The following is a 143,583-nucleotide window of genomic DNA, read 5'->3' on the forward strand; positions in this document are numbered from 1 at the left end:
TCGTGCCAGCAGCCTCGCCTCCGACTCGCACGTGTGCCGAGTGCCTGAGAGGTTGCGTTATTGAACATGCCGTGTCTTATTTAGCTTGAGCCCCCATCAACACCTTAATTCACAAACTTATGTAGGCACGGGTTAAAAAAACTCACAACTTTGACCCCGAAACCAATTGGGATTAAGTTGGAACATTTTTCCAATTTCAGCTTCGCAGCCCTATGCGCCTATTGTGTGGTCGTATTGTAAGGGGGGTGTGGGTGTAAGTTTCGTGGGCCCAAAAATTCCAATGACGACACCAGGCCCTGCCCATCACCTCCCGCCCGGTGCCACACGTGGGAAGAGAGGTGAGACTCTTTCTCCCCAAATAATGTCGAGTTCGATTGCTAGAATAATGAATCAGACAGCCACAATCTAAAGTGCATTGTGGGTTTCATCGCAGATCGAAGGGATCAGCCTGAGAATGAATGATTTGTGATTACCACACGTGTCCTTTTTGAGCGACGCTGCTGCTACCAGAGGAGGGCTGTGTCAGCAGCACATGCACCAACAGAGGCTAATTTTAAATTGCAGAATGCCAGGGGTGGCAAATGCCAACCATCTGGGTTATCAGGGAGTGCCACTCGGAGGAGATAGCCCAAGATCAGTTTTTAAATGCCGCCCAGCTTAAGTGGAAATTTGAACCTTTTGACTCAACAGTCGCCTCCTGATCATTGTTCTATCGCTGCTACCGTGGTTACTGCTCACGGGAATTTCACTCGTTGATTCCTCCACCCATGTTGAGGACTGAGACCTCCAGACGCTCTCTAACTTAATTTGGAGCTTTCGTGACTGCAGGAATTATTCTTTGGTTCTTTCGGTAAAGTCACGTATAAAGATAAAAAAACATACGATGTTTCAATTGCAACACAAGCAATCATCATCAGGTATAAATTAAATTAAATATAAACACAAATCTAGTATACTTAGCAATGTAATGTAATACAACAGACAGTCGGATAACATAACAGTCAACACCCAACCTGGTTGATTACGTTCTTCCTGAGAATGCTAAATTTGAGAGAGAGATTAAACACAGAACAAGAGACGCTCTCTGTTTCGTCCAATCCACCACGCTGTGTTCACCACACTGCAGGTCACAACACTTCTCTCTCTCAGTTCACTTTGTAATTCCCTCCCATCGTTTCTCTCCCCCCACACGCTCTTACAGTCATAACCTGGCTCAATCACGTTCACTGTTGTTGCTGGACGCTTCATGCGTTGGGCCTGTGCTCAGCAACTGCATGAAAACAAAAACCAAGAGCATTCAACTCAAGCCGTCAGCCGATGCTGGCCGCGTTAACGGTGAATTCGTTGGATATTCGCGTAGAGGCACATTTTGTATGAAAGAGTTTCAAGGCACTGGTGGAAAAAGTTGGCGGCACGTGTTTGTTGGGAGTTTCTCCCTTGTTCCCGGTCACGCTGACCAAAGCAGTGGCTCACTTACGATTTCACACGTATCAGTGGCATAGGTATGACGGGTCGCATACAGTTCAGCAATTTGAAAAATAAAACTAAGAATGCAAGTGGGCTGAGGGGTCTGGTTACGTGCTCGTGTGTGCCATGCGACTAGGTGGGACACTGCACGAGTTATGTACTAACGTGTGGACTTCACACCCCATACTCGATGCGGTATAAATGGGTGGCACAAACATCTCGGCAACACGATCCTCACATCCTAATTCGAGGCACATTAAATAACCCAATCGTTATGTACTGACCATATACACCGCATATAAGTCTGGCTTGAAAGCTGATCGGTGATTTGGTGGCATGTTCGATTGTATCGTATTACTGCGCGTTCGCTGTTTGTGCAGAGGCTCGTGGTTCGAATCTAGCTTAACGGTGCAATGCGAATTAGCCCATTAAACACTCCGCGCCGTCTGCTTCACTCACTGTGGACGTTAAAGATCCCGTAACGTCACTGGAAACGAGTAGGACAAAGTATGCCGGCGTCATGATCCAAATTTGCCAAATAAAAAGTATGCACACCGTTCTCTTTTGGGATCTCACACAGCAGCAGCAGCAATCATCGCCCCCTGCTGGTAGACTCATGCCCACTCGCAGGTTACGTGCTGCGTCACACAGGGACAGCCGCCACTAGCGGTGCCCTTTCATATGTGTTGATGTAAGTCGCTTATCGCGTGTAAAGCTTTATCTGACACGCCCTGGCGTAAAGGAGGGCGGCTCTGTCAAGAACACATGAGTAGCATTGATAGTTATTAATGCAGGGCCTGCATAGAGACACGTCTGTGACCCAGCGCTTTGGAGGCACAAAGGGGCTGGAGGAACGCACCGATGCCACCTGAGCGTGCGTGCAGCTTGGGGTGACACGCAGACGACAACTGAGCCCGGCCCGGCTCGTGGGGGGTCTGTAAAGAGTTGTTGCTGATTCCGGCCACGTGGCTGCGGAGTGGTCGAGCCAGACCCCTATTGGTGGAGAGTTGGTGCCGTGTAGACCCCTATTGGTGGAGAGTTGGTTCTGTCTAGACCCCTATTGGTGGAGAGTTGGTCCTGTCTAGACCCCTATTGGTGGAGAGTTGGTCCCGTGTAGCCCCCTATTGGTGGAGAGTTGGTGCCGTGTAGACTCCTATTGGTGGAGAGTTGGTCCTGTCTAGACCCCTATTGGTGGAGAGTTGGTCCCGTGTAGACCCCTATTGGTGGAGAGTTGGTGCCGTGTAGACTCCTATTGGTGGAGAGTTGGTCCTGTCTAGACCCCTATTGGTGGAGAGTTGGTCCCGTGTAGCCCCCTATTGGTGGAGAGTTGGTGCCGTGTAGACTCCTATTGGTGGAGAGTTGGTCCTGTCTAGACTCCTATTGGTGGAGAGTTGGTCCTGTCTAGACCCCTATTGGTGGAGAGTTGGTCCCGTGTAGACCCCTATTGGTGGAGAGTTGGTGCCGTGTAGCCCCCTATTGGTGGAGAGTTGGTGCCGTGTAGACTCCTATTGGTGGAGAGTTGGTCCCGTGTAGACTCCTATTCGTGGAGAGTTGGTGCCGTGTGGACCCCTATTGGTGGAGAGTTGGTGCCGTGTAGACTCCTATTGGTGGAGAGTTGGTTCTGTCTAGCCCCCTATTGGTGGAGAGTTAGTTGGTGCCGTGTCGCCCCCTATTGGTGGAGAGTTGGTTCTGTCTAGCCCCCTATTGGTGGAGAGTTAGTTGGTGCCGTGTGGCCCCCTATTGGTGGCTGCTCGGTACTGCAGCTGTGGGGCGGCTCCACGGGAGCCCTGAAGTGCGCGCCACCACAAGCCAACAATCGCGCTGTGGCCCACCGCGTGATCTCTAGGAAGGGAACAAGGCAGTATTGCCAAGAAGCGGGTTCACATGACACTGGGTGACGTCTCGTGTGTTATCTCGAGGACACGTCGTGACATAGCTATGGGACCTTTTTGCCGGTATAAAACTGATTAAATATAATAAAAGGTTTTACCCTTTCTGGCAATAAAACAGGTGTTAAGATGTTCAAGCAGCAAATAGATAAATTTTGCTTAGGCATCAAGTCTGCATTAACCACACATAATTGTGTCAAAATATGCAAACAAACATGCTCTGATAATATTTGCATTGTCTTTGAAACTGCTTGATCAAAGCTATAAGTGGTCTGATACTGACATTGTCTTTGTACTGTTCGTCTTTTGGTGTTCTCTGGTCTAACAGCGGTGGTGAGACAAGGCCATAAACAAGGCTGTCTCTGGTGTAGGCCAATCCGTTTCAAAGACAATCCATACATTATCACAGAATGTTTCTTTGCATGTTTTGCAACACGTGTGGTTAATGCAGACTTCATGCCCAGCAAAAGGTATCTGTTTAGTGTTTGAACATATTAACACCCGTTTTATTGTCGGCTAGGGTAAAACCTTTTATTCTTTCACGTAGTGACATGACGACACCATGAGAATAATGTTATCTGAAAATGTAACAATGGGACCTCTGTAATTGTCCATGAAATCCAAAATGTTCTAATCCGGACAGGCGTTACTCGTACGTGCACGGCACGTGTACGCCGCACGTGCACGCTGCCCATCTCTCCATGGCTTAGAGAAGCTTTGTTTTCCTGTTACCTTGTTGTGGATATCGATTGTGAAGTTATTGGGAAAACGGGGCGATGCTGCGGGATATTGTGTCATGGCGATCGTTGGTGTTGATCTGCGGTCGCGTTGAGCTGTCGCCGTGGTTTTGGATCGTCGTGCTGTTGCCTTGTGGGCTTGTCGTGGGAATCTTGCATCCTGGAGGTTTGCGTGGTTGAGACCGAGTCAAAGTACTGGGTCTATCACAGGGGTTGATTCCATCATCCATTTGGAGGTCGATAAAATAAAATGCGTGGTTGAGACCGAGTCAAAGTACTGGGTCTATCACAGGGGTTGATTCCATCATCCATTTGGAGGTCGATAAAATAGGTAATACGCGCAGAAGGTCGGAAAAAACAATTGTGGCCTAATTTGTCAAATTTATTTTTGGATGCAACTTTTAGTTATCACCGACAAAACATTTATACTCGTTTTATTCAAATTTCATCGTGACAGCAAAATACAATTGTAAAAACAACACCGCAGCAATTTACACGAAGATTCCACTAAGGTTTGAAAATGGCTGCATATCTCAAGACGGACAGTTACACAATACACTGTATACGCAAAACGGCAACATGCGGCAAAGATAACCATGGCGATCAACGTGACGGCTAAAAGTTACTTTTCATACGTCAAGAAATTTCACGAAGATTTAATTCACAGTTAATAGTTACTAATATGCAGACCAAGATATGCAAAAGCGTATCCCTACAACATTATACAAACAGTACCATTACCTGAAAGGACACACACACACGGCTAGTCCAACAATAATTTATATAAAACAAATAGAACTGCTTTAAAATAAAACATTGTGCTATCATTCAGGGAACCAACGGCTGGCGTCCCATTCTAACCGACCATCGATAATAAAAGCGGCGTTAGGAGCCGAGTGGCCGGGAACCCCACCAAGCCGAGCACAGCCATCATCACCGCACGCGTCACGAGGACACCCAATGCAGATGAAATTAAAAATAGCTCCGGTATAAAATGATTATCGACCGTCACCACCGCGTTGTGCACTTCACACAGTCCTTAGTTCATCAAACTCTCCTGTCGTTACGATGCACCTCCCCGTGAAGCTGATTTCCATAACTTAGAACTTGTTCACAATAAAGTCGTCACAATGGTGTTACAGGAGAACTCTCATGCGTTCTACCCTTGTTATCCGCGACTCCTATTATCCGCTAGAGACATTGGGCCGGTGAATGTCCGCTGAATTGTCCCACGGCAAAGTGGAGTCAATTTGTGGATAACCCCACGGGATAAGTTCCGTGATTTCGGCCCGCATCATGATTGCAGATACGAGGAACGCTCCTGGAGTTGCTAGAACACGTGCCACTTGAGTTTTCAAGGCTTTGTCAAAAATCCCACTATTGTCTTGTATTTCTTGATGACTTTACCAAAGCGAGAGGACTTCTTTACATGACAAAAATGTGATGTTAAAGATCTTATTATCTTCCAGGAGCCACATTTTAAAGTAACCCGGAACTTGCCGAACACAAATATCAGCAATTTGTTTAAATTGTATAAATCACTCAAGTTTGAAATGCAAGTAGTATAGCTTCTTATGAGTAGCCAAGTGAGAATGTTACTAAATAACCCAGTCAATATAAACTCAATATCACTGCAAAAATAACCACTCTGGCATCAACATTTACAAATGTAACATTAATCCATACAGAATAAGTTACGGGCAGTATTCAACACAAGATACCGAGTGCTTGCATGTGAACTCCACACTGAGCGGCCTGGTCCCTCTGCACCAGTCTCTGGCTTAGTTAAGGCGAAGTCACTGCCATGACAACAACACAGAGTGAGTCCAGACACCAGGGCCCCCCCTCACCAGGGCCCCCCCTCACCAGGGCCCCCCTCACCAGGGCCCCCCTCACCAGGGCCCCCCCTCACCAGGGCCCCCCCTCACCAGGGCCCCCCTCACCAGGGCCCCCCTCACCAGGGCCCCCCTCACCAGGGCCCCCTCACCAGGGCCCCCCCTCACCAGGGCCCAGCTCACCAGGGCTGTGGATGTTCTCTGGTAGAAACGGCCGCTACTTTCAGAACCGTTTCTGCCGTCCACTGAAAACCCCGTTGGGAAACCACAATGTGCAGCATGGTGGCATCCGAGGGGTGGAATGGCTGTGAACTTTTCGTGACAAAGTCTACGTCACGTACAATCATTCTTATGTACAAGAGGCAGATCTAAATTAAGTTATTTTAAAGAGACGATTGTGGTGTTTGCGGAGATTACGTAGTTAATCGCAGACAGTGCAGATTAGATGAGACGTGAACAAGGGGAGGGAATCGGAGGAGATGGCTAAAGGGAAGGATTTGTAGCGGCGAGGAAAGAGGCTGCAGAAGAGACGGCTGTGGAGCGGAGAGCGTGGCGAGCAGAGAGAATGGTGAGCGGAGAGGATCCAGCGGAGATGATGACTTCAGGGACCTGCAAATGGTAAAAACCACGCAGGATCGTGACCATACTCAGGACAGTTTGTGAGAGGGGTTGACGTTGAATTCGAGTGGCTGAAGGATGGTGAAGGCATGCGTGTTGTGGCTCTCTGTTGGGTTCAGGCGAGAATCTAAGAAGCAACATTATCGACGTCTGAAACTTGAATGTGAGGATTTCATGAGGCCATAACTAATGCAAATGTCGAGGTTATGAATCCGTCCGGTAATGAGTTGAGGTAGCGACGAATGTAAGAAATGTTATGCACGTGGAGGGAGACCGTTCAGCGTCGCGTGATTCCCGTGATCCAGGATCGCAGCACGGCCTGGAGGTTTGAATTGTGGAGGGCAAAGCGAGAGCCTCCCTCCCTCCCTCCAATGGGGACTCTCCAGCAGGACTGTCGGGCGAGTCAAAGGTCACGGCGGGTCCCCACGGGGCGGTGTCGCACTGCTGCTGCCACCTGTCGGGGTTTGACTTGGACAGAATGGAAATTGGCATCTGTGTTCGGGTGGCAGGGACTGATTTGTACTAAGATCTCTCCCGGTATTGTGTTCAGTTGAACTTCAGTAGACTGAGAAATGTCCCGGTTTGGCCTCGTGGGAGAGGTGAAAACCCTGAACTGGGCTGAGTCAACCCAGAAGGGGGACGCGAACTCCCCTGGGCGCTGTGACTGCAAGCCAGGCCACACTCCACTCAGCGTTACACTCCGCTTACTCCCTACACTGGCATGGCGCCACCATGCCATCTGCGGTTATTCACACGTTTCACACTCCACCACTGCTGGGCTACTTCCTCTAATCTGTTGGCAAGTGTGGAAAATCATTCACGCGTCTCGCGGCAAGATCAGCGACTCGATTTGTGGGCGCAAGGAAGAGCGGATAATGTGAGGGCAGATGGGAGGAGTTTGCCGCGTTTGAGGATGTCGGCACAGCCCCGCGAAGGAAGCCACGGCTCTGAGACGAGAGCTGAGAGCTTAGAGAGCGAGAGGAAGGGTAGAGGCGGCAGAGATGCGGACTGGCATGCGAGGAATGACCATGGATGTTGAAGCCACAGGTGAATGTTCCTCATGGTGAAATTGCAAAATATCATCGTGATCCGGACGTCTTTGAAGCAACCTGCACGATAGGCGTCGGATTGCATTGCCGTGCCCAGGGCATCGCAAGATGTGAAACGCGACTCATCCCTACGATTGCATAAAATAAGAATTGTCTGCAAAGTGCCAACACGTCAGCTGTCAACACAACAAGCCGTGACCCCGTGGGTGAAATGTAAAATGTCAGTCGACTTTGTACATGCGGTATTAATCACAGAGCTAAACCAGTGCCTACCAATCATGTCTCACCAACCTCCCTTTTAATAGAATGTTAACAATATTAGACTTCATATCTATATGGCTGATGTATTTTTGAACTGGAGGAATTACGGCTTTATATACAGTACGTTTATGCGTGTGGTAAAAAAATACGTTTAAAAGCAGATAAATTCCTTATTTATATGCGAATGAGGTGTTATTTTAAATAATATATTAATGCCTGCATAATCTTGAAATCTGTGAAATTATAAGTGCCATATAGTGTAAGTAAGAAGACAGATGATAGATACTGCACATACACTGCACAAACGTCATTCCCGGAAAAATGTGCAATTGTAAGTAAACAAATGTGAAGTAAATGTACATTTACTTTGAGTTTTTGTAATCGGTTAACTGCAGAGGCAAAGATTCATGATAAGCCACGTGTACAGTACACTAAATAATCATTAGCGCCGCTGTGGAGCATGTAACAAAATAGAATTTCTGCAGGACGCAGATTTGCGTCGAACTCGAGGCTCCATCGGGGCCCCTTGCTGACGACGATCGGGCAGCTCACCAAAGTTGGTGAAGCCTCGTTGCCGATGAGCCACTGGGCGTCGAAACCAATCCAGAGTTGTCTTGCGTGGAAGCTGTGCACCTGCAGAAGGTCGTGATGGGATGTGTGAAGCATGCCTACATTGTTGACATGGAGGGACAGATGTGCGAGGCAGGCAAACCGCCTGCCTCTTCATGCGAGCACAGCACAGCCCCGAGAAGTCAAGTCATGTGGGGAAGAGCACAATGTTCACGTTGCTAGGAACTCTAAAGATAATTGAACCTCATGGCGGGACCCGGGGTCCCATAAGCCCCCGGCTCTCGCATCAACATGATATTAGAATGTAAACAAAAACTAACAGATCAGAAGTGGATCCGAGTGATGCACGAGGCTGAGACAGATCAGAAGTGGATCCGAGTGATGCACGAGATTGAGACAGATCAGAAATGGATCCCAGTGATGCACGAGGAGGTTGAGACAGATCAGGAATGGATCCGAGTGATACACGAGGTTGAGACAGATCAGAAGTGGATCCGAGTGATGCACGAGGAGGCTGAGACAGATCAGAAGTGGATCCGAGTGATGCACGTGGTTGAGACAGATCTCGACGCGTGTCTATAATGTAGCAGCACAGACGTCTTTCTCGACAGGAGTCCATCCCAGGCGACGGGAGAGAATTACGAGTTGTGGATTCTGTGAAGAGTCTTGCTTATGGCTTTTACATTTGTGCTGTTGAGGTCTTGCAACTCGCCCTGCACATTTAACTGTTAATTGTTCAGTAACAATCATCAGCGGGTGATGATGACAAATCACTCGTTCCGTGTAAAGCGAACGCGAGTGCGCTGCGCTTGTGTGGGACACGAGGCACCCCCCTCAACAGCCTCACGACATGAAACATCATCCTCCCGGATTGGAGGCATGGTTTAAACACGAGGCCTTTTCATCCGCAAGGGGACATCGCTTTCTGTTAACGTGTATTCCTTAATAACTGCCAACGTCTTGAAAATGTAGTTGTCGTTTAGAAGTTATATATAGGTTCACATCTTGAAGGTAAAATAATAAAAAAAATATAGAGATAGGATGCAGAGCACTTGTGCATTAAGCACCGCGTGTGTAATCACGTAATAAAATACCCCCATCGATTACCGCCGCCTGGCTTGCTCTGTCACGCGTGAGTGCACACAGCCCAATACAGATCATCTTCACTGAAACTTAGCTCAACCACTCACTGTTAAATGGCCTGACGATAACAACTTCCTTTCTGATGAGTATGACACAGGGCCGCTGGGAGTTTTCACCTCTGCCCCGACTCTTCCCCACGACCACGCTGCCTCTCAACGCCAGCTCATCATCAGTCTCACCCACCCTCCCTTCACCACCACTCTCACCCACCCTCCCTTCACCACCACTCCCACCCACCCTCCCTTCACCACCACTCCCACCCACCCTCCCTTCACCACCACTCTCACCCACCCTCCCTTCACCACCACTCTCACCCACCCTCCCTTCACCACCACTCCCACCCACCCTCCATTCACCACCACTCCCACCCACCCTCCCTTCACCACCACTCTCACCCACCCTCCCTTCACCACCACTCTCACCCACCCTCCCTTCACCACCACTCCCACCCACCCTCCATTCACCACCACTCCCACCCACCCTCCCTTCACCACCACTCTCACCCACCCTCCCTTCACCACCACTCCCACCCACCCTCCCTTCACCACCACTCCCACCCACCCTCCCTTCACCACCACTCTCACCCACCCTCCCTTCACTACCACTCTCACCCACCCTCCCTTCACCACCACTCCCACCCAGCATCCCTTCACCACCACTCCCACCCACCTTCCCTTCACCACCACTCCCACCCACCCTCCCTTCACCACCACTCTCACCCACCATGCGCCCTGCCCGGACCCACTCACCTGCTGGCTATTACAATGATTGTTGTTTTATCATCTCAGTCACCACTGTGTGTGTGTGCAGTCTAAGAGCTAACGGTGAGTGGAGCGCCTGCTCGTCCACGGCTGGGCATGCTGTGGGTGAGAGAAGATTTGCAGAAGCGATGGAGCTGAGATTTTAAGTTCAAATGTGGGCAGCCGCCTCTGATTAAACTGGGACGTCAAATGTCATGCATTAATGTCCCTAGTCACCAATCACTGCAGAAACAAAAGGCTCACATTAAAGTTGCTTCTACACTTAATTTGGCTAAATTGCATCTCGAAGAATGATAAATATTGGGTTGGTGGTGATGCATTGTGGATGTAAGAGCAGCGGGGCAGGGTGACGGCCGATTGGGCCTGGCGTTGTAAGGCCGACCTGGCTGCCACAACTGTCCACCTCATCTCACATTGCCAACAGACCTTGCCTTTTGAAATGGTTATGTGGAGTTTAAACTAAACAGTACGTCTTATACACGCCATATTACAAATATCACACATTCCACTTGGTTAAAAACCAAAGTACCAATACTGCATATCGTATACTGCGAGGCAGTGTTAATATCACGGTGCCAAATGGTAACTTTAAATCTGTGAAATCGATTTAATAATAATTTCTGGGCCATGCACTACACATTTAAGTGGCTTCGAGTGACATATTTTGTTGAGAATCTGCTGCTACTTGCAATATCCCACAAGTAGCCGCCGTGTTCGAGACAAACACGCGTCCACCGAACAGGTCCACAGACCGCGTTGCTTGTGCCGCACAAGCACAAAAACACTCGCAACAATCATCGTTAACACTGTGCTATCGCAGCCTGACGTTTCAGACAATGGCCCTTCTTCAGTGGGAGAGGGCGGGGAGAGTGTGACTGTCCGATCGTTGGAGATTACGAGTTATACTCTGGGGGCCTGAGAATATTTGAAATGATAACTGGTGAGCAGTGTTGACGAGGAGTGAAGCCTCTTGAAGACAGACTCCAGGAAGACAGAGAGGCTGCCGGACAAAACCATCGCGAAAATGACCTCAAAAAGTTCGATGTGGCAATTAATCTGTGTGGAGCTCGTTCCCAGAAGAATTCGGGACTCTCAGTGGCTTGATTCTTTAGGTCCCATCTTAAAACAGATTTGTTTTCACCTGCATATCCCCCGCGTAGGTGGAGTATCTTTTTGCACTTTTATCCTTTTCAGTTCTATGCCGCTACACCTGTTCAGGGCTGTTAAGGGGTGAGCTGTGTATGTGGAGCGCTGCGGGGCCCCGGGTGTGAATGGCCTCGTGAGTAATCGAGTTGTTAGTTTAGTTAGCAATCTACAAAACTGCAAAGCATGAAACAGCAGAGAGAGAGAGCCATGGGGCTACTCCGAGTTTCTTTAAGAGAGTAACTCGTCGTTTGTTCTGTCGCGACACTAACATGTAGAGTGCGCTGCCATGTACTGCACACAGATCCCTGGCGCTCCGTATTCACGGCTGATATGGCTGTAGGTGCCATGTACAAGTGGACAATGCTATTGGCTCTTGTGCAACTACATACATTGACATTGGCACACTGGTGCCAATGACTCGACAGCAAATTCTACAAACGGAAACTAACTTTAACTGTTTTAAGAGGGGGAGTTTGTGGATACTTTATGTCGATGATTGCAAAAGGTGTTATGCATTTCCACTGCGACAATACAGTAACTGGCCCCCAATGGCCAATTAGACAGGACGCGGTGCTTTAGAGGGCCCTGTGTTTTTCGCATTTGTTGTAGAGTGCAGAAGAAAGTGTTTAAATTTCATCGTGCCACTGCACCATCATTTACAAGCGGACTACATTAACAAAACAATGGTAGGTTAAAAAGAGAGCCTCTTTTAACCGCAATGTGCGGATGTGACTGAATCCGTTTAACCTCAACGTGCTGACCCAGTTCTAACGCCACGTGTGATTTCGGGGACGGTGGAGGGCGATGACCGGCTGGGAGACAGCGGCCCCAACTCGCAACAGCCAACAAGTTCGTGGCCAGTCCCAGGAAACTTATCTCGTCACTTTTTGTCGATCTCATTCCCCGGCGGGATGTGAGTTTGGCTGCACGCTTACCGACGGACAGAACGGCTCACAGCGGTCGGCGACCACACAACACGACGCTTGCCCGGTGTCACCTACGACGTGGCCATCGAGAGGCAAGCGGGTCGGTGACGAGTTCACCCAGTCGTACAGTCGCATCAGCATTCTCTTCTCACATTACCTTCAGATTCAACAATTATCTTCACAAATAACAAATCACGTCCAGACTGTCAACCCCCTGCTGGATGAAGGCTTCCCCGCACCTTGCTGCTCATGGTTCTTGTTTACCTCACCAGCGCTTCCGCACCTCGTAGCAGCGACGCGAAGCGGAACACTCGCGTTGACCATTCCTTAACAACCCCCCGCGGAGTGTGCTTTGTAGTGAAACACGTTTACTGTATATACAAAACATATAAATGGCAAGGTTAAAAAATATCCCGTTCAGCCTCATGAGTGCCCGAACCTGTGCTTCTCATTAGAGTTGTGCTGTACAAATCTCACGGGACCATCCACAGTGCAGCTGTAAAGCCATCACCACATCTGAGGATGATTCTATTTTATAGTTAGTAGGGAGAGTGAGTTGAAGTTAAAAATGGTTTCACAAATGTGACTAATGATAGGCCTGTACTAGGATTACCAACACACCTTAGAGCCTAAAACTTGTTCCACGTGCTTACGAGTTCCTGGTGAATGCCTCCTCTCTCGTCTCAAGAGACTACTCGAGCGGGCCCGGCCTTCTACATTTCTCAGGCTCCACACTGCATCTCTGACCATCAACACTGCATTTATGTCTAAGGGCGGTTAAATGCTATTTTTCAACCACACGTTGATGTGATGGAATGGAGCTTCGTCACAAGCAATGTTAGGGTTGGTGTGATGACTGGCACACGCCTTCTGTTCGACTTACGCTGCTCCTGATAACCACTGCGGGCTCCAAATGTCGATCAGTCTTTGTAGCCCCTGGAAGAAGACGTTCCTTTGTAGAATACATTCCGCGTGTTCTCCAGGTTGTTGGATCGCTCTGGCACGAGGATGGTCGAAGGCTTCCTGCGCAGAGTAGAGTCACGGCTGGAGGAAAGGGACAGAGGCTCCGGCGGCGCCAGTTCACTCAGCTCGCCGAGGGCCACCTTGGTTCCCAGCGCCGGGACCGCGTTCACACCGGAGGGGCTGCTGTAGGGCACCTCGTCCATGTCCGAGTTGCTGTGCGAATGCGGAGTGGGCATTCTTTCCTCATCGCCGGGCTCCATGTGACGACCGAGATCATTCAGCTCGTACGATTCAGGGTCCTGCGGGGAAGGCTTCCATTTCCAGGAGCTTGTGACGCCGTCATTCGCAGAAACGTGAACGAGCGACCGGGCCCGGTCCCCCCCATCACCGACGGCAGACGTGGACGCCAAAGGCGCCGCCGCCGCTCCGATCGGAAGCTGCTCGGGCAGATTCTTGTAGCGCACGGGCCCCCCCGCGCAGCCCACGGGAGCGGGGTCCGCTGCCTGCTTGGCCTTGGCCTGCAGGAGGCCCTGCTGCTTGGACATGTTGATGACCTGGATGAGACGAGGTTGGCCGCTTTGCGTGCCGCGCTTTGCGCCGCCCTTCTCTGCCATCATCAGCCACTTGGCCCGGGCCGAGCTGCCCTTGGGGGAGGTGTGGGGGCTCACCGGCGTCTCTTCGGGGATGTGCACCAGCTGCTGCTGCTGCTGCTGCTGCTGCTGGGCCAAAGCGGCCGCCACCGCGGGACCCCCGCCGCTGGCCTGCACGTTCAGGTACACGCCGGTCTTGGGCGCCACGTCCGCGACCCCCATCGTCAGGCACGGGTGCTCGGAGGAAGTCCGCACGTCGAACGCCCTCTGCGCCTCCGCCGCGCAGTCCTCCTGCTGCTGCTGCCTCGTCGGCACTTTGGAACCCTCCGCCTTGGGCCTCCAGGGGTCGACCTTCTGCTTGGCCCGGCCGGGGTCGGTGGCGGCGTGCACCACGACGTGACGCCGCGCGACGTCCTCGACGCCGGCCGCCGCGGGCGGCTGGGCGCTGGCCCTGGGCAGCGTGTTGCTGAAGGTCACCATGCTCTCCTTGCCCATGGGGTGGCGCGTGGGCAGGATCTCCATGTCCTCGCTGCTGCCGCTCGCGCGGTGGTTGAGCGCCCGCACGGAGGCGTTCTCGCTGTGGCTGCGGCTCAGCGTGACGTCCGGCTGGCGACGGGCCGCCTCCGAGTCACTGCCCAAGCCATTCATGCCCGAATCCTGGCGATGCAGGCTCATCTTGCGGCCTAGCTTTGACGAGACGTTGCGGTTTTGTGCTTCCTTCAGCCGCGCCTGGTAATGCAGTTTCCTCTCCTTCATTTCAAAGTTATCCACCGCGTGATATCCCTGGAAAAAGCAACGCAATACAAGCAAATATAACACCGAACTTTGTTATAACGCTGTTCTTAAGCGATTCAATTATTACAATGAGTGATAAAGTCCAGGCAGGTGGCTCAGTAGTAGAGCGAGTGGCTCATAATCAGAAGGTTTCGAGTTCAAATCCTGTTGGAGTCGATAAAATATCCACCACTTCGTGGGAGACATCATTATTGGTTGTGCCAGGGACAAGCTCTCCTGCTCTAGGAATGTGGAGGACGGAGGAGGCAGGAGGAGGAGGGAGGAGGAGGAGGGAGCGTGGGCGACGCACCAGGTACCAGGCGATGGCGGTGCCCAGCAGGAAGCCGGCGTAGACGTCCCCAGGGTGGCTCTTGTGCTGCACAACGCGCGTGAGGCCGCACACGCCGGCGCTCAGCTCGAATGCGAACACGAGCAGCGGCTTGAGCAGCTTGCTGGAGTTGCTCACCACCGAGTTGAAGTAGATCTGCCGTGGAGCACGTAGCGGACACCGCGACACGTTCGCACCAAACGTTTACGCTCGCGTCATGCACACCCAACGGCGGGGGAGCACGCAAACTCCGAGAGACAAAGATCCCCCGTGTAGCCTTAAGAGACTGTTGGGGCAAGCGCAGTCAGCGAGCACCTGTGAAGCCGGCATGGCACACGGGGGGGTGGGTCGCCAGTACCACGCCCGGCCGCCTTCGTCTCCCCAATTCTGATGTGTACACACTGCACCTGGTACTCGTTCAAGGCGGAGTCAACCTAGGGAAGGCCCTGGTTTACATATTAGTTGTCACTGTTATTGGTCATGAGCGGGAATTGAACCTCAGGTGGCTGGGTTCATCCGCAGCACACTAAACCGTTATGCTACACTAGAAACGCCACACAGTGCAGAATAAGGGGATAACATACAAACTCATAACAGAAAGGCACCCAAGTCAGGAATCGAACCCAGCTCCTGGGATTAATTCCCTAACCCAGCTAGCTGATGCACTGGCTACCAAACGTACAGATTGCCACATGAAAAAAAATTGCATTGTAGAAAATATCAGCGTGAAAAGAACTCAGCAATAGGGCTTGGTCAAGAAAGTGGAATATTAAACTGGAAATTAAATCACAAGAATATTGTTCTTGTTATAATAATTACAACAGATTACGTTTTGTGGCCATTTAAAAATGTTTCCTATGTTTTCCTACCTCCATTTTCATAACAAAAAAAAATACATAAAAATTTCCACGGGTAATCTTAAAATGTATAAAAAATTCCAGGAGCGAGGTGAGGAAAGGAACTTACAGAAATGTAGATGGCGGCAAAGGCAGCGATGGTCGCGTGCTCCGATGGGAACGTCTTCCTGTGAACGACACATTCCGGGTTGGCCGTTAACAACGCGGGGTTAGGCAATCCCTCCTGGAAACATCACGAACGATCGCCTGGCATTGAACATTCGTCACCCTCCGGCGTGCGGATATCGCCCCATCACTCACCAACGAAAACTCACACCCAGAATCTGTGTCTTCGTGTGGCTGATGCTGATGTAGAGCAACAACTGAAATTTTACTCTGAGGTGGTTGAGCAGTGTAAATGGGTACCCGACAGTCCATCCACAGGTGGTGTGCGGTGGGGTAAAGTGTGGGTACTCCCACTTCTTCCAAGGCGTCTGCTCGGTGTGCAAGAGTCAAACAAGATACCCTGTCTAGAGCTCCCTCTCGAGGTGGCCCTTCTGCTAGCGGTGGCATTAATCGAGCCATTTCAGCGCTGCACTTTACTTATCTGCAGCGTAAGCGGCGCTCCGTTTACGGTTGATCTCCCCAGGGTTCCGCACGATCCCCAAGACGCGAGGATCAGTTTCATAGAAGTCGTGAAGCGGTCGAACGGACGGCTGGACGGGTTAAACACTGCACAGCTGCCCGATGTTTGTTCGGGTCGTTTGACACGATCTCGATGACGTTTCTCCCTTTTGGCTGCCAACGCGTGGAGCGCAACACCTTCCGCTGAAAAAGCTCCCAGCACACGTTGGCGAAATGCCGGACGACGCGCGGCACGATCCGTAGACGCAAGGGAGGGTCACTCGCTCGCGCGTCGTGGGGCGTCGTGGTGTGGCGTGGTGCGTCGTGGGGCGTCGTGGTGCGGCGTGGTGCGGCGTGGTGCGGCGTGGGGTGGCATGGTGCGGCGTGGTGCGTCGTGGGGCGTCGTGGTGTGGCGTGGTGCGTCGTGGGGCGTCGTGGTGCGGCGTGGTGCGGCGTGGGGTGGCATGGTGCGTCGTGGTGCGGCGCGCGGGGGCGTGGACGTCACCTGCCGGCGCTGATGGCGTTGGCGTCCTGGCCCGTGCAGATGTCCTGCATGACGTAGGGGCTCTCGTCGCAGCTCGTGTTGAGCAGCGTGTAGTTGGGCTTGCACACCGTGAGGAAGTACGGCGCGTGGAACCCCGTGGACAGCTGCAGGATGTCGGCCACGAGCAGCGCCGCGCACAGCCCGAACACGTGCACTCCTGCCCGCCGGGGCCACACACAGAATCGTCGCACGGGAGCCGGGCGAGGAGTCATCGGTCATTCTTGGGTTAGGCCACGTGGAACGATCCGGCCAAATTATTGTCGGGTAACCCTCCACCAAGAGCCACACAAATTCAATCGTCACGCACGTGAGCGTTTAACAAAGCGCACATTCTTACTATCTCAGCTCGCTGCTAAGTTGAAGAATAATTATAAAAAAAAAATGTTGCGATAGATAAGATGTTTCACTTTAAACATCATAAAGCATCTTTAGGTCATACAATCAGCAGGGTGAGATGGAGCTACTGTATTGATGAATGAAATAGGCCTAATGCAACAGTAATGGCTGTCAGCCAAGAATATCTGAATGTAGTGAGCAATTCAAGAGGCTTCAAATTAACTTTTTTCCAACAGGTGTTTTCTTTACCGTTATGAATAACTCGAATACACCACAGATAACAGGTAGAGGGAGATGTGGCTCTTTGTTCGTGTTGGCATTAGGGTCTCATTAGGTCTTCTGTTTTATATTGGCAAAGGTGCAGCCCTGCAACATTTTGCTGGTTCATAGTGAGGTCCACACTTAAACAACGCCGCACGGGTACTTCGTGCCACTGTCGTACCCACGAAGCGGACGGCACGACGCAGGTACGAGCTGAAGTTGCAGCCGATGACGGCTCCACTGGCGTCGACCGACGAACCTTGCCGCCTGCACAGGCAGCAGAAGACAATCCCCTCTCCAATCATGATCTGTAAACCACAGGGAAAGCAGAGGATCGTTTCCACAGCTGCTCTGGAGTCGGCAGGCCCCATTTACTGAGAACCTGAGCCGTGTTTCGTGGGTGCACTGTCCAAGTTCTGCCTATTCTCATCAGGATAAATACCGCCGCACGGAACCTGCCCATCGACCGACCGCGGATCGAACCCATTTATACTGCACGGTGGACGAAGGGTGGCGGATTTAATAAATGTAGCCATCGATTCAACCGCCGCGCCAGGAGATGGAACCAGTGACCTCTGGATTGCGAGTCCGGTGTGCTGACCGTCACGCCGCCACTGCGGTGGCAGCGTCTCGCTACAACCACAAACAAATCTTCACGATTTCCCACAGAGAGAAGGAAACGCTGCCTCTTGCGAGCAGACGCGGCAGAAAATAATGAAAACTGTGCTGACGCGGTTTTTCCAATGGGCAGTTCCACGTGGGTGCAGCTGGGCGCAAGCGACGCGCATTTGCATTTTAGCCCAGGCACCTCATTTGCATTGGCACATGCGCTGGCATGCCTACCGTGTTCATTAGCCCACGCCAAAACTGCACAGTGCACACATCTGTACTGCAAGCTCGTGCAGGCCAAGTGCAGACAGATTGCAACCAAGTGCTAGACGTCGTCCAACCAGGAATCGTTGCTGTATATTTTTTGCAATACTTGAAACGTACTAAGAACCATTCGTTCACCTCTGCATCGGCCCAGTGATTTGATGAGTTGTCTCAACCTGGGGGTTGCGCTGCAAGGCTCAGATCCTTTTGTCTCGACTTCATGGTCACATCGATTCCGTTTCACATTTTTGTATAATTTGTACAGTTTTATCCACCCCATTAACTTCAATACCCTCATTAGCATCCAATCTGCATTTACTATTCATCACGATCTGTTCACGATGTGACGGTGATGATTAAGGAAATATTACTATTTTACTAATTACTATTTTTTATTCACTAGGAAATAAGGCCCACTGAGCTATATAGCCCAGAAGATGAACACAAAATTTAGCAGTCTTTTGAAATACGTGGTTAACCAGGTTAGTGTCTAACTGTGCTGTTGGCCGAATGGTTTGCATCGCATTATATTTCTAAGGTTTGCTGAGTTCGCGTCTCCCATCGTCTTGCTGTATTTGCCTCCGTGCAGTTTGCTGTTCTCTGTGTGCTCTGTGTGTGATGTCCCTCTGTGTGTTCCCTCGCTGTGTGTTTTACCCCATTTACACCTGATGATGAGCGCTTGTGTTGCGTTTGAAACGTCGTGATCTATTAAAATTTTATTTTATTTGTGATTTATTAAAATTTTATTTTATTTCTACATACGTGACTTTACCGAAAGAACCAATGAGTATAGTAATTTCTGCAGCCATGAAAGCTTAAATTCTAGATCATATAGCTCTTGTTTAGAAGCGACCTGGCAACAAATGATAGTGGATTATCGTGTAGATATTTATATCAGACAAATACTCTAAACGCATGCTTATAAATGTGGAGGGAAAACCCGGAGAAACATCCACGTGACCACGGGGAGAGAGAGACACGCAAACTCCAAATACTCAAGAGTCAGTGTTGGGATCGAACCCACAACCTCCTGTATACCAGTCGAGGAAGTAAACATCTCGCTACCGTGGCGCCCCTAATAAACGTGTGCAATGCTGCTATTGTAGCACAGGCGCGGGGGGCGCGCTCACGGCGGCGGAGGGCACGGCGAAGGCGAGGCTGAAGAGCATGAGCAGCGGCACCGTCTCCCGCGCCGGCTCCACGTAGGGCAGGCTGAGGCCGCGCTCGTGGCACTGGAACCCGACGTGCGCAGGCACGAACACGTTGGTCAGCTCCAGGAAGTAGAGCGACACCACGGCCGCGGCGATGATCGGCACCTTTGGGAGACAACGGTAAACGTTGAGGCTGTCAGGGGTAGTAGTAATACTAATAGTAATGACGATGACGATGGTTATTTGTTTTTGACAAAGCTCCTTTTCCACTGCGGAGTTTTTCACGTGACAAGCGACTTACATCACATCTCATCTCAACCATGGGAAAGGGCACCCATGGCACGAGGTGACTCAGCATGTGGCCTGCAAGCGGGGATTGTGAGCGAGGATTGTGAGCGAGGATTGTGAGCAGTGGTTCCTGTTTCTGTGTGTGTAATCCCAGTTGAGTAATTGCAGTGACATTTGTTGACTTTGGCAAATTTGGACAAAGACGCGAACACATAATGACCGACTAGTTGTGAAGCAGGCGAATACACCCACAGCAGTATTAACCAGGGCAGCCTGCCGGATTCGAACCACGAACCTCTGCAACGAGCGGCAAACGCGCGACCGCTGGTCCACCGCGTCACTGCCCCAGTGTGACACTTGGTCAGAGAGATGGACCTCCTTATAATCGTTTGGCACAGAGTGAATGCATCGAACCGAATGTTACGAGGTGGTCATTCCTCACCACCGTTCGTCGACTGTGTTTTTATGACCGCGAGTAAGGCATCTCAGGGTGACTTCATGTGTTAATGCTCTACTATACCCACCACCAAACCCGGACACGTTTCTCAGCCAGCCCAGGTTTATTAAAACCATGCAGTCCTCTGCGGTAAAATTCGAAAGCAATAAAGCGAGTAAGGCATCTCAGGGTGACTTCATGTGTTAATGCTCTACTATACCCACCACCAAACCCGGACACGTTTCTCAGCCAGCCCAGGTTTATTAAAACCATGCAGTCCTCTGCGGTAAAATTCGAAAGCAATAAAGCGAGTAAGGCATCTCAGGGTGACTTCATGTGTTAATGCTCTACTATACCCACCACCAAACCCGGACACGTTTCTCAGCCAGCCCAGGTTTATTAAAACCATGCAGTCCTCTGCGGTAAAATTCGAAAGCAATAAAACCACCAGCTCACGGGAGAAATCAATTCCTGCCACTCCAGCACAGATGCCAATTCCTGGACAGTCCGAAATAAAGATGGACAGGGGGCAACCCTACGCTGTACGAAGTGAAAACAGACTGTGTTTGTAAAAGCAAAATAACCGAATGAAATTGTCACAATTAATTAAAACATCTGCAGGATATCACACGTGGGCTCGGCAAAGCGAACCAAGGCTGTTAAACACGTGGTTACTCGTCTGGGTTTCAAAATGAAATGGCTGTCTTTACAAAATCAATAACTGGGTGAGGATGTGGCTTTACTTGGTGGTTTAAAATTTAATTGGTGTAGATGTTAACCTCTGTTGGTGTGTGTACAATGCTCGGCTGATGTACAGTGCGTGCCCGTGGCTGTAATTTCGCACTCCAAAACGAGACACGACGGTCGTCACGACGCGGCCGCCATGGCACAGCGTGAACGGAGCCCACCAGTTAGAGCGCAGTATAAGATTATTATTATAGTTAACTCAATTGGCGATACCTTCTCTGGCGCATGCTTCAGACACACAGTCATTGACAAACAAATACATGGAACATGACCTGAAAAGTTTGGAAAGAAGCACGAAAGAAAGACGCATGCCGGAAACGGGAAAGTGACGAGTGAATCGGAGAATGTGCGCAGGTCCATGGCGGCGGCATCGTTCGATTGTTGCGAACAGTAAAAGTCCGCGTGGCCCTTCAAGCGTGGGGAAGAGAACAGCCGTGCCGGGCCGTACCAAGAGCGATCCTGGCACGGCCCTGCTCTGATTTCTAATGGTCGCGACAATGCAGCAATTCAGGGGGATGCATTGGGGATGCTTTGCAGGCCCCGTGTTGAATTATGCGGGAATCCAATGTCCCGAGAAAGAGCCATGCACACAAGGAAATCACTGACAACCTCAACAGTCACTACATATTACAGGCACCTCATGGCTCCGCTGGTGGTGATAGTCATCGTCGACGATGACGATCTCAATGTGATCCACTAACCCCACGTCCAAGTCACTGAGTTACAGGCGCGCACATCAAACCCAGCTCATACTTCATAGAGGCCATGAATGCTCAGTGTGGCAGGAAGCCATTGGCAGAGGCACGATGTGGGACGTGTTTATTGCTGTGGGAAGGTCCAGGGCCATAAATTCGGTTAGCTGGATTTTTTTAACGCTTTGTTCTCTGTAACCCCATTTTCATTGCATCAACAGACATTATGTTAAAGTCCCATTTTTGAGAAACTCATTAAGTCATCGGCCGAGTAGAGCAGTCCTTTATAGTGCCCTGCTCGGCAATGTGGATATTCTGCGTTCATGTGTTCATGTCTCAAAACAGCACGCACTAAGCAAAACTATTTTAAATCCGATTCACCCCATGCCCCCAACACCGACTCCATGAGCTGTCATAAATTGGGGACGCGATTCCAGTCAAGAATCAACGTCTTTGTCTCGTTGTGTTCCATCTCATTTGTACAATTTATTTTGCTCTATTGGCCTCAACATAGAAATGAGCGTTAAAATGACATAAACAAAAACGTGTTCTTACGGACACGGGTCAACGTTTTCTATTGTGGGCATTGAGTATCGAAGGTGAGCCATGAACCGATGCAATTCTCTGGTTTCCTGCTGGCTTTGCCTGTAAATGCATCAATAGCCAATCGCATTGCTGTTGTACAAATGGGTCCGCTGCCTTGCTGGTATTTTAGACACACAGTGAGAGTAAACCCCGACGTGAGTTGAACTGTGTGCGCAATGCTAACGACGGTGGGAATCTAGCGCAGCAGTGCTGCACAAACACTGCGAGCGGTGGCGCTGCAGTTGAATACAATTTATAAGGAGGTGACATCAATCAATGTTCACAACTGCTCTTGACAGACGATACAAACCCTGCCGTGCGCCATGCGTGCCAGCTCCGTCACGCGGCGGCACCGCCCCGAGAAGTGACTGCAGAGGGGGGGGGGGTGGCGAGTGGCCCACGGCGGCGAAGAGCTCGCGAGGGCATGCAGCCGCACCGTCGCTGGGGTCGTGGGGTCAACTCTGGGCAGCCGCCCGTGACGAGTCCTCGTTCTCAAGGGCAATGAGTTGATGCAAAGGTGGAAAATCAGAGGCTGCCTCTCTCCAGCGTGCGACCATGGATATGAACTCCAGACCATAGATCACGTCACCTCGTACTGACCGAAACGTACACGTGAAGGCCGTGGGTGGGTGGATGGGTGGCATAGGTGGGTGGGTTGTTCCATGGAAGCCGTACGCAAGGAAAGTGGATTGTCACCAAGGAATGTACAAAAACAACTACAATAACATTAAGCGTGTAACTAAATGTTACATCTGTTCTTTAAGGTAAGAGTTGTTGCAGCAATAGTGCAATGGACACAGCATGACACAATCGTTGGTAACAGTGTTTGGTCTGAGTGTCATGCGACGGACGCTCGTCAGGGCATATGCCCTCGAGGGTGCACCCCCTGGTGGGGGTCGGAGGTCACAGAAGCGACTGCTGCTATCCTCGAGGCCTTGGGGGGGGGGTCCCCTCGTTTCTGGCCGCCTCAAGAGATGTCCGAACATGCACCAAAAACATCTTTTTCAAAATTCAAACAGCTCTGGAAGCACCGTAAACTGTCGCTGCTGCAAGCCGTGAGCAGCGATAGTCTCCTTCCCGCTGCCTGGTGAACTTTAATCAATCGCTAAGTAGCGGCTCATTTCCAACTGCCTGGAAACTGGCAACGGCGATTCCCAGCCTACGTAAATGGAGACAAATTGTCAACTTCAAACTATCGACCGCTTCTGGTGCTGTCTGTCGTCTTGCAGAGTTGTGTAAATGTAAATGGCCAACAACTGGAATGACACACTCAGCGTCTACAAGGCTCTCAAGCTTCCTTGCCACATCGATGCAGCCCCATTGAGAGGAAGGGTGTGGGGCGAGCTCAGGCACACCAGAGGAGTCCTAATACCACGTGACACGATGCAATGCCTGACCTTCCTGTGGATGACATAATCAGTAAACGATCTCACAGGTTGTAAATGTAGATTACCATCTTATTATTGTAATTATTATCGTAGATATGGTTAGACAGTTAAACTCAATGTCGAGATCAACTGCACCAAAACGGGCAAAGGCCTCATTGAATGAAAATATTCCATCAAGTCTGGCATCCTGCATATTATGGCAATAGTTGTCACAACTGGGAATAATTGTGGCAGTAAGAATACAAGCGAACAATTATAGAGCTTGACTTCTTCAAGCGGTGTTAGATTACAAATCTAAAGTCAAGTCATGTTAAACTGACATTTGCAATGTTGCATTGTGGGAAGGATCACACGCGCCTGAAATTGTAATGTGTTGGCGTGAATTATCCGCTTCACCGGCTTTATTTAATGAGCACAGATAATCTGTTTTTCCAAATGCGGGCAAAACAACGGTAATGATAGGGAGGTCACCGAACCCAGCGGTGGCTGTGGCGCTGCGCCAGACTCACAGCCACGATGCCTTCAGTTGACATTCAGATTGAGGGTTCCCTCTGGCTATCATCATAATTGGTTGAACCAAGTCTAGCTGCTTATAAGACACTGAAATGTCAAAACTGGTCCACAGTTTGATTGTATTCCTGATCAAATAATGCACACACAGAATTCCGTGTGGCTGATGGGAGGCACAGTTGTGAAGGCGGTGTACTGTCTGCTTGTTTATGTTATGAAGTTGCAAGGGATTGCCTGTGGGTTTAGCTTACTGCGGTGGTGAGCCGTTGGCTTGGAGTTCACCTTGTAAGCATTTACACCCAGCCAGTGCCATTATTACTGATGAGGGGAGAGGCACTGAACAGACTAAGAAAGTTCACAGTAATGGACAGAGTAAAGCTGATCAAGAATCAATGGAAACCCAAGTCTAAAGTGTTTAAAGTTGTAATTGGGGAAGATTAGTATTGTGCATCGCAGTAGTGATTGGCATAAAGTGGAGGCAAGGAGATGGTTAACGGGAGTCAAAGTAAAACAGACTTCGAGCTACTTACTGTGGCTTAAACAAATCAGTGGTTTCTTACTCAAATGAACATTGAGGCAGTTTTCATCTCCTGTTGCATGCCTGAGCCAGCGGTGGAAATCCTTCATTCTTATGACAGGGGTGAGTCTATCCATAGTACAACCATTGTTGACTTACCACCAAGTGATTCTTATTTTAATACTCCAGAGGGATGATGGGTTGAGTCAACACTTAGCCAGGATTTAAACTCGCAAAATTATGATTTTGAGATGCTCACTCTACTGCTGAGCCATCTGGCTAAATTCCTGTGGCTTTATGGCTATATCAGTAAAAAAAAAACGCAACACATTCATTATTAATACCGCCACGTGACGGGAGCAATTAGAATCGACTGATGTTAAAGACACTCGCCTTTTGTCAGAGCAGAAGGCAACACTGGTACTCTGAGAACAGTGTGAAGATTTTAATAAACAAATAGCCACTTTTAATTGACATATTAACCGATTTCTGTCAGACATTGTGTAGCTAGATTAAATCTTATAACATCAAAATTGTAATCTAACCTAAATTATCCATCATATATTATTCAAATGAGAAGTAACTCTTTTCAAAATGCTAAATATCAAGGCCACATGAACATATCATGTTTAATTGAGGACAACCAGTTCACAGCAGTGATATATGCCGTGACAGACATGGGTTCTGTCTTGAAGCAGGGCAAGCAGCGCCGCCGCTCGAGAGAGAAGATTAAACAGCGGAGTATATCCCCCTGGGAGATGCAACGGTCAGCACACGGGACGCGCGACGCATAGGCCCCCGATTCCATCTCCTGCCGTGGCAGTTGAACCCGTGACGCGAGGTGACGCGAGGTGACGCGAGGTGGCGAATCTCTCACCTCCACGAAGTAGAAGCAGGGCAGCGAGAGGTCGTTCTCCCTGCCCGGGCGGCCCCTGCCCTTGTCCTTTGCGGCCATCGCTGCGGCGCTCTTTGGCAGCTGGTGCGGGAGCCGACGGGATCTCCGGGAGCCTCCTACCCTCGGCGTGCGCTCCTCCGCATCGACTCTTTCTCGCAAATGTTCACGCGATCGACACCCCGGCCGGACCGCGTGCACCTGTGCCGTTTGTCGAATTCAGGACGCCATTGACAAGTTCAGTTCACCTGCAAGGCAAGAACGGAGCGATGGTAATGTGCGTGCAAAGCACGTTCCGTGCACATCGCCAAAACACACGCGACCGGGAGTATTTTAATGGTGTGCTTCAGGTGGAAAGGAATCATGTTTCAAAGTGTATTTTTATTCTAGTTTCTCTGCATGGATTCACAATTACTGTGAAGAATGGTAACACCTGAAAGGCACGCATCTATATATTTTAATCAGTAAAAAATATCTTCCATTGTTATCGCGATCATGCAATCAGCATCGCGCCAGGAAACAAATAATGAATTCACGTGTCTCCTACAGCATTGCGACCCTTCACGTTAGAAAACGAACCATGGAAGCGGATATCCCAGAGCTACCTCTGAGATCCCTTCAAGTCACCTCTGGTCCACACACCGAAGGGGCAATATTGTTCCCAACTGCTGCGCACTGAGATGCATTCTCGTCACACGCCAGGCACACAGATATTTGACATTCTCAGAGCTGTAATGTAGCCAATTAGGGTCAGGGTTTGCCAATTAAGCGCAGAACCAAATTTAACGTGGTAGTATTAATGGACCCATCGCAGTGATTGGTGACCAGGCTGAGACCATCGACTAAGTCACACAATGTTGCCCATCTTAAACTCTGGATGTCAGCGGTGCCAACCTTAGCGCTCTGACCTCTCAGCCAACCAGCCACCTCCAAAGCAGCCCCATCCTAGAGACGTCAAAGTGGGCGACGCTCCCCGTCATCGCCCGTGGGCAGGTGTCATCACTCGGCGTGGCGGTTTCATCACCTCGTGTTTCTCGTGCATCTCCACACAGAACAGAAGGTGGCCACTGAAATGTGTGCTCTGCAGAATCACAGAGCTAAGGGTTAAGTGCAGATCCTGAAGCCCTCAGGTGTTATGTTTACGGACAGATATCGCCCGTGATAAACATATGTCTCTCAGGCATCAGGTGGGTATCTTGTCTCATCTCCACAGAGCCACAGCGCTAAACATAGAGTCGCGATTATAAACCAGAGCCAAGCTGGGCCATTCCAGCAACATCTGGCACGACCCTGGCTGAGAAGTGAATTCACAACCACTGAGAGGAGCAGCCCAGCACGGCTCACGTCTCGTCCCATCGCTTCAAGGGCCGTGCAGCTTCCTCAGCCTCAGTCCCTGTCCTCCCCAGCTGAAGGAGAGAGAGAGGGGAGCAAGCTTCCGATGCCCACGTGTATTTCTAAACCATCGCGATTGAAAGCGATTCAAGTTAAATGTGTCGGGGCCCTCACGGTGGGTGCGAGCGGACGCAGCCTGCGGGCCCCACAGCCAGCCCGTCGGAACGGCGAGGCGAGGGTGGCGCCGCTTCTTCACCTTGCATGCCCCCAGGGCTTCAGGCCTCACGAGATCTTCTCTGGAACGCTGCCAGGCCGACTTGGAGTGGTAGACAGGGATGATGGGCATCAGGCACGACGACCAAAGTGCAATATACTGCATAATGCGCCCATAATGGATAGTGGCCAAATTAATACGCAAACACTTTGCCTTCCCAAATCTCTCTCAGCAGAAGATCAATAATCATCGCGCATCCCATCAGCCGCACAGACATCCAGGAGCGCGTCATTTCAGCCGCATTGGTTCAACACAAGCAGAGGCACGAGCCGTCACGACATCCACTCCCTCGTCAGCGATGGGAGGCGGTGAAGGCTCTGATGAACCCATTCCCTAACTCCATCACGACGAGGACGAGTGCAGCTGTTTGTTCACCACCCTCACCAGTGTCCAGCCACACACAGTCGCCGTGGCGGGTCACGCTTTCCTGAAAGCTCTCCTCGTGAACACGATGGACACCGGACCTCTGACCTGGCTGTTAAAACTCTGGTATTGTACAAGATTTACAATTCAAACACAGCCCCTAAATTCCAACCTCAGTGGCATATCTACAGACGTCTAAATAGTTGCATTCAGGTACTTTTCCGAACAGGATAAGAACACTTGGTACAGTATTAGCAACCGCACTGTCGTTTACAAGCAACTCTAGGGAGCTAATGGGATTTGGCGGTATCACATTACGAGCCATCGTGTAACCCTCGATCATTACAACAGCCACATCTCACATTACACGACCAACGTTCTCAATTCATACCGTCTGCTGTGGCACATGCATCGTCGGAAACTTGGACACCGACAAAGAAAAGTGGAACAAAAGCCGAGCAATGTGCAAAGAAGCATGCAGAGACGCGTGCTTGGAATTAAGCGGAGAGACGGAAAGCGGCACGTGTGGATGAGAGGGCACTCGAGTTACAGACGCCCTGATGAAAGTTTTAAACCCAAAGTGGTCGTGGGCAGGAGACGTCGCGAGGAGGGATGGTGGGGCCCACGGGACGAGCGGGGAGACGGAGTGGCAGCCGGAGGAGCGCGCGGCCTGCAGGACGACCCCGTGGAGATGGAGCAACGAGATCGCGGGCGGGAGAGCGACGGGTTGTTGCATCGCGCGACCGTGAGGAGGGAGTGGCGATGATTTGCACTTTTAGATCGAGATTTACAACTCAATTATTGAGAACTGCTTTTCGTGTTGAGTTCGTTGTCCTCCCCCCGCACCGTTGGCTCCGTATGATGCGATATTATTTCAACATACATCTATAGGTTTCAACCTTGCACATGATCACAATGGGAATCCTACACAAATCTGCTGACAATAGAATCCCACTACCTCGCTAGGCATGTGCTTCCGAGTTCATCACCCCTTCAGGGTCGATAAAATTGAGTATAGTACCACTATGGATAGTCTTGCTTCCGGCATAGTAATGTGGAATTACCATCACCGACTTAGGGTTGTAAAGAGTGAAAGAGCACATGTATCGACTCCTCGATTAACATCAATCCGCAAATCTCAGGGCACATGCATCAACGTTTTAATGTTTGCTTTCAACTTAAATGCAAATGACGCGCGGCTGCATTGCGGCCGATGGGAGGGGAACCAAATGGCGACGAGACGGAAGACCGAGAGGCGGTGGCAAGGAGCCATGGCCCTGGATGTTGAATATTTACCGAATCATCCGGGTTGGCATTGCCACGGCTCCAGTGAATAACGAGACGACCACTCACTCTAGCTGCTGCTGCTGCTGCGTTGTGCTTGAAGCAGAGCTGTGAATATCTCCGTGGTCGACATCATCATCATCATCCTCCTCCTGCTCAAGAGCACCGTTACCATGGGAACCCGACATTGACCCTGCACGAGGCAAGCGTCTTGCTGCTGCCGGCGGAAGCAGCCGGCAGCACCCTCACGACTGCCCTGCAGGATTGCCTTCAACGTACTTATTCACGTTTACCTAACATTGCAGAACGTCTTTGTTAAAATCGCGACCACGACCATGCTGAACGTCACTGCTTGACACACGCGCATTTTGCGTGAAATAAAAACACATCGAGACGGAGGCTTCGTCACGCGTCTTGTTTGCAATATGGGCGCGATCTGTCGCTGTACATTAAGAAAACGTCCTTACGAATCCTGTTTTAAACCAGCCATCCTCGACGCTTCACGGCGCCGATCTAAACGAGTTAATTTAACCACGAAATGAAATAACCGCCACCTCAGCAGCAGCAGCAGCGGCAGTGGCTGCTGCTGGTGGGTGCGGCGTTGCGGGCTGCACAGCTGGGCGCGCGTGCCCGGGGGGCGGGGGGGGGCTAGGGGGGGCTAGGGGTGGGGGCTAGGGGCTATGGGGGGATGGGGGAGGGGTCGAAACGACGGCGATGTCTGAACATTGTCAATTCACTGCCGTGGGTCGTTGGCCATTCTTCATCGTGCTGGGCAACACTGGTTGCGGATTGTGGGGAATCTGGATGCGTGGGTGCATAGAAGTGCAGTGCAAAAGCGGATGTTGCGGCAGCCCTATGGCAACCTCTGTGTGCATGTGCGGTGGTCACCCATCCAAGCACAATCCAGGCGCAGCCCTGCTTAGCTTCCCAGAGCAGACGGGATCAGGCACATTCCGGGCGGTTTGGTCACAGGCTCTTCACGTAAATATTGTATCATTAACGTCATGTTATTAATACTGCACCGTATGAAACTGAAAATTTAACATTTCTGACATGCGCAACATGCAACGTGAGCGAAACGTTCTCTTCAGCACGAAGATACAAACAAGAATAATCTTGTTACGCCTCGAAAGTCGAGATGAGACATCTCCCCCCTTGCTATCTCACTGACTTGAGCCCCCACGGTGAACCCGGTCCGAACCCATCCGCCCGTGCGCGTCGCGAGCCCTGGGAGGGGTTGCGAGGAGCAGCGCGGAACGCGGCGGCCGCTGGGAGCTCCCCCAGGGGCAGGCAGGGCCGCTGCCTCACTGGGACTGCATCCGAGTACTGTAACAATCAAATTGGCTGGAGATATCTGATTGGTCGGATCAGTAGTATCACGAGATCATGAGAAGTTGGTCAAATCATGCGCTATCACGCAATTTCACCGCGGGGATTAAGAAAAGTAAATGTCAATATTTAGTATTTACGTGATTGTCTGACCGTTTGCACATAATATGCATAAAGTGTGAATAAAATTCGCCATGAAGTGTGAATAATTCGTCTGCGAAGAGCACAATTCGTGGCGTGCGCGAGAAGAATCAATTAGATTCGATGACTCGACGCATCGTCACGTGACTAACGAGCAGCCGCCGGTCACTTGAGGGCTCGGGCCCCTTGGGGCTCCGGCAACAATCACTGCCACCACCTCGCTCCCTCCTCACCCCCTCCCCCACGTGGAGCCCAATTACTGGACTGTACTACCAACTGCACCGCGCCCCAGGCCCTCAATGCATTTTGCTGCCTGTCCACGACCACTGGAAGCCAGACCCGGGCCGTGCTTGGCCACTGCATGAAGAGCCCAGCACGGCTCATGTCTGGTCCCAATGCCTTGAGAGCCACGCGGCTCCGTGGAGCCGCGTGGCTCTCAACGTCTCGTAAAGACGATGTTTTGCAACAAGCTGCAACACGTGCTTAAACAAGTTGATCGTTGGCAGCGGTGCGCAACAAAAAATAACTTAGCACATTCGTTAATAACACTGTGGCCTGAAATTGAAAACTAAATAATCGGTCACGTTTCAGGAAATGGCCCTTCTTCATAGCATATAAAAACGAACTCATCAAAGACACAAACGTAAACAGTGGTCACTTGTCACAATATCACCAGGAAAGCAAACCATAAACAGTGAATCATAATAGAATAAGTTGTGTTCAATAACTGATTAACACCATTGCAAATCAATGTACTTTATTTCACCGTGCAGGAATCCATGATTCCAGTTGATTCTTGTCAGGGAGATCTCGGTAGCCAGAGTACAAGTCAGCAGTTGTCACCCGGCCGCTCTGGGCACTGCAGACGTCAGCTCCCCGCGCGAGACGCACGCTGCTCAGCAGGGTGCCAGGCGAGGTCCTCGTTGGGATGCGCCACGTCAGCGGAGGAGAATCAATTTCTCCGACGTCTCTTTTTACGGCGATAGTGCCCAGTGACTATTGCCAAGAATGTAGGGGAGTTAAATAATGAATACGACGATCATGAATCAGCGTTTTATGATGCCTAAGACGGGTATTATAATTCAACAGTTTCTCGCGCGAGGGTTTAGGCACCGGGCATCTGACAAGAGACAAGAATAATGCGAACCCGGCCAAGACTCCGAGGAGTCGGGGCATGGCCTTGCCGCAAGAACCCTCGTGAGAAGACTCGCTACGCTAATGCCACTCTCCTTGGGCTATGGAAAAGCGATAGCTATTCAAATAAGTACGAAATGTTTCCCTGTAATGTAAAACACCACTCAATAAATATTTTAAGCACATAAACCAGGGAGGCTCGTAAATTTCCAGCAGAGCTCCTTATATTTATGGCGTCGAGTTTTAACGCTCGGCGGCCGCTGATAGCGCGGTCGCCGTGAGCGTGGCGCGGGGAAGAGTCGGCGGCACTCCTCAGTGCCGCCGACTCTGTGGGCTCGGCCCCCCATTCGGGTTTGTGACGCCGGCCACTGGGAACTCGGCTTCAACCAGACATGTCAGCACTTACCGACAAGTTGTGATACGAAAGTAGAAAGTAATGGCGTCACTTTTATCAGCGGCACTGGCGACACGATACAATTGCATTGGACACATGTGTAAACAACAAATGTAACTCGGCCACTTTCACACATCGACCCAGCTGGGAACTCCATCGAGGGAGTGCCGACTGCTCCACGCGCTGCGCACACGCGCGGACAGCGAGGCCGCGAGCCGCTGTTGTCGCGAGCCCTTTTGTCCGTGAAGGGAATTTTGTTGATATTTAGACAGAACCTGACGGGGCCATTTTAATGAATCATGGAAAACAAATCACGGGGGAATAAATGCTGATTTCTCCTAACTTCTCCATCAGCATGCCAACCTAGCTACCACGACTGTCTACGGTCTCATAATCCCTCACCGACAGTCTCAAGATGACCCACAGTGCCACTGTGGGACTCTTCACCCACACACAGAAATGAGACTTCATCTCCACAATACTCCGATCCACCCGCCGGCTCCATATCTCAGTCCAGGTCAACGAGAAGATTTCCATTGTTGTCTTCAAGATCCTCCATGGAAAAGCCTCTCCTACCTCTCCCTTCTCATCTCACTCTCCTGCCCGTGCTCACCCCTCAAACAATCTGACTTCTTCCAATAGATGCTCCAAGTCAACCTTCACTGAGTGTGATGACTTCATAGTCTAAACTTCCTTCCCCCAGCGCTCCGTGCCGTTGACTCCCTGCCTCTGTTTAAGTCCAGGCTCGAGACATGATCTCTTCTCTGTCTATGACGGTCACTTCTCTTTTAGATAATATACACAACGTGTACACCGTGCAGTAGATACACACAACGTGTACACCGTGCAGTAGATACACACAACGTGTACACCGTGCAGTAGATACACACACGTGTACACCGTGCAGTAGATACACACAACGTGTACACCGTGCAGTAGATACACACAACGTGTACACCGTGCAGTAGATACACACACGTGTACACCGTGCAGTAGATACACACACGTGTACACCGTGCAGTAGATACACACAAAGTGTACACCGTGCGGTAGATACACACAACGTGTACACCGTGCAGTAGATACACACCACGTGTACACCGTGCAGTAGATACACACACGTGTACACCGTGCAGTAGATACACACAACGTGTACACCGTGCAGTAGATACACACACGTGTACACCGTGCAGTAGATACACACAAAGTGTACACCGTGCGGTAGATACACAAAACGTGTACACCGTGCAGTAGATACACACAACGTGTACACCGTGCAGTAGATACACACAACGTGTAGACCGTGCAGTAGATACACACACGTGTACACCGTGCAGTAGATACACACACGTGTACACCGTGCAGTAGATACACACAACGTGTACACCGTGCAGTAGATACACACAACGTGTAGACCGTGCAGTAGATACACACACGTGTACACCGTGCAGTAGATACACACACGTGTACACCGTGCAGTAGATACACACAACGTGTACACCGTGCAGTAGATACACACAACGTGTAGACCGTGCAGTAGATACACACACGTGTACACCGTGCAGTAGATACACACACGTGTACACCGTGCAGTAGATACACACAACGTGTACACCGTGCAGTAGATACACACAACGTGTACACCGTGCAGTAGATACACACACGTGTACACCGTGCAGTAGATACACACAACGTGTACACCGTGCAGTAGATACACACAACGTGTAGACCGTGCAGTAGATACACACACGTGTACACCGTGCAGTAGATACACACACGTGTACACCGTGCAGTAGATACACACAACGTGTACACCGTGCAGTAGATACACACAACGTGTACACCGTGCAGTAGATACACACAACGTGTACACCGTGCAGTAGATACACACAAAGTGTACACCGTGCAGTAGATACACACAACGTGTACACCGTGCAGTAGATACACACAACGTGTACACCGTGCAGTAGATACACACAAAGTGTACACCGTGCAGTAGATACACACACGTGTACACCGTGCAGTAGATACACACACGTGTACACCGTGCAGTAGATACACACAAAGTGTACACCGTGCAGTAGATACACACAACGTGTACACAGTGCAGTAGATACACACACGTGTACACCGTGCAGTAGATACACACACGTGTACACAGTGCAGTAGATACACACACGTGTACACCGTGCAGTAGATACACACACGTGTACACCGTGCAGTAGATACACACACGTGTACACCGTGCAGTAGATACACACAACGTGTACACAGTGCAGTAGATACACACAACGTGTACACAGTGCAGTAGATACACACACGTGTACACAGTGCAGTAGATACACACACGTGTACACCGTGCAGTAGATACACACAACGTGTACACCGTGCAGTAGATACACACACGTGTACACCGTGCAGTAGATACACACACGTGTACACCGTGCAGTAGATACACACAACGTGTACACCGTGCAGTAGATACACACAACGTGTACACAGTGCAGTAGATACACACACGTGTACACCGTGCAGTAGATACACACAACGTGTACACCGTGCAGTAGATACACACACGTGTACACCGTGCAGTAGATACACACACGTGTACACCGTGCAGTAGATACACACACGTGTAGACCGTGCAGTAGATACACACACGTGTACACCGTGCAGTAGATACACACAACGTGTACACCGTGCAGTAGATACACACACGTGTACACCGTGCAGTAGATACACACACGTGTACACCGTGCAGTAGATACACACACGTGTAGACCGTGCAGTAGATACACACACGTGTACACAGTGCAGTAGACACACACACGTGTACACCGTGCAGTAGATACACACACGTGTACACAGTGCAGTAGACACACACACGTGTACACCGTGCAGTAGACACACACAACGTGTACACAGTGCAGTAGACACACACAACGTGTACACCGTGCAGTAGATACACACACGTGTACACCGTGCAGTAGATACACACAACGTGTACACCGTGCAGTAGATACACACACGTGTACACCGTGCAGTAGATACACACACGTGTAGACCGTGCAGTAGATACACACAACGTGTACACAGTGCAGTAGATACACACAACGTGTACACAGTGCAGTAGATACACACACGTGTACACCGTGCAGTAGATACACACACGTGTACACAGTGCAGTAGACACACACACGTGTACACCGTGCAGTAGATACACACACGTGTACACCGTGCAGTAGATACACACACGTGTACACCGTGCAGTAGATACACACACGTGTACACAGTGCAGTAGACACACACACGTGTACACCGTGCAGTAGATACACACACGTGTACACAGTGCAGTAGACACACACACGTGTACACCGTGCAGTAGACACACACAACGTGTACACCGTGCAGTAGATACACACACGTGTACACAGTGCAGTAGATACACACAACGTGTACACAGTGCAGTAGATACACACAACGTGTACACCGTGCAGTAGATACACACAACGTGTACACCGTGCAGTAGATACACACAACGTGTACACAGTGCAGTAGATACACACACGTGTACACAGTGCAGTAGATACACACACGTGTACACCGTGCAGTAGATACACACAACGTGTACACAGTGCAGTAGATACACACACGTGTACACCGTGCAGTAGATACACACACGTGTACACCGTGCAGTAGATACACACAACGTGTACACCGTGCAGTAGATACACACAACGTGTACACCGTGCAGTAGATACACACAACGTGTACACAGTGCAGTAGATACACACACGTGTACACCGTGCAGTAGATACACACACGTGTACACAGTGCAGTAGATACACACAACGTGTACACCGTGCAGTAGATACACACACGTGTACACCGTGCAGTAGATACACACAACGTGTACACCGTGCAGTAGATACACACACGTGTACACCGTGCAGTAGATACACACACGTGTACACAGTGCAGTAGATACACACAACGTGTACACCGTGCAGTAGATACACACAACGTGTACACCGTGCAGTAGATACACACAACGTGTACACCGTGCAGTAGATACACACACGTGTACACCGTGCAGTAGATACACACAACGTGTAGACCGTGCAGTAGATACACACACGTGTACACCGTGCAGTAGATACACACAACGTGTACACCGTGCAGTAGATACACACAACGTGTACACCGTTTGGAGCAGCGTCTTTGCAGCGAGGTCACAATCAGGGGTGCACGTGTCTCCGTCTGGCACAGGCGAGAGAGTGTAAGCACCCTCTCGCCTGTGCCGAACGAGAGAGTGGCTGGTGCGATGCTAATGTGTGGTGGAGGACATCCACTGTCGGAGTGTCCGAGTCCCCTCGGTACCCATGGGTGTGTACCCACTCAGCTCGCCATGGCAACGGGCGGCCAGGGCATCACACACACACATCACGCACACACATCACGCACACACATCACGCACACATCACACACACATCACACACGCACACATCACACACATCAAACACGCACGGCACATCGTACAGGCGGACAGTAATTACAACCACCACCACTACACGCGCGACGGCAGCTGCCCAGAAAAAATAAAAACATTAACAAACCTCCCGCCAATTAGTGTAACGAGCCTAATGCAGAGAGAGCACGCCTATACACCACGGTGGGAGCTGCGGTGGTTGTCGTGGATGTGGTGGTGGTGGTGTTCGTGATGGATGCAGTGGTTGTGATTGTTGTTGGTGGTGGTGGTTGTGATGTGGTGGTGGTTGTGATTGTTGGTGGTGGTTGTGGTGATGTGTTGGTGGTGGTTGTGGTGATGTGGTGGTGGTTGTGATTGTTGTTGGTGGTGGTGGTGGTACGGGCATACGAAGGAGGAGCGATGCCCTCACAGCCACCGCTGCACGAGGCTCGTCTCGTTTATCCGCCTCGCTCTGGAGCTTCCTTCGCTCGCTCCACTCGTCTGCTCGTAACGACGTCGCATCAGCATCACATTTGCATAACATGTCCATGAATAGACGAAAACTTCCATTGCACACACGAATAAGATGCATGTGTCACAAGTCTTATGGATGAACGGGAAACGATGAATCGGCACATCGCATGCCCTCTTCACGTGCCTGGAGGGTGCCGATGGCAGCACTGGCTGCAGTCCGCACGTGGACTGTAGCCGCACGTGGACTGTAGCCAGATGCATAGCCGCGATCATCGCGACATGCGGATGTTAAGGCCACGCAACAATGCAATGCGTGCAGAATGGATGAGCGATGCCACGAATTAATTAATTAATTAAGTAATGTATTAATGAAGAGAATAGCAGCGATTCCTGTCCGATACCAGGGAAACTGGTGGACCCTGCAAGGGATGCATGGCTGGATGAATGGGGATGACGGGGTGTGTGAGATGGAGAGGGTGTCTAGGTGAAGGAATGGCTGGCTGAATGAATGAGGGTTTTGTTTGGATGAACAGGGTGGCTGGGTGAAGGAATGTATGGAGAATGAATGAATGATGGTGGACGGAGAGGGTGGCGAAACGAATGAATAAATTATAGGTTGTGGAGGATGGAGATGGTGTCGAGATCAAGGGATGCATTTATTGTTTGAAGGGATATTTGGCTGTGTGAAGGCATGACAGGATGTGTGGGAGGTCGAGGAGGGTGCCTGGATGAAGGAATACTGAATGACGGGATGTGTGTCTGTGTGGAGAGGCAAGCTGATGAAGGAATGAATAATGGGTGTGTGGGACGGAGCGAGTCTGGGCGAAGGAATGGCTGACGACGTCGCTGTCGTGACGACTCCGCGGCCTCTGCAACACGCGCGCGGGAGGGGGGGGGGCTCTCACCTCCTCGGAGACGCTGCCGGGCGCAGTGGCGGAAGAATCCGCAATGGCCACAGAGGAACGCGACTCGCCGCGCGGCCAAGGGGTCCTCTCCTCCTCGCCGCTCCGCACGGGACACGCCGCTCGGGTGGAGGACGCGAGTTGAGCCGACAGAGCGGGGGGGGGGGGGGGGCGCGGGGGAGGTCGGACGGACGGCGCGGGGAGTGCTGCTCCTGCTCGCGAGTCGCAGCCGCGCGCTGTGCGCCCCTCGTTTATTATTCACGAGCTGTCGCGACGGGGGCGGTGCTCACGGCCAGCTACTACACCGCCACCACCACCCCCCACCCAACGCCAATCACAATACCACCACCAGCAACAACACAACCACAACCAGTCACAACAATACCACCACAAGAACCAAGAATACCACCACCAGCAACAATAGCAACAACAACACCACGGCCAATAATACCACCACCACCAATAACAAAGACAAACACATGTGTACACACCACGGATATCACAGCATACCACGTGTACAAACACACCACAAATTATAAAACCCAGGCAATCGCCCGCCCTGACTGCAATGGGTTGTGGGCAGGATGGGGCATTGCCGCACAGTCCACTGTTGCGCTGCACTTCTTTGCTGCTCTCAGTCAAAATCTACCCGCACTTACCAGCGTGGTGAAGTATGGTCATAAATTCCCACGGTCTGCAAGGCGTGCGGAGGTCTGCACGCGCCCCTGACCATGTACCATCCATGTTCCATTGGCAACCAGCACCACGAACACCAGGGCCTCCCCTGAGCTTGCCACCTGTTCGGGGTTTGCCCGGACGGTCCGGGAATTGAGATCTGATTCAAGAAGGCAGGAATTGATTTGTACCGAGATGTGGTGATGGTATTGCGTTAAACTGGAAGAGGTAGCAACAATAACCACTCACCAAAGATCCCCCGTGCAGCCTTAACAGACCGTAGGGGCAAGTGCTGTAAGCGAGCACCTATGATGGCCGGCACGGCACACGAAGGCGTGGGTGGCCAGCACCACGCCCGGCCGCCTTTGTCTCTCTCGTGGCGATAATTACACATCGTACCAGATACTCATTTTAAGCCTGGGACGAGGAAGCCCAAGACTGGGTCAAACATTCGCCAGTTATTGGTCGTGAGCAGGAATTGAACTCAGATTGCCGGCTTCGTGACGCAGCGCGCCAATCACTGCGCCACCGCTCCCCCGCCAACCAGCAGCCACAAAGGCGATGCTGACTGCTGGTGTGCGTGCGCCCCCGCCTGGCTCTCCCAGCGAGCTGCCCATGCTGGGCCCGTCACTTCCTCCACCTCGAGTCTCCTCTGCGCACTCACCACCACCATCAACCACTTCGCTCCGTTGCCACAGACAGCCGAGGGCACCCACCCAGTCGGGCAGCAGGCGCGCGCGGTGCGGCGAGAGGCGATGTCGCGACCGCTGCTGCCATTGCCCAGGCAGAGCCGATAGCTGCTGTCGCGATGCAACTGCGTGTCTTCCACTCTCTCAGCGTGCATATTCTGTACTTACGATTGGCTATTGTCGGCTCAAATAGGAACGTTTAAACGAATGTCACTATTGTTGGTTCAAATAAGACAAGTGCTGGCCAAACAACATCAACTCAACCAATAACAGATATGGTTATATTTGGTACTCAAATTTACCCGAAAATTATATACATATGGTAACTTCAGCAATTTCAATGGTAAACATTACAAGTAGACTGGACGTGATTAAACTCTGGCTCGGTTGCTATGACATGGCTTCATTCTCAGTCCGGATTAGTCCCAGGCTCATCACGTTGGTAATAAACACATGCTCACCATCCACACAGTGACCGTGACAACTGCGATTCTTCAAGATCAGGCTGGTGTTTAAAAACGTACAAAGGCCCCCCTTTATGCATGGCCAGGTTTATTGTGGGCCAGAGCCATAGCGCCCTGGAGACACAACGGAGACATTCCAGGTGACAAAGGCCAGCCTCTTGCATAGCCGTGATGTTATAGGTCACCACAAATTAAGCCTCTTTCACAAACACGTCTTTACAATCACTCTCAACTCATCCTATACTCCTTAAAAACATGGTGTTTTACTCCCAATGTTATCTCTATTGTGCTGTTGCATCATGTCACGAAACCAAATATCCATTTTGGGAAATCGTGCAGAAGAGTGGAACCCTTCGTGTTAACGAACATGGAAGGATGATTTAGAGCTACCTCGTGTCCACTGAAGTGACTAAGTCAACAATGTAGAAGGCTGCACTCTCCCACAAGCTCTGGCAAGTGAGAGTAATCTTGGCCGTATGCCAGTCAAATCAATATTTAAATGATCAGAGTTGGAATTGAGTAAAACTCATGTGCAAAACTAAACCTTACGTGATAATGTTAATGGTATCAGCCCGACAGTCATTGGTGACCAGGCTGTGTGAACACATCAATTGCATGTATGTTTATAATTATTGCATAAAAATACAAACACATTTCACGTCTTCTCATTCAGTCTGAAATAATATTGTTTATCATGAACTGATGCATTTTAAATACAAATCCAGGTGAGGCGTAGTGGCCCCGGGCCAGGCCTGCCTCTTCACGCCTCCCGGAGCAAGGGGACCAGGGCCAGGCTCTGGTCGGCCCAGGTCACTCTCCACCACACTCACCATCACCAGCCACGAGCTATCCAATCTGGATTAGGACCAACACCTTGTCCCTGTTTGTCTTTGTTGCGCCATCAATGTCTCCCTCTTTCTGCATCTGTCTGTGTGATTTTGTCATCAACGTCTTTCTCTTTCCACTGCTGCACGTCGATGAACATACTTAAATGACGTGTCCCTATTTCTGTCTCGCGATGGTCATTGTTCAATCTGGTTGAAATTCCACATTAATCTGGTCGTGGCCATTAGATCCATATGACAACCACAGCTGAGTTTTCTACAAAGTGGTACTCGTTTTATCGACCCAGGCGGGATGACGTGCTGAGTCAACTCGCCAACCAAGATTTGAGCTCGCAGCCTTGCGATCGCGAGTCTCTCGCTCTACGGCCGAGTCGCGTGACCGGGTCTGGTAGCCTCTATCAGGCTGCGTCTTTCACAATCGCTGTACTGAGCACGCAAGCTCTGCTTAAACGATGCTCCATCATTTTCCTGGGCAGCGAGCGCATTCATCAAACTCCGCCCATCTCCCCAGCGACCCCATCTACCACCCATTTAGAACGATCTGAATGCACGAGACAGGGAGGCAGGGAGGCTGCCCCTCGCGGGATACACCGAGCCGCTCTGTCCACGCAGATCCCGGGCAACCGCGAGCCCCGCGTGGTGCCCGCACAGAACCCCGGGGCTCATGTCAACGGAGTGCTGCTGGCCACAGTACAACAATCCAATTCATGGTCAATTCTCGCGCAGTTGGACAACTGATGAAACAAACCCCAGTGGCCACCGGAGGTTCACAAGATGTGTGTGATCCACCAACCTTCGTTAGCCTCCACAGCGCTTACAGGCGTGCGCCACTCGGCTTCAATAGATAACATCGACTCCCGGTCGCGATTCACGAACGGATTCATGTTGTGGCTACAATAGTGACGTGATCCCATCACATATGGAATATATCAATGAATAAGCATTGAGTCTGACACGTGAGATGTGATGAACGCATTATGAGTCTATGACCAAATCACTGTGCACCGTCTCATCAGATCTCGAAGGTAACGCAGGGTTGAGGCTGGATTGAGCTTGGATGGGCGGTCACCAAGCGTCAATATAACGTGTTGAAGGCTGCCGAGAGGCTACGCAGTGGGCAGCAGAGGAAAGTGTTGTTGTACTGTACTATGATCCCACGCCTATGGTCCCCGATTTCACTCACCCGCATTTACCGCCGTGCTGTGTGAAATGTGGTCAAACGACACCCGTGAGCCGCACTGCGTGGGGAGGTCCTCGTCCAGCAGTGGATTGGCGAACGGGCCGTACATGTTCACTGTGAGCTTAACAATGGATATTAATTCATTACCTGATGCAATGTTTCACCTCCACAGCCCAAAGGCCGGCAGGCAGAACAGCAGCAGCAGCAGCAGCCAGTCAATACAACATTTGCAGAAGAAGTTGTAGATAAATGATCAGTAATGGCAGATAAACCACCACTATCACCAGCTGCCATAGCAGTCAACAGCAGAAGTATGCAACCACCCAAGACAAACACCACTGGGTACCCGATGAAGTGAAGTGTATTGTGTTTAACTCACAGTCTCACTTGCAAGGTGACCCGGGCAGTGAGCAGTAAAAATAAATATGGGTGTGCAGGTAATATCACAGCAGACTGTTACTATGTAGAAGTCTAATCACAAACATTTGGATACAAATTAGCTTTTAAATGCGCACACCTTGGTTTGCACTCAAAAATTGAAAATAAATAAAGGAAATTAAACATATCGAAAGGAAACCACCCTCTTTTATTCAGCACATCAAATTTGATTAATTCTGGGGTCAAAATAATGTATTTTATTTTTTTGAGTGCAAATAAAAGTGTGTGCATTTAAGAATTAGTTTTAAATTCATAAAAAAAAACTTTTAGTCTTAATATTTGCTTTCAATACTTTAACGATTTCTACCTCCCAAAATGTTTTAATTAAATACATGAAATAGGCTAAATGTGTAAAGTATGTATTAGTTGTGAAAACATATTTATGACTTTTCTGTAAATTTGAGGTTTCCTTATCCAGATCGAGCAATAGTATCAAAACAGTTTCAAAGCATTTTGAAAGGATTACCATCCTTCACGAAAGTTGAGAAATTATCTTAGTCGATCAATCTTATCCAGTGCCTTTTTTCGCATATCGATTATAAAGACGATGTAAAAACACGAAGATGCGCTGGATCGGCGGGACCTTAACCATCTTTTAAATGAAATCTTGAATTGTCACGCGAAACGAGTCTGTGCCGAAAATTTCAGCTCGTAAGGCTTCGTAGATTGGAAGCTATTAAGCGTCAAAGATTTGAAATAATATAAACAGACAACAAGGCAAGTTCAAGAATTTGTCAACTTTAGACCTCACGACTCCTATACCCACGGCTCGTGTGGGGACCCGCCCCGTGCTGCGCGTGGAGTCACAGCATCACGGGTCCGTGCGCTAGAGACGTGAGAGGCGCCTGTCCTCTGGAATCGACTGGACGCAGGTGCCTCCATTCGGGCTGGGTGATGGTTCAATAATAGCAAAGATCACTTGATTGGTGGCAGCGGCAGTTGTCACCCAGGATGTGCGCTGGGTAATTGGCTCAGCTGCTGCCACATAAAGGGACCGTAGGAGGCAACGAGGAGAGGGGATGGCAGTTGGGAATCCGCGTGTATCCGCAGTGAGAAACGACAGGAAGACAGCGAAGGAACCCTGGTTGGGAATTCACGTGGCGGTGAAAATAAGAAACATTTTCAATTGATCATCTCTGTCAGGAAACTCTCTGTGGATGCATGGTTGTGTGATTATAATTCGCTCCAGAGAGTGATACAAATTACGAGCTTTTAACAGTCTTAACTCGATGACATTGGTGATTGGCGGCTGTTTTATCCGCAGATAATCAGATGATTCACGGCTCAAATGGCTCAACGACAATCCAATTTGTGGGCAATCCAGCAACAAAAAATTAAGAGCCTTAGCCACAGAGAAGCCAATTAAATCACAGACCACACTGTCGCAAGCATAATGTGGTCTGGACGTAACTCAAAATAGCTTTCAGATGCATCAGCTTTTAATCATATACTACAGACTCCACGTGAATATTGTATCCATAGCTTTCATTTCGTCCCCCACATCTCCAATACCGACCGTATCCACCACCTCATTAACCTCACATTTCGCCTTGACCAATATAACTCTCTCTATCCTACCATATTCCCTATCCCTCTCAAAATATTTCAAATGAGCCACAATGATGCCACAATATTTCATCCTCACATCCGTTAATGAGAACCACATTAGCCCATCAATCTGAATTGATGGCATAATCATCACGATCTTCTATGGAATCGTCGCTGCATGCATTCTGCACCAGTGACTTGAGGCCTTCTCTTGACGCCGAGTCGCCCTATTCTGAGCTTTAAAATGAGTGCGGAATTGATATAGGGGTTTTATTTTTGAAATTGCAAATGTTAAATGAGCATTGTCTCACCCTGGCAGGAGAGAATGTAATCATTGTAGGCGTCGTCACGACCGCGCACGGCGCCTGCAGTGACTGGGGCAGCTGAACTCCACGCGTCAGCAGCAGGAGCCTCCTCCTCCTCCCCCGGTTATGTTTTATTCGAGAATAGATCACGGATCCATGCAGAGAGCGCGCCGGGCAGCTCGCGAGCCGAGACGGGGCCAACCAGAGGCTTCGAGACGAGGAGACAAAGAGCCGGGAGAGAGAGCAGGAGACGAGGAAGGGGACAATCTAGAAAACATTCATTGACGCGTTCGTCGGCGAGATCGGTGAGAGGCGCCCACAGATCATCAGGGAGGAGGGGAGGCTGAGCAGAGGGGGCCATGGAAGGTTCATACGGAGAGGCGACACGACGCGGGGCGGGGAGTGCATCGCTGCGATAAGGAGGACGAGAGGACAAAGCGAACTGGCAGCGCACACGGCATCACCATCACTACTCCCCCACCACCACCATCACCCCCGTCACCAGATTCACCATCACCACCATCACTACCCTCATACCCGGCGCGTCGGCGTGCGCGCTTGAGGCTGCTGTTTCAGCCGGGCAGGCTGCAGCTGCTGCTGCTGTATTCGGCAGGGGGGCTGTAGGAGTAGGGCGGGCTAGAGCAGGCGTGGTGGGTGTATGAGCCTGCAGTCTCGGCTGGCGGAGTGAGCCAAGCGAGCGGCGAGGCAGCATGCTGTACGTGCAGCTGGTGCTGGGCGCCGGCACGGTGCTGCTCGCCTACCACCTCGAGTGCTCCGACACGTTCCCCGTGACGCAGCGCGGCTTCTTCTGCTGGGAGCGCGCCCTGGCGGCCCCGGACCCGGGTCCCGAGGCTCGGGGGGCCGCGCCCCCCGCCATCCTCTACCCCATCCTCGCCGCGCTGCCCTGCGCCACGGTGAGCCGGGGGGCGGGGGGGGCTGTGACGGCCTTCATCGGTGGCGCTCGCCAACAACACTCGCCCCCAGGGCGATACGGAGGATGAGTGTCGCCTTCGTGGGTATTGGGGAGCGGGAGTGCAGTGGTTAGCGCACTCGGCTACGAACCCGGCAGCCAATATTCAGTGACCAATATCTGAACCGATTCTGGGCCTCCCCTATGTCGACTGAGCATTAACAATGACTACCTGGTACGATGTGTAAATATCGGAATTGGGAAGACAAAGGCGGTCTTGCGTGGTGCAGGTCACCCCCTCGTGTGCCGTATCGGCCTCAATAGATGCTCGCTAACAGCACTTGCCCCGACTGTCTGTTAAAGAATATAGGGGGGTATATCGTGTGCACGGGGAGGGCAGTGTACACTGTGTGTGTGTGGACACGTGTGTGTGTACACGCGTGTGTGTGTGTAGACACGCGTGTGTGTGCGTAGACACGCGTGTGTGTGTGTAGACACGCGTGTGTGTGGACACGTGTGTGTAGTGTATCAGGCATTTAAACATTCACTCTCGTTTGTACCCGTCATATTTGTGTTCTCCTATTAACATAAATTCCCCATTAGCGTGTCACGTCATTTGGGTACAAACCCACGCGGGCCCCATCTGACGGGCGCAGGAACGAAACTCGGCCATGAATGGTGACGTGGCGTTGCGGGCCCGGCGTGTAAACACCGCGCACGTGCCCACAGGTACCGTGCGGTCAGCAGCGAGGCAGGGCGCGTGAGGCACACGTGCAGATGAGAAGGTGGCAACAGCAGCAGAGGAGTGTTGTGGACACGATTTGGGAAAGTTGCGCGCGTGTGGGGACGACGGGGAGGGCCGGGAGCGGTCTCCACGGGTCCAGCGAGCAACGCGACGCGAGGGCCTCGGGCCGTGGCCGTGGAGACCGCAGGGCGGGTCGTGGAGGGCGCTGCTCTGCAGCAGCTGCAGGAGGCGAGGCGGGGGGGAGAAAGCGGTGGCGGTGCCATGGTGGCATCGCGGCTTTGGCCAAGACCACATCCCGAGCACAAATCCTGTTACGAGGGCAAATGACGCGGTTTGTGACCTGTATGTACGTTGGACTTCTTTCGCACAGTACATAGCCAACCGCGCTTATCGACGGTGCACGCGGCGTGCCCCCCACCCCGAGCGGCGGGGTTCTCGCAACCCTGGGCCTCGCACCCCGAGCGGCGCGCTCAATCATCAGGCGCAAGCGTCGAGGTTCATGTGTCGATGTTCACGCGTCGATGTTAACGTGCGTTGTCTAACAAACCTAAGACTACCAATTTGCACGGCACACTTGTTTTATTTTCTAGTCCGTAACTTTTCTCTTTAAATGAAAAACGATGTCTCAACATGTTTTGGCTTCAATCAAATTTGGATACCGTTCGGTGCACAATGCTCGCTCGGTGTGCAGAATATCTCTGCGCTGTCAGCCTCGTGTCACACGGAGCAGGTGGGGCGGTTTGATGATCGGTGCAATGTGTTCACGCGTAGGAAATTGTGAAAGGGGACGGATTCACATCTTGCACCAATGATTTCAGCCCGGTATTAAAGCCAGCCAGGCTCGGATTGCCAACTGCCCGGGATTGGGCCAGACAGTCCGGCAATTGGCATCTGTTCTAGGGCGGCAGGAATTGATTTTTACTGAGTTCTGGTGCCGTTATTGTGCTGAATTTTACGATAGGATACGGCACAGTGTGGATAGACCTAGGATGACTGAGAAATATCCGGATTTGGTCTGTGGTGGAAAGGGTGGCGAATCTTATTTTCTGCTTGTAAGAAAAGTACAACAATCTAAATATTATGTGAAAATATAAAAATGCGAACTGAAAATTCAACAATGCACTTTTTTTCTCACGTGACATACTGCAGCAGAGTCAAAATTAGTCAACACAACACGAGACGATTTCGACGATTTATATCGGTTAAGAGCCCTTTGAAACCTGGAGTTTTTATTTATTTAAAGTAAGGCCTGGGAGAGAATGCAGACATCATAACAGCACACAGGTTTACCCACGACCAGATCCGACAGCAGCTGCACGAGGTCTGTCCTCAGTGTCCCCCAATCTGCTCCCAGCTCTTCTCTTCCCCTTGGTCGCCGGACTCATGCAGACCACTGCAATGGGTGTCTCGGTCATCCGCCCTCCCCTATCCTGCACACACTCACCTGTGTATTCATGTTGAACTTCTTTAGCACCGTACGTAGCCAACCGTGCTCATTGGCCCACACCGCACAGCCGTTTTTGCCCAATCGCATCTACAGCTCTCACCTGCCACGGTCTCTTTGTGAGCAGCTTAGTCGGGCCAGGTTCTCTGATCCATTCGGCGGCACAGACAGCGGTGCGGCTTGGACATACCCTCGCCTTTCTGATCTTCTCGTTTAAAGTGGTTTGCAAAGTCCATCACATTCCTGATCTCCCAAACTCAGAGTGCAACATCGTCGAAGAAAACGGGTTCCAGTGCAACAAATTTAAACTCCGAGTGGAACGTCCAAACATCAAACCTCACGGGGGGCTCCGCTCTGGAAAGGGCGCTGTATGAATCCGACATAGAAGAGAGTCGGATTGGTTGGAACGGCTCAGGATGATTGCGTCGGATTCGCTGGGACTGGGGGCACGAGATGGCTCCAGAACGACTCCGTACAAGTGGAGGTGGCGACTTGGCGAGTTTAAAGCGATTTCCAAAACGCCCATTCAGCAGAGCGGTGGGGGGGGGGGACCGCTCGGGTTGAGGCCATGCTTCCCTTGCAGAAGCTTTTAATCCCCGGCTCTATCCATGTTCAATGTGACAGACACGGCCTGTCAGAACAACTTCACCACCGCTCAGCGCTTAAGTGTTAGATACAGAAAATGGCCATGCATAGTAAATGAAAGATATTTTGGGAAATATTGAAACATGTTGAAGAGTCGTCTGCTGCACGTTATTCTTATAAACTCGCCTCTTGCCCGTCCAAATCTGACACTTGCAAGCGAAAATCAGACCGCGACGAGATATTCATTGCATCAATTCGTGGGCAATTTGTAAGGGCGCGGTGACACAGACCTGTTTCATGTAAAGGTGATAATCCCTTGTTCATCACGACGTCCTTTTTACTTCGATGTCTCAACAGCGTGACGGAGATCACGTGACGTGAGGGTTCTGCCTTTGTAGTGAGGCGTGTGAGTTGACGCCGAGGAGGGGGGAGGAGGCGCCTCGCCCCCCCCAACGTGGAGTGACGTCACCCGCTAATTGTTATGAATGGGGTGGGGGGGTGTTCATTTGGAGGACGTCACCTTATAATGATTAAATCTTGACTTAAAGTTTTCGTGACTGCAAGAATTAATATTCTTTGGGTGTTTGGGTAAAGTCACGTAGATGGTTTAAAAGAAATGACGTCACGAGCGTTGCACACAGACATTCTTGGCTCATTCTAGTCGGTAATAATAATGGGGGGGGGTCCATTTGGAGGACGTCACCTGCTCATGATTATTAATGAGGGGGGCTGGTCGATGTGGAGTGACGTCATAGTAGGTATAAAATAAGTAAAGGGGCCGTCCATAAATGACGTCACGCACCTAGGGGGAGAGGGGGCCAGACATTTGTGACGATGTGTGACGAGGGGGGGGGGGGGGTTGAGAAATGTGACGTCACATCAAAATGCGCAACTCTAAATAAATATAGACAACACGTTCCACTTTATTAAATATAATTTTTAATAAAAAAATGATCCTACAACATCAGAGTGCAGCGCCACATTAAATACGCGCTACAATGACAATAGTTTAAAGCGATTTGAAGCATGTTTTATATATATTTTTAGGGGGGGGGGCAGAGCTTTGTGACCTCATATTTGAGGGGGGGGGGGTCTGACTTTTTGTGACGCCATGTGACGACGGGGGGGGGGGGGGTCAAAAACCGTCCAAAATCGCGTGACGTCATTTATGGACAGCCCCAAAGTTGTGAAGCTGCTCTAGCAGTGGTGCACAATCGCAAATACCAACGCAGCGTGTTCGTCGATGACGACATTCCCAAAAATGCAGAAGGACATTCGCAGCAGAGAAGTCTCACGGCCCAAAGCCGCAACTCTGATCCACGTTATTACTGCATCGCATATTACAGACACACTCCACTTCAGGGCAGTGTTATTGACCAATGTGGCTTTGTATGGATATCACAGCTCAGAGTTTAAGGTATTGACGTGACTGTTCCGGTTTACTGCGTAGCGATGTTCGGGCATCGCGCCACGAGGTGGCGACGATCCGCGTTTGGAAATTGGAGCGAGCAGTGGACCACACTGTGTCGTCACCTTGTGAGATGACGTCGCAGAACGGCTGACGTCAATTCGATAGCTCCCATATCCGCACGAGGTGGCGTCCATTCACAGGCCCTGAAATTATTGAAATAAAAGAGGCAAAGTGCTGGACCGCCGTGTGTGCGACTGTGGAGGTCGAGCCGGAGACCCTCAACGCTCTGAGCCAGTGGCCGACTGGAGTTGAGCCCATAATCTCAGCAGCACCGGTTCCACCCTCTGGTGTTGAGTTCATTAAAGGATGTCCTCGGGAGAGATGTAATTCAATTGCGTTTAATACATTATGCAATGTACTTCAAAGACTTTTGCCAAACTTAGTAATTTTACTTTTGGGACACTTTAAAGAAAATATTGAATATAATCACTTTCAATCAACTCACTCGTCGACTGAACACAGAACTGGGAAATCCCAGCGTGTGGTCGTGAAGTCTGCAAGACTTTCTTACTCAAGCCGATGGCTCGGGGGAGGCCTGACATCACACGTCCACGAGCCAGAAGAGGAATTACCCACGGAGGTGGCAAAGCTTCAGCGGCACAAATCCAAACATTCCCGCCGCAATTGATGTACCGCTGCGAAGTCTTCGTGCGTCGCTCTGCCCGCGATTCAAGAGCCAGAGCGGGGATGAGCAATGCTCAGAACATCGGGGCAGAGACCAGAACATCGGGGCAGAGACCCAATTCTCATTTACGACGAGCCACGTTCCGAGTCGAGTGCGAGATGGATGCGACATTTTTTTTAAATCACCATCATCAAGCAACTATTGATTAATACACTGCTGGATGAAGGCATCTCCGCGTTGCATCTATGTTGTATGTATGTTGTATGTATGTTGTATGTATGTTGCATGTATGTTGTATGTATGTATGTATGTTGAACTTTTTTCGCACCTGTAGGTAGCCATCCGCGCTAATCGGAGCTGTGGGGGAAGGACATCAAACTAATCAGCACTTACCTCAACGGTCTCTTAGAGGCTACAGGGTGCTCTTTGTATGTCTGTGTGTGTACGGTATACTATACACGTGTGTGTGTGTACGGTATACTATACACGTGTGTGTGTGTACGGTATACTATACATGTGTGTGTGTGTACGGTATACTATACACGTGTGTGTGTGTACGGTATACTATACATGTGTGTGTGTGTACGGTATACTATACACGTGTGTGTGTGTACGGTATACTATACATGTGTGTGTGTGTGTACGGTATAATATACACGTGCGTGTGTGTGTGTGTACGGTATACTATACACGCGTGTCTGTGTGTGTACGGTATACTATACACGTGTGTGTGTGTGTGCTCGTGTAAAGTACACAGGGGAGCAGTGGTTAGTGTGCTGTGCTATAAATCTGGCGACCCGAGATCAATTCCCGCTAATGGCCAACACCACGGCTGATTATCTGATCCGGTCCTGGGCCTCCACTAGGTCGACTCGGCCTTAATTGAATACATATTACGGAATGTAAAAACATCAGGACTGGGGAGACAAAGGCGGCCGCGCGTGATATTGGCCACCACTACCACGCGGCCACCCATCTCCTCGAGTGCTACGCCAGCCTCCGTAGGTGCTCGCTAACAGCGCTTGCCCCAAGAGAGTGTTCAAGGCGAATGTGGGGGCGGGGGGTGCTTTGTCTTTTGTGTGGGTGCGTTTGCGTAATTGTCCACGAAGCGGCGAGTGGGGAGGCCGTGCGGCACGCGCGAATCGCGCCTCTGATGCGAGGAGTTTGCGAGGCAGGCAAGGGGAGCGCCTGTGATGACGGAGTCCTTCCCAGAGCAGAGTGAGCGTGCCGGCTTCAGCACCGCGGGAGGGAAACATCGTGGGCGTGATGATACAATGTCGTTCTCAACAAGATATGGGGCGATAAAAAACCCCCTCCAGATTAAAATAGATTTAGCCATATTCTCTGTCCCTTGTGAGCTCCGCAGCGTCACGTAAACTTCGAGTTCTAATTCCCCCCCCTCTTATTTTAGCCGGCCTCCACGAGCAACGCTGCAAAGGGGAATTGCGTTTCACAGTTATTTGTGGAGCGTAGGGGAAGGGTATAAAGGGACCGACTCATACGGGCAGTCCGAGCCGAGGCGTGCAGTCGTGAAATCGGATCTCTCATCGCCCCCCACACGCAAGTCTTGGAGTCCATGTTCTCAGCATAATGACGGAGCTGCCGAGTGTAGGAGAAGTCTGCGAACTCCTCTCAATATCCCGAGTGAAATAATGACCTCTTAGCACGTTGTGCTATACGCCGTGAGTGTGTGCGTGGGTAATTGAGCATGTCCCAAATGTGAATCGTGATTTAGTGATTTCATAAAAAAAAATCACATAGCGATACATTTAACATCGGTGTGCTATTTGTTGGCATAAAGTTCAAATGATTGCAATGAGCATCAAAGGGTTAACACCGCCACTCCAGTGAATCTCTGCGTCGTTACTACGAGAAGTGGAGGCCCTCGTATCTTTAAGACATTGCGGGGGTTTTCACAGCCAGAATTGTGATTCATAACACACTTTGAGGTTAGGCCACGTAATTATCTGCCCCAAATTTGTCATGCCACCTTCAACCATCCGACAGAGTCAAGCAAATTCACTTTGCGTGCGGGCGAGTGTTTAATGCTTCCATTGTTATTATTGTTGTTTCAGCTCACCGGTAAGCAGAAGAACAATTTTCACGGCAAAATGTTGCTACTAATTGCTAGATACCTTCTCACACAATCAAGCAATTAGAAAATCTAATTGCTCAATTTGACTAAAAATTGATCTTCAACTTTCTGGTGAGCTGACACACCAACTTAGTGGTGAGCTACAACAACAACTTACTGGTGAACTACAACAACAACTTACTAGTGAACTACAACAACTTACTGGTGAGCTACAACAACTTACTGGTGAGCTGACACAACAACTGGCACGTGGGATGCTTGTTCATGTGGCATTTGTTTTGGCTATATCCAGAAGTGGAGGTTTTCATGGCATAAATGTGGCCAGACCATTACTTGGCCTAATCCAAAAGTCAATCATTAATCTTGGTAACGGCGCTCGTTAGAACTCCCGCTGCTTCCCGTAGAAATCCAGTCGGTCAAAGCATCATCTCACTTTCCTCTCGGTCACACTAAAATAAAACCTCGATGATTTCACATTAACCTTTAATTCTGTGCAGCTCATGGCGGATGATGAATTAAACCCACTGTGAACGCTCGTTGCATCTAAATCATGGCAGATGTGAAACCGTGCTCATAATGCCACAGTCGTGGTGCTATTTTCTGGCGGAATTTCTACCGTCCACATTCACCAGCAGCACATTACGTTTCTGTTCACGTAGCGACTGCTTTCATACTGCGCGTAATGTGCTCAGAAATAGATTCCCATAGCAACCCCAGGGCCACACTGACTCTCTCAATATAGAATGCTGCATTTGAGTTAAAGGGGAATTAATTGTTCGTGCTGCTATATCAGTGTAATTAGTTTAAATTAAATGGTTTTAACGCCTTGTGCTTTGACGCTTTATAAAAAATATAATCGTTGTTGTAGGGTTGGTGTTACGTAACGGTGCGGATGTGGCGCTGGGAGAGACGCACGCAGCGCCGGCGTTGCGTCGGAGGTGGTGGGCGACGGGGAAGAAGCCCCCCCTCTCTCAGAATCATGCAGAGCGACAACTCCTCCTGTGGGCAGCGACGTGGGGGCCACTCCGTACTGGGCGGCAGCAGAGAGCAGCGTGGCCCAGCGAAGAGAGTTCCCATCGGAGCGCCCGACCCACTGCGCCGCGCCGTTCAGAGACACGCTCATTGACAAGCGAAATTGAACAAAGAACCAACAGAGATGAAAAGGGCACAAAAAAACATGGAAATATTCACGTTTGGAAGTTCATTGAGAGTCAGAAGGAGGGACGCGCAGGCTCACGGCATCTGTTAGGAAAAGGATGCGGGCTTGTACAGATGGCCGATGGTCGAGTGTAACGGTGGAATGGCAGCCAAGTGATGGAACGGGTGAGAGGACATCCACCGTGGGAGATGGAGCGATTAAATTAGGTCGTGCGTAGATACTGGGTGGATTTTTACTTCGCAGAAACGTGAGAGGTGGTGGTCACTTAGGGAGGTCTTCATCCAGCAGTGGATTGATCATGGCTGATGCTGGTGATGGGGGCACTTGGGCAGTTTCTATAATACGTGTTCATCCACACAATTCACTCGTCTTATCCACGCACAGGGAAGTGCAAATAAGAGAAATGGGGAGGTGTGGATACTCGGAACGTCCACCGATGGAATAGGGTAAGAGAAGGCGGACAGGATCTTGTAGTAATTTTGAGAAATTAACATTTACAGCAATCCCTGCATTCGTATTGCTGAACAGTTTCCATGCAAAGTAATCCAGCACCGTCGGAGTAATTCAACATCGCCTCTCCATTGGTTGCCCCCGCGGGGGAGGGCGAGAGGTGGGGGGTGGGGGCCGGATCAGCCACTGAACGGCACGGAGGAGCAGAGTCCCTCCCAGCAAACAGCGAGGCTCTCTCTTCTCCGATAATTCCGCAAATACCGCGACCTCAGCTCACCTGAGACTCAGCACACCTGAGACTCAGCACACCTGAGACTCAGCCCCAGCACACCTGAGACTCAGCACACCTGAGACTCAGCCCCAGCACACCTGAGACTCAGCACACCTGAGACTCAGCTCACCTGAGACTCAGCTCACCTGAGACTCAGCACACCTGAGACTCAGCTCACCTGAGACTCAGCTCACCTGAGACTCAGCACACCTGAGACTCAGCCCCAGCACACCTGAGACTCAGCACACCTGAGACTCAGCCCCAGCACACCTGAGACTCAGCACACCTGAGACTCAGCACCAGCACACCTGAGACTCAGCACACCTGAGACTCAGCACCAGCACACCTGAGACTCAGCACACCTGAGACTCAGCTCACCTGAGACTCAGCTCACCTGAGACTCAGCTCACCTGAGACTCAGCACACCTGAGACTCAGCTCACCTGAGACTCAGCACACCTGAGACTCAGTCCCAGCACACCTGAGACTCAGCTCACCTGAGACTCAGCTCACCTGAGACTGATTCAGGGGACTGCTGGGGTATGGGTGGTCGTGCACGCGTTGTGTTGTTTCACAATGTTGCTCCTGGTCGTCTGCAACTGACCAGAGGGGTTCCCCTGAAACCCTTGAGAGGTTTCCCCGATCAAAATGGTGCAGCGATCTGGCTTCCACACACAAGCAAGTTATAATGTTAACATTAGGAAATATCCACAGTTTACAAATGATGATTTGTGTTAATTTCAAGCAAAATAACCTAAAAACAAATAGTCTAGATATGTTTCTAAACCTTTTAAATCACAACTAGAGTTATGTAAACGTAGATTTGGTATGTTTAATTGATGTTGAAAGTGTATGTAATACAGCCTGCCTCAATCTATCAGCACCAGCAATTTTTCGATTTAAAGCTTTCGTGACTGCAGGGATTCATAGTCTTGGTTCTTTTGGTAAAGTCACGTAGAAGGGAAGTAATAAAATAAAATAAACATATTTTATTATGTTTTTTTTATTATGTTTTATTATAATTATTTTATTACTTCCCTTCTAAGCACCAGCAATGTGAGAGAGCATAGAGCTCCCGTGACATCAGCACGCCGCAGGCCAATCTGTGCGGTGCTGCTGAGGTTCCCAATCCTCCTCGCGGGCCCCCGGCGCTGCTCCGCGCGGCTTTGTTCTGCCAGGAGAAGTGTGAAGTGTGAAGTGTAAAGAGTGAAGTGTGAAGAGTGAAGTGTGAAGTGTGAAGAGTGAAGTGTGAAGAGTGAAGTGTGAAGTGTGAAGAGTGAAGTGTGAAGAGTGAAGAGTGAAGTGTGAAGAGTGAAGTGTGAAGTGTGAAGAGTGAAGTGTGAAGTGTGGCGGCTCCTCCATCAACCGCTGTGGCCCAGCGACCCGCTCGCTGCTGCTGCGCCTCTCACATGCGGGGGGCGTTAAAGATGACGACAACAGCCACCCACACCACACGCGGAGCGCACACGGAGCACACACGAACTACACACGAACCACGCACGAACCACACACGAACCACACACGGAGCACACACGAACTACACACGAACCACACACGGAGCACACACGAACCACACACGAACCACGCACGAACCACGCACGAACCACACACGGAACACACACGAACTACACACGAACCACACACGGAGCACACACGAACCACACACGAACCACGCACGAACCACACACGAACCACACACGAACTACACACCAACTACACACAGACCACACACGAACCACACACGAACCACGCACGAACCACACACGAACCACACACGAACCACACACGGAGCACACACGAACCACACACGGAGCACACACGAACCACACACGGAGCACACACGAACCACAGACGAACCACACACGAACCACACACGAACCACACACGGAACACACACGAACCACACACGGAGCACACACGGACCACACACGGAACACACACGAACCACACACGAACCACACACGAACCACACACGAACCACACACGAACCACACACGAACCACACACGAACCACACACGAACCACACGGAACACACACGAACCACGCACGAACCACACACGAACCACACACGAACCACACACGGAACACACACGAACCACACACGAACCACACACGAACCACACACGAACCACACACGGAGCACACACGAACCACACACGAACCACACACGAACCACACACGGAACACACACGAACCACACACGAACCACACACGGAACACACACGAACCACGCACGAACCACACACGAACCACACACGGACCACACACGGAACACACACGAACCACACACGAACCACACACGAACCACACACGAACCACACACGAACCACACACGGAACACGCACGAACCACACACGAACCACACACGAACCACACACGAACCACACACGGAACTCGCACGAACCACGCACGAACCACACACGGACCACACACGGAACACACACGAACCACACACGAACCACACACGAACCACACACGAACCACACACGGAACACACACGAACCACACACGAACCACACACGGAGCACACACGAACCACACACGGAACACACACGAACCACACACGAACCACACACGAACCACACACGGAACACACACGAACCACACACGAACCACACACGAACCACACACGAACCACACACGGAACACACACGAACCACGCACGAACCACACACGGAACACACACGAACCACACACGGAACACACACGAACCACACACGAACCACACACGAACCACACACGGAGCACACACGAACTACACACGAACCACACACGGAGCACACACGGAACCCACACGAACTACACACGAACCACACACGGAGCACACACGAACCACACACGAACCACGCACGAACCACACACGAACCACACACGAACTACACACCAACTACACACAGACCACACACGAACCACACACGAACCACGCACGAACCACACACGAACCACACACGAACCACACACGGAGCACACACGAACCACACACGGAGCACACACGAACCACACACGGAGCACACACGAACCACACACGAACCACACACGAACCACACACGAACCACACACGGAACACACACGAACCACACACGGAGCACACACGGACCACACACGGAACACACACGAACCACACACGAACCACACACGAACCACACACGAACCACACACGAACCACACACGGAACACACACGAACCACACACGAACCACACACGAACCACACACGAACCACACACGGAACACACACGAACCACACACGAACCACACACGAACCACACACGAACCACACACGAACCACACACGGAACACACACGAACCACGCACGAACCACACACGAACCACACACGGACCACACACGGAACACACACGAACCACACACGAACCACGCACGAACCACACACGAACCACACACGAACCACACACGAACCACACACGGAACACGCACGAACCACGCACGAACCACACACGGACCACACACGGAACACACACGAACCACACACGAACCACACACGAACCACACACGAACCACACACGGAACACACACGAACCACACACGAACCACACACGGAGCACACACGGAGCACACACGGAACACACACGAACCACACACGAACCACACACGGACCACACACGGAACACACACGAACCACACACGGAACACACACGAACCACACACGAACCACACACGGAGCACACACGGAGCACACACGGAACACGCACGAACCACGCACGAACCACACACGGACCACACACGGAACACACACGAACCACACACGGAACACACACGAACCACACACGAACCACACACGGAGCACACACGGAACACACACGAACCACACACGAACCACACACGAACCACACACGGAACACACACGAACCACACACGAACCACACACGAACCACACACGAACCACATACGGAACACACACGAACCACGCACGAACCACACACGGAACACACACGAACCACACACGGAACACACACGAACCACACACGAACCACGCACGAACCACACACGGACCACACACGGAACACACACGAACCACACACGAACCACACACGAACCACACACGAACCACACACGAACCACACACGGAACACACACGAACCACACACGAACCACACACGAACCACACACGAACCACACACGGAACACACACGAACCACACACGGAACACACACGAACCACACACGAACCACACACGGAACACACACGAACCACACACGAACCACACACGAACCACACACGAACCACACACGGACCACACACGGAACACACACGAACCACACACGAACCACACACGAACCACACACGAACCACACACGAACCACACACGGAACACACACGAACCACACACGAACCACACACGAACCACACACGAACCACACACGGAACACACACGAACCACGCACGAACCACACACGAACCACACACGGAACACACACGAACCACACACGAACCACACACGAACCACACACGGAACACACACGAACCACGCACGAACCACACACGAACCACACACGAACCACACACGGAACACACACGAACCACACACGAACCACACACGAACCACACACGGAGCACACACGAACCACACACGAACCACACACGAACCACACACGAACCACACACGAACCACACACGGAACACACACGAACCACGCACGAACCACACACGAACCACACACGGACCACACACGGAACACACACGAACCACACACGAACCACACACGAACCACACACGAACCACACACGAACCACACACGGAACACGCACGAACCACACACGAACCACACACGAACCACACACGAACCACACACGGAACACGCACGAACCACGCACGAACCACACACGGACCACACACGGAACACACACGAACCACACACGAACCACACACGAACCACACACGGAACACACACGAACCACACACGAACCACACACGGAGCACACACGGAACACACACGAACCACACACGAACCACACACGAACCACACACGGAACACACACGAACCACACACGAACCACACACGAACCACACACGAACCACATACGGAACACACACGAACCACGCACGAACCACACACGGAACACACACGAACCACACACGGAACACACACGAACCACACACGAACCACACACGAACCACACACGGAGCACACACGAACTACACACGAACCACACACGGAGCACACACGGAACCCACACGAACTACACACGAACCACACACGGAGCACACACGAACCACACACGAACCACGCACGAACCACACACGAACCACACACGAACTACACACCAACTACACACAGACCACACACGAACCACACACGAACCACGCACGAACCACACACGAACCACACACGAACCACACACGGAGCACACACGAACCACACACGGAGCACACACGAACCACACACGGAGCACACACGAACCACACACGAACCACACACGAACCACACACGGAACACACACGAACCACACACGGAGCACACACGGACCACACACGGAACACACACGAACCACACACGAACCACACACGAACCACACACGAACCACACACGAACCACACACGGAACACACACGAACCACACACGAACCACACACGAACCACACACGAACCACACACGGAACACACACGAACCACACACGAACCACACACGAACCACACACGAACCACACACGGAACACACACGAACCACGCACGAACCACACACGAACCACACACGGACCACACACGGAACACACACGAACCACACACGAACCACGCACGAACCACACACGAACCACACACGAACCACACACGAACCACACACGGAACACGCACGAACCACGCACGAACCACACACGGACCACACACGGAACACACACGAACCACACACGAACCACACACGAACCACACACGAACCACACACGGAACACACACGAACCACACACGAACCACACACGAACCACACACGGAGCACACACGGAGCACACACGGAACACACACGAACCACACACGAACCACACACGGACCACACACGGAACACACACGAACCACACACGGAACACACACGAACCACACACGAACCACACACGGAGCACACACGGAGCACACACGGAACACGCACGAACCACGCACGAACCACACACGGACCACACACGGAACACACACGAACCACACACGGAACACACACGAACCACACACGAACCACACACGGAGCACACACGGAACACACACGAACCACACACGAACCACACACGAACCACACACGGAACACACACGAACCACACACGAACCACACACGAACCACACACGAACCACACACGAACCACATACGGAACACACACGAACCACGCACGAACCACACACGGAACACACACGAACCACACACGGAACACACACGAACCACACACGAACCACGCACGAACCACACACGGACCACACACGGAACACACACGAACCACACACGAACCACACACGAACCACACACGAACCACACACGAACCACACACGGAACACACACGAACCACACACGAACCACACACGAACCACACACGAACCACACACGGACCACACACGGAACACACACGAACCACACACGAACCACACACGAACCACACACGAACCACACACGGAACACACACGAACCACACACGAACCACACACGAACCACACACGAACCACACACGGAACACACACGAACCACACACGAACCACGCACGAACCACACACGAACCACACACGGAACACACACGAACCACACACGAACCACGCACGAACCACACACGGACCACACACGGAACACACACGAACCACACACAGACCACACACGGAGCACACATGGACTACACACAAACTACACACGGAACACACACCAACTACACACAGACCACACACAAACCACACACGGGGCACATACGTACTACACACGAACCAGCACATTGTGGTAAACAACCCCACCACCATTCTACTTTGCCCGCTCTCCGCTGGACCGGACAGAATTGGTCGCGCTACTACCAAAGCCAATATCACGTGGCCCACAAACTTGAACCTGGCCGTATAATTGACACGGAACTTACCCTCGATGGCAACCCACAGCCACCCTACATTCAAGTCCACCTTGAGTCACTGTAATTTACGGTGCAATTCATACCCTGAATAGCACACTCGCTGCACCACCAAGCATCGTTACCACTCGCTCGTACAATTACAAAGGCTTGGAGGTTCTTGAAATTGAGAATATTATGAACTTTGCAAGCATGCACATTACAGCTCTGGCAGTGTTGTGAACCGTGCCTATTCGGTACATCCCACTATAGGTCAAGCACGGAAGCGTCGTATAAGGAAGTCCATTAATCTGTTGCCTAACAACCTTCCAATTGAGCTTCGATTGAGCAACTCATCAGTTTCTCCAATCTAATTACACAAATAACAAATGGCTCGTCAAAAACACAATGTGTCGCTGTGTTAATGGCCCGTTGTGTGATATCATATATTTTACGTTATGCTGCATTTAATGATTTGCCCTCCCGGCACTTTTCAGACTCGTAAATAATTCCTCCAACGTGCAAGATTCGACAGATGTCCCACGAGCGTTAAACATCTCCGGTGGTGCTTTCGGATCGGAGCGCAAATTGTTTGGCCGGACGTCCGACGTTTCGCTCCGCGTTCTCTGAGCCTTTTCGTGTCGAACAACCACGGACACCTGCGTGGCGGTAGTGGTCGTGTCGGAAAATATTTGGATCGCTCGTGAAATATGAAAGTTCATCCTGCGTCGTCGCGTGCCCGACGGGCGGTCACCGCCAGCGCTGTGCGTGTTCCAGAGACGCGCTCCGTCTGCGTGAGTCCCTCTCAGATTCTCGTCGTGGAGCTCGCCCAGTACGTGCTGGAGACCTCGGCCAAGCACGTCGTGTACGAGCCTCCGCCCGAGGCGCCGGGGGACCACTGCCACGTGAACGCGCTGCTGCGCCGCATCGGCAAGCTCGCCGGTGAGAGGGCCGCTCGCCACGTTCCGCCCGTCCGCTCGCGACCGCTCGGCGCTCGCCACGCGGTGTGAATTCGCTCGCCACGCGGTGTGAATTCGCCCCTTGTCGACCGCTGTCGCCCTCGCAGGACTCTTTCTCTACGGCTTGCTCGCCACGGACATTTTTGCCAACGTCGGGCAGGTGGTTAGCGGAGGGCTGACGCCCCACTTCCTGAGCGTGTGCAAGCCCAACTACACGGCGCTGCCCTGCCACGCCGCCTCGGTGGGGGTCGGCGGCGGCGGCGTCTTCATCACGGACCCGGCGGCGTGCACCGGCAGCCCCGAGCTGGTGGCGCGCGCGCGCCTCTCCTTCCCCTGCAAGGAGGCGGCCTTCAGCCTCTACTCGGCCGTCTACACCGTGGTGCGTTCCACTGTCGCCCCTCCAGCAGTTTGCAGTTCAATAACAACGCCACATCTCCACGTGAAACCGCGTTTAGTTGACCTTACACCCCACTCACCATTACCCCCGATTGATGGCAAAACTTGACAGATTTTGTCTCGCCACAGGATACGTGTGTACATTATAATAACAGTGTCGACGGCGTCCACTCATTATGATGACATAATCCACATTTACTCTCCAATCTAAGAAGACAACCACTCTTCTCATTTCCATTTAGAAACATTCTGACAATTCCGCGTGTGGCTTGTGATAATCCCAGTGCGATGAACCTCTGCCAGTGAGACTGCGCGAACGTGGTTTGTAATATGCTCACCACGTGTGAGTGGGTACAGTTTTATCATTTTCGTTGAAATTACAACTCATCACACCAACGTGAATAGTATTACAAGATGCTGCACGACCACATGGTTTTATTATGCCAATGCTGACATTTGGTATGGTTTAGAATATTCCAAAGTGGCTACAATTGTCACTGACTAGATGTTGTAGTGATGGATGTGGTCATGAACTGGAAAGTTGAGCTGATCGCTTCACATATCTCATAAGATTAGGCCAGCACTGCCTTAGGTGCTGTATTAGCTACCAGTTACAATGCTCAATATAATCCGGACCGATGGAAATTTAGCACTTGGAGGCCTAACCTTGACATATTCCTCATTCAGCTTAAATTTAACGAACCTGGGCAGTATTCTGCTATAAAGTTCAACACAATTCCACCATACCTTGGTACAAATAAATGTCTGCCACTTGAACACAGACGCCAATTCCAAGACTGTTTGGATCAAGCCCACTTGTAGGCCGCAGCCGAGCCACCTCGTGCCACACAGGCTACCGGAGGTGCCCCGTTTGAGGTGCGGCGTCAAATCCGGACCGACGGCAACCCGAACCTCAGTCCCCTGCGAGGCGGATACGCAAGATCGTACCGCACAGAATTAGTGTCCATTTGAATCGACGCGTCATTCTGCCCCCGCTGCGTTTGTCACCAACATCTGGGTGCGTGCGTTGCATGTGCGTGCCCGCTCCCTCAGCTGTACGTGACCAGCACGAGCAAGCGCTGGGGGATCCGGCTCGTGAAGCCGACCTGCTGCCTGGGCCTCATGGGCCTGGGCCTCATCGTGGGCCTAGTGCGGATCGGCGAGCACCGCAACCACTGGGCCGACGTCATCACCGGCTACACCATCGGCGCCGGCATCGCCACCTTCCTGGTGACTCCTGCCCCTCACGTCAGCAACGACTTGGGTTTGATTCCCAACTCGGGCACTTTTCTGTGTGGAGTTTGAATTCTCTCCCCCTGTTCTGCATCGGTTTCCACCGGTTCTCTGATTTCCTACCATAGCCAAACAAAACGTTCAATGCAACTGATGTTGAGCAAACATCCCAATGCTGAAACAATTACCTGTCAATTACTCATTTGGGATTACACACAGCAGCAACGCTGTCCCCCGAGTGCAAATACTTGGCAGGACCATCCTGCAAAACAACCTTCAGGCTCGGTGAGGCCCTCGAGAGTACACAAGCAGAGTAATAAGCGACAATAATTCCGATATCTACCCCTCCAATTGGAATTTACCCTGCGTGCTCACCCTGCACCATGCTTATCCACCTCTTATCCACCTCTTCCATCCGCCCTTGCTCACCTCGATATCCCCTTGTCCACCCCAAACGTCCTCCTTTCTCCCTTCCTTCTGAACTGTCCCTAAAATTTCTAAAGCCTACACGGTGTTCATCATTTGTTGCACTCGAGGGCATTGATCTGATCATGTATGTACGTCGAACTTCTTTCGCACCGTACGTAGCCAACCGTGCTAATCGGAGGTGCGGGGGATGGGTGTGCGCTCCTGCTTGTGCAGTGCTGCTGTGTGGTGGGGAACTTCAAGCGGAAGCGCTACACCAAGCCGTGGAAGAGCAAGCCGGCTGGCTTCCACGGCGCCAAGGTGTCCAGCCGGGGGAGCCACCACGTGCACATCACAAACTCGTTCCAGGTGCGCTTCTCCGTCGCCACGTCACGCGGAACGATGTCAATCGTGTCGCACGCAGTCATTTATAATTTTTAATGGAACCGGAGCAACTTGTAGATAGTGCAAAGTAAAGTAATAAATAGCCAGGCAACGAGTCTGTTTCTGGTGAACGATGGGATTTTGTTGAATTTTACTGAAAAGAGCAGTTCAGAATTTCCCAGTTTCATCGCACAGTACACAAGCCACCGTACCCATGCTCATTCTGACGAATGTTATGTGATGGTAAAACATTCTTAGCCCAACTTGGAGCGTGTATGGTGAAACCTTTACTTTTGTAGATAGCGAGAAATAAAACTAGCAAATTGGTTGCTACTTCTGTGGCGACTGTTCCCATGAACTTCGCTCGTTGATTGCTCCTCCCACGATGAGGACTCTTTAATCCACCACAGTGCAGGTTGCAACAACACTCACCCATCAACTCACTCACCCACCAACTCACTCACCCACCAACTCACTCACCCACCAACTCACTCACCCACCAACTCACTCACCCATCAACTCACTCACCCACCAACTTACTCACCCACCAACTTACTCACCCACCAACTCACTCACCCACCAACTCACTCACCCACCAACTCACTCACCCACCAACTCACTCACCCACCAACTCACTCACCCACCAACTCAATCACCCACCAACTCACCCACACACCCGCTCACCCACACACACGCTCACCCACACACCTACTCACCACACTCCAGGTCACGACACTGCTTCTTTCAGCTTCTTCACTTCGCAATGCCCTCCCCCCATCATCTCCTCTCTTTCCCCCACCAGCTCTGATTATAATCTCGCGTATTTCAAAAACTTGCGCCGCTTGCTCGTGCTGTTCGTTTCTGGCCGCGCTCCGCCTCTCTGTGAAAACAGACGTTGTGTGGCTGCTCGAGGTCTGCCCATGTGTCTGTGGTTGCGCGGCCTTCTCGTTGACAGAACCACCCGGCAGGCGGCTTCCTGTCAGAAGTGCTGGAGCCGTGACCAGGGTCCTGGCGGCAGCTCTCAAACTCTCACCATCGCACCTCCCTCCTTCATCCAGTTGTTTATTTACACATTTGCTTCGAGGATACACAGGCATCATTGTTACCTAGTCAACACCAAAATAGAACAGACTGTGTGTGAGGGCAAGATGTTGGGAGGTGTGAGGACTGGGAGTTGAGAGCTGGGGTGCAGCAGCATGAGATTATGCCGATGCACACAATGGGGATTTGGCTTCAATGCTCGGTGATCATCTCTTGCTGCACAGACGGCCGTGCCACCACCCCCCCACCCCTGCCCCTCCGGCAGGATTATGGCCGAGCACAGGAAGAGGCACTGAAGACAACAGCAGCACTTAGCCACGAGCCGAACCCCGGCACGTCTGCCTCCACGCAATCCCACCACGAGACGCCGCACCACCGGGGCTGCGTGTCAAGGGGAGAGACCACAATTGGAGTTGTTGGAGAGCCCTGGCATTGTGAACGGACACCGCTGGCGATGATCTGCAGGGGCTCTGCATGCGTTTCTACATTTCTCACCTTCACCGCATGGCGCAAGACAACAAAGAGGGGAATTTGACAAATGTCGGGCCCAGATTGTGCCATGTGCACTGAATTGGCGTGGCATTCAAAACACATCCCAGGCTCGCGCTTTTCAAACGAGTCTGTTTACTTGCACATGTGCGCGTGTAATTGCGCTGCAGTGATGGTGCCATTGCGAAACAATGCCCGTGTGCCAATTGACGCCACTCAAGTAAATGGGCAGTGAGCAGTGCTCTGAGAGCAGCAGTGGGATACACGACTCGTTGGAAGTGGGCTGCTCCTTCACCGTGAGTCGCATCGGGTTTGGTGTGGAGGCTCTCAGCAATCCGGTCCGTCACGGCGCTCCACCACCCCACGCTCTCACGGCACGTGATGCGTTCACCCCGCGTGATGCCCGCCGACTTCACGTCTGTGCTGGGGTTCACCAACGTCGAGTGTGCAGGACGATTAGCCACGACGGCGGCGTCAGGCGAGAAACCCCACATAGTCTTCTTCACTCTTCACACATTTTACGGCGATGTTTATTCCTGCAGAGACGTTATGGGTTTCACTAACCCCGCGTGCAATGTCTGATCCGTTGTTGGTAAACGACGTTTGGTTCGCAGACAATACTCGCGACACTCGCGACTCGGCGTGACTTCAGATAGGACGCAGTCGGTGCCATCCCTGTGCGACCGTGTAAATGAATGATTCGATGGCTTCCCCGACATCTCCATGTGTTCACTGACACGGAAAGTCTCGACTGTAAGGGGAAACAAAGCACAGGGTATTGACAACGCAAGAATGTGCGGTGGCTCGGCGGGAGAGCACGGAGCCAGCACGGAGCCAGCAGGGAGCCAGCAGGGAGCCAGCACGGAGCCAGCAGCACCGCGGAGACGTTAGTTCGATTCCAGGCGGTGTTAGTCCGTGATCTGTGCGGAGCGAGTCCGCGCCATGCCTGAACTGGGATGTGACCGCTCTGCGCAACGCGAAGTGGCGTCTGGCACGGGAGCGCGCCCTGCCCACGGCCCACCAGGATGGCGGTGGTTTGTGGTGCACGTGAGCTCGAGGGTTGCTCCAAGAGTCTGGAGAAATAAAAGCGCAGTTGGCGAAACTCTCGCGCGTTTGGGGTTCCTCCCGTCCGCGTTTGCGAGAGAAAGTCTCGACTTTGAGGTCGGCACCAAGGCAGCATGAACATCTCCACGTGACCCAGCTCGTGCCGAACTCGACGTTTTGAGGCAGGGTTCATTTCACAGATGCTGCTAATTCCCGGTCCCTCTGGGTTTGACCCGAGACTGATCGGGAATTGGCACCACCGGCGTTCGGGTGACAGGAATCTGTACCCAGATCTGGTACCGGTGTTGTGTGTTGAACTGTGTCACAGTGAACTCGGGTGGTGATAGACCAAGGTTGGCTGAGGAATACGCCCCAGTTTGGTCTAAAGTGGACAGTTGGCAACCCTCTAACTTCTATGCTTTCAAGCTCTGTGGTCCAGCAACCAATTTAACTTGCCCATTCACGTGTCACTGTGCTTACAGTGTGGCCACATTCGTCAACATTTGGTCATTCTTGTTGGAGCAGAAGCTGCCACACACACGCGTCTTGTATACAAGTGCACGCGCACACTTTATATAAGCTTGGCTGTCACGCGAGGCGTGGCCTGGGCATTTATATTCTTTGAACTTCTTCTCTTGGAGCTGACATTTCCTGCTATAAGTTTTTCTGATTATTTCAGTATTCCTTTGTATTTAATTTATTGTATTTAATTTTTCGTGTTTAATTTATTTCAGGAGCTGGCAGCCGTCAGAGTTGACCGCTCGGCCATCTGCCTGTGAACTGCGGGAGCGACGAGGTGGTGCAGCATTAGCGACGTCTCCACGTTGACGGCATCACCTGCCCCGGTCGAGGTCACGATACACTGGGGCCATAATCCCCGGCACCCACCACGCTCCCTCTCGTGGGTGGCTTGTTGGGAAATTCCAATCGGATCTTGGAGGCCGCATGACGTTCTGTGCCCAGTGGACCGATTATTGCTCCATCAATCACCTTTCAGCCCACTCTCTTGTCATAGGCTGGATACGGCTCCGGCATCGCTGCTCACAGTATACGCGCTGTCACGGACAACCACCGTTGACAATTACCCCCAAAATACCCCCAATATATAATTGTCTATCTACTGACGTGGCACAGCCTGCACTGGCACTGAGACGTCTGCAGCTTCAGGAATGCTTGTGGGCACTGGGTCGATGGAGATCCACAGCAGAGCAAGCGGCTCATTGACTCTCTACCCGGTGCGGCAACCAATCCTCTCCTCGACAAGTTAACCTGTTACCCTCACAAATGACTTGATCCTTCGCATTCCAGCCTACGGTACGCGCGTGTGTATGTTGAAGCGTACGTAGCCAACCCCTTATCCTCCACGCCCTCTGATTGCCCTCCACCCCACACTCACCCTGCTCCCGCGACCCTGACCCCCACTCGGAGCCCCGAGTTCACCCTTCACCGCCCCCTCTGAGCCCCTACCCTGAGCGTGCCAGGGTGCCGAGGCCCGGGACGCCGCTCTACATCCAATTCCATTCTTGTCGCTGCTGCTACCGCTTACGCAGGGAGCACAGAATGAGTAGGAACAGAGTCACTGCTGCTGCTTACGCAGGGAGTACAGAAGGAGTAGGAACAGCGTCGCCGTAATTAGTTTAGAGTCTTTGCGAGATCTGGATGAGTTTTTATTCTTTAGAATTTTGAGTCGTACTTGAATGGTCAAAGTACACCAATGCATGTATGTGATGTGTACATCACTGAGAGAAACTGAATGCAGCTCGCAGCGCGGCTGTCGCCCTGGGAGGCTGCGATCCACTGCGGCAATTTGAGGGCAAAACAATTCGCGCAGAATTTCCCGTGGTCAACAAAAACAACGCGTTCTGAACAAACCCGTGTGGGTAGTGTTGGTGTGATGGCATGGTGGTGTGAAGGGCCACACTGGGCCATTATGGGCCTCTGGTCATTGAAGAAGATTCACATCAACCACGAATGGTTTGACGGCCTGTACAATGTAATCCCTGCATTGCTAAGCACACGCGCGTACACACGCGCGTACAGACGGCAGTTATTGACTTTGAAGAGAACTCTGTCACTCCGTTCTGTTGCCTGCCAAATTGCCGCAGTCGCTCACGGGTAATGTGTTGCCGGCAACGGCTGCCCGTGAATGTGCCCGAGGGGATGACGGCCGCGTGGGCGACGTGCCCAGGGGGGTGCGTGCGATGTTGGGCGGTCAGACTCCCCGTGTCGCCCCCCCCCCCCAGCAATGACCCAGGCCCCTGCCCGCTCCGGGAGTTGTGGTGAGAGGTCGCCACTGAGTTGAAGCGTCTCTCTTCCTATTGCTGCTGATATGCGGCCTCGCTCCAATTGGTTCACGTTTTTCTCTCGCGATTCGCATCAACGGTGAATAATCTGTTCTCTGTAACGCGCGGCGGATATTCGACGATGTTTCTGCTGTCGCAGACACCGTCATTGAAGGAACAGAATCGTTAAATCCATCGGTGTGGCGCGATTCCGCCGAGGCCACGCCGTGGGTGCCCGTGGGGCTCGTGGGGGCCGCGGCCGCCCCCGCTGGGACGAGCCGGCGGTTTGGACCCGAAGTGTTTTTTTTTTATGAACAAGGTTTTGTAAATTACATACACGAGTGTATTCGCGAATGTCTTTTAATGGCAATCAATAGCAATGTGGTGTGTTGGGGGGGGGGTCTTTGTGATTGAACCCGTGAGTGGAGGTGCCCCCACAAAAGCAATACAGCGCGGCCGCGTGCCCCCCTCTCGAGGTTCGCGGCCGCGCCACGGAGCTGACCTCCCCCGGCTTCTTACAATCAACAGGAAGAGGGACACGTCACAGGATTGACTTGTAAGGTGGACTTTATACTCAATGTGGACGCAAATACACGATAGTTTTCATTGTCACTTATTGTCATGTGTTTACTATATTGTTTTGAAAATAAAAATACGAAATGCCAAGTGTCGATTTTTTCACGAACGCGAGCTCCTCGTGTCGCTGCGTCGGGGATGACCACGAAGCCCTCTGGCTGTGAGTCACAGCGGCCGTGTTGAGGCTGCGCCTTGCTTGTGTGTGCAGCTTGCCAGAGAACACGAATATGTCAATGCACGAACAACCAAAACAAGCTTTTCAATGTACCTTTCCTCAATTACACTTGCCGACAACGCCATGTAATGTTATCACTGCGTTTAATTTCAATTGGACTCGAGGCATTAAATTGAACAAATCCTCTTGCAGAGACCCGTGGCATTCAAGAGAACCCGCTGCTTCGGGGACATTCGCTGAACTCCGTCTGGTGTCACGAACCGCCTCGTTCCGGGGGTCGCGCGAACGTTCGACCACCACACACTTGACGCGACTTCAATCCCAACTCCAATCAGCCCTGGCAGGGATTAGGAGTTGAGCGATCAGGTGAGGTGAGGTGGCATCGAACCTGCCGACAATGAGGGCGGCCTATGGCACTCGAACGGCGAACAGCTGCAACACCGCTGAGCCATCTATATCCGTGAGTTGAAATGCACATTCACGCAGAGTGGAGTGTGCACACGACACCGAGGCGCGGTGTTTATTGCAGCGCAGGATGCTCGGACTGCCACTTGCACGTTCTGCTGCCTCCTCCTCCTCCACAACCTGGAACGCCGCAGCTGCTGGCGACTCCCTGGCCCTGTCCCAGTGCAGGCTGGAGACCAAACTCCTCAATAAGCTCGCCCGCTGGGTCTGTCGGGGTCGCGAGATGATGCTGTGTTCCAGCGCTGAACTTGGATCCACGTGCAGTGTGGCTGTGTGCGGTGTGATTGTGTGTGTAGTGTGGCTGTGTGTGGTGTGGTTGTGTGTGTGTGGTTGTGTGTGTGGTGTGGTTGTGTGTGTGTGGCTGTGTGCGGTGTGGCCGTGTGTGTGGGGTGGTTGTGTGTGTGGTGTGGTTGTGTGTGTGTGGCTGTGTGCGGTGTGGTTGTGTGTGGTTGTGGGTGTGTGGTGTGGTTGTGTGTGGGGTGGTTGTGTGTGGTGTGGTTGTGTGTGGTGTGGTTGTGTGTGTGGTGTGGTTGTGTGTAGTGTGTGTGGTTGTGTGTGTGTGGCTGTGTGCGGTGTGGTTGTGTGTGGTTGTGGGTGTGTGGTGTGGTTGTGTGTGGGGTGGTTGTGTGTGGTGTGGTTGTGTGTGGTGTGCTTGTGTGTGTGGTGTGGTTGTGTGTAGTGTGTGTGGTTGTGTGTGTGTGGTTGTGTGCGGTGTGGTTGTGTGTGTGTGGTTGTGTGCGGTGTGGTTGTGTGTGTGTGGTTGTGTGCGGTGTGGTTGTGTGTGTGGTTGTGTGCAGTGTGGTTGTGGGTGTGTGGTGTGGTTGTGTGTGGTGTGGTTGTGTGCGGTGTGGTTGTGTGTGCGGTGTGGCTGTGTGCGGTGTGGTTGTGTGTGGTGTGGCTGTGTGTGCGGTGTGGTTGTGTGTGGTGTGGCTGTGTGTGCGGTGTGGTTGTGTATGGAGTGGTTGTGTAACGCGGCAGCTGCGTTTGTTACGCAGCCGATGCTCTCAGAAGCACGTGGTTGTTCCACGAGCCAAGCGTTTGATTTCTGTCGATGTGATTTGCATAAATTATCCACCTCAATATAATGAGCAGCAGTTGTGATGGCAACAGCGAGGGTCAACACAACTCGAGATGTGGCGGGGTGGCTCACAGAAGTCCTCGGAGGTTCCTCTGGTCACGAACCAAACAACGGCGCCGTCCTGGTGAAGCAACAACTCCCTGCGAAATGTGCTCACGGATTCAGAGGTGCTCAACCGATTCGCATTCTTGAAAGAAACCTTTGTTCATGATATCCCCATAGCGAATTCGGGTTCGGACTTCCGCACATTTCCAACGGGTCCTCATTATACGCCCATTCACCGCCCGCTGCTGTGTGTGGCTCAAGGGGCCTTTGTGGGCGCTGAAGTGGCGTGCGGTGCAGACGTCCGCGAGGGAGACGGAGCCGCAGCAGCTTCAGAGGGCGCACCAGGAGGAGCCGCGATGATGATGCTCGCACGGCCGCCACGGGGCCTCGCGCCTCTGCTGCTGCTGCTGCTGCTCTCTGTGTGCACGAGTGGCGTGCTCGACCTCGCCAGCGCAGGTAACCACTGGACGTGCCGTCCAGCATGGCTGTGTTGCGTCTTGCTGGTGGATGGGTAATTAATTGTGTGAAGTTAGGGGTGATTGATAAACTGGAGCTAAATACCCAATTGTTTGTTGAAATGTTACATTCCGCCATACGAGATGACTCGATTGGGATTACACATGGCGACATCGGCGAAAAACTGTGTTTGAGTGGCAGGAATTGGTTTGTACCGAGATCTGGTACCGGTGTTGTGTTGGACTTTATGAACAGCGCGCCGCGCTGATAGACCGAGGCTGCCTGAGGAATATGTCCGGGTGAGGTCTACAGCGGGGAACGTGACGATGGCTCTTCGTCACGAGATGTTGGTCGACGCGAACGACCTCTTATCCACTGTGGATGAGAGGTCGCTGCTTTCGCACTCGTCACGGTGTTTGCCAAAATGTCCCAACGCAGGACCCTCCTGACAAGCGAGTCGTGAGACTCAAGTGAGGCTGGTTAAACGGCGTTGCCTGTATCGTGAATAACACCGAAGGGCGCGTGCTGGTGTCGCCGCCCCTACCGACGCAAGGGGCGATCAACCAGGCGCCGCAGCTGCTGGAGGAGCTCTCGCTGCTGGTGGAGGACGCGAACTCGAGCGACACGGAGCTGCGGGTGCTAACCGCGGGGGGCGGCGCGCCTCCACGCCGCTACCCCGCGCACCGCGTGCTGCTCGCGATGCGCAGCCGCGCATTCTCCGCGCTCCTCGCCAATGGCAGCAGCAGCGGCGGCCTCCTGCACCTCACGCTCAGCCCCGACTGCGCCAGCGTGTTCAGCGCCTTCCTACGGTACGCGTCGGTGGCGCAGGCTCCTGGCCCTGCTTGCCCCCCCCCCCCCCGAGCCAGATTCAGGTGTCTTGCTGTGGGGCAGCGCAACACGCGTTGCTCACGGCTCGGCAAGGCGAGTCGCCAGTCGATGAATGCTTCCCCCTGATCATTTCAACAGAGACACCTCTTGGTTGATAATTCACATAAATCACATTCAAGCAGTTTACACGTTCCACTTTTACGTTGAATGAATATTACTCATCTTTAAATGCTACTCTAGCTAAATACACGTGTCAATATCGATTTGCTTGTTTGTGTTGTTGCAGGTATTTATACACTGGGAAAATTGTAGTCAACGTTGAGCAAGTGATCCCTCTGTGCATGTTGGCATTAGAGTTCAAAGTGGATTCTCTGCGACTCGGCTTGTCAAAGTTCATGACGGAGAACCTGTGTCAGAGTCCTGTTGTGGCCTGGTACGAGTTCGCGGGGAAGGTCGGAGATCAGAGCCTCGTGGCAAAGTTCAACCAGTTCATCGCTTGGAACCTGTCCTCAGTCGTCAGCTCCCCGGAGTGGGCTGCGATGTCTGGCGAACACCTTCACGGCTTGCTTCAGCGATCGGATCTGGTGCTCGACAATGAACTGTCCCTCTTCAGTGCCGTGGCGCAGTGGATCGAGAGAAACCAGCCAAACAGCTCCACTGCCGAAGCCCTCCTCAAGTCCATTCGCTTCCCGATGATGACCCCGCTGCAAATCCTGCAGCTGAAGACAGAGTCTCCGGTTTTGAAGAAGTACGAATATTCCATCAATCACCTGCTCGACCAGTCGTTTCAATTCCACTCCGTATCTCCCGTTCAGTTTGCCAAATATTTCGATGTGAAGAAGGCCATGTTCATTCCACGCAACTATCTCTCGCCGTCCTGGGGCACCCTGTGGGCCATTCAGAACCCCGCTCGGGACGATCGCAGCATCGTTTTCCAGACGCAAACCAGCCCCAGCAACTTTGACTACGGCAAGAAGATTTCGTGGAACGTCGTGTTTTCACCAAGGAAGCTGAAGCTCGAGCAGGGCGTGATGCAGCAGCAGCAGCATCAGCAGCAGCAGCAGCAGGGGTACCGGGGCTCTCAGAGCAGCGGAGGGCACGCAGACCTCAGCCCCAGGCTTCACATCATCCCCGCCTCGCCAACCATCGGAGGAGCGGGCGTCAAGTACCAAAAGACGGTTCTGATCGGGAGCAAGAGGCAGGGCCGGATGATCGTGAGGCAGATTTCGAATTTCTATCAGAGCACAGATGAGATGGGGAACTTCTTAAAGGATGCAGACATCGTGAAGCGCTCCTCAGAGTACCTCGTGGATAACGCCCTCCACCTCCACATCATCGTCAAGCCCATGTACCAACCGATCGTTGACATGAAATGATGGCTTCACAAACAGCTGCCCTGGAGAGAGAGAGAGAGATAGCGCCTCCTGAGAGCCGTGGCGCGAGTTACTGACGCGCCATCCTGCAGGCGAGCAATGCAGGAATAGCAGTGAATTAACAAAGTCAATGACCCGTGCACTGACCACCCACGTGACCCCTTCTCACTTCCCCAGCATGGCTTGCTGCTGAAAGTGGCCTGGAGACAATCCGCGGAGTCGCTGTTGTGGTGGTGGTCGTGGTGGTGGTGGTGGTTGTGGTGGTGGTTGTGGTGGTCGTGGTGGTGGTTGTGGTGGTGGTTGTGGTGGTGAACGGGGTAAATGGTTGCAGGCCTCGACATCAGCTGGAGTCCAACGTCCCACAGAGGAGAAGGCCGCGCGTCTGCGTCGTCATCGTTCATTTGCGCTGCGAGCGTTTCTCAGCAGCACAAGATTAAGCGTCAGTGAGAGCGCTCTCGATGACGCTTCGCAACCGTGACTCACGACTGAGACTCACGGCTGTGGCTCACAGCTGTGGCTCACGACTGTGGCTCACGACTGTGACTCACGGCTGTGGCTCACAGCTGTGGCTCACGACTGAGACTCACAGCCGTGGCTCTTCACGACTGTGGCTCTTCACAATTGTGGCTGACAACTGTGGCTCACGACTGTGACTCACAGCCGTGGCTCTTCACGACTGTGGCTCACGGCTGCCTTTCACCACAAGGCACCACGCAGGTGTTCGCGTGTCCCCGGAACGCGTCTCGCGAGATCCCCCCCCCCCCCACTCCGTGCATCCATCCATTGGTGGATGGATGTTGACTCTCAGTGCTCACCATACTCGCATCTAATCGCGTGCTTACTCAACAATAATCGATTAATTGTAACAATCGTGGCGATTCTGCAAGTCGCTGCGGTTCGCTTGGAGCAGCTCTCCTGTTGTTATTCTCGTGGCTCTGACACAGTGGAAGCTGGATACAAGCACACGTTGCAGAAGCCACAGTTACAACATCAGCAACGCATGCTTACAGGACACTCGTGGAGGGAAGTTAAGACAACTTCGAAAATAAGCAAATACTTCGGATATAAGCACAGCTGGCCTTGCTCCCAATGGGCCTGCTCATCCGGGCGGCTGCGTTTCCACTGTCGACCAAACCCGAACAGATTCCTCGGCCAGCCTGGGTCTGTCAACGCCGAGCGGTCTCCTGGAAGAGAGTTGCGCCGAGACCGCTACCAGGTCCACAGATGCCCAATCCCAGAGCGTCCGGGTCAGAGCGGGACAGGTGGCAGCCCCCGTGCTTGCATCCAGCTGCGACTCGGACCAAGTCAGCGCTTCACGTCCCGTCTCTCCGTATTAACCGCGCACTAACCCAGTCAATAAAGACACGTGTTGCTACATGGACTCTATGGCTTTGTTTACATCGCAAATAGACACAGACAGAACACGACGACTGCCATTGCAATCACCACCGAGTCTAATCTTGGTGGATACAATGCTGCTGCCGCTGCCGCCTGGACTTACGAATTGTACCCTCATGGTCTGTGCTCTCTGGGCATCCACTCGGCCAATGGGAGGTCGCTCATCGTCAGCGGCTGCCCGCCCCGTCTGGGATGACCTCCACCAGTCGCCCGTGCTGTCGATTCCCTGTCCCCGTTGGAGCCCAGGCGCGAGAGCTCCTCGTCTGCCTTGCGAAGGAGTTCAAAGAGGCTCCACGCTGTGCCTCACCACCACCACCATCACACTGCAGCTCACAACAGCACAATCTCATCCACTCACCCACCCACTCACTCATCCACCCACTTACTCACCCACCCACTCACACACTCACTCACTCACTCACCCACCCACTCACCACACTGCAGCTCACAACAGCACAATTTCATCCACTTACTCACCCACTCACACACCCACTCACTCATCCACCCACTAACTCACTCACCCACTCACCCATACACCCACTCACCCACTCACTCACCCACCTACTCACCCACCCACTCACCACACTGCAGCTCACAACGCTTCGTTCTCTGCTTTTCTGCTTCTTCTCTCGCACTGCTTCACTGTGGAGTCCCCCCCCCCCATCGTCTCTTGTCCGTTGCAACTTTAACAGTGCTGCTTGTCGCTGTCCGCTTAACGTGTTGAGCTGTGCTCAGAAACTGTTTAAATAACATATTTGCTTTCTCACAGCCGCTGATCACAGTGTATAAGTCTAAAACTAAACGTGTGATCGTTGTATTCATTATTACACGCCCCCCAACGTGGTACCCTTTTTTATCTTTTATATTAAGTTCGCTTGCTTGATTGCGTGCGTGCTTGCGTGCTTGCTTGCTTGCTTACGACCGTGCAAATCTTTCGGTCGTTTTATAACACACTTCCCGTGATCCAATCGAGCTGACATTTTCCACACAGACTCGTTGTGCGTGACAATTAATTTTCGTGAACATTTTTTTCCAAAATTTTACACTGTTTAGGGATTTTTTTTAAAAATATTTATTTACCAATTGCTTAATGGTGGCAGACAATCATCTGACCCATAGGTGGCAGCCATCTCAAGCCAGAGGACGAGAGGACTCTAGCCGCCACGCATATAAAGGATTTATAGTGAAAAACTTTGTTTTTACGGGTAAATTTTTTACCACCTCGTATTGATGATGGGCTGAGTTAACCACCAGTCGTACCAGGATTGGAACTCACAACCTTCCAGTTGCGAGTCCGTCGCCCTCTATGCGCCACGCAGAGATCGCGACTAGTGAGATGTGAGGTCATCGAGAGACAATGATGCAGACATGCACACGAGTGAGATGGGAAGGAGATGGACATCGCGATCGTCGCCACAGCAAGCAGCTTGAGAGCGGCCACCGCAGCGCTGCGTGCAGAGAGGCGCCGCCGCAGCGGCTCCGAGCCGCAGCGCCGCTGGCTCGGAGCCGCTGCGCCCGAGCGGCGCACGCGGCTGGGCGCTGCGCGAGCGGCATGACGTGGCCGTGCTCATGGCGCTCCCCTTCCGTGTTGGCGAGATGGGCCACCAGCGCACGTGGACTTCGGGTGCTGGGGGCGCCACGGGCGCTGCAGGGCGATGACCTGCACGGCAGAGGGCAGTGCAACAACGTCCACGATTCATATTCTTGGTTCTTTCGGTAAAGTCACATAGACGGGTAATAATAAAATAATTACATTAAACATAATAAAAAAAATTCTCACGACGTTTCGGACGCTGTCTTTCCGACAGCCCTGTTCTTCACCTGAGGACGGCTGCTTGCGTTGTGGCCGAAACGTCGTGAGAATTGTATTTTATTATGTTTTATTTGTATTTTTCCCCTTCTACGTGACTTTACCGAAAGAACCAAGAAGATGAATCCCACTGACCAACGTCATCCATGTGCTGTGTCAAAGGGCCGTTGCCAGAAACGTCGCCTGTTATGTGATTGTCATTTCAAGGCCACGCGGTGCTGACGAGCGTGTTGAGTTGTATGTTGAATCCCCACTGGCACCACGAGGAGTTGCTGCAATCAAATCTCTGTGCAGGTCAAGGCGCGTCCCTGCACTTGCTGGCGGAAGGGCCTGCACGAGGAGCAGCTTGCTCTTCACAGCCCTGCCAGAGTGTCTGTGGCCTACTCATCCATGCCGGTCAGACGCATTGGAAGAAGAGCTGGGAGTACCCACACTTTACCCCATCGCACGCACGCGGCCGATTAACCTGTTTCTGAAACCCATCGCGTACAAGGCGATTAGTGATTCGTGCGCTGTGCTTAATTTGCCACGAGGCTCACGTGGTCACTAATCATCGACAGCGAGCGATTGCTGCGTGCGGGGTAGTCGGAAATCACAATGCGCGATCTCGTGCTTCCATACGCCGATTGGAAGCCTACCGAATAGATGCGATGAGTGATTTGTGTTGATGCGGACAACGACTAATGAGTGCCACCACGTGCGGGACCACTGCTGCTGCTGCTGCGGTGCGAGTCGCGGCACGTGGCCTGCAGCAGCACAGGCGCGGAGTGGCGATGGGGACAACTCATTCCATCAGCCACGCCTCCTCCACGGGGGGAGCTTTCACGAGCGAACCACGGAGAGGATGTCTGGCCGACTCGTCCACGATGGCCAGACGTATCGGAAGCGTGACCACCTTTTCATCCACTAAAATCTGCGCAACGAGTAATTGCGCGAATTGCACGGCGTGTCAGAGTTGTTAGATTCCATCTCATGATCTCATGACGTTTGTTGTAACTGACAGCATCTGGGCTATGAGCGGTGCTGAATACAAAGTTGCAATGACTCGCCGTCGTCTGGCAGGCTCGTGTTGAGTGAACAATATGCCACGTGGATTACCCCTTGGGATGGAGAATCTCGTGTCTCAGTGTCCGGAGTATCCATTCACAAATGCTTAGCAAACACGTAATGAGACGTTTACACAAAGATCCCCAGACTTTTGGGGCAAGTGCTGTTAGCGAGCACCTATGGAGCCCGGCACGGCACACGAAGGGGTGGGTGGCAAACACAACGCCCGGCCGCCTTTGTCTCCCCAGTGGCGATGTTTTACACATCTCACCAGGTACTCATTTAAGGGTTCGTAGAAAAATGCGCTAACCACTGCGCCACCACTCTCACACATGTACACTTGACACACACAGGAAACACGTGATATCACATACACCCAAATTGTAAATCTTATAATTATGCAGTGAATATTACACCTGGGCATATACACACGCCATGTAACGCACGCACGTGCATTCAGTTACACAAAATAATGAAATAAAATGAACTAACTGCGAAAGTGATGACTTCATGTAATCACCATCACGCCAATCACTCGGAATCGCATGCAGCACAGCACATGGGTAGCAGCTGTTTATTATCGAGAGATGTGATTGTGAGTCTGTTCATTTTGGATGTTTCGGACGTAAAATATGAAGACAAAATATACTCAATCCATGATAATTACAAAGCATTAAAAACATATAACCGGACCAAGAGATTGTCGTGGACTTTATATCGATAGACATATCGTAGCATCGCCATATCATTGCATCCCTCCTCCTCCATCACACCTGGACCCGCCTCCTTCCTCCCTGGCTGCGTGAGCGTCAGCCACAGCGCACCGCACGCGGACAGCACTCGGCATGGCGGACGACTCCGTCCGGTTCCACCCCGTGGTCAGTCCCCCCCCCCCCCCCCGCTCTGTCCGGCGGCTCTCCGCGAGCCCTGCGCGCGAGCAGCGAGGCGCGTCTGCTCGGGGCTCTGAGAGCCGGGACGGTAACGTCCACACAACGTCTGTGAGGGCGAGAGCTCGAACAGAACGCGCACGGCAGCGGCAAGCAGGTGGCATCGTTACCCATTCCGCTCAGGTTTCACACTCGCTGGGAGCTCGTGTAACACGGATCGTGCAGAGTTTGTTGTTTCGCTACAGCTGAGCTCATTCACAATGCGTGTTGCGTATTCACGAGTTCAGACTCGGCCTGAAATCCCCGGGCAGATGGGGGCTGCGCGCTGCACGGGGCTCATCTTCTCCTCCCAGAGGGGGCAGGGCGGGCCAACACGAACACCACTTCTTGGATTCTGCTCTATTTTTGCACCGAAAACGTAATATCACTCCGTGTGCTCCAGATGATTAGAACCATGCTCCACCTTGGTGTTGTTGTCGACTTTACTCCTGATGATGGATGGCCAGGGAAACGAAGCGCGGGGTTCAGTTTATCTTCATGGCGAGCCATGTAGAGACCGTGGGCTATTGTCTACTTTCAAAAACAATTCGTGGAAATTATAGCTGGGTTTCTAAAACATACAACTATTTTGCTGTGATTTTATACTGATATTTTAGGTTCTGTGATTTTTCTTTAAATGCAGGTTTTGTAAAAGCATCCATCCCTATCGTCACGGTGGGTGGTCGAGCGGCTTTGGTGGTGATTGGTTTGCTAGAGACGCCTATTGACAGGTGGCTAAATTGCAACGGTAACTGTGAAAGTTGTTTTCATCACCATCATTACGGTGCTGCCGATGCATTGAACGGTGCCTCATTTCGAGGTTTAACTCTGGAATCGTAACGGCTGCCATGGCGACTTCCCGCTGCGACCTTCCCGAGCCCACAGCTGCGGCGGCCAATCGGCGCCAAATGTCCCACCAGAAAAGGGGCTTTAAACCGCGCCCTGGGCCATCTGTCTGGGAATTGGCATCTGTGGTCGTTTCGTTAATATTTTATTCATTACACGGATGATCCCGTTTCGCCAGCCTCCCGGCTATCTTACAAGGGAGATCCGTGGTCAGGCGGCAGGCATTGATATTTGCCGCGATCTGCTGGTTGGATTCTGCTGGGACTTTATTCGATAGACCTTGATCAGGGGTGGGCAACCCAAATAGCAATATGTATATATTTTTTTCAAATTCCGTAAAACAACTCTTAATTTCAAGAGCCGCAATGCACGTCACGTGAATACGAGACGGTCCTGAATAAATGACCGTCACGAAGCGGTTCTTAGAGAATTTAGTTGTTTTCATTTATTTTATTTTTACCTACGTGACTTTAGAGAGCCGCATGCGGCTCTGGAGCCCGACCCCTGGCCTCGACTTGCCGAGGAATGCGTCTGGGTTTGGTCTTCAGTGGAACAGTTGGCGACCCTCGTTGAAGCCGATATTTAACTCTGTGCCTATGAACGTGCTGAATGTGTTGTGGTGAATCCAGGTGAGGTTGTACAGGACCATAATTGAGGATGTGATTGAAAACTCCATTGAGTTTTTTTTGGAAGAAGGAGTCGAAAAGACTGTCTTGAGAGATCTAAAAAAGGTAAGTCGAATTGCTCCCATTGCCACAATATCGTGATGCGAGTACTTTGGATAATGGTGCGTGAGTAGTCGTCCCAACAGTCTGATGCAGGCTATACGGGAGATCGGTCTTTGTCTTATAAAGGGTCGCGCACACCTCGCAGCATGCCCAGCCCACATCAAGATTCATCACGCACGCCATATTCATCACAAAGCCAAGAGGAAAACGCAGATGTCAAAGACAAAATGAAACAAAGTTAACCAAAAGAGAAAATGAATGCCTTTAGTCTGATCTTAAAATCACCGACTGAGACACTGCGGAGTCGGAGGTGTGCCAGACCACGGGCTGCAGACGGACCGCGCTCCGTTCTGCTGCCGCAAGCCGAGTGAAGCTCCTCTCTCTGTCGCGGATGAGGAGAGAATCCTTGAGAGGAAAGATCTTGAAGGAGCCCGAGGCGCGTCTCCTGCTCCTCTGAGCGCGTCCCCAGCGTGCTGCTGGTTTCCTGTCGCAGCGCTGTGCTCGGCGGCTGTGTGGCAGTGTCAGCGTAGCCAAGACGAAGCTCGTCTTGGATACATCGAGATAAACATCGGACTTTCGCTATACTGTACTTCTGTACAGTTGACAAACTGTGCTGAAACAAACTTTACACTTCATAATTTATTTTTAGGGTCAAATCGCTAAAGTAAAATGTGTCATACCCTCCTCCACCTGACACACCCAATTAATGAGGGTGCCACGGGGCCACACGTGCCACGCTATTACGGCTTCAGCAGCACCACGACCACCGGTGTGACGCGATCCTCACGGTGGACAGGCGGGTCGCGACGTTTTTGCCGGGAGTCAAAACCAGCATCGTCAGGCGCCCGCCACAATTATGACATCTCCTCCAGCCTTGGGCCTTCAGTGGGTTGGGTGTGATGCCATCTTTGTCATACTTAAAGGTTCGTGGGTTTGCATAAATTATAATGCCATGAAAGCAATCTGATCCACAAATCAATAATGAATCCTCACATTGGTTATGAAAGTCTCCGTGCTCGAGTTAAACTTGACACTTTGTGCTGCACGACATCGTTTCGGATCTCTGATCTACACTCTGGACTCCAGCAAAGCTCCCTCGGCGCTCTCGTACGAGATAGCGGCGTCGCCTCTGAACGCCCCGTGTGCGTTTGTCTCCTCCCGTGCAGACACGCCACGGATGCAGTCACGTGTGTTGTTCACCTGGCGCGTGACGTTGCTTTACAGCTCTGGGAGCTTAAGCTCCTGCAGTCGAATGCAGTTGGCAGCTTTCCCGTCGACAGTCAACTTCTCCTGCTCAAGGCTCACGTGCACTTCCTGCAGATCCCCTGTTCAAGTGAGGCTGCTGCTCCCACGCGTCGCGTTTCCAGCCGATTCCATTGCCCTCCACGCCGGGCGGTCACGTGCCGCGTTGGGCCCAGACGGTCCGGGGAGTGGCGTCGGAGTTTGGGCGTCGGAGTTGATTTGTGTACCGAGGTCTGTTCCGGTATTGTTTGGAAGTTAATTTAGTCAACAGTAGATGGCAAAAAAAACAATAATTGTACATAATATGGTAGTGGTTGAGATAATGAGTGGGGTGTTATTAAAAGTGGTGGTGTAGATATGGTGACAGGACAGGTGGGGGGGGGGGGTGAGGGGTTTGAGGGGTTTGGAGTGGGCTTCTCTTCTCTCTGCCAGTGATGACACTCCAAAGACACAGCAGACGATCAATACACCGTCATATAAACAAACAAACAAAACTTGTTTTACGCATTCCGTCAGCCACATGGCATGGCATTCTGGGAGTGTAATTCAATAAACATTTGGTTACAAACACTACAAGCTGACTATGAGCTAGTTTTGACAATCGGTGTCTTGCCAGCAGTCAGGTTTGCTTGAACCAATGCTGCTGAACTCCCCGGATGTCGATAGGCAAGATGTGTATCGATTATTATTTTGTACTTCGTCTGACATCAACGCAGGATATTTGATAACGCTCCAGATGGTAACATTGAAACCTCGGTCTCATTGTCGTCACATTGGAACCCATTGGATGTTTTAAATGAGTACAGCGGTGTATGAATAATGTTCGTTTACAAGCACATCAAAGTTACGTCTACGATGTGAGACATTACGATGAGACATTGTATGGTAAATGAAATGACACTCTAAATTGCACTGTATTATGCTATGATCATAAGATATTATCTTTGTGAAAGTATTTAATTAGACCTGGTGCCCTGACCATTTTAAAACGCATAGAACATTGCATTCTTTACATCCTAGCTCGGTTGATTGCAGTTTGTGCCAAACACAAACCGGCCGGGAAGAATTCGGCCTGAGCAGGAGCAAGGTTGCTCTGGTGCATCACAAGCTCCATCGCCAGAGTTACTCCTCTGTCCAGTTGCAGGACTTGGCTCCCAGGGTCCTCCGTCTGACCTTGAGCTGACCTCATTTCAATGCATGAATTCCTCTTTGAGTTGTCCAGTACCTAGCGATGTTTGTAAAGAATAAACTACTTTTAAAAGGCAAAAGTGGTTTAATGAATGTCCTCTGCAACAATTTCAAAGCCGTTAACATTGAGAGAGCTGGGCACGGAGTTTGTGCTCGGGGTGCTCGACTTGCGTGCGTGTGTGTGCTGCGTGCTGACGCTGCAGCAAACATCGTGGCCCAGAATGGCAGGAACTTCCACCAGCTGCACACGACCAACTCGGTGAGTCGCACGTGGTTCTAGCGACGCATACACTCCGATGGCGCTTGGTGAGATGCGCAGAAGCGGAGCGGAACCTGCGACTGCAGCTACGAACTCTAAACCACGGACCACATAAGTTTACACTGCCCACAATCTACACGTGAAGGTGGTGGGTGGGTGCGTCTGCAATCCACCAACTTTCCGACGAAAAAATTGATTTAGCTAAATCGTTTACAACAGAGTCTCTCATAGATACTCTTAATTTTCCATACAAACGAAGAATCACCACAGACTGCCAGACGAACACTTATTCGCAGGCCCGTGCCGCATACACCACATGCCACATGGAGATAGCTGCCACTGGGGGTCACCTTGGATAGACTGCAGTAGGGCATTGGGATGGTTTAGTTGGGATGCGAGTTGCTGAGGCCTTTACAGGCGTTGTCAAAGCAAATTTGTATCCTTATTTTGAGAGAAGGGAATTGGTACGAGCCTACTAAACATGTCGCAATATCTGTTTGGGATGTTGGCGTAACCCTTACAATGGGGACCATTGCCATTTGAAATAGTTTGTAAACTAGCGCTATTAGCAGGTTGTAGTGAGCTACAGACCATCTGTTCACTACAAACATTCTACGTGCATTCCTCAATGATCATCTTACCTAGATTGTGGTTAGTATTGTATTTGGGGCTCTGAAGAGTTGCAGCTGAGCTCTTGTGAGTCCAGCTGAGGCCGTAATGGAGGTTTGGCCAGCAATGCTGGACTCGAAGTTGATTTTGGGCTGACTCCATGCGCTGTGCTCCACAGGCAGAGTCAACCGTGACCTGGCCATGCACCACTGTGCGCACTGCGATGTCAAGACCAGCGCCTCCCAATGCAGGTAGGAATCGCCGGAGTGGGTTTGCGCTTCTCAAGTCCCTTTCACCAATCGGGCCCTGCACGAATGCTGCGTTTTCACGAAATTGGCAGAGCGTGGCTCATTTTCCTGTTCAATGACTTCAAGAGATGTGCTTCTCCGTGGGCTTGAGTCGGGAATCGAACCCAGGCTCTTCTTGCTGCGAGGCACAAGTGTACCGATCCCTGTACCACCCTGCCACCCAGGTGTATAACAGACAACCTTTCTTTCGACTCCACAGAGCAGATGCCAGGTCCAAACCACAACTACAAGAAGGTGGTTGTCATCCAGTCGGATGGCAGACTCGCCATGTATGGGCGCAACCAGCAGGTGATCCAGCTGGGCCACCTCACCATCTCCTCGGCTGGGTCCGCGCTGGGCCTGCCTGCGAGCACCGGCGGCACGGCGCTCCACGCGCCGGCGCCTTGCACGTCGCAGGCCCCGGACCGTGCGGAGGAAAATTCCACGGAACCTCCGCCGCTAGGCCGGGAACCCGGCCCACGTGCCGCACCCCACCGTGCGGCGCCAGTGGCTGCAGACACCGCACATCTCCAGCAGCCGGTGGAAAAGATCCAGCAGCGATGGCACGCCGAGGACCGATCTGCTGTCGACAAGGTGAGATGGAGTGAAGTGTTGTCGTAAAGGGGTTGGTCATCTCGTTCATTAGAATTTGGACAAGGAAAAAAAAGCCCCATGTCTGATCCACAGCGCAGCTAACGGCAGCAGTGCCAGGCATTGTTGGTTGTTGCCGAGTGGAGTGACGCGGCGCTGAAGTCGCGGCACCACCGCAGCCTCCACGTGCCGGTGTTTCTCGACATAATCGACACCATCTACGCTTTATCCAGTTCACGAATGCCGAATTTGCCTCGTTGAGCGTTCATTTATCAGCATCGACGGCGAATGGTGAAGCATCTCCAGTGACTTGGGATAAAGGTTTTTATTTTACAAGCGCCGGTTCAGATTCTACTAATGTTGGACTTGATAACATATTTCTATGGAGCCTCTTGTGTTGCTCTTACAAGGACACTCGTGCTCCTTGTGACAATCTTTACACCGCTGCATTTTAGATCAAGAGCCATCGGCTGCATTTTTGACTGGGTAACGATTCTCCACTTATTCTATCTTGCAGTTTAACTTTTCAAATCTATTTGGAAACTTAAACAATTGGGAACCATAGCTGCAAGAAGACAGCGTGGGTCCAGGTTGAAGGCTGGAGAACACGACATTTATGAACGTAGTAGTCCAGCAGAGATGTCGATGGGAGGACAGAACTCCTTGCTTGTGAGTGGAAATCTGGAGTTAAAGCCTCGAACTTTTGTTGTATGCATGAACAATTTAATGATTATCCTACAGTGCCATTTACATGAACCTACTTGTGTGCTGGTTATTCTAAAGGAATTCCTGGAGGGGGCGATTTCTATCCATGGAACAGCCACTGGTGACTTCTCCATCCAAGTTATTGACTCGTCAGGTGACGGGTCTGAGTCAAACCCTCACCACCCTCCCCCCAGCCAGGATTAGAACTCAACCTTCTGATTGGTGCAAGCCGTGCCTGCTTACTGCTGGACCACCTGGCCTGGTTCATGCACAAATCATAACATGTAACTTATCTAAACCTGGACCTGAAACCGAGGACTACATTGGTAGTGATTTAATCATGTGACCGTCTACAAAGTGATGCCGCCCGTTCCAGCGTCTTGCAAGCGAATTATCCAACGATCGCAATTTTCCTGTTAGCGGGGGGGGGGGGGGGGGGGGGGGGGGGGTGGGTAACGATCATTGCGCGCATTCGGGTTGGACCGGACCCGAGAGAGTGCACAAAAACAAATGTTCAGACTTGCTGGAGCCTCACACGTAGCCTCCTGTTCCACCCAACTGCCAGGTGCGCTGATTGCAGCGTCTCACCGTAGCTACTGGATGCATCTCAAACTCTCCTGACAAAGGGCTTGAGCGCGAGCGCTGTAATTTCGCGAGCGGCATCTCGCCGTGCCTGTGCGTGCCCCCCCCCCCCCCCCCCCCCCCCCCCCCCCCCCCCCCCCCAGCGCGAGCTGGCATCCCTGCAGAGGAGTGCCAGCCAACTGGCCGTGCTGGAGGAGCTGGAGCTGGCCGTCACCGGCTGTGTGAGCGCGCATAAGGTAAGCTGGCGGCTCGCAGGGCCTCGCTCGGGAGCCGCAAGCCACGAGCATGGATCGGACGACATCAGCAATTCGTGGAGACGATTTAAACGGCGGCGTGCGTGGGGGGATGGAGAGAGGTCCAATGTCACGCAGCCAGAGTGCGCCGTGACGACTGTTGACGTCACAGAATATGGAATTGCCCCCTACTCCGATGTGTTTTCTTTCGGGTCATGCGGCGTGATGTGCGACATTTCACTCCACTTGTTGGAAGCCTTCTCAGGAACTAAATCGTAACCGAATCGGTTCTTGAATCATAACTGGATCGGCTTCTGAAGAAGTTCGCTGCGCCCTCGGCATGACGTCCCAACGTAGCGGACATTAGCCCCTGTAAGATGGGGGGGGGGGGGGGGGGGAGAGGGGTCCCCACCGCAGCTCGTGAGTCTGGAACGTCTCCGTCCCCCCGGGGCAGCGCGGAGACAGAGACGCTGAGCCGTGGTTTGGTTTCCGTCGCAGGAAGGACGAGGAGCGCTGGACGTGTCGGCGATGTCGGATCCCGATTACCTCGACTCGCTGCTGGAGCCGCAGCTGCTGCTGGAGCTCGACGGGAGCGCGGCACTGCAGGAGGGAGCAGCAGCAGTGGCGGCAGCAGGAGGAGTGGGGTCAGAGGTGACGCCCAGAGTACAAGAGTCTGAGCCCAGCCTGGAGCCGTGGGACGAGGGGGAGCCGTTCTCCAACGTCGCGGACGGCAGCGCTGCTGCTGCTGCTCTGGGAGACGATCGCCTCTATCTGCTCAACAGGTGCCCTGCAGCTGTCGACTGACAAAGCTGCTGCTTGTTCTGTAGAACAGTATAAAGCATGTCAGCAGTGTTGAGTTCATTTAGAATATCGGATTGATGAGCAGACTACAACACACTCGTTTCAAACATGTGAAAACCGTCATTAGTCAGAAGTAGTTCTGCGATGTCCACTTTAATGGGACATTCCCTGAGAAAGTCTTGCTAAACTTCTTTAACATTTCACAATAAATCACATACAGCCAATTCGCCCAGATTCCTCCCATTAACTCGGTCTTGCAGGTCAAAGATTTCCCAGAAGCAGCCTCTAAACGGTGCCTGTTTTTTCTGCACCCTCGTCTCCTGGCTAAACTGGTGGGCTGAGAAGCTGAAATGCTGCCACACACCTCTGGCTGTGCTCGCAGAGAGAGCCACGTGTTCCCTGTGTAGGAGAGCGCCTTAGGCCTAAGGATTGAAAGGGTTGAGAGAGTTGGGAAAACACCTTTGCAAGTATCGCTTCCAATGGTCCCGGCACACCAATATCAACCGGCACGCACACAGCAGAAACATTTCCATTCCAGCCCATTTTGGAGTGGCATTTATCATTCCCCTTATCAAGGCAGTGTTGCAAAATGCACGAACAGTGTAATGTACAATGCAGTACAATGTCACATATGTCACGTATCCACCCTGACGAAGTAGCTGCCAGCGCCCAGTGCTGTTTGTGCTTGGTGGTGTAAAGGTACATTTCCTCTAACTTTTGGATTCACCTATAGTTGGTCGGATTTGTGATGTAGCGTACATCATTTGTTGTTATGTCTTGATCCTGTACTCGAGGGACATTGAAAACAACGCTGACTTTACATTCCAGCGATGCGGAGAACCTGCTGGAAGACCTGCAATTCGAAACCTCACCGCAGTTAATAGATCCCGACAGCTTCACTACGCACGCCGGAGTCGGCCTGGAATCTCTGGTGGCTCTGTCGCACCACGCTCAAGGCGACTTCCAGATGGACCAGATGGACTTTGACTTTGACGGTGTGCTCAATGTCAAGGAGGAGCCAAAAGTCTGTGGCCTGAAACCCTGCGGCGGCACCAGCTTCGGCTCCGAGGAGGCGCGGCGCGATGCGGACGAGCTGCCCTCCCTCCTGCAGCTCGACGGCGCTGCAGACAGCTCCGAGGAGCCCGAGGGGCACGACCTGGGCAGCGCAACCACCACGAGCGGCGAGGACGACGACAGCGACGGGGTGGACGACATGGACGCCAAGTTCCTGGAAGAGGAGCTCGTTGTGGAGGAGGTATTTGACCTCGAGGCGTTGTGTAGCCGATGCGGTTCGTGGTTCTGTCACGTGCCGTGTGAACATTCCGCTTGGAAAAAGGTGCAGGCCTGCAACTGCTTGCTCGCACCGCCGCTAGCAGAAGGTCCTCCGCTATTGAGAGCTCCAGGGAGTCCCGCTAGAGGGTATTTGGCCTACTCTTTCACGCTGGTGAGGTTTTAGAAGGTGGGAATACCTGCACATTCTATCTGCTTGTTTCTCATTGTCTTGTAAACATTCTCAGTACCGTGCATGACGTGCCCATACACATCGGTGCAAGTGAACCACATCTTTTGGTACAAGTGCAGTGGCTTACTAATATATTCACTGCGCAGTAAACATGTACACACACACACACGCACGTCCTTTAAGTCAGGTGGGAGCCGTCGAGGATAACCCGCTTCAAAGAGACACCTGGGTAACAAAGCAATATGCACTTGTATGGCCGTTCTGTCAATCGACTGTTTGGGAGTTGACCATACTTCGCCGTGCTGGTCAGTGCGGGATGATGATTGTGAGGGGAGTGCAGAGCAACAGCGAGGTCGAGCAATGAAGCACATGACCCCCCCCCCCCGTCTCCCCCTGTGCCCACTCCTCCCGGCAGGATCCTCTCAACTCCGGGGACGATGTGAGCGAGCAGGACATGTCCGAGATGTTTGATGTCGATAACGTGGTGGTGTGTCAGTACGAAAAGGTATGGCGACACTGCATTCACCACAACCACCACGGCACTGCAGGTCTCACCCCACTTGGCACTCTGATTTTTCCCTCGCACTCTCTCAGTCTGGGATGCCCTCCTCCCATCGCTGTCTCTTCTCCAGCTCTCGTAACAATAACACTGCCCATATAGAAAAACCGTGTTACATTCCGACCTAATATGACTGACGATGCTGTTTGTTGCTGGTCATTGACGTTTTTGGGCCCTTGTAATTTACATCCGTGAGTCCTTTATCAATTGCAATGCTCTTGGCTTCATGGGCTGCAGTTAAGACTGTAGCGGGAGATGAGTTGATTTATTTTTCACTCTGCTGACTTCAGATCCATCGAAGCAAGAACAAATGGAAGTTCCATTTTAAGGACGGCATCATGAACCTCGATGGACTGGACTATTTCTTCTCCAAACTGGCCGGCGACGCCGAGTGGTAGCTCCGAGCCTCGCTCCACACACGTGTGTACGCGCACACGTGTGTGTGTGTGCACACCCACGTGCACCTACGTGCACGCGCTTGCTACGAGTGACGCAGCAGCCCTTGTTTACTTGTGTTCGTGAGTTTAGGCAGAGTTGTGATGCTCACAACTTAAAATTTAGTTAACAACTACAAACAATCTCATTTGTAATAGTTCAGTGCCATTTACAGAGGGGGGCACTATTGGTGATATTTCTTCCATAATCTCTTGAAATGGTAGTTATTAAAGAGTTGACTTCACATGAACACTGGGTTATTATATTGCAATGAAAACTATTATTCACATTTGTCTTGGTGATTTGCCCAATATTCGGTAATGGAAACATTGGCTTGTGTGGTCTTTGTTGTTGACAAAAATGAGATGAGAATTATAATTTTCCAGTCTGAGGAACGGGGGCCCCTGATGCACGGAGCATGACCTGGAGAGCTACCCACCGCCTCCCCGCTGCGGGTGGTCCGGGTGATGCGGTGTTTGGCACGATGTCCGATGTTCCGCTCCACCTGCTTGGAGCTTCTCTCCGCAGCACAACCGCGAAAACTCGTATTGTGTTTGTTCATTTAAAGGTGCTTTAAAGTGCATGGTTTTGTAATGTGTATCATTTATCACATTCATACTTGTACTCGTGCACATTTTGGAAGAATATTATATTTTTGTGATTTTCAGCTTCATTGAAAAGTGGTTTCAAGTACTGTATATATATTTTTTTACAAAGCAGTGAACACACATTGGCTGTTTGCTGATAATAAATTGCTTTGTAAATTGTCTAGCAAATTATGTGTCTGTGTAACGGGTTCCGGAGACACTTGTAGATGTAACTTCTTTATTACAATACAACACTCCAACAGTCCTGATACTCTGTTACAGCCTAGGTACACAGCCTAGCTACACAGCCTAGATACTCTAGATACTCTACTCTGGCTACGCTCGCCCTCACAAGGTCGTAGAGTCGGGAGTTCCAGAGTCCCACCACTGGCTCTCACAGCATCCCAGGGTCTTCAGATGGCTGGTCGTGGGTCTTGGGTCTTGAGTTACAACTGGGCCCCGATCGTCCAGGGAGCTCTCCTTTTATGCCTGGTCCAACGAGAGGGGTGGGGCCGTGTGCGCCACCAGACATCCCACAGAGCACGCACAGCCCTCCCCGTTGGCGGCGCCCAGGGGATTAAGCGCCTGGGAACCCAGCGCCTGGCGCCCAGAGGCTTAAGCGTCTGGACTCGCCTGGGATCCCAGAGCCCCCAGCAGCCCCTCCCTTCTTATGTCACTACATCTGTAACTCGGTGAGACATTGCACATCTCATTTATACATGGCCTCTCTACACGAAGTAATACTTTTTATTTTTACACCACCCTCCTGTGAGTGAATTTTCTCAACGCATTGGTTCAACACAGGGATGTTGAATGATCACCAGAATGCGGTCCCGTAAGTCGGGAAGCGGTCACAGACTCCAGTGGAAAGCTACGTGATGAACACACCGATTGTCAAGGCGCAGCAATATCCAGCTCGCGCCACTGCTGCTCGCTGGGCCTAGAGGGCGCTCGACGTCCTCGAGTTTAGAGACCTCTTCCCCGCATGGACGTTGACAAGGTGGGTGTACCCACACTGTACCCCACCGTGTACGTCGTGCCGTGCCAGGGGATGGACCTCCTGGACTGCAAGTCCAGTTCGCTCACCATTACCCCACGGCAGCAGCTCCCTCTGTTTCTCAGTTAAAAGCCAAAACGTGTCTGCCTATATTTGCGTCAAACCGGTAACGAGTAGTTTCGCCGGTTTTTCATGCAGGATACTGGAAATGCAAAAAATAACTGTAACAACCCGAGTTCAATACAAGCAGAATGGACCGGTTTCAATACCCAGCATCTCGTCGGCAGAATCCGGATTTATTCAGCCAATGCTGGTGAACTGCCCGATGTGTAGCGGCAAGAACCGTCGCTCTGTTCGATATGGGGGCCCGAGTTTGACGCGAAGCTCGCACAACGCGTGGAGAAGGGAACGATGAGACGAGCCGCCTCCTCCCCACATCCTGCTTCTCCACGTGCAACGTGGGACCACATCTCGACACTCTAACATGCACGGTCCTCCCTCCCCTCTGGCAGCATAGCGACGTGTCCGCGTTGTTCCGCTCGCCGCGGGCCCCGGGCGGCCCTCCGCGCCATCGGTGGCCGCGTGGGTCGCCACGAGGAGGCGAGCGAGCCGGGGGGGCGGGGGGGGCATTGCCCCGGCGTGGCCGGGCGGCAAGGGGTGACGGAACCTCGCTGGGCATTCGTGACTCAGTTGCCGCTCTATGCCGGGGCCGCCGCATGCGCCCTGCCTCTCACGGTTTATAATTAGAGCAGCGCTCGTGCAGCAGCGAGGGACACCTTGATCTGCTTCCCGCACTGGGGTCCGTGGCACGGGCCGAGACGCTCCGCTTCGCTCGACGCGCGGCCGTTCTGCCGCTCCTCGTGTCCCAGCTGCTGCTGCTGCCCGCGCCGGTGAGTGAGTGTCACGTGGTGAGCGTCTCGGCAAGTGAGTGTCACGGTGAGTGAGTGAGTGTCACGTGGTGAGCGTCTCGGTGAGTGAGTGTCACGGTGAGTGAGTCACGGTGAGTGAGTGTCACGGTGAGTGAGTCACGGTGAGTGAGTGTCACGTGGTGAGTGTCACGGTGAGTGAGTGTCACGTGGTGAGCGTCTCGGTGAGTGAGTGTCACGTGGTGAGCGTCTCGGTGAGTGAGTGTCACGGTGAGTGAGTGTCACGTGGTGAGTGAGTGTCACGTGGTGAGCGTCTCGGTGGGTGTCTCGGTGAGTGTCACGTGATGAGATTATCAAGCCCCCCCCCCCCCCCCCCGCTGTGCTGCGTGTTAAAGCGCAGCTGCACTCGCGTCTCAAGTGAGACTGGACCAGCAGCGTGGGTTCAAGTCTGACTGCCGACGAGATACTGAACAGCAACACCGGGCCAGAGTTTGCAGCTTGTATTAAACTAATGTTGGGATGATGAACTCCCAGAAGAAAGAAGGCCGTGGTTTATGGGAAGGCACAGACGTGTCAGGAACGGGCGTTTTGTCTTCTGTTTCAGCGCGGCGAGCGATGCGTTCTCTGCGCTGTGTGCTGCGCGTCGCTCGTGGCATCGGGCACAAGAACGCGCGCGGAGCAGTGACCCTGACCCCGCCGCCACGTCGGCACTGTGCACGGTTGCGTATTTATAGCCGAGTTGTCCGCTCGTGAAGATGCGATTTGTTTTGACGGAGGGCGGCGTGGGCATCGCGTGGGGGGGCTGCTGCGCCCCTTCGCCGAAGGCGGAATGGCGAGACGCCGCCACCGACTCGCTCCCGTTGAAGCCCCCTCGTCCTGGCCCTCCGCGTTGGCGTTTAGCTCCTGAACCTATTGCTGCTGCCATCATACTCAGAAATAGAACAATGGAAGGATACAGTGTGTTTAAAAATACTCCTGTGGTACACACTACGCTTGTTAAAACATCTATTGATTTAAATTATTTAACTGATTATAAAATTCAGTATGGAGAAAAAAACGTACGAGAGGTGAGAACGTGATGCTGAGCGATGCCAACGATGGTAGAGGCCGCGCCATGTGCGTCTTTTCGTTTTGTCGTTTTTTACGCCTCCTTTAGCCTCGATGTAATATTTTACCATATCACAATTTTGCATTCAACTGGCACGTATCATATGTAATGATAATTACAAATAATTGTAACAAATGAGTGCATAATAAAAATTCCGGCTATGTAATGTACCTGATGACATGTATTGATGTCACCTCGTGAAACGGGATGATTACCGCTCAATGGAGGTGGCTCAGCGGTAGAGTGATCAGAAGAAGGTTGAGAGTTCAACTCGCTGGGGGTTGACTCGGCCCATCACCCCGCTGGAATCGATAAAATTAGAACCACTTCGTCCTTGTCTTTGGGATAGACTCGCCCCAGTAATCACCATGGGAAATGTCCACCACTGGCTCAGGGCAGGAGCTGAGCACCGCTGCAAATGTTATTAGAGCAGTCATATCGCAAGACTTGATTACCGAGCGGAGCCGGTCTTGTTAGCAGTGACATCAGCGGTGGGGAGGAAGAGATTTGTGGATGAGGACATTTCTCATCAGGTCGAGCTGCGGTGACCCCCCCTTGTGTTTTCTCGCCGATAGCCCCGTCGTACCACCGCGCAGAATAAGCTCCTCGCAGCGACGATGCGTTACGTCAGCCTCGCGACTCGCTGTCGGGTTTGTTGTTCACTCACTCGCGATTGGGGGAGTGCACGTGGTGTGGTGGCGTGTGGGGGGGGGGGGGTACAGGGTGCTGGGTTTGGCGGCAGTGCGATAGTTGGAGCCCTGCGCTGTGAACCCGGCCGAATCGGTCCTAGGCCTCTCCTAGGTTGACTCGGCCTTAAACGAGTATCCGGTGCGATGTGTAGACATCAGAACTGGGGAGAGACGAAGGGGCGTGGTGCTGGCCATTCGTCCTCGCGGTCACTTCCGGGCTGCATCGGTGCTCGCTAACAGCGCTTGCTTGTTCAGGCGATATGGGGGAATTGTTTTATCTGTAATGTGGGAGACTGCCAGGTTTTCAATGCATGTGTCATGGTATAATTGTGTACTATATATAAATGCACATTTTAACAAAGTGCAAAATGCATCGTAAAAAAACCACATTGGATTTCTGATATTTTGTAATATTTTGTGTATGAGTCTTATGTATTAAAACGTTTCAAATGTCAATAGGCGACCAGGTTGGTGGTGCAGTGGTCACGCTCCTGCCTCGCAGCCAGAAGGCCCTGGGTTCGATTCCCGACTTGGGCCCCTTTCTGCGTGGAGGTCGTGTTCTCTCCCTCTGTTCTGCGGTTTCCTCCCATCGCTAAAATAAACATCCCTGGTGTGAGCAAACGTCCCAATGCTGAAACAATACCAGCAAATGACTCATTGGGTATTACACGCAGCAGCAGCATTGCCCCTCCTGCAAACAACTTGGCAGGACCCTCCGATAACACGAACGAGTTGAGACTCGGGGACACGTTCCTGAGTCAACACGCGCAGTAGAGAACACATCTCGTACTCTGGTTCTTTCGATAGTCGCGTCGGTATAAAACAAATTAAATCACGACGTCTCGGGCGCAACACAAGTGCCCCTCATTAGGTGGGACAACTACAGCAAGAAACAATTGTGCTCAAGTGGGCTATTGTTTCTTGCTGTGGTTGTCCCACGTGAATGACGCAGACGCTTGTGTTGCGCCCAAAACGTCGTGATTTAATCTATTTCTACCTACGCAACTTTACCGAAAGAACCAAGGAGTATGGATCCCTGCAGTCACGACAACGTCAACTCTAGATTGAACGCCTCTCATCTTGCAGGATTACTCTCTCCATGGTGAACATGGCGAAGGTGATGTACACGGGAGTGTCGCAGATCCGCTCCATGTGGGAGACCCGCATCACCAAGCAGAAGGTTCGACAGCAGCGGGAGCAGGAGCGCAAGGCCAAGAGCGCCATTGAGAGGTGGGGACTGCCACTCCGACACACTCCGCACACTCCGACAGCAGCAGCAGCCCGAGAGGAGTCGCACGCGCCTCGGGCTTCAACGCCGAATCAACCCCCTCGCGTCGCATCTCAACCAGTCCAATCCTTGGCCGCAGTCTAGAAGAGGCCATTTGACCCCAGTGGCACCTGTGCCCGTGCAGCGCCCGCCTGCAACTCCGGCTGTCGTCTGCCAACACGGGCGATGGTGACATCTGGTTTATGAAGTCGGCGATGCCGAGAGCTCAAACTTGCATTGAGGTGGTGCTCAGTCCCCGTTTTACAGTCCTGTAAAAGTTCCACATTACTGGAAGTTCCACGTTACTTTGGGTTGTGTTGTGCTGTATATCCATAGGACAGCCACTGGTGATTGTCGAGGTCTGTTGGCCACGAGAGGGCTTCAGCAGAGAGAGGGGTCGCCTCGTTTCGCTGTTGAAGGAGTGCGGACTTGTGGTTTATTGTTCGCTCCAAAGTTCCGAGTTGCATGGCCACAATAGCAGTCCTGTGGCTTGTCTTTCATCTTCCATTTCATGAAGAAGTACGCATCGGCCTGTTGTTGATGTTCCGATGCGCTTGATGGCACCCCAAGTGATGGTGAGGCTGTGTGCGTGGTGACTGCGCCAGGTTACGGGCAGAGTGGCACACGCACGTGGATGTCGCCGCCGTGAAGGAGAAAGTGACGCGGGACGAGAGCCGCGTGGCGCTCCGTGTGGAGGGGGAGGACTGGAGGGTGAGCGCCGCCGCCACACAGGCCACGCCGTTTGGATCAAGGTCTTCCCGCACCGTGTCGATCGTGGGGGGTTTTTGACTATACTTCACCATTTCGTGTGGGTAGGAAGGCAGTGCCACCGCCGCGCCGGTTATGTCCACGCGCTCCGCTCCAGGCGCGCGCCGACCGTCGACTCGCAGCGGCGGTGCTCCCAGTGACGCCGCCGCCGCCGGGTGGACACGGGCTCGTGGGGCCATCCCTGGGACTGTCGCTGGGACCCGCGATGCGCCGCGTGGGTGCTGCGTGGGTGCTGCGTGGGTGCCGTGTGGGTGCTGCGTGAGTGCCTGCGCTGAACGACGCCTCTCTCTGGCTCAGGCTCTGCCGCAGGCCTTGCAGGACATGGTCGACCTCAACGAGCTCCGCGTCCTCAACAGCCGCCTCCACGTTCTTCCGCGTTTCGTGGCGAACTTCAAAAGGCTACAAACCCTGGACCTGTCCAAAAACTGCCTCCAGGAGCTTCCCAAAGAAATAGGTGAACATTTCGCATTACCTGAACGACGTAGGGTTTCAGTTGTGCCTTGTTTTTGTGCCTTAAACACAAGTCGTGTTATGACCGTGTGAAGAATATGCCGTCATTCTCACAGTCAAAATTATCTTCACTGGCGATTGTCGGATTAGTCCCGCAACACTCGGCGGACACGTGGAGGCAGTCGGGCATAACTTGTAGGTCAGCCGACCCACATCGGCAGTGGCCTGCGGCTCACCAACTGTAACACAGCTTTCTCTTGCTGTGCCATTCGTGCGTTGAGTGATATTCTGATATCGTCTGTGTTGCAACGACCCCGAAGCTGATAATCGGCTTGGAGGGCAAGAGCAGTGAACCCGGCTGCATCATAACTCAGGGAAGGGTGTATGTCGTGGTGTATCGGATCTCGACACGTGCCTGCATGTTTACGCCATGAGGCCGGGGAAGTCAGCTGAGGATGGAAATAGATTTGTGTCTATCACTGAAATAGACATCGAATGCTGCAAAGAGATTACGCTTGAGTAATTTACTCTTTGGTAAGAGAGTACTCTTTAATAAGCGATCACTATTTAAGAGATTACTGTTTAGTAATAGATCACTCAAGAGTAATCTGTCACTAAATAGTAATCTCTTAAAGAATGATCTCTTACTAAAGAGTAATCTCCTTACTCAAAAGTAATGTCTACTGTCTTGAGTAAAGAGATTACTATTTTAAGAAGAGATGACTCTTTAGTCAACCACGCTAGACCCGATCCTGGGAACGCGTCTCCAGCGAGTCTCCCTCCAGCTCGCCACCAACCGCCACCATCAGCTGTGCGCATCTCTGCTCGTCAAGCCTCACGTTCATAGGGCATAGTCCAGCATTGTTACATTTCATAGTTTTTGCTGACGTGTCAAGCTTTGGTTCTTAACTCGTACAGTCCTTTGTCGTCCCGCTGCTGGCTAGAGACCTCCTTCCCACGCCGTGACGGTCATGGCAGTCAGTCCCCGTGACCATGCTTCGGGCTGCTGGTGGGGTGACGGGCTGTGGCAGAGGGCTTAGTGTCCTCGCCTCCGCACGCGTCTCGGTGCCAAGGCAGGAGGAGCCTCCTCCACAAAGCTGAGTCTTGCGACTCAAGTGAGGCTCTCCTCGGTCAAATAATCGGCAAAAGTAAAAAAAAAATTCAATGATTATTCCCAGCAATACGCTTTGTGTATGGCGTCAATAAGTGTGGTTTCGCAAGAGGAGGAGAAGTCGTCTCCACTCGTAGCAGCGTGGCCAGCCGGAGAGACCCAACACAGGAGAGAGGCGCCCATCACCAGCTGCGCGGCAGAGACCTCGGGCGGCGCCAACAGCGCGGCCGTGCCTCGCTCACGAGGAGAGAGCCAGCCAGGCCTGATCCTCGTTCTATCACTGGGCTATTGGCAGCGGTAGTGATAGTGTGGTTACTGGGCTATTGGTAGCGGTGAGTGTGGTGGTTACTGGGCTATTGGTAGCGGTGAGTGTGGTGGTTACTGGGCTATTGGTAGCGGTGAGTGTGGTGGTTACTGGGCTATTGGTAGCGGTGAGTGTGGTGGTTACTGGGCTATTGGTAGCGGTGAGTGTGGTGGTTACTGGGCTATTGGTAGCGGTGAGTGTGGTGGTTACTGGGCTATTGGTAGCGGTGAGTGTGGTGGTTACTGGGCTATTGGCAGCGGTGAGTGTGGTGGTTACTGGGCTATTGGTAGCGGTGAGTGTGGTGGTTACTGGGCTATTGGCAGCGGTGAGTGTGGTGGTTACTGGGCTATTGGTAGCGGTGAGTGTGGTGGTTACTGGGCTATTGGTAGCGGTGAGTGTGGTGGTTACTGGGCTATTGGTAGCGGTGAGTGTGGTGGTTACTGGGCTATTGGTAGCGGTGAGTGTGGTGGTTACTGGGCTATTGGTAGCGGTGAGTGTGGTGGTTACTGGGCTATTGGTAGCGGTGAGTGTGGTGGTTACTGGGCTATTGGTAGCGGTGAGTGTGGTGGTTACTGGGCTATTGGTAGCGGTGAGTGTGGTGGTTACTGGGCTATTGGTAGCGGTGAGTGTGGTGGTTACTGGGCTATTGGTAGCGGTGAGTGTGGTGGTTACTGGGCTATTGGTAGCGGTGAGTGTGGTGGTTACTGGGCTATTGGTAGCGGTGAGTGTGGTGGTTACTGGGCTATTGGTAGCGGTGAGTGTGGTGGTTACTGGGCTATTGGTAGCGGTGAGTGTGGTGGTTACTGGGCTATTGGTAGCGGTGAGTGTGGTGGTTACTGGGCTATTGGTAGCGGTGAGTGTGGTGGTTACTGGGCTATTGGTAGCGGTGAGTGTGGTGGTTACTGGGCTATTGGTAGCGGTGAGTGTGGTGGTTACTGGGCTATTGGTAGCGGTGAGTGTGGTGGTTACTGGGCTATTGGTAGCGGTGAGTGTGGTGGTTACTGGGCTATTGGTAGCGGTGAGTGTGGTGGTTACTGGGCTATTGGTAGCGGTGAGTGTGGTGGTTACTGGGCTATTGGTAGCGGTGAGTGTGGTGGTTACTGGGCTATTGGTAGCGGTGAGTGTGGTGGTTACTGGGCTATTGGTAGCGGTGAGTGTGGTGGTTACTGGGCTATTGGTAGCGGTGAGTGTGGTGGTTACTGGGCTATTGGTAGCGGTGAGTGTGGTGGTTACTGGGCTATTGGTAGCGGTGAGTGTGGTGGTTACTGGGCTATTGGTAGCGGTGAGTGTGGTGGTTACTGGGCTATTGGTAGCGGTGAGTGTGGTGGTTACTGGGCTATTGGTAGCGGTAGTGATAGTGTGGTTACTGGGCTATTGGTAGCGGTAGTGATAGTGTGGTTACTGGGCTATTGGTAGCGGTAGTGATAGTGTGGTTACTGGGCTATTGGTAGCGGTAGTGATAGTGTGGTTACTGGGCTATTGGTAGCGGTAGTGATAGTGTGGTTACTGGGCTATTGGTAGCGGTAGTGATAGTGTGGTTACTGGGCTATTGGTAGCGGTAGTGATAGTGTGGTTACTGGGCTATTGGTAGCGGTGAGTGTGGTGGTTACTGGGCTATTGGTAGCGGTGAGTGTGGTGGTTACTGGGCTATTGGTAGCGGTGAGTGTGGTGGTTACTGGGCTATTGGTAGCGGTGAGTGTGGTGGTTACTGGGCTACGAATCCGTTGACTGAAGTTCGATACCCGCTCACGGCCAACACCGGTGACGAGTATCTGAACCGGTCCTGCGTCGCCCCTAGATCAACTTGGCCTCAAAAGAGTACCTGATGTAATGTGTAAACATCGCCACGATGGAGATATAAGCGGCCTGCTGTGGTGCTGGCCACCCATCCCCTCGTGTGCTGTTCTGACCTGAATAGCACTTGCCTCAGCAGTATGTAATAGTCTATACGAGGTGGGGGGGGGGGGGTCTTTGTGATTCGACCACACATGGAGGGGAACGACATCACTTGTGTGACGAGTCACGAGGAAGAACTGCTGCTTCAGGGTGTGGCCGCCCCTGCAGCATCTGACTCACATCAACTCGACGGGCTTCTCCTCGGGGACCTCGTGCCGAGCCTCCTGGAGTCTCTCTGGGGCACGAGTCGTCGTGCCTGCGTCGTTATCTCTCTGTGGCTCCTGGTCATCCACAACTCGCCAGATTCCATATTCCCCTGAAACTGTTGAAAGGCTTCCCTGATTAAGACTTCACCGTCATCTGGCTTCTCTACCCAGGGAATGGAAAGTTTTCACATCAGGAAATATTTATAACTTACTCATGATGACGTTGCTTCGGATACTAATCTAAACCAAATAGTGTGAAAACATACCCTAGATATGTTTTATGAAGCTCTTAATTAGTTATATTGTATTAATGTTTAATGTTTCCCGTATATTTAATCATTCAAAGCATTATTAATAGCAACATGTGCAGAGATCACTCACCACTGACACAATCTGTGGCCTGGATTCAAACTCCAATGCTGAAAAAATACCTCAATTGGGAAAACATCATCGCTCACTACTGAGAAATTGGCAGGACTCTCTTGAAAACTAATCTCGAGACTCGAGAGAAGCTTTGCTGAGTGAACGAGCTCTATAATAATAGTAATCTCGTCGCGGCGCCTGCACGCACGACGTGGCCCGCAGGCCTCCTGACAGGGCTGCAGCAGCTGCTGCTGAGCTACAACCAGCTGCGCCGCGTGCCCGCGGAGCTGGGCGACTGCGAGAGCCTGCAGAGGCTCGACCTCTCCTCCAACAACTCCCTGCACGAGCTGCCCTACCAGGTGCCCACGCGCCCCGCGTCACAAACATGCGCCTTCCCAGACACTGCGTTGGTCGGGGGCTTTGATTTGGCGATTCGATGCCGTGTGATTTGCAGTGGCTAAATGACACCGGCGATGAACCGCCCACATCCAGTGCAAGGATTGCACACCCTGTACAGTTCACTAAACCGACAATTCCACACACCTCGCTGCCTGCGAATCTGAACCGTCTGTTCTTCCTGTGGCCCCAGCTGAGCTCTCTGAAGAAGCTGGTGCTGCTCGATCTGTCGGTGAACAAGTTTTCGTCCGTGCCGATCGCCGTGTTACGCATGAGTGGCCTCCAGTGGCTGGACATGAGCAAGAACCAGCTGCATGAACTGCCCCAGGACATTGACAGGTCAGGCCACGGTGGAAGTCGCATGTTCTTGCTGTGATAGAATGATTCACATTGGTACCATATTGTATATCACATTTCACGATGTGATGATTACCGTGATGTCGGTTTCCCATAACTTTGCATTTCACATTTGTATGCATTGTTCATGTGCTTTCCTGTACTTCCAATACAAATAAAGATCGTTCAAGAGTTTAACTGCAGTTCCCTCGACATAATCCTGTCATAGGCCTTCTGAATCACATTACCATCTACACCGCTATTATAATGGTCATGATCTCAGTAACACTAATTGTAAAAATGATAAATCAATGTCATCAAATAATTGCCATGCCATTTTACTAGCCTAGATAACATTTGACAAAGCACCGTATTCATGGAAAATATATTTATTTACAACGGAAATCACTGCCGTTTAAAGGTGTTTTAAAATAATTAAATGAAAGACGAAAATGGTGATGTGATATATTTCTTTACATAATCGACGATCGCCGATGATAGTCTGTCTGAGCGTGGATCTCGTGCGGAATATGGCAGCAAACACAACCGGGCGATCGTAGACGGGACCAGCCCCGCACCGTGGACATCACTAGGCGACGTTGAAGACCACTCGTGCCCCAGAACGCAAGTTGGCTCCGACAAATAACTTTATAAAACGTCCGCAGTGCAGCGAGGTTACAGCAATAATAAATAGAGGTGGATGTCGACACCCAAGGGGGTTGTGGTTTTAAAACGTGAAGGTTCTCAAAGAGGGCCCTACATTAATAATAATGAAGACAATGTATTTTATGACATCAATAAAATGTTGAATTTAAGGCTCTCAAGGGGGTGTTGGAGTGGGATCTATTGCGTAAGGTGATGCACCAAACGTGGGAGCGAGCGAGCGCTCACGTGGTTTTCAGCCTCGCGAGACGACACCAGGCTGGTGGCACTGCTGTGGGTGGTGGAGTGGCACGGAGTGGCACCGCTGTCCCTTGCCCGCAGGCTCGAGCGAGTGGAGACCATGCTGCTGCATCACAACAGCATCCGCTACCTGCCCCTGGCGCTCGGCGACATGGGTGAGCTGCGCACGCTCGTGGTGAGCGCCGACCATCTGGTGCAGGTGCCCACGCTGCTCTACAAGCTGCCCCACCTCAAGTGAGCGAGCGGTGTCCAGCCAGGGGGCTTCACCAGCACCACCATCTCGTGAACACCACACACACAAAAGCTGAACTCCGTCATCGCCTGGTCATCACATTTACGTTTAAACTTGGATATGTGCCTGGCACGCGATTGATTTAAGCTTAATTCTTCACGTTTTTATCCAGACCCTTCCAGAGTGTGTCAATAGTTTTGTTCATAACATCACGGTGGTTGTCAGCTTGTACCTTCCCACTGCTGGACAAAGGCCTCCCCAATTCCCTTCCCTGCCCTCCCCATCACCGCTCCCATCCAGCAGTGGCCTCCACTCTGTGGCGCCGTCTCTCGCCTCTCTCCCGCCGTGTCTCAATCTCCACTCCAGTGAATTTTACGGACAGATAACGTCGCCTCTTTCAGCCAAATACACGCGGCGCGTCGAGTTGTGTGCGTGACGTGGCGCCTGGGACCCATGTGGCCAGGATCCTGGACATGCGAGAGAACCGGCTGCAGGAGATGAGCACCGCGGGGCGGACGTCCCCCCCACCGCCCAACAGGCGGCTGCAGGCCGTCGACGCGGAGCAAGAGGACATGGGGAAGGAGTTCATGACGTCGTACTTCCAGGACCTGCAGAAGAGAGGTACGTGTCCTGGGCCCGCACGTTGCCTTGGTTACGGCAAAACGACGCAGCGTGCTGCACCACAACTTGGATTTACATTTCTTTACCCGTGTTATGCAATACATCTCCACATATCTGTACCTCCGTTTCAAAAATGTGTTTTACACAACGCATCAGCCACCCAGCATTCTGGGAGGGCATAATTCTAGCAGGATTAGATTCAACTCAAGCAAACTCAGGATCGGTTTTGAGTCTCATCAGCAGTCAGCCTCGCTCAAACTGTGGAATGTTCGTAGGCAAGGACCCTTTCTATAAGATTTGGGCTCTAGTTCAATCAGAAACCAATAAAACAACCACGTCCTTGTGTTTCTTAAATGCACCACCAGGCCATGTGGTCGTGTAAACAATACTTTTATTTTTTGTGGAAGGGCAGATGCAAATTATTAGCTTGTTATGTTGGCCAATGTAACATAGTTAATGACAGTCATTGAATGCGTATTTAATACTCGATGTCCACAGTAAGCTTATGCTGTGCATTGTGGGAACTGTAAAGGGGATACTCCCACTTCTTCCAAGGCATCTTGCCAGCATGGAAGAGTAGGCCAAACACCCTCGAGTAGAGGCCCGTCTGCCAAGTGGTGAGTGATGGAGGCCAATTGCATTCTTGGTGTTGGAACTTCCCCTTTAGCACTGCCACCTGAATCATGTCCGCAGCACCAACGTAACGCAGATGTATGTAGTAGTAATTATGCTGAAGCCAAGTGGTGATGAGGCAGTGTTGTCCTAGAAGTGTTCATTAACTTTGGCATTAACTTTGACATTTCTCTCCGTTGTGGCTTTTAGAGACGGGCCCAGAGTACACCACCGTGGTCTCCCTGAGTCTGCAGCTCGGCTAACGTCGTCGTCAGCAGCGGCCCAGCGGCTGCGTCACACCTTCAGTATCGCGTTCAGCCCCAAGTGCCTCCGCCCTTTCCCTGGGATCGCACCATTCCATTGATGGGCGCACTCAATCCGACTGCTTACACCACAACATGGACAATGAAAGTATTCCCGTTTTCTTGTGCCACCTTCACGGAATAAAAGCTCATTGATTTTGTGAAGGCAAAGCTGCTGAGAATGAAGTAGAGGGGTAATGATCCGTTGCTTCACAAGCATGCGTCAAACAGCACTTTTAAGTAGCAATTTGTTTTATTCCATGTTGTATGTGATGGGTTTGTACAAACCCTGCAGCAAACACTGGTCATTACATTCACCACAATGTAAAAATGTACAAAACATTATTTTGATCTTTCGGGAAAGTCACAGATAGGTTGACTGAATAACAAATTACATTTCGATCACAACACAAGCGACCGTTATCAGGAGAAAAAAGTCGTAGTTTTGTTATTTTCTTTCAACCTATGTACACGACTTTACCAAAAGACCCAAAGAATATGAATTCCTGCAGTCACGATGTACAATACATGTTGACTTGTGACTGAAGCACAACGCATTGCAGATTCACTAATTCAAGTGGAAGATTCCCTGGCTGCGCTCTGCCGAGCCCAAGGAAGTACTTTCTAGATTAACATCGACTAATGGTGGCCGAGACGAATCATGAATCTCCTGCACGAGGAGACTTGGCTTCTTGACGCCACACCAGATGCTGGTGTTTGAGCCAGAACAAGGCCACAGTTGCAGACACTTTACCTCGACTTCAAATGTGTTTCTATAGGTGACAAGGCGCTGCTTTCACAAGTAGTAGTAGTAATGTAGTGTAACATCAGCTACGCTGGTGTCAACATGGTGAGTGTTTGGTCTAACACAACATATCCCGCTCGCTAGTGTGTGAAAATGTAGACACCATGTGACTTTTGCAGTAAAACACCGGTTTCATTTGACTGTAGAACTGTAAAGGATACCTTTTGCATTGTATGCTGTATGAACAACACGGCGTTCACAAGTGAAAATGTTAAATAAAACAGTTTTTATACTTATGGAAGCATGCTTGGTGAATGTTCCTTGCCAGCTGTGGGTAAATATGCAGATGTTGCCAACTCCAAGAAAGGGACATCCAGGCTGAGGGGTGATGGCTTTTGAGCATTATATAATCACATCCATAATAAATCCATTTAAAAGTCTATTGTTGGGCTCCCATGCGTATCTCCATGTCTAATAATAGAGGCAGCAAAGCCAGGCTAAGGATAAACAAACAAAATCAAAGGTCACATACGAGTTTGCTCAACAGCTGGAGACTGATCTGGGAAGAAAACCAATCTCTTACCCAGCCATTTCTGCTCTTCCTCCATCCTCTGCCTTCATGAACATTTCTATTAATCTTTTTCATGGATGGCTCCTTAAGGCTTTTCTATTTACATCGCCATTTAATTCACCTTTCGAGGTAGCCAACACATCCATTCTCTTCACGTGTCCATAACATTTGAAAATTGTCTAACAGCACTGTACACTCAGGCTCTTCTTCGTTTTCCCTACAGTTGAAATCAACATACGTACATATACATACTTCTGGGCACGGTGGCGATTCCATGGTAGATGAGGATGTCTTCCTACTGATGCCGCCCAAGACACGTTCTCTTGGCGCCCTAGACGCCAAGCATCAGCTCGGCACACGCTTGGCGCAAGCCTCTCCAGACGGCGCGGCCCGGTGGCTTCAGGAGGCAGAGCGGGCAGTGAGGAGCACGTTTTCCACGGTGGTGGCGGCCTCCACGTAGCGCTGCAGCCGGGCTGCGAGGCCCCACTCGCGCAGGTAGCGCACTCGGCCCTCGTCCAGCAGCCGCTTGCACAGCCGGCCCAGCTGCTCCCGCTCCGCTCGGCTCCGGCCGTCGCTAAACACACGGCGACGCAGCACACGCTCTTAGGTGTCCCCTTCCCCACACGCTCCGATTCGCACGGTTGGCTACGTAAGGTACAATCGCAGTTTTACATACACAAATGTGCGTCTCGACTCACACAGTCGCTCCCTTGAAAGGAGTTGCCTGGCCAATGTATTTCAGTATGGAGGTAAAGGTGGGGCCCTGCCATAGCTCGCTCAAGCCACTGCTGTCAGAAGGGCCTACATGAGGGGGAACTATGGAGGGTACTTGGTCTACTCTTCTACGTTGACCAGACGTCTTGTGAGAGGTGGGCGTACCCAAGTTTTACCCCGCTCCATGCGACTTGCGGATCGAAGCTGGTGACGCCATGTCTACTGCTGGATGGATAGAGGCGAGTTAACACACCCAGCTCGTCGCTGTTGTGCTATGCGTGGAGCAAAACGTCGGACATGCCTCAAACAGCACAGCCGTCAAAACCTCGGCACAAACACACGGCGACTTATCAACATTTGCACATCATTTCTATGAAACTGACGCCTCCAGCAAGGCAATAAAGTGACTGACGCAGCACACGTATTGCGTGTGCCGAGCGACAAGAGGCCGGGGAGCATGAGCCACTCTGCTATGACTCTGACCGACATTCATCATCGACTTGCATAACTTGTTATTTTCACTGCACCCAATGTTGGTGCCAAACCCACGACGAGAGATGATGCGCAGCACTTCGGTCCGGTAAAAGCCGCATCTCATTTTCAATTCAGCCAATTTCTCGTAATTTCCCATGTGCCCCTTGAAAGAAAAACTCGTGGTCCCATCGGAGCTCTCTAACCTGATTATTACGACGGATGTCTGTATGTCTGGTATCTTCCACAGCGCAACAGAAAATAATCTAATTTTAAACTGCGTGCAACTCCAACTCATCCTGGCGTGCAGTCGGTGAAAATATCATTTGGATTTGTTATACACCAGTAAGTCTGTTGGCAAGCTACGGATGGCGGGGTAAAGTGTGGGTACACCCACTTCTTCCAACACGTTATATTATAGTTTTTTTCTTCCACACCACATCCCATTACATGTTTTGCATTCGCTCTCAAGAGAAAGGGAGTACAACTCAGAGGCGCGAGAAGAAGACGACCGGGAAGGGCAATAAGCCACGTGGTGAGCCCGTGCCAAAGTCCACCTCCAAGCTCTGCGATCCCCTATATGAAGGAATTATATCTGCCAATTAATGGGAGGAAACTGAAGCACCCAGAGAAAAGCCCTCGTTTACTCCAGAGCTGGACTACAGGCACCCAGAGCCACCAGCACCCAGCTAATAACTCGCAACTTAAATGAAAAAACTACAATGCAACACCGCCCCTTACTGTTAGGCTTTGTTCATTTGCAGCCAGTGCAGTGTCGTTCACCTCTTGTGCCGCATAAAGACAGCTACCACTGTGGGTCCCCATGTCTAGACTGTAGTAGGGCACTGGAATGGTTGGGATGTGATGCAAGGTGATTGGAGTTGCCAAGGCATTAAGATGCCTGAATAATGCAAAACCTGAGCCTAGAATCACCTGATTTGATCTTCTGCCTGACAAGGTGCAGCATGATCCATGGCCTCCATCTCCTCCTCCGCATGCCACTCCACTCCGTCTTGTCTGCTCGCGCTCCCTTCTCTTGTGGCATTTTCATTTCCACGTCCGTTGTCCGGCACTTGGTCCGTCGAGTCCGTCGGTCTCCTCCAGCCACAGGTCGCCCAGCTGGACATCCTTTGGATGAGGTCAAACTCCTTTGGGCCCAGGCCCTGCTCAAAGACAGCAACGTACACACTGGAGCATTACCGACGTCTGTGTGGAAGCACCAACGCAATGCTCGCGAATACAATTCACAGTTAACCGCTTAAACAACACTGGAACACATTAATCTGGGAATTCCATACATAGGCTGCTGCACAAAATTACTTCCTGTCTGTTCTTAAAATTTCAAAACGAACTTTGTTTTTATTATAATCTTTGCTTCCCATCTTTCACCAAGGAAGTATTTTTCTTCTATTTGAAGTTTCATGAAAAGGAGTTTATTCCAACCCAGGGACAACTAGCGCAGCACCAAGTCCCAGGGCAGCCCCCTTCATCAGTCCCAGGGGACAAGCCCTTGTGGCAGGAGAGGCCCGGTGGAGGCAGTGCGGAGCGAGGAGGTCTGGAAAAGGGCAGGAGGCAGCATGGGATGGCAGATGGGACGAGCAGAGAGCGTTCATGTGCTCAGGGGATGAGCAGGGAGAGAGTTTGTGCGCTCAGGCTGTTGTCCCACTCCGACGCAGCGTCGCCCACGGCAGGGCGGGCTGCTTTAAAATGGGACGTTTGCTCTGGCTGTGACCTATGACCCCGAGCCACCCACGTGTAACGAGGGGCCGGGCTAATCAAGTTTGGTCCAGCCAACATAGATATGCTTCAGACAGATTCAATTCACTGAAATACCTGTGGGCCTAACTCATTGGTTCACCAACACCTCATGGATACCGTACAGGAAGGCTCCTATTTTCTACAGTGGGACGTATGCCTTTTGAACTTCTTTCACACCGTACATAGCCCACCGTGCTAACTGGAGGTGCGGGATCATAAAACAGGGTCGATCAGGTGGCCACTTTCCTTTTCGCCAGTTCTAATTATGCAGGGATCTACGACACGTTTTAGAATGCCACCCCTGTAACTGCACTGGTGGTCTCCAACCCAAGCCATTCACAACCGTGCGTAGCTTCCGAGAACTGAAGAAATCTGGTGCTTTCGGGGTCATTTTGTCACAGGCCAAATTGTGTTGAACTACTGCAGGAATTGCCAACTAAAAGGCCATTCTAAAGTACCTGTAAATATTAACATCAGCATGAGACACGTAGTATAATGGGTGAAAGATCAGGTTACATTTGTGATTAAAACAGCACTGCAGAAAAGGCAAAACATTCTCCATTCCCTTCACGTGGTATTCTTGTAAATACAAAACCCATCGGTAAGAAAATAAATAAGCAGACACTAACACCTCCTTGATGTACATCTGTCCACGTAAAAAAAAGTGTTTTTTACACATACCATCAGCCTCGTGGCCTTACGGAAATGTACAATTTCAGCAGCATTTGTTCATCACAAGCAAACTCGGGATCCATTCGGACCACCTCAAAGCGTCCAGTCATCACCTGAGAGCAAAAATACTTCTTCCCGACGTAGGCCGGCCAGCTGCAGCGGTGGTGGCAGCACAGCGCGATGGCGATGCCCAGTGCGGGGGGGCCCACATCGGTCTCGCAGGGGGCCGCCTCCTCCCCACACGCGGAGAGCCCTGGCGCGGAGGAGAGCCCTGGCGCGGAGGAGAGCCCTGGCGCGGAGGAGAGCCCTGGCGCGGAGGAGAGCCTTGGCGCGGAGAACAGCCCTGGCGCGGAGGAGAGCCCTGGCGCGGAGGAGAGCCCTGGAGCGGAGGAGAGCCCTGGCGCGGAGGAGAGCCCTGGCGCGGAGGAGAGCCCTGGAGCGGAGGAGAGCCCTGGCGCGGAGGAGAGCCCTGGCGCTGCACTCCGGGTGCCGTGCCGCGGTAGCGTCTCCACAAGGCAGCGCAGGGCCAGGTCTGGGGCACGCAGTCGGCGACACGGTGGACATGGGGGGGAAGATGATTGCATGATTGCTCTGCGTTGGTCAATTAAGAAATGTGCCGTATCATTTGCGGTGTGACCATCGCCGTGCTGAGTTTCTTCATTTTCTGAAGCTCGCAGAGGACGTGCAGCGAAACATCGGACATCACGGCGTATAACGCGCACTACAACTCGTCGGAGAGATCTCTCGAGCGCTCGGGCTGTGGTCCCACTCCGACGCAGCGTCGCCCACGGCAGGGCGGGCTGCTTTAAAATGGGACGTTTGCTCTGGCTGTGACCTGTGACCCCGAGTCGCCCCCATTGAACGAGGAGCCGGGCTGATTAAGTTTGGTCCAGCCAAAATAAGTCGCTCCACAGACAGATCCAATGGACCGATTCACCTGTGGACTGTACTTATTGGTTCACCGCCATCTCCTGGCCCACCGCCCAGTAGCTGACTGGCAGCGGGGTGGCGAGTGCATGCTGGGTTGGATGTAATCGCTTTACTGAAATAGGCATAGAGAGAGCGACGACACCCGACTTGCATCTGAACGCATACTGTTCCTACATAAGTACATTAGGGTTACAAATTGCATTCGCTCGATGTGAAAACGTACAGATCCCTGTGAATAATGTGAATCACGTAGCGTGGTATTAGCCGCCGTGTCGGCTCAATATACTGGGAGGTATAAGCGAGACACCGGCTAATTAGAACCGCAGGAGTGAGAGCCATGGGCATTGTGCATGCTCAAGCATCACGCGAATCGGAAATAAACCCGATTTATCACTTTCACCCATTACAGTGTAGCGAACACATTTGTGTCATGCTTTGACATATTTACTTTCGTCTGCAGTTATTACATTAATAAATGCATTAAGAAGCATTAAGTGTCCCCTGAAGATGAAGCGCAGGCGCCATTCGGCATTTATTTTAATGACAGCATGAAAACGCGACAAACCCGTCACGTTTCAGCGAGAAATATTTTCAATTGGGCTGGAGAAACAAAGATTATAATCGGAGTACATATTCAAAATCTCGGATGTGCCAACGGCAGTCATTTGAACCAAGTGAACGTAAACACGAGAAATCGGCACAAATCTTCTCAAAGGAGGCTGTGACATTGAGACCGAGAACATCTGCGAGTCAAACAAGTCATGGAGGATGTTGGCCAGACGCATGAAGGCATCGCAGGGATGGGGTCATGGGGGTTGTTTGACCGGACTTCGCTGCGGTGGTCGATGCTGGTTGTTATGGCGGGCAGCGTAGATGTGGGGTATAGAAGTGCAATACAAATGTGGCTCTTGCTGTACTACCCTCTGCTGACCACCACATAGCCACGCAGAAGAGGTGTTCTAGGCAGGGTGATCGCCTGTCCAAGCCCTGCTTAGCTTGCGAGCACCGATGAGATTTGGAGCATTCCAGATAAATTGGTCACAGGTGTAGTACTCTGAATAGAGAACTGAAAATTGCTGAGAAAATAATTCCCATGCTCACAATTACTCAGGACCATAGCTTATGGCCGCAATTTCTATACCCCTGAGCCACGGGTCTGGACTTAACACGTTGGGGAAGTGCAGCGAGAGGTAAACACAGGCTCGGAGGCAATCAATGTGCAGAATGGATGCGACAACGCATCCATTGCACAGGTTCAGGGCCCAGGGGCAGCCCTGATTAATACTGCGGGTGCATGAACCATTAATATATGCCATCTGCTTCACAGTAGGCATTATAGTCCCCCTGGCATTATTCTAAAAAGAGTAGGGCGTGTGTGCTGGGGTCAAGGTCCAGGTTTGCCAATTATCCACAAATTAATTAATTGGATAACCACGTGGCAACCTCGCCCCCTCCTCATGGAAGACTGCGCTTGTCTGTGAGACATGACACCTTGGTGTTGGCCTTGCTCTACAAGCACGGCACAAATCCCGGCCGTGTTACCGACGGGGTGTGCCGCAGTGCGGACTGCAGTGCCCCGCTGGAGACAAGCGGCACTCTCGGGTCACTCGCGCACACCCACCTGTTGCCGCTCCACACAGATGCTTCCCGATGGCCACCACGGACGTCCCCTTATCCTGGAGCTGTGGCACCTTCCCTGCGCACATCAAGTTCACGGTCAGCGTGTGGTGGGATACAGTGTGGGTAATCCCACCCATTCCATAGAGGGGCTCGCTAGAGCTCCCTCTAGTGGAGGCCCTTACCATATTTTTCTTTGCCCAGTTAGAAAAAAAATGCTCACAAGTGAAGGTGCTGACATAACAAGTAGAACTACTTAGGCTGGTAACCATTAACTTTCTCAACTTCAATGTATTGTGATCATTTGTGATCATTTGTGATCACAATTCAACAAACTACTGAATATATTTTTTTCTGTATTAATTATAGCAGCTGTAGTAACTGTAGGCATTTGAAACAATTGGAGACAACACACAAATGTAAATTAACGGATTCTTAAACACACAACCTGATAGGTGTATCTTGAGAGTAAGAATATATTTTAACCCATTAATCAATGCATCGCTCCATGCAGACTCAAACATATAAAACAGTACGTCGCATATCCAACCACCACGTATCTCCCTGACCAATTAATCGCCCACAGAGCAGTATTTGTACGTCGTATAACGATCACTCGAGAGACGTTCATAGAGGAGACGTTTTCACATGTCCGCTGACACCTCAGTCCCCAGCGAGTTGGATGTGTGACGATGTACTGTATATGTCCGTGTGTGGCCTAAATGTAGTCCATCTGAAAGCAATCCTTTCGGTCACCTGAAGAGACTGGCTCTATTACCAAGGTGGAGGTGCTGAATGTCTATCAGCAGGCGACGGAAATCCACGTCCCCTTCCTGATGCTTCCCGTCCACCTGCAAAGCAGCCGTTGTACGTGTTTCAGTGACTTGAATAAAATAAGTACAGACAAACCAAACAATGAAATTAGTTAATCAATTTCGTTTGTCTCTTTTAAATGGGGAAACATTTATAGGAATAAAGAGTAACCGACTGTTTTCACGATTTTGCCAAAAAGCTCTCAGGTTTGCACATGCAGCGAAACGTCGGACACCATGTCGGAGATGTCTCTCGAACTCTCGGGCTGTGGTCCCACTCCGACGCAGCGTCACCCACGGCAGGGCGGGCTGCTTTAAAATGGGACGTTTGCTCTGGCTGTGACCTATGACCCCAAGCCACATCCATTGAACGAGGGGCCGGGCTGATTAAGTTTGGTCCAGCCATAAAAAATCTCTCCAGACAGATCCAACACACCGAATCACCTGTGGACTGCACTCATTGCTTCACCACCATCTCCTGGGCAGCGCTCAGTATCCAAATGGCCGTGTGATCGCGTATTGGCAAGTGCACGTCTGCTAAGATTGTCTTCACTGTTGCATAATCTCACATTTGTTGTTTGAGCTGAAGCAGCTCCCAGCGCATGGGAGAAAAATGTCAGACTTCTTTCAATGACCAAAAACACGCACGACCTGAGCGGGCAGTAGTTGCCACTGTGTGGTCCATGTCTGGATCGTGGGGATGGCAGTCTCACCGGTGAAACCCAGGGGCACGCCGACGCCTTGGACGCGGCACCCGTGTCGATTCGCGCTCTTGCGCTACTCGTCACCACAGATGTTGTAAAAAGGACTCCTGATTCCTCGGTGCGATCAGCGACTTGGCACTCTGGTTTCTTCCCGCATGTATCAACACTCATTAAGGAATTGGCCAAACATCCAATGAAAGGGCCACAGCGTTTTGGAAATAGTTGGCGCCGGTTCTGGCTGCCTTAACGCTTGTCTGTGGTTTCCCACGCTTTAAAACCAAACAAATTAAACTGTGCTAAATGTTTATTTTTGACGTTGCTTGCATCGGCGCCGCACCTTGAAGCGCGTGCTGCACCTCTCCACGAGCAGGAAGGAGATGCCGCGCGTGGCGCTCGGCAGGGCGCGCCGCACCCAGTGGGACAGCTTCCCCCGCCCGGCGCCAAACTCCACGTAGCAGCGGTCGGCTCCCAGCAGGCCCAGGCTCGACAGGTGGCCCACTATGGATGCCTAGTGAGGAATAACACACAGACAGGAGACAGAGAGATCCCACGTGGAGCCCACACAGGCCGTTGGGAGTGGATGCTGTTAGCAAGCAGCACCTGTGAAGGCTGACAGGGAGCACGAGGGGTCAAAACCACATCTGGCTACGGTCACCCCGGTGCTGATGATCCCATCAGGCACTCGTGGAAGCCGAGTCGACCTCGGGGAGGGGCCCTGTGCAAGTACTGAGAATCACCACCGATGTTCGCCGTAGGCGGGTTTCAAACTCAGGCTGTTGATATCGTCGCAGTGCAATGGGTTTGCCGCTATGTTTACAGCTCCGTACACTACGCCACGGAAAATAAACACGCACAAACACAAAACTCAAACGTATTTTGTATATGAACTTAGAGGTGTGTTTGCCCGTTTTGAACGTCATCAGCATCCTATAGCAGAGTTGTGGCACAATACATACCGAGGCGTGTGTACTAAGTTTTCAGACGACTATTAAAACAAAAAAGAATGACCCTTTCATATTTTACTCCACTTAAAGAAAAACATGTAACTTGCTGACCCACCCATAGCTCATCGGATTCCTCCTGCAGTCTAAATAAAGATTCCAGTACCGATTCCTTCAAGTGTCATCTTCTGGAGCTGGTCTCTGCCAGGCGGGGTTTAGTTTCCTCCAGAGAAACGAGGCGATACTCAGCTGCAGGTAAATTTACTTTATTCTTTCGATTTAAAGCTTTCGTGACTGCAGGGATTCATCTTCTTGGTTCTTTCGGTAAAGTCATGTAGAAGGGAAGTAATAAAATAATAAAAAAAAAACATAATAAAATAATTCTCACGACGTTTCGGCTACAACGCAAGCAGCCGTCTTCAGGTGAAGAATGAGACACTGCCAAGCTAGGAGCTCCAACCCAGCTTATATATAAGCTCCTAGCTTGGTAGTGTCTCATTCTTCACCTGAAGACGGCTGCTTGCGTTGTAGCCGAAACGTCGTGAGAATTATTTTATTGTGTTTTATTTTTATTATTTTATTACTTCCCTTCTACGTGACTTTACCGAAAGAACCAAGAAGATGACACTATTCTCTCCAACGCAACAAGAGTACACATCTAAAGACACACCACTGTGCTCGCAAATAAAGCTACGCACTTATTTCCAGAACTAACAACCATTGCTACCATTTTATTTTTTTACTTTATTTTAAGAAAACTATTCGTGTCCCGAGGCTCAAATATGAAACATTACGCTTGGCACAAGAAATAATGAGATGTGCTTTTGCATGCGCCTCCATCAGAGGTCTAGGGGTTGAAGTGCCTGACAGTGCCGATTTCCCCGAGCGTGATCGTGCGCAGATTGCATCGTGAATATCAATGACATTGCTCAATCGCAATTCCCTACTTCCTATCAGGCTCTGATGGGGGAGTTCAGGCTCATCGAGCCAATATAAGACACAATTGAAGGGATAATTGTCCCACGCTGCAGGTAGGATTCGGAGGTCATCATCAACATCAGCAGCCATTGTCTCCTGGCTGATGGACAAAGACCAGCCACACCATTGCTATCCCTCAAGGTCCCGCAGTGCCACAACTCGTCTCGGTGCGACACGCACACCAGATCTCGCTGGCTCATCTACGCAGTGCTCATCCTCTCTGCTGAGTTCTCTCCATTGGCTGCCATTCTGTTTAAAGTCTCATCCATTACAATAATTCCTGATAGCGATTCCCAAGCACGCTCACTTTCCTCAATGGTGAAGATGACATCTCTAAAATACGCATGAGAATGTAAGACAAGGGGACACGCGTTCTCCAAAGTTAATTACAGCGACATGAGACTACAGTATATTTTCCCAAAGTTGGAGGGGAAAAAGGCATAAATATTAATGGCCACAACATTCACAATCTCTTACTTTCTGACAGCAGCCATTATAACGTCCAATGAGAATGAATCGCAGGGAACGCTAAAATAACTTTGCAACGGTGGCCCCACAGTTGGGCGCAGGACCGAGGAGAGGTGGATGCGTCGCCACGCCGCCCTGCACATCCATCGTCCGTTGCGCAATACTCGTCCTATGTCATGACGATGTCGTACGACACAAGAGATGGTGGTAGCAACGCTCTCCTCACCTGCTGCTGGAGATGTTTGAGGGCTGACTTTCCATTGCTGGGATCTGTCAGCTCCTGCTGCAGGGCTGGGTGGGACAGGACACGAAGCTCCAGCGCCGCCTCTGCGCCTGCCAGAGAGAGACGCGTCCCCTGCGTTACCCACATCCACTCTCGCGACGGCTGTCGCCACGTTTCATGGATTCAGAGTCTGTGGCACATTCTGGTCAAACACCCGGTAGGCTGCCACAGCACTTTTGTCAATTCCACTTTTGTCAACATTATTGTTAAGCAAGGAAGCCTATGGGGTATATTTTATTCATTTATGTAGCTGCTTGTTTACATAATTTTAGGCCATTTCGATTTAATTAAACATGTTATATTACCATACACTAAAGCTTTTATTATGAGTTAAGATTGATGGGAAGTGAAGTTTTTATTTAAAATCTAAAATATGTTTTAGATAAAATTATTTACAGTTTTTTGGAAAGTTAAGTGGTGAGCCTATGGGTAAAATTATTCCCCACCATAGTAATGTGGAATTTCCACCGCTGGGTCAAGGCTGTAAACAACAGATCATCAACGTCTTAATGCTCAATTGAGCAGGAAATCTGACTTTTTGACTTTTAATAAATTTGACATGTAACTGGATGACTTCTATTTAACTTTGTATGCATGTATTTACCATGGGGCTTATTGTATTAATCTTGTTGTCGTGGAGGTAAGTGGAGGAGAATTATCTCGGTTACCCACAGACCGTGCAGATTCCAGAACATTTTGATGAGATAAAAAAAATATCAAATCTAGAAATAAAAAAATGAAGTGATTACATCACGGTGAACGTGCTGTAGTGGTCCTCCCTGATCTAACGTGGGCATGTCACTGCGACCCTGTGAGAAAATGGACCCCACGGTTCCATTGCAGCAAGTGGTAGGACATCTCAGGGGGCTTTCACAGATATAAGGATAATGAACACCTTGTTTGAAATTGGTCACATCCAGTTTAAAAGGGCAAAGGTGCAGCCCTGAAATTACTTCCCACTGCCGGCAGGACATCTACTAAAGGATGTCTTGAAGTTGGTAGGAGTACCCACATTTTACTCCACCACACACAACCTACTGCGGTGTAATTATTTGCACCACTGGGTGAACAGAGGCAGGGGGGATTAAGGAAATGCTTGTAGTGGTTCATATGTACGGCGACCAAGGATTGCAAGTGTAGCGTGCGAATCATCACACCTCGGCTCGGATCCAGTCCATCAGACTTAACTTACAAAGAAAGTGATGCTTACCTTGAAATACACCTTGTACTTTGCTTATTAGCGCTGACATTTCTTCTGCTGACAGCGAGGATAACGCGACCTGCACCACAACACAGCAGCAACACGTCCTTACATACCACGTACTCAGTGGTACTCTGCTTCAATATACAAGGCTGAATAAAAAAAAAAAAGAGTCTAAAAGTGTTTATTTACTTTATAACATATTATAAAAAATAACTTCAATGTGGAAAAGTAAAAACCAAAATGGTAAAAACATATTACAAGTTAAAAGCCCTGAGAAGGTCAAACTTGACCCCACCAACCCCACAGCTCGTTAGTTGTGTGTCGAACACGAGTGGCGTTTAATCCAATAGAGATTCATACAATTATTTTCAAGACTAAATCCATGGCCACCAGTGTCACTTGCTGTCATTAATCTATACACTTGAGCCTTCAACTTGACAACACGTTGAGAAGTCATACCCACGTAATCTTATTTTATCCCATCACTGAGCCAATGGACAGATGGCCAGACAACACAATTAGTGCTTGTTTTGATTTATTTTTGGTCGTTGCTATATTTACAGTGGCTCCAGGGTCCGAGCACCGAGCCAGCACGCCAATACGTATGCACGTGTGTGCTCAACTTCTTTCACACGGTACGTAGCCAACCGTGCTAAATCGGAGGTGCGGATTGAATTAAATCTGGATATCCGCACATGGCAAGGCCAGGTTCTCCAGCCTAGTGAGATGATGGTCTCAGCCTGGTTATCAATAACTACACAAAAATAATATAATACATGAGATTTTATAATTTAATTTAGCTTATTTCAGCTCTCTAAATAAAACATTTAGGACTGATTGATATGTATGTTGAACTTTCTTTGCACCGTACATGGTAATCGAAGATACGGATCTTTGCGGGGCATACAAGAGGTGCATCTCAATAAAGTGACTTCAAGAGTAGCTCTGTGAAATATTGTATGGACATTTTCTCACAGGGTGGTGCACGGCTCTCCCCAAGAGCTCCGATTTGACGTATATGTCTTATGTCATGACGCCAATAACAAGTTAATTATATAACTGGGGAATATATTTAATAGCGTTCATCAAGGAGTCAACAATAATTAATGAATTCCAACAACTTACCTGTTCTTTTGAAGGCAGTTCATCGTTTTCTCCACAGTTGATATCTCGCACGTAGTAAGCCTGCAAGAAAACAAATTACTTAACCTTTAAGTGAAATAAACTGCTGAATAGAAGTTAAATTACCACACGTCTCCCTGTGATACTTTTATTCTAAACCTATGCTCTATTACAAAACAATTATGGTTAACCAGCTCTCTTTTGTAGATTATAATTCGTTTCCTTTGCCTGTAGTTTTATTTATTTATTTACTTCATGAACCAAGCTTACGGATTATTCACCTCCCAGCCACGTTCATGCAATTTCCCATCTTGTCTCATCTTTTTGACGCCCTCATCTTGAATGAGTCGTAACGGCCTCCGCACATTAATGTGAACACCCATCCACTCGCATGGTCATGACCCTTCAACTGTCACACTGAACACTTAATCCCATCTCATGAAATACTTATCAGCATCCCGATATTTATTATTCTGCTTCCTTAAGTGCATAACCCTTAATGTCCATTAAGACGTTATTAAACGCATTGGACACTACATCTGACAGTGAAACCCATTTGATGTGCCTCCTATTATGTGTTCCCAAATCAATACGTGGACCTTCCATTTATCTGCTCCTCTGTTCAATTTCCCACATTTTTAGTGCAGATGATATACATAATATGGCAGTTGTGCCAAAATACTTGTCATTTTGACGATAAAGTTGGCCTAAAGAATTATACTACGTGGCCCAACCCCAAAATAGGTTAAATGTGAAAGTTGCGGCAAATATATTATTTCAACCGAAGCATGATCATACATTTTATAAATTTGATTATACATTTTCTGAGTTGCATCGAGAGCGGGGCAATTGGGATGCACCAAGCGACACACACACATGCTCCTATAGCAGCAACTTCAAGATCAGCTCAATCTAAAACAATCACATGGTCGGGACAAATTACCAGGAATAAAATGACTCAAACTAGAAAGGTAGAAAAACTGTCAATGATGTAATACAGCCAACTGTGAAAGTCTGCGCTAATTCACATCTGCGCCTGTAAAAGAGAATTATGTCATACGCAGAATGCACACAAGAGCTCTTAGACTCACCGGTTTTGGTTTTTCCCTTGCGTTACATTTCTTCAGGTGTTTTCCCAAAACATCTTCATAAACTGTACTGAAAGATTTTCCAATTTTGGAAGGGGAAAATATACATTATATGTTAACAAGAACAAACACAACGGGACCTTGACTTTAAGATGCTGCTGCTTCATCTGGGCAGGGGTCGTGGAGACGGTGAAACAAGGGGGGGGTCTGGCTGGTCTCGGCTGAGGGGGGCCCGTGGGATAGAGGCAGCGAGAGTTAAACAAGACTTTCATTGACATTGCTAATGATGTATCACTAATGCCATGCACACCGGAACGGTGCAGTCCTGAGGTACCAACACTTTACATCACACGCGGTGAACCCATTTCTCCTGCTGGCTGGACAGAGCTGGGTGGGGGGGTGAAGCAACTTGGCCATAGCGAGAGCGTTAACTTTAATACTCTCGTTGACGTCAATTGTGCCAATAAGAGCAAGTAAAGTTTGATTTATTGATCGTTTGAGGGAAGCTTTCGCCATTGTTTAGGTGAAGTGGGGAGTTCGCTCAAACACATATCCCTTGTGATCATCATACAGTTATAGCATCGCTAATTATAGTTTCATATTAAAAATGCGTGTCAGATCTGTATGTGCAGCGTATGCAATGTGCAAAGTATGATACTTACTGCTTTGAATCAAGTGGACAGACGATTCGTCTCCTCTCATTAGCCACCTGCAATACACACGTCCCGTGATTTAGACTGGATAATTACACACATCACCGTGGAAACTCGGTGTAATTTACTTAGGGCACCGGCAAAACTGAACACAAGGTGCGGGAAGAAGTTGGACCACAGCATGAATGTGACGTTATAGCTTTTCATCAGCCACGTTCAATCCATTGCTGGATGAAGGCCTCCCCAAGCGCTCGGCCTCACTCGTGCCGTGTAACAATCCATCGAGCTAATTCGCTCCTTGTATCGCTCCTTCTCCTCGCCGCACTTCCTTTCGGACCCGCTCCACTCACTCCTTGGTGGGCGCTCCCGTCGATATTCTTGACCGTCGGTCATCCCCCCCCTCCCTTCTAGCCATGACGTGTCTTGCCAACTTTCACTTCACTTTCATTAAAGTTGCATCGTCTTTCCCTGCGTACGTCCTTCTGCCTCTCCGTGTAACTGCGGCATGCATCTGTCTGGTGTTCCTCTTCAGGCACCTCGCTCAGCCACCCTCCCGATACCGCGGGCCACGTGCGAGCCACGTGGAGGGTCGGCCTTGACTAGGCCTCACTCACCGGCGCGCTCGTGCCCGAGCAGGCGGCGTGCTCCCCGCACAACGCCCTGCCCGCGGCCACGCTCATCTTGCAGTAGCGTCGCTTCCTCTCCACGAAGAACGCGCAGCACCCGGGCGCGGGGCTCGGGAGCCCTGCGTCTCCGCCATCCGCGGCCGCCACCGCCACCTCCATCGCAGCCGCCCCAGTGACCGAGGGGGGAGAAGGGAGGAGCCGCGACCACGTGGCCGCCGCCACCGCCACCCCCCCCCCCCCCGCTCGACGCCGTGAAGTCACCGCCGCCATCTTACTCGGGGGCCAGAGCGCGCGTGGCCTCGTCCCTGCGGCGCGCATTCTGATGACGTCACCACGGCTGACCCGCGGCGTTGTTGCCCTGAGCAAGATGGCCGCGGCGGCGCGTCTGTGCGAGCGGCGTGGCTGCCTGAGGTTTGTCAGGCGGCAAGTCCAGAGGACGACTCCCCCCCCACCCATCGCCTGCTCGCATCGGCGGCGAGCAGGGGCGGGCTGCACTCGAGACGTTTCACGCAACTGATCAGCACGGTTGGCTACGTACGGTGCGAAAGAAGGTCAACATACTGCACATACAAGACAAAGATCCCCGTGTAGCCGTAACAGACTGTTGGGGCAAGTGCTGTTAGCGAGCACCTATGAAGGCGGTGGGTGGCCGGTACCACGCTCAGCCGCCTTTGTCTCCCTCGTGGCGATGTTTTTAGGCACCGCACCAGGTCCTCACATGAGGATGAGTCGATCTGAGTCGACTGCACAAACAACTGAGCACACGCATTGTCACCGTGACCACTGTCAGCCCGGACGCTAGGGGGCGGAACTGCCACGACTTCTCTCCAAGCCCGTGCACGGCACGAAGCCCGCACGCCTTCACGGACTGCTGCCGCTGGTGATGGTGGTGGTGGTGCTGGTGGTGCTGGTGGTGCTGGTGGTGGTGGTGTTGTTGGTGGTGGTGCTGCTGGTGGTGGTGGTGCTGGTGGTGGTGGTGGTGCTGGTGGTGGTCGTGTTGTTGGTGGTGGTGCTGGTGGTGGTGCTGGTGGTGCTGGTGGTGGTGGTGGTGGTGCTGGTGGTGGTGCTGCTGGTGGTGGTGCTGCTGGTGCTGATGGTGGTGGTGCTGGTGGTGCTGGTGGTGGTGGTGGTGTTGTTGGTGGTGGTGCTGCTGGTGGTGGTGGTGCTGGTGGTGGTGCTGGTGGTGGTCGTGTTGTTGGTGGTGGTGCTGGTGGTGGTGCTGGTGGTGCTGGTGGTGGTGGTGGTGCTGGTGGTGGTGGTGGTGCTGGTGGTGGTGCTGCTGGTGGTGCTGCTGGTGGTGCTGCTGGTGGTGGTGCTGCTGGTGCTGATGGTGGTGGTGGTGCTGGTGGTGGTGCTGGTGGTGGTGCTGGTGGTGGTGCTGGTGGTGGTGCTGGTGCTGGTGGTGGTGCTGGTGGTGGTGCTCCCAGCACGCACAGAGGCCGCGTGCTGTATGTTTGATGCCCCCCCCCCCCCCAAGTGGTGTAGAGTCTGGCGTGCCGCCCTGTTGTCGAATACGATTCTCGATTCGTTCGTTTTCACAAATACTGTGATGGCTTAATTTTTCTGAATTATGTTTATGGAATGACTGAAAGAAATTCGCAAGTACTGTATAATTAAAGTCCTAAATACATAGCTACTTTATTACCGATTAAATTATCGCTTTGCTAAATGTTTCCCAGATTAGTGGATGGCATCTCCACGCGTTTGAGAGATTCGTGGTGGTTATTGTGTTCATCTTTAATGTGTTCACCTTGAGTGTTCATCTTTAGTGTGTTCATCTTTAGTGTTAGGATCTGCAGTTTGAAGCAATGTGCTATTAGGTTGGATGTGCGTAGCAATATTGCGGTCATTATTAAACATTATATTATAAAATAGTTGTATTATCTAAGTGCGTGTTAATTTCCCGTGCGGGAGAAAGGGAAGTATGCTGGGATATTCCGATTATTGTTCTTCATCTTTGGCACCTGCAGATGTGGCCCGTGCCGGGGCTCTTTAGTCGCGTGCGTCACGAGCACAAACACCCAAGCCGCCTACACCGACGTGATCACACAAGCGTAGAGTGGGTTGATGAAGAGTTGTTAATTGACAGTTATTGTAAATACTTGATAACTTGTCAATTAACAACTTGTCATCAAGTTTTACATCGTCTACTTGAATAACATTCCACGTGGGCAAAAAAAGTTACTTGCCAAGTAAAACATATTTTTAACAGTTTCCATTCACCTATCCACGCGTTTCCAGTCTAGACGCACAGATAATCCCAAACGAGCGTGTCTCAATGGTCATTATGGCTGTTTTTAGTGTCTCTCAGGAGAGAGGAAACTTATGCTATTGGTGGAGTTTAAACAACACTACAATGTTTTCATCAACACCTCCAAGGCAAGTGTTGCAGCAATTATTGCAAGTGGCTCTGTGGCATATAAAAAAATATATATTAAAACGTTACCTTTATGAGCGCTCAAAATCCTCCGTGAAAAAAAAAACAATCGAGTGACTTCACAACATTGGCTGCATGTGCATGTGTTGGCATTAATCAGGGAGCATGCAGCGAGCGTACGCCACTGTGTTAATTACACACGATCACACTTGCACGATCTCCACGCTTTTGCACCAACGAGGAACACCACCGCATTGAGGCAGGGGGTTGCATGTTCACGAGCTGTGGGCCCTTGTGTTATTAGCATATAATAACGCGGCACACTCGAGTCACTCCACCATGGGGATGCTGCCGCGGTCCAATGGTTTAGCGAGCTGGATTCGCAATCCAATCCAGAGTTAGGCCGGTTCTATTCCTGGTTCTATCCCTGGTTCTATTCCTGGTTCTATTCCTGGTTCTATCCCTGGTTCTATTCCTGGTTCTATTCCTGGTTTTATTCCTGGTTTTATTCCTGGTTCTATCCCTGGTTCTATCCCTGGTTCTATCCCTGGTTCTATTCCTGGTTTTATTCCTGGTTCTATCCCTGGTTCTATCCCTGGTTCTATTCCTGGTTTTATTCCTGGTTCTATCCCTGGTTCTATTCCTGGTTTTATTCCTGGTTCTATCCCTGGTTCTATCGCTGGTTCTATTCCTGGTTAAATCCCTCCGTCTCTGTGCACCCAGCACAGTATAAATGGGTAACACCACAGTCGATTGTCAGGTCGCGTATGGTGGAGTCAGATGTGGCTACTCTCACCTCTTCAAAAACGTCTTGCCAGTGTGGAAGCGTAGGCCAAAAGCCGTATGAATGGCTCTCTTAATCTCCTAGTGGAGAGCTTTTTTTGCAGCAGCAGCTTGAGCAAGCAATTGCAGGGCTGCACCTTTACCGCTTACATGAGCCCACGAAACCATCATCTGAGCCTCTCCTGATCCAGCAGGATAGAATGTAGCTGGTTGTGTGGCCCCTTACAGACCTATCAACTCTCCATGTACCACCATGTACAGTATGGCAAATCATAAATGTTGATACAATATACAATTACATTTACACAATTAACACCCAAGACATTTAGTTAATAACTCATGATACTTAATAACTAACAATGTAATAGTCACACTTTTATATCGTTTAAAAAAATACCACTGCCCAGTTTAATCCAAGTCACTTTCACCATGTAATAAAATAAAAGCCAGTGACCATATTGGAGAAAAAGACTTGTCACGTTGTAGATTAAGAAACCAGCATGAGATTATGCATGTGAAAGTAACCACTGTTTAAATGCCTGTCTCACTTCCATTACCTTCTGACCACACTGAAGTTTTGGAACGTGATCAGACTGTGCAGGCCTTGACTGATGCATCAGGGAAGTGGTAGATACATAAACTCGCAATCCTAGTTTCCCACTTGCTTTCAAGTCGCAAAAACACGGTGGCCCTTAATGGCATCCAATGTCTATTATTTTGCCATACAGTATCTTCCTACAGAAATATAGGGTTTGACCAGAATGTGTGATGGCAAACATGGGAGATGCAATGTCCTTGCCACTAAATGATGTATTACCAACACATTATTGTGAAACAAGACAGATACATTTGGGATATATGTTTTGAACCTGAAATTGAAAAAATAATGTGTCGCCCTTCATGGCAAACACCTCTTTGAGAGCCAACAATTTTGACAGTAGATTTATTTTGATTTGTCAACATCACCGAATCACGAGTGAAACATATGGCATTTTATTAAAACTAAATAAAGATGAAATATTATAAAAAAAGCTCTCCCAGTGTGCAATGGGTTTATTGTTGCTGTATCCTCATGATGCATATTATATAAACTTTTCATTCAATATTGTTTATACTTTGTTCTGTTATAAAACCAGGTTTTCCAGAGGTTTCAGTACAAAAATATATCTTTTGTAAAACACTACATTCAATTTTGTCACATCAATTAAGTTGAAATCACATACCTTATTGTTTCGATTGTATGCAATCGACTATGCTTCATATAGCATTGAAGGCAAAAATGTATAATCTGATTATTTTTAAATCACACATCCAATAACCACAATGTCGTTTTTAAATAATAATATAATTTTATAAAGTATGTGTTATGAGCTTCGAATTTCGTAAAAAAACCCTAGAATTATTATTCCAGGGCTTTAACGTGCCTTAATATATTACGGTACTGTACATACAAGAACAAGAGTCTGGGACATTGGATTTAAGCATGGCCATCATTGACCATGTTTCCTTTTTATCCGAACAAATTGCTTCTAGCTTGTTACAGAACAACATTATGGGCATGCCCACACTTAAAACAATTTAAGCACAAATTGTTCTCCTAATAACAATATCGCTGTAATGGTGCATTCATTCCAGGACTTGTAGGGATTTTAAGCTAATCCAAAGACATAAAATTGTTCTACTGGAACTTAGAAAATTAACAATGCAATTGCATTAACAAAATTAGCCTTTTGTAATTGGATATAACAAAACATCACACAATATAATGAGTGTGGTAACCTAAACAAGGTTTATGAATCGAACATGTACCCATTGATAATGCTCACAAGTAACGCGTATGGTTAAACTCCTTAGTTGTCCATAGTTTAGGGGAAAACAGTCCCACCACTTGGTAAACTATAATTGATACTGTTTGTGTTTAGTACTTGAGTCTATTTTATTGGTCCCATGTGGTGACCCATAACTTCAGGAGGGTAGCTTATTGATCACATTTCACAGATGCCTGTTTTTTAATTTTCCACTGTGCATGGTTTCCAATACGCTGAGCCACACACTCGTCTGCAAGGGAAATAATAATAATAATTTACAATTGTAAGGCATATTTCATCTGTAGATCTCAATGCGCCTTACAATTGTCATATCTAGCAGAATCAACAATATGCTTTCCTTATGAGGACCCAATGACGTTCCCAAAGTCGTTCTGCTTGTCTGAAGTTTTGGAGGAAACCCCATCGCCTCCAACTGCAGCTCTGTTATAGTCCGTACAAAAACAGACTATGGTCAAGGTGTCATCTTCATATTGAAAAATAAAACCATGTAGACTACAGACAGGGGAAGACGGGCAGGAAATCAAAGGAGGCGAGAGGAGATAGCAGCACAAAAGGAGAAACTTGTGAAAAGAATAATGGAAAAAGTGGACAGGAGCCACCCATGTTGGTCAACTGTGTGCGTTGGCAGAGTGAGGATCTTGACGGCAGGTGCTACTCATGGGATTCTCCACGGCACTCCTCCCGCGGCCCCTGACGTGGCTGCGGGTTTGTACTGGAATGTGACTCGATCCATTCCACACGCCGAATCGTGCCAAACACCACCTCGTGAATTAGCAAATAGCATATCGCCAGGATTTAGCAAATTTGCGGAAGCAGACTCGACGTGAATTATGCCTTAACGCAGCTAATTAAGCTTTCAGACAGCGCACAGATAAGCATACAGTTTACTGTGCAGTATAGTTTATTCTCCAATTCGTGATTTTTGTTGTTGTTGCTTGTAGCAAAGAAATTATCTCAGAAATCAAGTGAAATGGATGTACGGGTAGTTTTTGATACTATACAGTATTGCTGAAATATATTCCCTTTGGTAACACATCTATATTAGTTTTAAAACACGTTGTGATAGGGATTTCAAAATGCACACTTCTTTACCCAGGGCAATACGTGCAGGAATATGCTGTTAAAGAAATGGAGGAAAGCGTCAGGCTTTTCCTCTGTGACTATTATACGTGCATTATTCACTTTACCTAAGTGTTGATGAAATTCACTTTTTTTGTAAATACCACTGGACAGTACTCTTTGGGTTTTTTTTTTCGGTAAAGTCACGTCGGTAAAAAATCAAGTGAAAGAAAACTAAATTAAATCACGACGTTAATTTAGTTGTTTTCATTTATTTATTTAAACTCCTGTACTTCGCCCTTGAGTTGATACTGAATCCTGTAATGTCATCCAGGGATACTTCTGTAAACACTTTGAACTATTGTTGTGACATAGAATTGATAAGATAAACTTGGAATTACAATTCTGTATTCATGAAAATTGAGAGGCACCTTGGTTCATTGGAAATCATGACATCATTATCACAACATTGCAACTCCGTGTAACTGCAGTACTGTAGTCATGAGACAAAGATGATGTATGTTTTCTCCCAATATGCCTTACCATTACAGAACACCGTAATTCAATTTAATCAGACTCACGCTGCTTCCAAACAGCCTGTGTACACACGGTGTAATTCAGTAATTAACTACACAGTTCAGGATTCCATTAATTACACTAATTTAATTACACACGTGCCATTTCCTATAAAATAATAAGCCTAATCATGCAAAATAACAAAACAAATGTAGTAACTCGAGTGACATTTAATCATGTTTGCCATATTTTTGGTTAATGTGCAAAGCATAATTTTGTACTGTAATACACTTTAAAAATCTTAACTCTAAAACGCAACCTAAATAAAGTGCACTGTTTTACGAGTACAGCTATGTTGTAAATCCACAGCTGGATCAGGACCGCCCCACGCCGTGCAGGTAGGTGGTGGTGGGTCCTTATTTGACTATACTTCACCACGCTGGTCAGTATGGATTGGTGAATGTGGGGGGCATCGGCGTGAGAACACAGGGGAGTGCAAAGCAATGAATGCTGCTGCTGCACTGCCCACTGCTGCACTGCCCACTGCTGCACTGCCCACTGCTGCATTGCCCACTGCTGCATTGCCCACTGCTACACTTCCCACTGCTGCACTGCCCACTGCTGCACTGCCCACTGCTGCACTGCCCACTGCTGCATTTCCCACTGCTGCACTTCCCACTGCTGCATTGCCCACTGCTGCACTTCCCACTGCTGCACTGCCCACTGCTGCACTGCCCACTGCTGCACAACACGCATCCGACCAGTTTCAGATGATGCCGCCTGCTTTATTGTGGAGGGTCGACTATCACAAGCACCATCTAGGCTCAACCCAGCTTAGCTTTCGAGATCTGACGAAATCAGATCATAAGCGGATCTATGCTAAAATTGAATTAAAACTGTATTATGCTCATTTACCCAAAACAGCGTCATTGAGTCTCAAGTCTATATCCAGGAGGAATACCATTTACATTGTACGTGTACGATTTCCAGATACAGGACACCAGAGAGCCAAGAGTAAATCTACGTAGAATAGTGGGAGAACACACAAACTCCGCACACAAAGGTGCCCGTCGGGAATCGAACCGAGGCCCCTTCTTGCTGGAAGGCACAAACTTGTTCTACCACATCACCACCCTCCCACCACATACAGACACATGCATTCCTCTTTTTACATAGGTGGTAGTTTCTCACGTAAATGTTTGTATGTACAGTATATTACCATGTGTTTATTGCCGTTGCTCAATAAAGTGTGTGCTTAAAATGTCGAGTACAACTTTAGGAGGCCGGGCACTGGGAGCAGGAGAGCGGGGTTGGTGGGCTGGGCTCCACGCAGCCAGACAAGGGCCTCATATCCCGGGGAAGGATCTAGGAAAACAGGCTTCTTGGGCTGGGCTGGGCCTAAATTACTCGCGAGACTGAATATAAAATTTCCCATACGAATCTTTCAAAGCTAAACATTTTTATTTTCCAAAATAAATCCAGCGAAGTAACAGCCGAGGCGTGCTGTGTGTTGTTAACCCGCTCGCATGTCACCTCCGATCGCGCAAACTCTGGCACGACAAAGATGGCTTCCACGGCACTTTTCCTCATGCCGGTTATGTTGTGACGTCACCACGTTGCTAGGAAACCGCGAGGCGCGCTCCGCCAATCAACTCCCTCGGAATACTCGGAGCGCCACACAGTGGGAGGCAGCCCCCCCCCCCTCCCCAAGGGTGGAGCTCGCCCCAGCCCCCCCCCAGGTGGGTCTCACTCGCCCCCCGGCCCCCGCCCGCGGTGGTGGCTGTGTGCGTGGCGCGGTGGCGCCGCAGCTCCACGCACGGGAGATGTTGCACCGTGGGACGGACTGATGCCGACTTGCATTGCAAACAACATCCGCACACATGGAGCACTCATCCCGCGTTGTGCGGACACACGTCGCCCATGCGTGTTCTCCCTTCTCCGATGACCTCTCGACGCGCGAATGTTTAAATTTATTAATTAAAATGTTAAATACAGCACGGTATCATATAGCCATTAAGTGCTCTGCCCTCTTGTCATCTACAGCGAATGAGCGCACAGCTCGTTAAGGGGCTGGCTCATATTTCTACCCCCCCCCCCCCCCCAAAAAAATGCAATTCCTCGTCGCCACGTTCCAAGATTTATGGGACAATTGTCCATTAGGAGACAATTTGGCGTCGCGAACAGAGCGATTCCTCGGAACGACCGCTCTCGCCGAGCCACAATAGCCATGGGGCCATTGTCACATATCGTGATGGTGGTGATGTCCCTCCCGCTGAGGGTCCCGCGGCTGGGCGCAGCATCGGTCACGCCCAGCGGTGGCGGCTGCTGCTGCTACGAGGCTTAGTTATAGACGTTACAGAGAGCAGAGAGCAAACACAACATTAATAAAATATGAGCGGGCTATAAAATAACGTAATAAATGCCAGGCAGCAAGTGCAGAAGAAAAATCCCTCTCTTCGTCTTAACGATATGTCGCTCTGTTAAGGAATCGATAGTGACGCGATGTTCGCTTCTAAGTGCAGATGTAGCAGCAGATGTAAGAGGAGGAGGAGGAGGCAGTGGAGGGTGGGGCGCTGAGAGGGGCCGCGCTTCTCTCCTCCATCACCACAGCCGCTGCCGCACGCCGCTCGCTCGGCCAGTGCGCCTCTCCCTCTAAACGTTTCCTGTGTTTTATGTAATCGCCCATTAAGCTCGTTTACCGGTAGCGCACTGATGGCAATCAGCGCTTCGTCTTCGTCCCCGCGGCGTCACGCGGGGTTCCCCGGGGACCCGAGGCGGCGGCGGCGCAGATGGCTCCTGGACGCGCCGCGTCCTGGAGGGGGCTCCGCGCCGCCCTCGCCGGGTTCGCCGCCGCCGCCGCCACCGCCGCCTGCTGCTGCTGCTGCTGCCGGGGCCCGCGGGCTACGGACGGCGTCGGTGGAAGCCGCGACCAGAGCCGGCCAACCCACCCGGGCCTGCGACGCTCATCCGCCCCTGCCTCCAGGAGGGAACGGGGGTGCAGCAGAGAGCGCTTCAGATTCGCCGCGACCACCACCCCCCTTCCCATTCTGCCTCTATCCCTGTCTCCCCCCTCCGCCCACTAACTCGCCCTCCTCCTCCTCCTCGTTCGCCTCCCTCCATAGGCTAACAACGTAGGCGCAGCGCACTCGTCTCCAATAGCCGTCATACCGATAGAGGCGCGTGCACGAGGCCGGCTGTGGGGGGAGCGGGAGCCGCCGGGTGCTGAGCGACGCTCCGCGGCCGCCGGGGGCCCCGAGCCCCGCGGGCGCTGTCCAGCTGCTGAATCGCAGCCGCGTGGCAGGCGGGCGAGGTAAGAGGCCAATTCCGCTCACCCTGCACGCAGCCTGCACACGACGGACGCGGGGCGGAACACTTTGAGCCGGGAATGTGTCGAGGCGTCTACGTGGACCCAAGCGCACTCGAAGCCGAGGCGAATCGCGCCGCCGCCGCCGCCGCTGCTCGAGTTTGCTGGTCCGCGCCGCGCATCTGGCTGCTAATGTTCTAACAACGGCAACGACAAAGGGTCGATCCCCGTGTTTATTGCGGAGATGTTCTCTCTTTAAGCGCGATACGATCAAATCACGTTCATATCTGCTCACGTCGCATCTTGTACGCAACGCCAATTTGTCATCGTCTGATTATCCTGACAGCCCCACGGTAGCAAGGCAGCGGTGGGGGAATGACATCTACCTGTTACGCCTTTATTACATGCGTGTGACATGTGACATGTGTAAGCCGTACGCGATGCATACCCAGTGCCTGCCAGCAGTGCTGGGCTATCAGCCGCGCCGCTCGCCTTTGTGTGAGACCGCTAATGCCCGTGTATAATATCCCTCTGAGCATCCGTCTTGAATATTTAATATTGCCATCGTACAAAAAGGCGACTTGTTAAATGCCGTGTTTCTTCTGTTCGGTATCGATATCAACTGCGATGTGAATTCCCGAGAATCAATATTAACATCAGTGCACAGAACGTATAACCATCCGCACACGGGAAATTTTGCATAAAATGTAACGGGCACTGGGCTGATGTGAATAATTCCGAGTCAGCACTCACCGTACCTCGTTGTATGGCGCCTTGTCAAATGTACACACACACTAACCGTGCGCTATATGATCGCGTTTAATTTAATAATCTACTCTACTAAATGTATAATCATTTGTATTGATAATGCAGTGCATGTTTCATATATTGCACCGGTTCTAATATTACTGTCACTCATCATTACCTGTGATAGCGTGTGGACTTGAAATGTGTATACATATGTGTGTGTGTGTTTGTGATTGTCCTCCGGTGTAACCCTCTGCTTCAACAGGCAAAGTGAGACGTTGAGCCGCAATGGGGAAAGCTCACGACCGTCAATAGCTCCTCGCGGCGACGCGTATTCTTGGGTAAATAATACGTTTCCCGCTGTTATTGCTTAAGAATACACGTAGCCGGGGGGAGTGCGAGCAGCCACGGCGGCCCGACAGCAGCGAGCCGCGCGCTAATGGAATATTGAGATCGGATGAGTCAGCGACGTGAAGGCCGGGGAAATGTCAGGAGCGCAGGAGCTCCTGCCAAAACGCGATGTCGCGAGCGACATAGCGTCGCCCCTTCATATCACCATCTCTCACACACGCGCGTACACCCTTTCTGCATTGATGCATGTGTTTACCTTTAATTGTCGCCGACGATTCTCTCTCTGTGTTTGTCCTACTGCTGTGAGCTGGCTGTGTGTGTCGCGGCCAATGGGACAGTGAGGCGCACGTGCTCTCAACGGCCGGTGGTCGGCGTGCCGGCTCTGTCTGTCATGTGCCAAATGAGTGTGTGTGAGTGTGTATGTGAGTGTGTGAGTGTGTGTATGCACGAGTGTGTGTGTGTGAGTGTGTATGAGTGTGTATGTGAGTGTGTGAGTGTGTGTATGCACGAGTGTGTGTGTGTGAGTGTGTATGAGTGTGTGTGTGTATGAGTGTTTGTGTATGAGTGTGTGTGTGTGTATGTGACGATTATCTGAACCGGTACTGGGTCTCCCCTAGGTCGACTCAGCCTCAAACGAGTACCCGGTGTAGTGTGTAAACATTGTCACTGGGGAGACAAAGGCGGCCGGGCGTGGTGTTGGCCACCCACTCCCTCGTGTGCCGTGCCAGCCTTCACAGGTGTTCGCTAACAGCACTTGCCCCAACAGTCTGTTAAGGCTATACGGGGGATCTTTGTCTTTTTTATGTATATGCGTGTGGGGAGCGGTCGTGTAGTGGTTGGCGCGCTGCGCTAGGAACCCGGCGACCCGAGTTCGATTCCCGCTCACGGCCAACACCCAGTGACGATTATCTGAACCGGGCATGGGCCTCTCCTAGGTCGGCTCAGCCTAAAATGAGTACCTGGGGTGGTGTGCCAACATCGCCACTGGGGAGACAAAGGCGGCCGGGCGTGGTGCTGGCCACCCACCCCCTCGTGTGCCGTGCCGGCCTTCATAGGTGCTCGCTAATAGCACTTGCCCCAACAGTCTGTTAAGGCTATACGGGGGATCTTTGTCTTTGTGTGCGTGTGTGTGCGGAATGCGGTGAGTCACACAGGACTGTGGGGCAGGGCACGCTCGCTATCGTGATTTGTAATTTACGTTAAAATAGGGAGGAGAACACATTTTAACGTTTGTCACTTGCCTAATTGTATTGCATAGCTGTTACGTCTGCGTGTATTTGAACAGGCATAAATGCAGTCACCTGTTTTAGCTGCTACCCGAAACCTTCAGGTGGTGTCATGTCACTGTCTAGTTAAGAGCTAATCTCGCCGTATTTTACCATCACACCAATGCGCATGCGCACACGTGATGTTTGACACGCTTGTAGACATATATCTATTATTTCTGATAGCATGAGCGTCAGGTGATAACCCAAACACTGGAGTATTTTCAAAGAAATGTTTTATAATCAATACATTCTGCAAGAACAACAACAACGGTATCGATTGGGTGAGCCAAGCTGCATGGGAACCCGCGTGGCGCCGTGATGTGTGGACGGCCCGTGGTGGTGTAACAAGCCAAGCAGCAGCAGCAGCGGCACGTGTTGCACGTGTTGCACGTGTTGCGCCTGTTGTACGTGTTGCGCGTGTTGCGCCTGTTGTACGTGTGGCGCGCTGTCTCCAGAGCGCTGCACTCCTCACCGCAGTTTGTCGTCAAACTCCACAAATGCGCGGCGGTGCCGTGCATTCCCCGTCGCCGTTTCCCGTCTCCTTCGCGTGATCGCGGCTTCCTTCATTAACCTCACAGGGCTGCATCGTATGATTGTGTTATTAGTTTAATGTATCAAAGTGAAAATCGATGGCACTGTAGCCGTTGCCATAAATGCATCGCGCACGTCTCCTGGCTTGACAAATGAATCAATAGGTATCAACTCCCTACTCCTTATGCCTATAGCCGTCATCCGGCACGGGATTACACGCGGCTCGCGGGAGCCACGTTGCCAATCAACGGGCTGCGACCCCCCCTCCTCCCTCCTACCCCCTCCTACTCCCCCCCTCCTCCCCCCTCCTCCCCCCCTCCTTCCCCCTTTACCTCCCCCCTCCTCCTCCCCCCTCCTTCCCCCTCTTCCTCCCCCCTCCTCCTCCTCCCCCCTCTTCCTCCCCCTCCTCCCCCCTCTTCCTCCCCCCCTCCTCCCCACCTCCTCCCCCCTCTTCCTCCCCCCTCCTCCTCCCCCCTCCTTCCCCCTCTTCCTCCCCCCTCCTCCTCCTCCCCCCTCTTCCTCCCCCTCCTCCCCCCTCTTCCTCCCCCCCTCCTCCCCACCTCCTCCCCCCTCTTCCTCCCCCCTCCTCCTTCCCCTCACCCCCCTCCGTTCCGGGGTCGCGCGGCGCTCGCGGGCCTGGAGGCTCGCCCGAGTCGGCCCGGCGCGCCCTCCCCCCGCCGCCTCCCCACCCCATCACGTGCAGCATGTGCAGCTGGTGCAGCACGTGCAGCTGGTGCAGCCTGTGCAGCCTGTGCTGCACGACGTGGGAGCGGCGTTCTTCACTGCAACACCCGCGGGCCACTGGCGGCGCCTGGCGGCCTTGAGTGCGGCCCCCGACAGGACACAACTAGCGACGAACCCCCCCAATGGTTTCAAATGTGTGGCGGCCCTCACACTGATAATGTCTTGTCGGGGAAAGTGGCCCCCCTCTGCAAATTAACGAAGAGCACTGCTTTAGAGCGTCCTATATACAGTTTATTGAAATAATTCATGACACGCTGGTGTGGAGACATGGCCCCTGTCGCGTCGAGGAGCAAGGGCTGTCACCAATGACATCTGGTAAACCAGCAGCAGTATTTCATCACACGCGCGTGTAGTGATTATACTGCGTTGGGAGTGTTGCACAGGTACAAATAGCTAAAACTGAACACAACCATTAAGGCCACTGCCTTAAAGAGGAAACATAGGGTAGGCGACTCTTCTGCACAGCAGATTGATTGACTTGCAGGCATGACTGCAGATGAGACACAGAAGGTCGAAATGGGTCGAGAATTTGCGAGCTTGAACAATTGTTGCTGATTAATGTCTAGAAGGGCGATAGGTCGATACAATAATAAAATATATATTTGTATGTGCAGATAGAGAACGGAGATGGATTTATTTGAGCAACTCCTGGTCGATGTTGGTGTTGTGTTGTGTGTGTGTGTGTGGGTGAAAGCAAGGCAGGTAGGGACATGCACCAGAGTCCATCCACGTTACTGTCACTGTGTTCGTGCAGCACACTGCGAGGCAGTGGTCACCTTTTCAAATGTCACGACACCAGACAATGAAATGCAGCATCCTCGTTCTCTTAAAGTGTCACCTACACGAGCGGCAAAAAAGCACATGAAAGCTGTCCCCAGTTTAATCTGGCGTGATCCCAAATCAAAACCAGTTCAGTAGAATGGCTGAGTTCAAGCAAGCTGCCTCGTCTGGATGTTGTGTACCCGTTTTTTTATGTTTTTGTTTCGCCAACATTATTTTGGATTGTTAATGGTTTTTTTCCTGAGACGAACGATACATTCGAATCTCTCATAGGTCAGTGCAACCCTTCTTGGCAGAGAACGGCCCGGGGAAGCGGGTTTCACAGAGCTACCTCTGAGATCCCTTCAAGTAACCTCTGGTCCACACGGCAGAGGGCAGCAGCACGGTGTAACCGCCTCGGAACGCGAAGCGCGGCGATGCACAGGGACATCCTGGGCGCGCAGTGGGATCTGCACGACGCGCACGGCATGGCATGCCGCACGTGGGAGAGACCCGTGCCTCTCAAACAGAATGATGTCTCCCAGTGGCACTGCATCACAGAGCAGCCGGCTAAACGTGTTGCGTGACAGGAGCACCGCAAACAAAGTTGCTGATTCATTGACTGCAGTCAACAGCCCCTTTTTCTCACGTCATCAAGAATTGCAGAACACTCCACACACCAACCAATATTGGTCATCTTCGTAGATATTTGCTTTTTAAGAGATAAGAAAAGTTAATCAATTGCATTGAGTGTGGAGTGGGAGTGCAGCGGCGAGTGCGTCGCGCTCTGAATCCGCGGCCCGAGTTTGAGTCCCGCTAAAAACAGGCGCCCATCATCGGTGAGAGATTTCAGAGCTGGTCCTGCTCTCCTCCACTTCACCAACCCGCACTCACCAGCGCGGCGAAGTACTTTCAAGCAAATTAAACACGACTGGCCATGGTGTGGAGAGTACTTCCTTCATCTGTATGTTGAGAACCACTGGAATGCATTGTTCTTGTTATTATAACTGTATTTGACGTTGCGGCCCAAGGCCCCTTCAAAGAGAGACGTTTCGTCTCAATGGGCTCTCGCCTGGTTGAACAATAAACGATCTGCTGGTGAACTGCGGTGGCCTTCTCGGTCCATTCCGCTCAGTGGCGCGGGGTGGCCGTCTGGGCCGTGGTGCAGGCAGCAGCGAGGCCCGTCCCTCTCCCTCCATCGCCCACTGCTCGAGCCTCGTGGCAGTTGCACCGCCTGCGCACGCCCCTGACTCCACGACGACAACTATATGCGGAGAGCCCTGCAATAGTCAACAACCATATACATCAACGCGCATTGTCCACATTGTCTGCGTTATTAGCAACAAGTGTAAGTGCAGTAATGCACATTCGGAACGCACTCTGTACACTGCACTTCATGCACAGTCGTTGTAGAGAATCTAAGTAACACGATACATAAACAGGCAATACGCCTTCCCACAGCTGTCCCACCAAATAATATATAAATATCGTTTCTTACACATCCCATCAGACACGTCCAGTGTCTCATCAGCAGAGTCGGGCTCGCGTGAACCAATGCGGGTGGACTGGCCAATTGTTTCGAGGCAAGGACTCTCCCCTTCCCATCAGCACTGCGGCTGATGGGATGTCTAAATAATTTTTATTTTTTAATGTGGAGGGAGAGCGATGGGAAGGAGGTGATTTGTGTGCTGTTATTTCCACCCCTTGTACTCAATGCCGTGACCTCGAACCGGTTCCCAAAGGGGGAGCACGACCTCTGTGGCAGAGCGGAGCACCCTGACACCTCCCTACACAGCAGGGGTGCAGCACGCAGAGCCATCCGCTCATACCGGGCTCTCAGCTCACTCATCATGTGCCAGAGTCCACGCGTGTTTGATTAGCACGTCTTTAATTGCTTCACGTCACCGCCCTTGTCACGAGAGGTCGCCGCAACTCACCGCGGCGTTTTTATTCGGCGATTGAATCGACGCGCGTCGCCAAAAACGCCGACGTCTGAGGGCGCAACTCGTCACGCCTCGTGGCCTTTGTGACGTAGCAAGAGGCGTGCGCGCCATCTTGAGAGGCGTGCGCGCCATCTTGAGAGGCGTGCGCGCCATCTTGAGAGGCGTGCGCGCCATCTTGAGAGGCGTGCGCGCCATCTTGTGCGGCGTGCGCGCCATCTTGAGAGGCGTGCGCGCCATCTTGAGAGGCGTGCGCGCCATCTTGTGCGGCGTGCGCACCACCTTGAGAGGCGTGTGGCTCAGCGACGCGGTCGTTGACAAAGAACAAGGGACGAGATCTAAAAAGTGCGCAAAGAAGCACGCTTGAGAGACGATGCACGCTTGCGAGACGATGCCGCGATATGGATGTGGAGGAGAGCAACGTAATCCACACCGCTGAGTAGAGTGAGTGAGTGAGTGAGTGGGTGAGTGAGTGAGTGAGTGGGTGAGTGAGTGAGTGGGTGGGTGAGTGAGTGAGTGAGTGGGTGGGTGAGTGAGTGGGTGAGTGAGTGAGTGAGGGGGGTGGGCGGGAGACGTCGCGACAAGACGGTGGACAATGGCCACGGTGGTGGCGGCCTGGCAGCCAAGGAAGGTATCCGGGAAGGAAGTCCATCGAGGAGATGGAACGAAAGAATCAGCTTGAGTGCAGCAGGTGTTGAGTGAATTAAGACCTCGCAGAAATAAGAAAGAAGGTGACGGCTTGGAGAGGCCTTAATTCGGCAGTGGATTGTCCATGGTTGATGATGATGACGGCACTGCGGAGAATTTGCAAGGCACAGGACAGGCTTTCCTAACACCACGAGCGGGCATTTTTTTCGCACAGGTATTGAGGACACTCTCGATTACCTCTGATGCGCATCACATGAGATTTGAGACCTTCAAAGGCATCGCTTTTTTACAGATGATCATCTATTGAATTTAACAGATCCACTGTGTGTAGCTTTTAAATCTAGGTGATTAGCGAGTGCCATTTACAAAAAATGAAATAGTCCTATTGCCAATCATCGCTCTCGGGTGGATAAAGTATTTTCTACTTCGTGGTTAAGTCAACAGTGATTGTCCTATGGACAGACGCGTCTCCGACATAGTAATGTGGAATTTACACCGCTGGCTCAGAGCTGTGAAGAGATGAGCTCGCCATTATTCAAGCGTAACATCTTTGTATCTATGTCTATAGCGTAGCACCTATACATTTACTTCGTGTGGTGGGTACGAGCAGTTTTAATTTAATTCCTTTAAATAATGTTCAATTTACTGCTTTGCCAATCCACTACTGTATGAAGGCCGTGTCTGTCGTAGGAGTTGTTTGACCAAACCTCGCCACGTTGGTCACTGCGAATCGTTAATAGTCTGATGCCATCCCCAAGCCAATCATTGTTTATTTGATCTCATAAATGAGACAACTCAGGTTTGCAGAATATGTCTTAGTACTCAATCTTGCACGCATAAACTATTCACAGAAAATATAAGGGCATCAAATAAAAATGGTATTCTACGCCAACAAACTACTTAGACAATGTTCATGGATAAATATTTCTAAGAGCCAGGATCTATAAGCGGCAGTAAATTATTTTTTATTGACTCTGAAAATGCTTTTGATTTGCCTGCAATAAATCAGCTACCAAATGTTCAAGAGTCAAGTTATGAACTAGAAAAAAGAATCCCGTATAAAGAATGTATTAAAATATCTACAAAAAGGGAATGCTACATTGGTTATGCATGAACAACACAGTCATTCAGATCAAAAGACAAATCAGAGCCCCAACACTTCTACAGCAAGCTTTTAAAGTATTCAAGTATTTTAAAAACAATCGCATGATGATGAACGTAGCTGATGTTTAAATATGTTTAACAGTGTGACATGCAAGTCTACAGTGGCCTCGTCCTCGTCTCAGCTGTCAAAGACTAAGCGATCGAGTGTACGTCGAATCAGACATGCTCACTCAACCCTCACATCGTTTCGCCTTGTTAACATTGAGTGGATTACAAACACAACAAAGGGTGCATTTCCCACTGTTAACCCGAAGAGGAATCTCTCCACTCTCTCTCTCTGTCATGGGGTGGAGGGCGCCCGTTGAAGAACCACACAGTGGGTGGCACCGGTCAACGGAGTGTCTCACTTCCCAGGCGAGCACTCGTGTGGTGTCTATTGGCAGCCCCTAGGCCAGTGCTATACATTCCACATTGCCATGCCAGGGACACATCTCCCCGAATGTGTAGATTGTTCTCGTGATTTTGACTGATTGCAAGGACGGTGACGACCTTAGCCTGTGTGTGTATTCTTATATCCTGGTTTGAATTAAGCAAATTACCCAATTGTTGCCAACACAATATAATAATAATGGTGTACGGTGCCACTGTGTGGGTGTGGATACCGGACACATAGCGAGCAAACTCAGCGGGGTGCTGCCAATGCAGGGATATACATTCGATTGGCCAAATTGAATATGAAATCACAATTACATCTGAATTTTTTTTTTTTACAAATTGAAACTGCAAGAATGGATGTTTGTTCATGCTGAATATACTATCGACAGGTTAACTCCACGGCTCAGAATTCGTCCTGCTTTCTGTATAAACAACTCTGCACCACTCTGCAGGGCAACTGCATTCTGGATGAACATGTTGAGTCAGTTTCTCAATGTGACGGTATCAGAGGAACGCGTAACGCCACTGGTACAACTTGTTCTCCCACCAACTCTTTCCACCTAGAAATTGTTGGAAATGAGCCACAACCAAGACAATTTGAATTCAGCGTAAAGTGTTGTTTTTACGAAGTCACTTTAAATGCTTTTCGTACTTTTGGAATCCACGTCTTTTCTGCAAAAATATAATATTGCACACAACACATTTTCTGAAAACGTTCGTTTAATAGCTCGTCAAAGTGATTATAATGACGTTCGTTTAATATTCAAAGTGATTATAATTACTTTGACTATTAAGCGAACGTTTTTATATGATGCACTGCTTCAGCAAACTGTGCGTAAAGTAAACCTATTATGCGGTAGTTTTCCCATTTATAATTTGTAGGTTAGTGTTAAGAATAATTTGTGTTACCTATAGTTTTAATTACAACAACCAATAGGGATGATTGATAGCTGAAGAAGTGAATAAAGGGCTCCGGGGAAATTGGAGCAACACAAAAGTCCCGTGCAACAAGTTTACCAAACAACGAATTACGCGGTCGTAGGGACGGAGGAGGATACGTGCAGAAGCGGGACGGAAAGTTTCTGTCACGGCAAGACCACGAGGGATGGTGATGACGTGGGGTGGCATTCGTTCAGCAGTGGATAGATCACGGCTGGTGGCGGTGATGATGACGACAAACAATATGTAGAAGAGGGCATTGCTATTAAACCAGTCCAGGGTTTCTACTAGACACATTTCTGTTCAGTGGCTTCAATGTTATTCACTGTGGCGGTAAAATAAATCCCATGATGTACACTATACTTTGTTTTCACACATTGTTGGCTGAGGATCAGTGGTAAATGCCGAGTAGAATTTTTTTGTCAGGCAATGCAATACGCGATGAATTTCAAATCCTGAAACCCTTGCAGCATGCGTGCACCACTCTCTACACGGTCCGTACATTTTCTTGCTGACCGCAGATAACAACAAGGAGACGATACATACACGTGGTCGTTCTCCTGCCGTGGCTAAGGCTCTGCTCACCGAGTAGAAAGCCCGTGCTTTGTGTCGCCATAGCTTGCCTCCCTCTCGCACGCCCGGCCACGCCTGCGCGCCACGCCACGTCCCCATCTCCACCAAAGCCATCGTTCTCCAAATCGCACCCGGCGCGTTTTGCTCCTCGCCCGTCACACATAGCAACCCGAATGATCTTACATCTTCATAACCTGGTTCATGTATCTCCACATTCTTCATGGCCTGTCACAAGATCATCTGCCCCAAATATATTCTCATCAATTCTGGACAAGCCTCCACCAACCTCTCTCTTGCTAAACAGTATCACACTGCCCGCACGCACGACGCCCTGCCCGGCACTGTCTGCTCACGCAACCCCATCCATGACATCCCTGAGTTGGTTTCGAAAGCATTTACTCTCAAATTATCAACGGGTCTATCTGCTTTATCAGTTTCAAACTCTAATCCTCGCAGTTTCACAAACACTACAGAATCCTCATGTTATGTGCCAAGATTAACTTCCGTATTTGAAACTATTACCTTGACCCTATCGCAACACTTATAGCTTTCACAATGATTCCATCTGTATTCGTTTTCAATGCTTCTGCACGATTTGAACAACCATGGCTCCTGTCTCTATTTAATTTACATTTCGGCTGATAGTTTATGCCCCGTTCCTGTATTCGTATTCGTCAATTCCCCTGCTGCTTAACGTTAACCTGTGTGTTACTAAGGACATATCTGTAGATTGAGTCTCAACGTATTTCTTGACAAATATGCTCTGGGGGAAGGAGAGTGGGGATGGCGCTTCCAGGATGCGCGGCCGAGTTGTTGGAAACAAGGCAGCAGCGGCGGTGGCGGCGGTGGTAGTGGTGCTGGTGGTGGCGGTGGTGGTGGTGGGGGCGGTGGCGGAGGTGGCGGTGGTGGCGGTGGCGGTGGTGGCGGTGGCGGTGACGGCGGCGGTGGTAGCGGTGGCGGTGGTGGCGGTGGTGGTGGCGGTGGTGGCGGTGGCGGTGGTGGCGGTGGCGGTAGTGGCGGCGATGGTGGTGAGCGGTGGTGGTGGGCGGTGATGGTGGCGGTGGCGGTGGTGGCAGTGGCGGTGGTGGCGGTGGTGGCGGTGGTGGTGGTGGTGGTGGCGGTGGTGGCGGTGGTGGTGATGGCGGTGGCGGTGGTGGTGGTGGTGGTGATGGCGGTGGTGGTGGTGGCGGTGGCGGTGGCGGTGATGGCGGTGGCGGCGGTGGCGGCGGCGGCGGTGGTGGCTGTGTGCCTCAAAATGCCGGTGGGGCCGTAACGGCGCCTCAGCCAGGGGGAGGGGGGGGGGGCGTAGCGGGAGGATGACTCTGCACCCTGCACCTTGCGCTGGGTACCAACGGGTCCAGGCTACGGCTCTGCATCAGCCAGGCACGCTCCATCGTCGTCATCATTACCGGTGCCCCTGCGTCCACTGTGAAGAGAAGACCGAGAGCTTTATGACCTCGCCAATGGCCTGTGTGGTGCGCGCTGAAGAAGAGAGGTGATAAAGCGAAGCCCCGTGGGGCTACGTAAGGGAGGTTCGTAGAGGGTCACGAGTGATGGGTGATCGCTCAGCATCCTCCCTGTTCTCCGGTTCAGGAACGCGCCACTCAAGAATGATTCAGCTCAGCTCAGATGACTCCTGCAGTATTCATAACAGTACTCCATGGTCAGTCTTTTCAACGGCCACCAAAGGATAATGATCCTTGATGTACTGCGTGGGACGCGGCTGCGGCTCCACCAGAGAGTCAATGTGTGCATGAACACTTTCTAATCCTACTGATGGAAACAATGGCGAGATCTCTACTGAAATTTGGCCACTTTTACCAGCAATGGAATTTCAGAATTCTGTTGAATGACACAGTGATGAACTCTACATAATGAGAGAGTCTGGATGAACCAGTTTATGCTGCTGGATTATTTGCTGCTGATCTAACCGCTGGGGAATATAAATCATCCATGCCATTCTTGTCACGTTTTATAATGCACAATGAGACTCTTGATCAGGACATTCCAGCCTGGATCTCCATCATAGTCTCTGTAACTTTGTGAATTGCACCCTGCAAAGTGCATCGTTAAACTGTGGAGAGCTGTAAAGGAAAGTGGCTCACATGGGCCCTCTGGGCGCCACTTGGTTGATCATTGAGCTCTGGAATTGGCAATACGGAGGCACCAGCTCCGAGGCCATCCAGAATCCATCGTGAGCTCTGCTTCCGGTCTCCACTAGGTGAGCGGGAGGACATTCGGCCAAGTGTTGTCGCACGCGGTCCAGTTGGAGTACTACTTTGACATTTAAAGAGGCGGTGAACAGTCCACCTCACCAACCTTTATCCCTCCGCCAAACACCCAGATGTGCATTCTGTCCACAGTGGTGCATACGGTCTGCTGAGGATTAGTGGGAATCATGGGGATTCACAGAAGTAACATTTTAGAGACCAACCAACCACGTGAAAAAAATATTTCTGGAAGAGTTTTGTTACAATTCACCACGTAACACACTATCGATCAGATCCTCCACAGGCAGATTAATAGCAAATACCATTGTGCCTGGCTTTATAGATGCCAAAAGGGCATTTGATTCAGTGGCAACTGATTCAGTGATCTAAGCTCTCACAAATCAATATTTACATAAGAAAAATATATGAACGAAAGTGGAACTGCAACACTGAGAGGATTGCGTAAAGTGAGATGAGGAGTCAGGCAATGAGACACGCTCTCACGAGGCTATTCGCAAGCAATATTCAAAGATATCGAATGGAGATAAACGGATACCGTTTGAATCAATAGTTTGTAGAGATAATGACAGTTGATGGTGGTTGATGGTGGTTGGCAGTGACTGGAGCTTCCTGCTGGTGATCCTTGACGGTTGGAAATTATTGATATTTGGTAATTGACGTTTGGTGATAATGATAGTAATGACTGGTGGTGGTAGCTAACGATGATTGATGTTTGCTTGATGGTGGTTGATAGTGATTGTCAGCGGCTACGCATTGTCACGCACACCCTGGCAGGCGCTCTGGGCCGAGTACCATTCCTGTGGAACTGCCTGGCCCTGCCGCCTCTTGGAGGCTGGAGCTCAGCCACAGGGGGGGTCTCTGCTGGGGCTGCGGGGATTGCGCTCTGCTCTCCGCGGCTCGGCTGTCCGGTGGTGGTCAGCAGGGCACCGGAAAATATCAAGTGGAAAATGAAGCCCTTCTTTGACTCCAGAAAAATATACAGGCCTCTGTTTGCGAGCCCCTAATTACATACATGCAAGACAACAACTATGAACGCTGCACTGGCAGTACACTAACCTGCATTCACCTGCTAAGCCTTACAGCGGCACGCATTGCTAAAACATTTTAAAGCGCTCGCATACAAATACACGTATCTGCTCGTTATGGCCATTTGGTGGATATTCTGCTATAAGCAATTGCCAGGGAAATTCCACGTGTACTGCGCAGCACACCTGCTCCTTGTTTGGGTGACCAATGTTCCAGTGCGGTTTGCTAAAAGATCCCCGTCAAGAACGCACCCATCTCTCTGCCAATTTACCCTAAATGCAACCTCCTATTATGTCCTCCTTTGGATGTAGCGGCCACGATGAAAGCTTTCCCCGTCGTGTAGCGACTGCGCCCCATTCCGTGCA

General features: G+C 51.2%; 6 protein-coding genes and 1 long non-coding RNA gene across 21 annotated transcripts; 5 read left to right on the forward strand and 2 right to left on the reverse strand.

Moving 5' to 3' along the window:
• Window positions 1–10,282: 10,282 nt before the first annotated feature.
• Window positions 10,283–37,989, reverse strand: PLPPR4 (phospholipid phosphatase related 4). Of its 11 annotated transcripts, XM_061567626.1 has the most exons (10): window positions 29,003–29,448; window positions 27,326–27,385; window positions 26,646–26,779; window positions 25,723–25,985; window positions 19,662–19,847; window positions 17,840–17,966; window positions 17,023–17,218; window positions 16,024–16,081; window positions 15,040–15,213; window positions 10,283–14,738 (listed from the first exon to the last, which is right to left on the reverse strand). In XM_061567626.1, exons 4-10 carry the CDS (start codon window positions 25,798–25,800, stop codon window positions 13,323–13,325), a joined length of 2,235 nt encoding a protein of 744 aa, XP_061423610.1. In that variant the 5' UTR covers window positions 25,801–25,985; window positions 26,646–26,779; window positions 27,326–27,385; window positions 29,003–29,448; the 3' UTR covers window positions 10,283–13,322. The 11 variants fall into 11 exon arrangements, with proteins under 11 accessions (XP_061423610.1, XP_061423613.1, XP_061423614.1 ...); XM_061567629.1 differs by lacking the exons at window positions 27,326–27,385; window positions 29,003–29,448 and adding an exon at window positions 37,836–37,989; XM_061567630.1 differs by lacking the exon at window positions 27,326–27,385 and having other exon boundaries at window positions 29,284–29,448.
• Window positions 37,990–44,059: 6,070 nt separating this feature from the next.
• Window positions 44,060–70,034, forward strand: PLPPR5 (phospholipid phosphatase related 5). 2 transcript variants are annotated; one of them, XR_009756240.1, is made up of 7 exons: window positions 44,060–44,890; window positions 61,556–61,688; window positions 61,813–62,084; window positions 63,155–63,331; window positions 63,977–64,108; window positions 65,079–69,535; window positions 69,923–70,034. XR_009756240.1 is itself a non-coding variant. In XM_061567620.1 (6 exons), exons 1-6 carry the CDS (start codon window positions 44,687–44,689, stop codon window positions 65,121–65,123), a joined length of 963 nt encoding a protein of 320 aa, XP_061423604.1. In that variant the 5' UTR covers window positions 44,060–44,686; the 3' UTR covers window positions 65,124–69,636. The 2 variants fall into 2 exon arrangements, 1 of the variants encoding a protein (XP_061423604.1); XM_061567620.1 differs by lacking the exon at window positions 69,923–70,034 and having other exon boundaries at window positions 65,079–69,636.
• A 1,253-nt stretch (window positions 70,035–71,287) lies between these two features.
• Window positions 71,288–75,344, forward strand: BTBD17 (BTB domain containing 17). Of its 2 annotated transcripts, none has more exons than XM_061567734.1 (4): window positions 71,288–71,440; window positions 71,580–71,774; window positions 72,328–72,583; window positions 72,889–75,344. In XM_061567734.1, the coding sequence occupies exons 1-4, from the start codon at window positions 71,296–71,298 to the stop codon at window positions 73,976–73,978; spliced, it is 1,686 nt and encodes a 561-aa protein (XP_061423718.1). In that variant the 5' UTR covers window positions 71,288–71,295; the 3' UTR covers window positions 73,979–75,344. The 2 variants fall into 2 exon arrangements, with proteins under 2 accessions (XP_061423718.1, XP_061423719.1); XM_061567735.1 differs by having other exon boundaries at window positions 71,340–71,397.
• A 5,260-nt stretch (window positions 75,345–80,604) lies between these two features.
• LOC133351964 (uncharacterized) lies at window positions 80,605–83,396 on the forward strand. Its single transcript, XR_009756239.1, has 3 exons — window positions 80,605–80,733; window positions 81,955–82,063; window positions 83,364–83,396. It is a non-coding gene; the product is annotated as an uncharacterized LOC133351964 (long non-coding RNA).
• A 2,321-nt stretch (window positions 83,397–85,717) lies between these two features.
• Window positions 85,718–90,118, forward strand: LOC133351878 (uncharacterized). Its single transcript, XM_061567456.1, has 6 exons — window positions 85,718–85,765; window positions 86,337–86,429; window positions 86,925–87,208; window positions 88,056–88,482; window positions 89,105–89,194; window positions 89,539–90,118. The coding sequence occupies exons 1-6, from the start codon at window positions 85,718–85,720 to the stop codon at window positions 89,644–89,646; spliced, it is 1,050 nt and encodes a 349-aa protein (XP_061423440.1). The 3' UTR covers window positions 89,647–90,118.
• A 1,837-nt stretch (window positions 90,119–91,955) lies between these two features.
• Window positions 91,956–103,805, forward strand: LOC133351858 (leucine-rich repeat-containing protein 2-like). The gene is made up of 9 exons (XM_061567429.1): window positions 91,956–92,157; window positions 95,017–95,160; window positions 95,803–95,908; window positions 96,263–96,419; window positions 100,518–100,654; window positions 100,885–101,030; window positions 102,012–102,164; window positions 102,626–102,783; window positions 103,606–103,805. The coding sequence occupies exons 2-9, from the start codon at window positions 95,030–95,032 to the stop codon at window positions 103,656–103,658; spliced, it is 1,041 nt and encodes a 346-aa protein (XP_061423413.1). The 5' UTR covers window positions 91,956–92,157; window positions 95,017–95,029; the 3' UTR covers window positions 103,659–103,805.
• Window positions 103,806–103,976: 171 nt separating this feature from the next.
• On the reverse strand, window positions 103,977–120,252 carry TRMT13 (tRNA methyltransferase 13 homolog). 3 transcript variants are annotated; one of them, XM_061567427.1, is made up of 12 exons: window positions 120,043–120,208; window positions 119,438–119,484; window positions 118,779–118,840; window positions 117,691–117,750; window positions 116,572–116,641; window positions 115,305–115,411; window positions 113,029–113,199; window positions 111,932–112,026; window positions 111,180–111,249; window positions 108,742–109,160; window positions 107,132–107,361; window positions 103,977–105,587 (listed from the first exon to the last, which is right to left on the reverse strand). In XM_061567427.1, exons 2-12 carry the CDS (start codon window positions 119,475–119,477, stop codon window positions 105,193–105,195), a joined length of 1,719 nt encoding a protein of 572 aa, XP_061423411.1. In that variant the 5' UTR covers window positions 119,478–119,484; window positions 120,043–120,208; the 3' UTR covers window positions 103,977–105,192. The 3 variants fall into 3 exon arrangements, with proteins under 3 accessions (XP_061423411.1, XP_061423410.1, XP_061423412.1); XM_061567426.1 differs by having other exon boundaries at window positions 103,979–105,587; window positions 118,779–118,845; window positions 120,043–120,252; XM_061567428.1 differs by having other exon boundaries at window positions 105,273–105,587; window positions 111,180–111,254; window positions 111,954–112,026; window positions 118,779–118,845; window positions 120,043–120,252.
• Between the last annotated feature and the right edge of the window lie 23,331 nt (window positions 120,253–143,583).

This window comes from Lethenteron reissneri, chromosome 39 (assembly GCF_015708825.2).
Source record: "Lethenteron reissneri isolate LAM-NWPU_2019-01 chromosome 39, ASM1570882v1, whole genome shotgun sequence".
In the NCBI taxonomy this organism is placed as follows: Eukaryota; Metazoa; Chordata; class Hyperoartia; order Petromyzontiformes; family Petromyzontidae; genus Lethenteron; species Lethenteron reissneri.

Excerpts from the sequence above, each read along its gene's own strand:
- PLPPR4 (XM_061567622.1), bottom strand. The coding sequence starts at position 25,800 with ATGGCCGCAAAGGACAAGGGCAGGGGCCGCCCGGGCAGGGAGAACGAC. Across the intron at positions 19,848-25,722 it reads CCTGCTTCTACTTCGTGGAG|GTGCCGATCATCGCCGCGGC; the intron begins GTGAGAGATTCG and ends TGTCTCCCAAAG. Across the intron at positions 15,214-16,023 it reads TTGCCGCCATCTACATTTCT|ATCTACTTCAACTCGGTGGT; the intron begins GTAAGTTCCTTT and ends GCTCCACGGCAG.
- PLPPR5 (XM_061567620.1), top strand. The coding sequence starts at position 44,687 with ATGCTGTACGTGCAGCTGGTGCTGGGCGCCGGCACGGTGCTGCTCGCC. Across the intron at positions 63,332-63,976 it reads CCGGCATCGCCACCTTCCTG|TGCTGCTGTGTGGTGGGGAA; the intron begins GTGACTCCTGCC and ends CTGCTTGTGCAG. Across the intron at positions 64,109-65,078 it reads ACATCACAAACTCGTTCCAG|AACCACCCGGCAGGCGGCTT; the intron begins GTGCGCTTCTCC and ends TCTCGTTGACAG.
- BTBD17 (XM_061567734.1), top strand. The coding sequence starts at position 71,296 with ATGGCAACAGCGAGGGTCAACACAACTCGAGATGTGGCGGGGTGGCTC. Across the intron at positions 71,441-71,579 it reads ATGTGCTCACGGATTCAGAG|GGGCCTTTGTGGGCGCTGAA; the intron begins GTGCTCAACCGA and ends GTGTGGCTCAAG. Across the intron at positions 72,584-72,888 it reads GTGTTCAGCGCCTTCCTACG|GTATTTATACACTGGGAAAA; the intron begins GTACGCGTCGGT and ends GTGTTGTTGCAG.
- LOC133351878 (XM_061567456.1), top strand. The coding sequence starts at position 85,718 with ATGGAACAGCCACTGGTGACTTCTCCATCCAAGTTATTGACTCGTCAG. Across the intron at positions 86,430-86,924 it reads GCTGTGTGAGCGCGCATAAG|GAAGGACGAGGAGCGCTGGA; the intron begins GTAAGCTGGCGG and ends TTTCCGTCGCAG. Across the intron at positions 89,195-89,538 it reads TGGTGTGTCAGTACGAAAAG|ATCCATCGAAGCAAGAACAA; the intron begins GTATGGCGACAC and ends TGCTGACTTCAG.
- LOC133351858 (XM_061567429.1), top strand. The coding sequence starts at position 95,030 with ATGGTGAACATGGCGAAGGTGATGTACACGGGAGTGTCGCAGATCCGC. Across the intron at positions 100,655-100,884 it reads TGCACGAGCTGCCCTACCAG|CTGAGCTCTCTGAAGAAGCT; the intron begins GTGCCCACGCGC and ends CTGTGGCCCCAG. Across the intron at positions 102,165-102,625 it reads TACAAGCTGCCCCACCTCAA|GATCCTGGACATGCGAGAGA; the intron begins GTGAGCGAGCGG and ends CCATGTGGCCAG.
- TRMT13 (XM_061567426.1), bottom strand. The coding sequence starts at position 120,213 with ATGGAGGTGGCGGTGGCGGCCGCGGATGGCGGAGACGCAGGGCTCCCG. Across the intron at positions 119,485-120,042 it reads GCTCGGGCACGAGCGCGCCG|GTGGCTAATGAGAGGAGACG; the intron begins GTGAGTGAGGCC and ends TGTGTATTGCAG. Across the intron at positions 112,027-113,028 it reads GGTGCAGCACGCGCTTCAAG|GTGGACGGGAAGCATCAGGA; the intron begins GTGCGGCGCCGA and ends GCTGCTTTGCAG.